General features: G+C 47.7%; 4 protein-coding genes across 8 annotated transcripts in view; 2 read left to right on the forward strand and 2 right to left on the reverse strand.

Moving 5' to 3' along the window:
* Window positions 1-504, forward strand: part of TMEM119 (transmembrane protein 119) — a 6,555-nt gene extending 6,051 nt beyond the window's left edge. The window contains exon 2 of the mRNA XM_036874116.1: window positions 1-504. This exon is cut by the window's left edge and continues 1,628 nt beyond it. The gene's annotated coding sequence lies outside the window, so the exon portion shown is untranslated.
* An 18,144-nt stretch (window positions 505-18,648) lies between these two features.
* ISCU (iron-sulfur cluster assembly enzyme) lies at window positions 18,649-25,460 on the reverse strand. The gene is made up of 5 exons (XM_036823753.1): window positions 25,285-25,460; window positions 23,316-23,429; window positions 22,316-22,426; window positions 20,686-20,764; window positions 18,649-19,171 (listed from the first exon to the last, which is right to left on the reverse strand). Exons 1-5 carry the CDS (start codon window positions 25,396-25,398, stop codon window positions 19,086-19,088), a joined length of 504 nt encoding a protein of 167 aa, XP_036679648.1. The 5' UTR covers window positions 25,399-25,460; the 3' UTR covers window positions 18,649-19,085.
* Window positions 25,461-26,843: 1,383 nt separating this feature from the next.
* On the forward strand, window positions 26,844-59,661 carry SART3 (spliceosome associated factor 3, U4/U6 recycling protein). Of its 2 annotated transcripts, none has more exons than XM_036874881.1 (19): window positions 26,844-27,188; window positions 35,235-35,361; window positions 36,841-36,945; window positions 38,673-38,857; window positions 39,999-40,104; window positions 41,378-41,502; window positions 45,643-45,798; window positions 46,493-46,631; window positions 47,120-47,227; window positions 47,919-47,996; window positions 48,120-48,178; window positions 49,145-49,254; window positions 52,206-52,318; window positions 53,232-53,308; window positions 53,909-54,077; window positions 55,760-56,220; window positions 56,757-56,909; window positions 57,742-57,932; window positions 58,619-59,661. In XM_036874881.1, exons 1-19 carry the CDS (start codon window positions 26,877-26,879, stop codon window positions 58,782-58,784), a joined length of 2,940 nt encoding a protein of 979 aa, XP_036730776.1. In that variant the 5' UTR covers window positions 26,844-26,876; the 3' UTR covers window positions 58,785-59,661. The 2 variants fall into 2 exon arrangements, with proteins under 2 accessions (XP_036730776.1, XP_036730777.1); XM_036874882.1 differs by having other exon boundaries at window positions 40,053-40,104; window positions 58,619-59,552.
* A 99-nt stretch (window positions 59,662-59,760) lies between these two features.
* Window positions 59,761-66,351, reverse strand: FICD (FIC domain protein adenylyltransferase). Of its 4 annotated transcripts, none has more exons than XR_005022623.1 (4): window positions 66,264-66,351; window positions 64,478-64,836; window positions 62,426-63,608; window positions 59,761-60,687 (listed from the first exon to the last, which is right to left on the reverse strand). XR_005022623.1 is itself a non-coding variant. In XM_036874886.1 (4 exons), exons 3-4 carry the CDS (start codon window positions 64,776-64,778, stop codon window positions 62,533-62,535), a joined length of 1,377 nt encoding a protein of 458 aa, XP_036730781.1. In that variant the 5' UTR covers window positions 64,779-64,836; window positions 65,691-65,783; window positions 66,264-66,345; the 3' UTR covers window positions 59,761-62,532. The 4 variants fall into 4 exon arrangements, 2 of the variants coding, with proteins under 2 accessions (XP_036730781.1, XP_036730780.1); XR_005022622.1 differs by having other exon boundaries at window positions 61,327-63,608; XM_036874886.1 differs by adding an exon at window positions 65,691-65,783 and having other exon boundaries at window positions 59,761-63,608; window positions 66,264-66,345.
* Between the last annotated feature and the right edge of the window lie 75,741 nt (window positions 66,352-142,092).

The raw sequence follows: 142,092 nt of genomic DNA on the forward strand, positions 1-142,092 counted from the left end.
CCAGATGTTCTCCAGGGCGCCCCCTCCCCAGTTCCTGGTTGGTCCAGGGTGAAGGCTGTGGAGGTGGAGGCTCAGCCTCTCAGGGGCTGCCTCTCATCCTGCTACTGCTGCGGGCATGGGGCAAATGAATTGAACTTTCTTGCCAGGGCCCCAGGGCAACCTAGAAGTGGTGGGGGGCAGGGCTGTGTGTGAGGGGACCCCACTCTGGGGGAATCTGAGGGGATCAGGGAGGGTTTCCAACAGGCTGGAGCAGGGGGGCCCTGACCCCCTGCCCTTCACACACACACACACACACACACACACACACGCACGCATATCTGGCAGCCTGTGCCCATAGCATTCTTTAGTCTTCGACAAGGGAGCCTGAGCTCCGTCCTGATTTGGGGAGGCTCTGGGGGGGGTTCCTCTTCCCCATCCCTCCGTCCGCCCTCCCCCCAACCTCTGCACAACTCTCCAGGTGCTGGGATATAACAAACTAGCACAATAAACCTTTATTCTGGCCTGAGCGTCACTGGTTTTCTTGGGGCGGTAGCGGGGGAGGAATGAATCTGCTGGGAGGTGGGGAGCATCTCCCCTGGGCTGTTCCATGGGGGTGGGGCAACTTTCTGGGGCCAGGGGCTGAATGGGCAGATTGGTGTGGGAAACGGAGGGAGGGATGTATGCCCTATGGGAACAGGGGCCGGAGCTTGTGCCCCATCAGCCCTGGGCTTGTGGCCACAGAGGCAGGTTCCACACGTGCCTCTGCTACTTACTGTGTCTGCAGGAGAACCACCACCTCTCCGTTTCCCCCACGGGGCAGTGGAGGGGCTTGTGGCTGAGGTTTCAGTTTCCCCTGACCCTGCAGAGTGGCTAAGGACTGGCCCGGGTCTTAGGGACAATGCCACACTCGCTGCACCCTTGGCCAGTGGTGCGTGGGGCTGGAGGCAGCCCTGGCCTGTGTCTCCTCGCCCACCAGCCTCCTCCTTGCCTTTGATGGCCATCCCTGCGGCCACTGCTCCCCCTCCGTGCTGGAGCTGCCAGCTGGAATCCAGATGCGGCTGGGCTGCGAGCACGTGCTGGATCCCTGGGGTGATGGGGGCAGGGAGGCCATCCTCCTGCAGCCCCTCTCCTCCTCCGACCCCACATCCATCCGGAGGGGGCCGGGGTTTGGGTTTCATAACACACAATGGCCACTGTCTTGCTCAGTAGGGAAGGGCCCTCCCTCTCTCAGCCCAGACAGGCTCCCGCCCAAGAATGTAGGGAGAATCTAAATACAGATACCGAATACCCGGATGCTGTGTGGCTGGGACCAAGTCACTCAACCTCTCTGGGTGGGACAAGCTCTCTCCTTCTTCCTGAACTCCTGCGGGGGTCCTAAGCACTGGGGTGTGGCTGGGAAGTGCACGAAGCTTCCTCATGACAGGCAAAACCCAGGTAAGACAGAAGCGGACACTGGCGATCCCTGGGGAGCAGGCAGGGCGGCATCTCCCAATCAGCAGCTTCCTGGTCAGTGGCTCCCCACTGGTGCCCAGTGGGCCCTCCAGAGAACGTGGAGTGTGTGGCCTTAGCCACAGCCTGTGTCCCCAGGGACTGCTGGGGGGGATAAAGGAGGTGGTCTGAGCCCCAGTGCAGGAGTCAACCTCTCCCTCACCTCTGAGCTTTTACAGCTACTATTCCCTCTGCCTAAGACACCCTTCCACCCGCCTCCTTGCCTTGCTAACTCTCATCTTCTAGCTTCTGGCTTAGATGTCCCCTCCTCCTGGGAGTCTTCCTGGACACCCCGCACCCAGCCTCTCTTCCACAGTCCCCTGGGCTCAAGGATGATAAAAATTGCTTACAATTAAGGGGCATCTGTTATGTGCCAGGCACTGCTCTAAGCAGGGGACATCATTAACTCATGGCAACCCTACGAGGTGGGCAGTGTTATTATCCCCATGTCACAGATGGGGAAACTGAGGTCCAGAGAGGGGAAGTCAGTTGCCCAGGTCACACAGCCAAGATTCCAGCCCTGCAGTCTGATTCTGGAGTCTGAGTTCTCCGCTGGGCTCTACTGCTTTTCTGATGAATGAACGAGTGACTGAATGAAGTAAGCGCTTGGGGAGGGAACAGCAGGGCCCCACTACCACTGAGGCTTAGCGCCCCTCCACTCTGCTCCCGCCTCTGTGATGGAGGTACCCAGGAGGGGCCTTTTATGCGCACACATCTGGCTGGCACCAAGCGGGGAGTGAGCCGCGGAGGGAGACCGTGGTGGGAGCGTGTGTGGCTAGGGCCAAGCGGGGGGGGAAAGAACGGGGCTTAAGCGTGTGGGTGAGGGGTTCCAGTGTTCCCAGGGATCCGGGAGGCTGCCAGGGCACGACCAGGCCCCCACTGTCCCAGGGCTTGTAAAACCACACGGCGGCCCCCAGCCTGGGAGTCTGTCCTGGGGCCAGGCCCGCTGCCGCCGTTGAGGGGGAGAGGGAGGGAGAGCAAAACCACCCCGAGACATGAACCCTAGCTCGTGTTGGAACGGGGCTTCTGGTGACGTGTGGTAGGGTTGGGGGTTGCTGAAGAGCCCTCTTTCCCATGTCCTGCCCTGCTCTGATCGCTTGACAGGCTGGGCATAATCTGGCTGAGGTCATGTCCGGGGTGTGGGCAGGAGGGGCAGAACACACACTTCCCAGGCCGTCGTGTGCTGAGCACATCATCCTTAACCTTCTGGGGTGCTCAGAGTGGTTTGGGCTCTGGGGTGAGACCAGTTGGGTCAATGCCAGCTCCACGCTTTTCTGGCTGTGTGACCTTGGGTGAATCACCTCACCTCTCTGGGCCTCTGTTTCCGTGTGTGTAAAGAGAGGATGATCCTACCCCACCTGGCAGGGCTCTCCACCTGCACAGTGGGATTACCTGGGAGCTTTTAAAAATCCTGACTCCTGGACCCCACCTGGACCGATGAAATCATTATGTCTGAGGGTGCGGCCAGGCAGCTGTCACAGCCAAGATTCACAGTCCACGAGGAGAGGGACCTGGGGGTCTGTCCACCACTGTCTCCCTAGCACTCAGCACGGTGCCTGGCACATAGCAAGTGCTCCGTGTGTGTGTGCATGTGTTTAAGGCTGAAGGAAGGCATCGTGCCCGCACATCCATAACCACATTTAACCCTCCCCACACTCTTTACAGAGAGAGGAGCAATATCATTACCCCCATTTTACAGATGAGAAAACTGAGGCTCAGAGGGGTGTAGTGACTTGCCTGAGGTCACACAGCCGGGCATAGCTGGGATTCGGACCCAGGTCTGTCTGGCTTCTCAGCCTGGACTCTTCAGCGCTGAGGCTCCTGCCTCATTTTAGAACTTTGTGGTCCAAAAGTAGAGCCCCTCCGCTGATGGTAGGGTGGGCACGTGCGTTTTGTATCCATTGCATTTCATCTTGGGTCCCCCTTCTTTGTTCCAACCCCACCCTGCCTCCTGGGGTGATGACGGTGACTGCCCAGTGGCTGTCTCTGTTTTCATTCATAGACACTTGGAATCATCCAGTTTTCCTTCATTGGGATTAATTAAAACTCTGGATTCCAAGGTGGCCCAGGAGCGAGTAGCAGGGTCCTAGATCTTTTGTTTTCCAACCGTAATTCTTTAATGAGCACCTACTCTGTGCCAGGTATTGGGGAGAAACTGTTAACAAAACAGATCTGAGGCTATGTTCTAGTGGAGGAGATGAAACTTCATGAAAGAATCATCCAGATGCAACCACAATGATTAATAACAGGAATAGCCGCCATTTAAAAATGGACAGTTATTCACTTCTGGCGCTTTACCCATATTACTTTTCACAGCTTTACCGAGGTATAATTGACACACAATAAAATGCACATATTCAAGTGTACAGTTTGATAATTTTGACATATGTGTATAAAGCCATCACCACAATTAAGATAATGGACATATCCGTCACCCTTTGTAATCTCTCCTTACTGTTCCTCTCCATCTCCCACCCCAGTCCCCAGGCAACTATTGATCTGCTTCCTGTCACTATGAATCATTTTTATTTTCTGGAGTTTTGTATAAATGAACCATAGAGTGCAGTGTGTACTCTTTTTTTTTTTTTTTGGTCTGGCTTCTTTAACTCAGCATAAATATTTTGAGATTCATTCATGTTGTTGTATCTATCAATATTTCCCTCTTTTTTATTGCTGAGTAGTATTCCCTTGTATGAATGTATGAAAACTTATCTGTTCACCAGTTGATGTATGTTTGGGTGGTTTCCAGCTTTTGGCTATTACAAATAAAGCTATGAACTACTGATATTATTTTACCTCTTCCTCCCAACCTTCTTAATGAGATGATTGTTAGTTCTCCCCATTTTACAGATGAAAAAAATGGAGACTCAGAGAGGTCAAGTAATTTATCCAAGGTCACACAGCCAGTAGTTGGAGCATGGAATCTTTTAAAGAGTGAGAATGTTTGAGCTACGTGACTTTAGGGAACGTCTAAAGTTCAGAGAGCCTCAGGCCAGCCCCTCATTTTATACTTGGGCATCTGAGGCTGGGTCTCGTCCAGAGCTGGGTGAGAATTTGGGGCTCAAGTGGGCAGTCTTGTGCTGTGTCTGGCTCTGCTCTGCTTTATCCTGGCTCTTCATCTGGTTTGGGGGAAGGATCTGTCTGGAGTGGGATAGGGATTTGACATTTTTTCAGGAGGTTTTAATTTCAGGATTCCTCCGGCTGCTCAGAAATAGCAGGAAGGATTTGGTGCTGGCTCCAGGGTCCGGGAGGTTCCCCCGCAGCTGCTCCCCCTCCCCAGGCGGGTGGCAGGGTTTATGGCGGCAGCTGCAAAGTATAAAATAGTCCTGCTCGTAAATCTGCTCTTGCCAGGGTCCCTGATGCTAGAGGCCTCTGCGATGCTCAGCATGGAGTCCCACCAGCCGCTGGGGACCTGCAGGGACACTGAGGGTGCCCTGGCAGGCCAGAGGGTCCAGGTTTAGGGTGTCTACCTGCAGCCTCTCCCTTAGGGTTTGGGGAGCCCGACTCAGCTGGAGGGGCTGGAGAGGGGAAAAGACTGGGGTTGCACACGGGGGATTGGGGACAGTGACGGAAGGGAGAGGTAGTGGACATGGAAATAAGGAACCAGGAGACCCAATTAAGAGCCCTCCTAGCTGTGTGACTTGGGCATGTCACATTTTTGAACTATGGGTTCCTCACTTGTAAAGCTGGGGCCACAGCCCTTGCCCTGTCTCTCCACAATACTGTTAGGTTAATAGATGTGAATGCACTTTACAAGGTGCAGGGCAGGGTAGCCTGGTGGTTAGGGGTTCAGATGACCCGGGATGGAATCTCAACTCTGCCACCTCCCAGCTGTGTGACCTTGGGCAAGTCATTTAACCTCTCTGGGCCTGAGTTTCCTCATCTGTGAAACGGGACCTTGGAAGGTTGGTGGGAGTTGAGTTCATTCCCTTAAAGGGCTTAGAACAGGCCCCCACGAGTGCTCAATGAATGTGAGCTTTTGTTAGCTGTAAACTGTGAAGTGCGGTGCCCCACAAAGAGCAAACAGGGAAACTTCTGTGTCTAAAGGTCTGGCTGTTCTGCAAGTTACCTCTTCTCTCCAGGTCTAGGTTTAGAAGCTTCAGAATCATAAGATCAGTGATTCTAGGTGCTTGGAACTTTAGAGTCTAAACATCTATTCTTGGGGGACAGGGCAGAGGATCCTAGAAGGGTCGGTGAAATCTGAGCACTTCCAGCAGCCAGGGAAGTCCCGTGAACTCCAGGGAGGGGGTGACGGACGCGGCCAGAGACAGAGACAGGCTGCTGTGGCCCTTTGGGTGGAGAAAAGTCACCCTCACCCTGTGGGCCCCTCTGCAGGGGTTTGGCGACCAGTGGGGGCTAGGGGTCAGGCTGCAGCTGTTCCCCCTATCCCTCTGGGGTGCGGTGGCCCCAGCCAGGGTTTGAACGTTGTCTGGCAGGCACGGCTGGAGGCGTGGCTGGCAACACGGGCTGGGGACCCCAGGGACTGGGGCCCATATGGGGCAGGCACTGGGGCTATTTCTAGGTTGGAAAGGGGAGGGGGACCCAGTGGGATTAATTGCCAGATGACCTGGAACATCTCTCCTCCCCTCTCTGCTGTGTTTCCCTCTATAAAACAAACCAAATGCTTAGACTGGCCAGAAACTCCTTCAGGCACCGTGGGGGAAGGGCAGAAGGTGTCTACATCTCCGAAAGACTGGGGTTCGAATCCCAGCATTCAAATGCCACCTCCAGGCTGCGTGACCTTGGGCAACTTCTGCCCTCTCTCGGAGTCTCAGTGTTTCACCTGTGAAACCACAAGTCCTGCCCTGCTGTGAGACTCATAAGAAAATGCTGCTTGAGCATGTGGCCCACGTGAGAGACCCCCTGAGCCCCCAAATCTCCCACCTGTGCCCTTCCTCAGGGTTTAAATCCCACCGCGAGGGCCTGTTTCCATCACTGCTTCAGCACGCACTGTGTAGCAAGTGTGGCACTGAGCACTTTCTACACACTGCATCCTCACAAAGCTGAGGACGGTACAGATATTATCCACCCTCTACAGAGGGAGGCACGGAAGCTCAGACAGGCCAAGTGACTCGCCCAAGGTCACGCAGCCAGAAAGAACCTGAGCCAGGCTTTGAACGTCCTGCGCTTTTCGTATCCCATAGGAAGTGCTCTAACCACAGCTCCACACGGCCTACAAGCCTATTCATGAATGAATGAGCGCATGAATGCAGAATAATGGGGTTGGAGGAGGGGGCCCAAAGCCAATGTGTCCAGACTTCCATGTGACCCCACAGCTCAGCAGGTGGCAGGGGCGTCATCACAGCTGCCGGGGGTTGCATCCACCGTGGTGTGCAAGGAGGAAAGGCAGGAAAGAAGGCTTTGACCTCCACGGGCCGCGGAGTCTAGCCCCTCCTGTTCAGAAACTGCGCCTGCGCGCGCCTTGCGTGGGGCGGGCACTCCGCTGGGGGGAGGGTGGCACCCCAGCCCCTTGCGCCACCACCAGGCAGGCGGCCTGTCTCCCCTTGCTACCGAGTGTGTTGAAGGGGGCCTGCGAGGCCACGTGGCCCGGGAATGACCAAGCTGGTCTGTCGAACGCCAGCCAACGCTTTGCTCCTGCCCCGGACGCTGTATGGGGACGACGCCGAGAGGCCACCGGGTCCAGGGTCAAGCTCACAGCCCTGAGCTCTCTGGAGACGTGAACTTGGAGGTGGGGACCCAGGCAGGCACTGGCCCTGGGTCTGGAGCCCCGGGGTGGAGGTCCAGCTCCGCCCACTCCCTGGCTGTGCCGCCTGAGGAAAGTTGCTCACCCTCTCTGGACCTCAGCTGCCTCTCCCACAAAGGAAAGAAGGAGGCTTGATCTGGATTTCAGATTCCACCCAGCGGCGGGCCTCGAACTCTGTTCCCGTGTGAGCCATTATTGTCAGCGGCTGGGGGAGGGGCTGCAGGACGCCATTTTTCCTGAAGTAAAAAGAATCACTCAATTCTTGGACGAGAAGATCTTGGAAGAACCTGGCTTTTTTACCCTCTCGAATCCATCCCCAGGGAGATCAACCTCCCCCCACGTTAAGAGACCCCTGGACGTGTTCTCCCAGCTCCTTTGACTGTCTCTCCAGCATCTGAGCAAACCCTCAGTCTCAGGAAGCCATTTTCCATCTAAGGTAAGTTGAGCCAGTTGGGCCCGAGGGCCGATTTCCCCTCAGCCTGGCCCGTAGCACGAGCTCTGGCTGGAAGGGCCGGGCCAGCCACTGGGGAGCCAGTTAGAGACTCTTCTGAATTTTTCCCCTGGCCTCTCACAAGAGAAGAACATCTCACCTTTGTCCGGGTCTGATCTCCACACTGTCTGGTTTTGAGTAGACTGCGGGGAGAGAGAGGGGGGGCCTTTTGGAGGGTCGTACTGCAACATCTACCAAGGTTGTCCATGCCCTTGTCCTTTGCCCCAGAGAGTCTCTTCTGGAACCTGCCTACAGAAATACCTGTGTGTGGGCCCTGAGATGGGATGTTGGTGCCAGCGTTGTTTAGAATAAGTGACAAAAAGGGGAACCGCTTATGTGCCCATTGCTGCAGGAGGGTTAAGGAGACGGTAGTCCTGTTGAGTGAGAGGATATTCAGAGAGGATTCGCTTCTGGGGAAAGGGTCTGGACATAAAAACTATCGTCAACATTTCCCAGTTTGCTTTCCACATAAATGATTTCATGTAAAAAATCACTACGAAGTCGGTTTGATCAGCTTCCTTGAACCAACGAGGGAACATCCCTGCGCAGTAAAATTGTTGACGGATGCGGTACCCCAGGGGCGAAGGGACTTGTCTCACAGCGGGTGAGTTGGGAGAGGGCTCAGGTCCTGGGTCTGACCTGGCAGCTCATCCTCCTTGTGGTCCGTGTTCTATCTTACGTGAGGGGAAAGGGCGGCCCTGGCGTGGGGGACTCACACCTGGGAGTCACCTGTTTGAAGTGTGAGCCCAGACTTCAGCTACCCAGGCTTCAGGCATCCCTAGAACAGAGCCAGTTCAGGGTGCCTCTGGGTCAGGTGTCGGGCAGAGTGGGACCTGGGCGAGCTCGAGAACGGGGATCACAGGCGGCAGAGCTGGACAGCCCTTGAGTCATCACATGTTTCCCAGGCCATCCTACACGTGGGTGTCTTTGCAGACACCAGGTCCTACTGGGGGGCTTGCCGAGGCAAAGGGTACAAGCTTCGCGTTTTCAGAGTTGCTGCCAAATGGCTTTTCCAAAATGCGCCACCAATTTCCATTCCCATCTTGGTCTAAGGGTGGTTCCGTTTCCCGGCATCCTTGACGACACTGTGAGTTTCCAGTCAAAGAGATGAGAAGTGGTATTCCATTTTTGTTTTCGTTATGGTTCTCTGATTACAGGTAAGAGAGGAACTGTTAACCCCACGGAGTTCCTCTCCTATGAATTACCTGTTTCAATCCTTAGTTTCCACGTGTATTGGTTGGGTACCCACTGATTTTCAGCTTTTCTGAGCTGCAGAATCCTTTGTTTGAACAAACTCTTCCTAGGAATCCTAACTAAGTTAAATGAAAGCAGAGCTGCATCCTGGAAGGGGGGGTGGGATACCCAGAGGGCACCTGTTTGCCCCTTTTCCCCCTCTGCAGGGGCCCCTAAGGCTCAGTGGAGCAGAGTTTGCAAACAATTGGTATAGTACTACCACTCCAGCTACAAATGGGGAAACAGACCCAAAGCCACGCAGAAAGGTAACGGCCGAGTCTGGTCTCCAGCGCAGATCACCTGCCTCTGTCAGTGTTCATTCAAGACGGATCTCTAGGTAGATGATCCATCCATGAGTGACAGTTTCATCACTTCCTGTCTATGCCCGTCACTTGTTTTTTGTGTGATGCTGGTGGTAGAGGTGGAGATGATGGCGGTGGGGAAGGGGTGGTGGAGGTGATGGTGATAAGGTGGTCGTGATGTTGGTGGGTGTGGGTGGAGATGATGGCGGTGGGGAAGGGGTGGTGGAGGTGATGGTGATAAGGTGGTCATGATGTTGGTGGGTGTGGGTGGAGATGATGGCGGTGGGGAAGGGGTGGTGGAGGTGATGGTGATAAGGTGGTCATGATGTTGGTGGGTGTGGGTGGAGATGTCGGCAGTGGAGGTGGCGGAGGTGATGGTGGAGGTGATGATGGTGGTGAACATCCTTGCCTTGTTCATCATCTTCACGGGAGTGCTTCCAAAGTTTCCCCGTGAGCATGATGTTTGCTGTAGTTTTCTGGTAAATGTCCTCTTTTCAAGTTAAGGAAATTCCTTTCTATTCTTAGATTGCCAAGATTTTTGAGTTGCAGATGGGTATTGAAGTTTATCAAATGCTTTCCAGTCTCTCCGAAGATGAGACACTTCTTTTCTGTCACCGTCGGGCACTGGATGGAGACATCCCTGGGACAATCTGGGTGGACTGATTTTGCCTCAAGCCCGGAACCTCGCTCTCTCTCGTCCACTTTCCCTGTTCCCTTCTTTCTTTCTCCCTAAACACAGACACTTTTCCAGGCCCGAGGTGCCTGACGGTAGAGAGGGTGAGGCATCAGAATAGAAATGATCTCCCCGTGCTGGGTCAGCGCTTTCCGCCTGCCTGACTTCTGCTGCCGTTTCCTGTGCTAATCCCAGGGGGGGCCAGCCCCCCTCCCCATCTGGTTCCAGACATAGCTGGAGACATTCTGAGGGTGCATTAAAATGCTGGTGGCAGACAGACAGGGGAGGATCTTGAAGCCCCGCATTCCTCTCTGGGGTGCCGGAGGAGGGGTGGGCGCGGGGCGGGTGTGTGGTGAGGCAGGAATTTGTCTTGGTGGGGGCAGGGTTGGTCCGGGGTGTGGGGAGAAGGGCTGGGTTGCTAGGCAAAAGCGGCAGAGATGAATCATGTTCTGGCGTGAGCTGGTTATGGGCTAAAATGAGAAGTTATCCAAGGATGTGGAATCTTTTTGTTTGAGCTGGAAGGGAATATGGATGCATTGGGTTCAGCCCGCTGGTTTTGCAGACAGAGGAACCGCAGATACAGAGAGGGAGAAAGGTTTGCCCAGAGAGTAAGGAGCGGGCGTCTTGCCTCCTCGCTTTTTCCAGGGACCGTGGCCAGAAGAAGGCCTTGGCACCGCCTCCTGTAGTGTGCGCGGTTACCGTTCTAGGCGTCCGAGATTTCACGAATCCTCAGGCATGCTTTCCCTGAGCAAGAGAAATCCAGAGCGATACGCTCTGGGACGGCTATGAACAGTGTGATGCCAGGGTGGATGGGGGAGGCCTGTCTGGGGAGGTGGCATTTGAAGTGAGACCTGGATGCAAGCGGCAGCCCTGGGAAGCTCTGGGAAGAGGGCTGCAGGCAGAGGGACCAGCCAGTGCAAAGGCCCTGCGGTGGGAATGAGTTTGGTGAGTTTGAGGGACAGCAGGGAGGCCAGTGGGCTGAGGGAGGCAGAAGGGGGGACAGGCAGGGCCTTGGAGGCCGGAGAGAGGCTTGATGGGAAACTGTTGCCTGACATTAATCAGGGGGCGTGATCCCCTTCGTGACTCCTTCTCCTGCCCTGTGGTGCCTGCTAAGGGCCTGTCCTGTGGATTAATGAGCATTTAATAAGCACCTACTGTGTGCCCGGCTGTCCTGGGCACTTCGCCTGTATGGTCTCATTTCACCCTGCAACGGCCCCTCCCAGGCTGACCGTCGGAGGAGGACAAATGGGAGAGGCCCACACTTGCCCATAGCCGCTCTGTGCAGGCCTCGCTGACCCAGGCTCTGTCCCTTGAGGCCCTCTGCTCAGCCAGAAAAGGACTGGCCTGCACGAGCAGCTTGTCCTTTGGTTCAGCTTCTTAGGAAAAAGAGTGGGAAAGGTCGAGAGGAGACTCAGATCCCGGCGGCCGCCCCAGAAGACTTGCCAGGAAGCAGGGCCACACTGGCCCGAGCCTTCGGGGTTGGAAGGGATGAGCACCCACTCGAAGGGAGATGGTCCCCAGGGGCCCTGCTGTGGTGGGAAAGTGAGTGAGAATCCGGGGCTGAAGGGCAAATGGGACAGTGTGAGAAACTCCCCCAAAGCTCCTTTGCTGCCAGATAGTAAGCCCAGCAGATGCCTGGAATTCCACCATTAATGATTTACACTAAGCCTTGCTTTTGGCTCCTCTTCTTGTAAGATGCAAATCTCCTTTGGAAAAAAGAGTGAGAAGGTGAAGTCTCAAACCCAATATTGTGATAAAATTCAGAGATAGTAAGTGATAGGGGCCCGAATGCTGGACAAGTCCGAGGGGCCATCAGATTTAGAGCTCCCCACGGGGTCAGTGGAGACTTTTGGTGGGGCTACCCTGCTGCCCATCTTCTCCCTCTGCCCAGTCCTGCTTTCCAAACCAGGTTCCACAGGTGTTGATCCCAGGAACACTCCTGAATAAACACCCTGCACGTTAACTCCATCTAAGAGTCAACTTTCTGGGGAATCTGACCTGTAACAATGAAGGTGATGATGTTGATGATGCTGGTGTTTATAAAGTTGATACTGATGATAATGACCGTGATAACGATGGTGTTGATGATGATGGTGATAATGTTGTTACTGGTGATGATGACGATGGTGATGATGATGGGGATGGTGGATGAATCAGCCCGCTCGGGCTGCCATAACAAGATACCACAGATGGCGCGGCTTAAACAGTAGGAATTTCTTTTCTCACAGTTCTAGAGGCTGGAAAGTCCAAGGTCAAGGTTCTGACAGGGCTCAGTTTCTGGTGAGAGCTCTCTTCCTGGCTAGTAGATGGCCACTTTGTCCTCACGTGGCCTTTCCTCTGAGCGTGTGTGGAGAGACCTCTGCTTTGTTTTTTTTTTAAATGAATAGCCCAGTTTGCTTTTTTTTTTTTTAAAGAAATTCACGTTCTTTTATTTATTTATTTATTTATTTATGGCTGTGTTGGGTCTTCGCTTCTGTGCGAGGGCTCCCCCCAGTTGCGGCAAGCGGGGGCCTCTCCTCATCGCGGTGCGCGGGCCTCTCACCATCGCGGCCTCTCCTGCTGCGGAGCACAGGCTCCAGACGCGCAGGCTCAGTAATTGTGGCTCACGGGCCCAGTTGCTCCGTGGCATGTGGGATCTTCCCAGACCAGGGCTCGAACCCGTGTCCCCTGCGTTGGCAGGCAGATTCTCAACCACTGCGCCACCAGGGAAGCCCGAGACCTCTGCTTTTAAGGTCTCACCCTTATGACCTCATTTAACCTTAATTATCTCCTGAAGACCCTATTTTCAAATATAGTCACAGTGAGGTTTGAGCTTCAATATATGAATTTGGGGGAGGGGGGCCCAATGTAGTCCATAGCAGTGATGATGGTGACAATGATGATGGCAATGACCACGATGGTGACAGTGTTGCTGCTGCTGATGTTGGTGATGATGATGGCGATGGTGGTGGTGATGATAATGACAATGACAACTGTGATAGTATTGAGGATGGTGATGGTGATGACGATGGTGGTGGTGGTGGTGGTGATGATAATGACAATGACAACTGTGATAGTATTGAGGATGGTGATGGTGATGATGATGGTGGTGGTGGCGATGGTGGTGGTGATGATAATGACAATGACAACTGTGATAGTATTGAGGGTGGTGATGGTGATGACGATGGTGGTGGTGGCGGTGGTGGTGGTGATGATAATGACAATGACAACTGTGATAGTATTGAGGATGGTGATGGTGATGACGATGGTGGTGGTGGTGGTGGTGGTGGTGGTTATGGTGGTGATGATGGTGGTGGTGATGGTGATGACAGGGATGATGATGATGGTGATGATAGCTAACATTTATTGAGTGCTTATTACATGCCTGGCACTGTGCTTTTTTTTTACTTTACATGGGATCATTCTTTTAATCCTTACAACAAACCTCTGACTTAGGAGCTAGTATCCTGCTGATTTTTCAGGAAGGGAAATCAAGGTTCAAAGAGGTTAGGTACCTGCCTAAAGTCCCATAGGGAGCTCATGGCAGAGCTGGGATTAGAACCCATGTCCCTAGGTCCCCATCCAAGGTTGTACCTTCATATCCTGTGGTTCGGTTCAAAGGGGCTGTGTGTGATGGGAGGTGTTTGGGGGGGTCCAGCCTGGTTTCCCCACTGGGGCTCCCTCTGATCCATCAGCCTGAGGCCCCGGGGGGCAGGATGGAGGCCCCTGGAACCTCTTTTGCACCAGCAGCTCTGGGGCATTAAGGGTTGTCCTCACCTGGGGGGCCTTCCGGAGTTATTCTGGGATCTGGGCTTCTCTGAGGTGAGGCCAGGGACTGGAGTGTCTAACACGACATTTCCAAAGATAGCTGGGTGGGGAGGGTGCTGGTGGTATTTGAGGCCGTGCCCTGTGTCTGACCAAGCACTGTGGAGTGAGCTTGCCCATCAAGCCACGTGTGACAGAAGTCACGTCTTTGTGTCCCCTGCACAGGGGCAGCCAGACCACGACTTTGTGTACTTTTGGAGGCCTTACTGGGAGGGTGCGTCTCAAGGCAAAGACATCATAGATTGGAAGCCTGGAAGGTATAGTATTTTACTTTACATTTATTTTATTGTACTGTATTAATTTCATTTAATTTTAAATTTAATTTTATTTTGTCACGCTGCGTGACTTGCGGGATCTCAGTTCCCCGACCAGGGATTGAACCTGGGCCCTGGCAGGTAAAGTGCTGAGTCCTAACCATCGAATCGCCAGGGAATTCCCTATAGTATTTGAAAAACAGTAATAGTAGCAGTAGTAGTGGCAATAGTAGTAATAGTAACAGTTGCTATGAGGAATGGTAATAATAAGACCAATGCTAATAGTAATAATGATAATAGCAGTAGAGAGAATAGACCAGTCGCAAGCTGAGAGCTTGGGCTGGAATCCTGCTGCAGCCACTTCCTGGCTCTGTGATCTTGGACACATCCCTCTACCTTCTAGTTTCTTCATCTGTAAAATGGGATAATCATAGAATTTTAGCATTTTTGTGCAGAATAAATGAGCTAATCTATATAAAACACCCAGCAACTGTGCCTGGTGTGTAGCTGGGGCTGAAGAGTCATGCGTAATCATGACAATCACCGTAACGTCTATGAACTCTTCTTTTTTTAAAATTTGTTTATTTTATTTATTTTGTTTGTGGCTGCATTGGGTCTTTGTTGCTGTGCGTGGGCTTTTTCTAGTTGCGGCGAGCGGGGGCTACTCTTGGTTGCAGGGCGCGGACTTCTCATTGCAGTGGCTTCTCTTGTTGCGGAGCACAGGCTCTAGGCCCGTGGGCTCAGTAGTTGTGGCTCGCGGGCTCTAGAGCGCAGGCTCAGTAGTTGTGGCGCATGGGCTTAGGTGCTCCGTGGCATGTGTGATCTTCCCGGACCAGGGCTCGAACCCATGTCCCCTGCATTGGCAGGCGGATTCCTAACCACTGCGCCACCAGGGAAGCCCTGCACTCTTTTTTATATGCCACATGCTTTACATGCTTCATCTCATTTAATGGTCATGTTAACCAGACCAGGTAGGTACTATTATCATCCCATTTTGCAGATGAATACACGGAGATTTGGGGTGGTTGAAGTCTCTTGTTCAAGGTCACACGGGGTAGGTGGCGTTTGAACCCACCAGGTCTGACACCAGCGCGCCGAGCTCACTCTGCTGTGCCCTGCTGCTGGGCAGAGACGGTCTTCTCTGGGGAGGTGGCTCTTTGAGGGGTTGGCTGATGTCATCTTGAGGGATGGAGGAAGCAAGCGGACAGGCCCCAAAGCCACCAATGAGAGATGTGCTCCACATCCATCTTCCAGTTGGGGCTGGGGCTCATCTGCAGGGTCCCCCTAACTCTGCCAAGACTCAGTGGGACCCGGAAGTCTTCTGTCCCATCACGAGGATGGACACAGAGTCTGCCCTCTTGTCTCAAGTTCAAGGGGCCTTAATCATCAAAAGTCACCCCTCATTTGCTTGGCCTTTTAAGAAGATGCCATGATAGAGACAGCTGGTTTTGATAGGACAGTTCTTAATGGGAAGTTGTGAAAGTGCATTTTGATGTGGTCCCAAGTGGCCAGAATCCAGGAATAACATCTAGGAAAGGTTAAATTAGAGATGTGGTCATAGCCATGGTGGGGTTGGGAGGTGGGCAGAGGACCTCAGCTGGAGCTCTAACTTACCACTTCCTTGCTGTGTCGTCTGAGGCAAGCCGTTTCACCTCTCTGAGCCTCTGTTTCTCCATCCAGCCATCCTCCCACCCACTCACCCATCCATCTACCCACCCATCCATCCACTCACATACCCTCCATCCATCCATGCATCCATCCATCCACTCAGTAAGCATTCATGGAGCCCCTAGTAAGTCAAGAGCTGTACCAGAAGCTGGGTCCCATAATTGAATTGCTGTCATCAGTAGAAGACTAAATTATGAACCATCATACATGGAATGCTGGGTAGCTATTAATAAGAATGAGGCAGGTCTATAGGAACTGATATGGAGAAATACAGCTAAGAGGAAAACAGAAAGATATAGAAGTATATGTAGTATGCTACCATTTGTGTAAAAAAGAAAAAAACAGAGGGTCTGTTTAAACACGTGTATACTTGGATATGCCTAGAAAATTTCCGGAAGGACACCTAAGAAACAAGTACCAGAGATTGCCTCTGAGGAGGGAGATTGGGGAATTAGTAGGGGTGGCAAGGAAACTTATATATCATTCTGTTCCCTTTCAGGCTGTTTGAATTTTTGAAAATAGTATATTACCTGTTTAAAATTGAAAAAAAATTATTAAAAAAAAAAAGAGTGTCTGAGTAATGATACAGAAATATAAGAAAAGAGCAAAGTACAAAACCCATCCATGATATTTACGGGCTCAGGGAAGGACAAGAGACTGTAGGAACAGAGAGGGCATCTAGCTCAGCCTGGGGGAATCAGGGGAGACTTCCCGGGGGAGGTGGGATCTGAGATGAGGCTCCTAGGCTGAGTGGAGGTTAACGGAAGATGCCTGGTGAGGGCATTCCGGGCGGGGGGTGCAGCATAGGGCCTGAAGGGAAGGTTCAGTGTGGCTGGAGCTAAGTGATCGATGTGGTAGGAGGTTTGGAATTTGTCGGAAGGGCAACGGGCAGCCATGGACAGGTTTCAAGAAGAGGAGGGACAGGGTCAGAGTGGGGAATGGATCCCAGCAGTGAGGCTGGAGGCAGGGAGGCCAGTGCGGAGGCTAGGAGAGAGACGATGGAGGCCCAGACTAAGGCAGATGCGTGGGGTGGGAGGGGCAGAGAGGGAGGTTGGAGATGGGAAGTGACACCTTCTCACAGGACTGTTGAGTCCCCACGGAAATCATCTTGGCAAACTGCTTTCAGAGTGCAGAGCACTTCACAGTTGCTCTCACTCAGGGCTGCACCCTGGAAACTCCTGGGGAGCTTTGACAAAATGCCAGTGCCCAGGCCCCACCCACACAGCATCAGATTTAATCAGGCGTTGGGGTTAAATTGGGCTCCTGGATGACTGAGGCGCGGCCAGGGCCCGGCGCATGGCGGTGAGTCGGCCAAATGAATGGATCAGGGCTCACTCTGTGTGGGCGTTCACCTTCCCGCCGATGCTCAAGGCACAGGTGAGCCTCGGATGGTGTCGAGTTCTGCCAGAAGGAAATGAGGCAGAAGCATGGCCTTTGGGGTCACCCAGCCCAAGCCCAACCTCGTGGCTTGGGAGTAGCTGACCTCCTGAGCCAGTTTCCTTGTTTGAAATAATGCCCACCCCAGGGGGCCATCCTGAGAATGGACGGGATTACAAATGTAAGAGTCTGGCTCAGAGCACGGGTGTGTGAGCCTGCTGTAAGTTACACGGCGGGTCCCCCGTGGAAGAGTTCATGTGGAGGTGCTGAGATCCATAGGATGCCAAGATCTCGAGACCTGAGCTCACCCAAGGAAAGGGACACGGTGCCCTCGCGTGGTTGAAACTAGCTGTGTTCTTAATGGAATTTCAAACAAAATATTCATTTCTTTTAGCTGCACGACCACATATTTGGAGGTTTGGGCTATTCTGGTAATATTGCTGTGGCTGTTTACGAGCAGCTTCTGATGTGTAGAATTTAGCCTCAGCTCTCAGAGGATGTAACCGGGACAAAAATTGTCTCATTTAAAAAAGTCACAAAGAACAGCGGTGGGGAATTGCAGGGCGGCCACATATAATAAAGAGACAAGCGCAGCCTTAGAGGGACGGTGAATTAAACAGTAGAACATGCCACATGGGACAATGTGACATGGTTCCACCCAGCAGCTCTAATTTGAGATTCTGATGAAGGCCCTGCTCTGTGGCCTTCCCCGCGGGTTGGGGGGCGGGGGAAGGGGCCTTTGAAGTTCAGTGTCCTTCCCCAGAACCCAGAGGAGTTTTTTGTTTTTTGCTTTTTTTTTTAAACAAAGGAGGTATATTTAAGAGAAGAGGCAGCCAGCCTATGCCTGAACATCGGGAAAAACAAAAGCATCTTACTTTTGAAGTTGGAGATTTGAGAGTCTTAGCTGGCATTTTGAGATCATGTTTCACTAGAAAGTTGGGCCTCCTTTAGTGGGGCTTTTAGCTGGTGCGTGACTGTGGGCGCCTCAGCATGGCACTCCCTGCCTGTCCCCCCTGGGGCCAGATGGGGCAGGAGGAACAGTGATTAGAACAGCTGTTATTTGTCCCTGAGCCAGGGAGGTATGTTTTTAAACTTGAGGTCACTGTACACGTAGGCAGTTCACAGTGAACTATTTAAGTATCACAGCTGTGCAGGTGTGGACAAAAGAAGGTTCTTCCCGATGGCTTGGCTCAACCCGCCTCCACACAGAACCACCCAGGAGGTTCTCAAGAGTCGGGTATTGGAACTACTTGACCAGACCTACAGCAGAACCCTGGGCCTAGGAATCGACATCTAAAACTCATCCCTCAGGCCTCTTTGTGGATTTAGTCCACAGCTTTAGGGTAGCGTCCAAGCCAGCGTTGCTCAGATTTCAGGATTTTACAAACCAGTGAAATCACAAACAGAATCTTCTGGACTGACTTTGAGTTGTCAGCCTGTTATTTTGTAAAGAATGAAAAGTGATGGCCATCTCCTTTCATCTTCCCCCTTGTTTCAGAAAACATTAGTGACATCTGGCTTTGTTAAAATCTCCGTGCGTGGTCTTTACTGCCCAGTTTGCTGGGAAAGGTGCACGAGTCATCACTGTCCAGCATCTGTGAACAAACCCCAAGGGGCTGAGGGCAGCCCTGTGAGGTGAGTGAGGGACCCAAGAGACAAGGCTTACCAGAGACAAGCACTGCCTTATATTCCTTTATTTATTATATATATGCAAATCTGTTTTATGTACAATATTTGGTCCTACCAAATAATCTTACCAAGGCATTCTACTGGTAATCTTCCCCAAAATAGATTCAGGTAAAATTAGATATTTGTGCACTTCACGACTACCCAAACCTACTGATTTCAGTTTGGGGGCCATATGAATAATTCGAAATAGACATACACTAGGTTAAGGCGATGAAAGTGAGCTGCAGGAAACCACAGGATTCAGAACAACTAGACTGTGTATTTTGCTTGCATTAGAGTCACAACGTGAACAGCAAATGTTGTGCGCATCTCATAGTGCTTTATATCGTAGTGCGAGGGCTTCTGAACACCTACATGACTGCGCGGCGGGGGGGGGGGGGGGGGCAAGCAGCCCACGTGACCTGCGGGAAGCTTCGCCGGGAGCTCATCTCTTTTCCACCTCTCCTTTCTTGGGTTCTTGCTTCAGTTTGTAATCAGCCAGGGCGGCCTTGATGGCATCTTCGGCCAGCACTGGAAGTAAGAGAACGAAAGAGAGCCTAAGTTTCTAGAATCTGCAGGAACAGTCTTAGGAAGAGAATCTTTAAGAGCTGAGGTAGCGGTTCTGGGACAGGCTTAACAGTCACCTCTCTAGGGTGCTGGGCGAGGAGCACACCTGCAGGCCGATGGCTGTTTCCTGAGCTGGGTCCCTCCTGCGGGGCAGCTCTGGGGACAGACTGTGCTGCAAATACCCGAGATTCTAGGTTAGTTCCTTAGCCTCTTGGACGATCATGTTTTCTTGCTGGGATAGGGTGAGGGCTTTATACATAAAGGGTCTGATGCACAGGAGGGACACAACAAATGTTAGTTCTCAGCTGCTCTCAGGGAAGTCAGGATAAATGCGGTGGACGCTGGTGACGCTGGCTGGCATAACTTAGGTTGTGCCAGTTTGTGGCTGGGATGGCATTTGCTGGCACTCTCTAGTGATCCCAAGTGTGGAAACTTTTATTTTGGAGTCGATATTAAAAGGGAGGCTTTGGGGAAAATAAACATTGAGAGAGCTGGAATGACAGCAGAGAGCGTTGGCTAAAGGTTTCAGTACCCAAGAAGGCCTAATGAAAAGGCGGGGGGTTCCTCTGAAACCATGTGAAAATGTTTACAAGCTATGGCCTTTATTCACGGGTATTTGAAATTCCAGGGCAAGCGGAAAGAACTCGGGTCTCAGCAGACCTCCATCCCAGCCGCGGTACTCACTTCTTCTCTTATGAGTCCTACCCTGGCAGGAGGCCTGGCCCTCTGCTGATTTTTAACTAATTTGGTCAGTAAATCTCCATCAATAAGTTTAGGCTACTGTTTCCCATAACCGCCTTCCCCTAGAAGGTTGAGATTTGAAAAGCTTTAGACTGAACTGGAAAGCCAAGTATAAGCCTTAAGGCATCTGGACTTTCTCTTAGGGAGAGTGAAGAGGGGGATATTGCACAACTGGGCTTAGTCATTTCATATACACAGATGCAGACCCCGACAGTGAGGGCATCTGGAAAGGAAGTGAGGAAATGCTCAACAAACAGGATTGTGGTGAAAGCGGCATTTCTCCTTTACTGGACCCAACTTCACCACAGCCGGGTGAACAGCACAGATTCTGGAATCAAAGACTGGGGTTTAGACTCTGGCCCTCCCACTGAGGAGCTGTGTGACTGGGGGGCTTTAACCTGAGCCCTCGTTTCCTCCTCTGTGAGGGGGAGAGGTAATGACGCCTCTGGGGACTGGAGGACGTTCCTGAGGGTTAGACGTGAGGCCACAACGGGCTCGGCACGATGCTCGCCCACACCACCCCCGTAGGACTGCCCTGGAGACCGCAGTGAGGCCCGGGGCTCTAACCCTCTGGAGATCGTGAAAACGGACTCCATGAGCTCTAACCCTCGGAGGTTGTGAAGGTGGACTCCACGGCCCAAAAGGACTCGCCGTTCCCCTGTCACAAATCAAGTGGGTGCCACTACAAAACTGCCCTAAGTGTCCGAGCCCGCCGGCATCCTGGAGGGGACACTTACTGGAGCAGTGCAGTTTCACAGGCGGGAGGCACAGCTCCTTGGCGATGTCTGTGTTTTTGATGGTCAAGGCTTCCTCCACCTGAGAGGCACATGGAACAGACGGGAAGTTTTAGTGATCTCTGTCTGGTGGGACAGAAAATAAAAAGGGCCAAAGAGGCCCCACGACAGAGGGGCGGGGGACGATTTCCATTTAATAACCCCAGAGAGAGGACTCCCACTTCCATGTCCCGGCTGCAGCTGGGCTCCTCAAGTACGAAGCATACGCACCTGCATTGCTCAGCTGGGGCGAGCCAGGCCCGCAGAGACGCTGCCACGAGCCGGGAGCGGACCCCGGGAGGAGCCTCTGAGGGGTCTGCTTGAGGCCAGCAACTTGAGCCTTTTTTTAACAGGCAGTGATTTTCTACGCTGGTTTTGTGACTCTCAACTTCTCTGGTGCCTTATACTAAATGTTCAGAATAAATCCCATCAACTCTAAGTGCTAGATGGTGTCAGGGAGGCGGGAGGGGTGGCACCCAGGCTGGCAGCACCCGGGCCAGTGGCACAGACAGCCCGTGGAAGGAGAGCTCTTGGGGCTCATCCCCTGCCCCAAGGAGAACCTTTCTCCTCTAGGCGGACTAAAAAGGATGCCTGGGGTTTGTCGAGAGCCCAGGGGCATAACAGGAGGCAGGCCTCTGTGGAATGGAGCCCCACTGCCTTAAGGAAAGCGATTTCCCCCCCAACCCCCAATCTCCCAAGTCCACTAACTCCACTGAATTATGCTTCAACTTCTGTTTCTGGAAACTCAGATGGGAGTCTCTCAGGGTCAGAGAAAGGCCCTCTCCCCACTTTCTGATCACATTCACGGGGCCAGGCCCTGGGAGCACAGGTGCCCTGTCTCCTCATTTCCTCTTTCCCTGAGGATAGTTCTGGACAAATCCCTTCACAGCCACCTCCGGCCAGAACAGGTTAGGTCTCTGCTTCCCTGGCCCTGAGGAGCTTGCCGGCCAGGAGGCCCTGAGCCACAGGGAGCCGGCGGCACGTGGCCTGGCACACGCCTCTGTGACTCAGCTCCCAGAACTTGGGCCCTTGGGGCTGCACAGATGAGCACCTGCAGTCTGGCTTTTCTGAGAGGTTTTCATGAGGACAGGATTTTAGAAAGGCTACTTTGTTATTTCATGAATCCTCGTGAGCCACCTGCAATCCCTCCTGAAACAGGATGGGAGGAAACAAACGAAACAAACCACAATAGAACCACCCCCTGAGCAGACTTAGACTTCTAAGAAATGATAACAGCAATGACCTTGGAGAAAGCCAAAGATTTCTTTTCACTTCTATTGTGTTAGAGGGGGAAGTGAGGATCTTTTTTCGATTTAGTTAAAAACAAAACACCACCAAAACCCCCAAACAAATAAAAATGATCAACAACAAAAAACCCCAAACTAAAAAACACTTAAAATTATCCGTAATTCCCAATGTGGAGAAGAATTTAACAAAAACCTCGGTAAGCAAAATTAAAAAGAAAATTCTTAGCATATTTAGAAAAAAAAATCATAGGTTTTTGGTTTGTTTGTTTACACTCACTAGACCCTTCCCTTAACTGAGAGCCAGGTTTGTGGAGAATGTGACTTAATTCTAGTTTGCAGGAACCTACCGTCTTCCCCTTTACCCATTCGGTGGCTAGCGAGCTGGAGGCAATCGCAGAACCACAGCCAAATGTTTTAAACCTGGCGTCCACGATCTTCCCCTTTTCATCCACTTGAATCTAGAAAAGAGGCAGGAGTTAGCAGAGGTTCTGGTGCGCCCCATAGAACCTGGCGCTCACGGAGGCCCACGGGGCGCTCCCTGAGAGCTTGGATCCTGCTTTCCACACTTAAAAGTTTGGGCACTAATTACTGAGTTTCCTCTGTTCCGAAGAGCTCAGTGATGAGAAGATAAAAGCAGGAACAACTATACAGAATTATACAGGCCTAGCTAGTAAAGAGCAACCAAAAAATATGCCTCCTGCCGCCCCCAACCCTAGCCTGATTTTTGGCTATGAGGTTCTCCTCCCAGCTGCTGGGTCAATGTGCGTCTTTAAACACTGGGAGAGTCTGCAATAAAGGTCTCTAGATAATGCTTTTTCCTTTGGCGCCAGACTGCATGCAGTAGTTCCCTCCTGCCTTGTTTCTGTTTTCCAAGATAGGCATGAAGCTGTCTGGCGAGCTGCCCACCATGGTGACGAAGGAGATGTGGAGAAAGCTATGGTTCACCCAGAGTGCCAGGCACTACCTGCATGTCGTCTCCAACGTGCGGGAGGTTTGATTTACTGCGTTTCCTGTCTTTTTGGGGATTGCTAACTGAACAGTTGTGGTTTTCCTTTGATTGGTAAAATTCACAAAAGATTTCACTTAGCTAAGTTGGAATTTAGGCTGGTACAGTGAGCACAAAGGTGAGATCAGTTCACTGTGTCAGAAAGGGTCAGCGTAGTTTACCAGTGTGACTAGCATTCAGCCCCTGCTTGAGTCATTTGTAACACTGACTTGTCCCATCTCACAGGAATTGAGATGGGGACCAGATGCAATGCTGTACACGTAAATGCTCTGTCAACTACGGAGCACTGTACAAGCAAAGGGGTCACTGTTACCACCAGTAAAGATGGGAACCAGCGGTACCTGTAATTTCATGACATCACCACACGCCGGAGCTCCCACCAGTCCGGTTCCAACATTTTTAGATGTCTTATCAAGGGACCCCACGTTTCGGGGATTTTCATAATGATCAACAACCTGAAACGAGAGGGTGAACAGAAATCACAGTCACTCTTTTTTGCTGTTGGTCTCCCCGACTTTGATGGCAAGGTCCTTGAAGTCAGCAAGCTGAACCCGGCAGGCCATCACTAAATACCAAATTTCACCTGGGAAGGAATTCAGAGATTCCAGATAGTGGCGAAAAATCAGCAAAATCATGTCTTAATTCCGCAGGGTTTTGAACCACAAATAATTACTTGACCTTTAACCACCCAAGTCACCAGAGTTGGGCTCAAACAGCATTTTTGTAATTTCCAAAGAAAATCCATTCTTAAAGGATAATGATTATTATTCGAAAATCCTAAAAATAAGTATGGTCCAGAAATGGAAGGGTTTCCCAGAAGCCTCAAGGAGACTGATACAGGAGGAACAAGGCTATGGAATACGTCCCTTTGTGTGCGAAAATAAATATCTCATTACTTGTATTTCAGGGCCCTGAAATCTCTCTGGTGCAGCAGCGCACCCTGGTGGCGGAAAGGCTCGTGTCAACAACACACAACCCTGGGTCGGGGAGTGAAGTCCGTGGGGAAATGCGCGGAAGCCAGAACAGAATAAACATCTATTCAAACTGGCACGCGGAAGGCTTTAAAAATCTTGAGGTTTGTTTACCAGTTAGCAGTAAGTATCCCGATCTTTCCAGTCTCCCCCCCCGCCCTCCACCCCAGCTATCCAACCACGGATTTTGACTCCAAGCCCAAGGACCTACAAGATAATGTCCAATCTGGACTTTCTGCCCCGGGTTGATTCACCGCATTCTTTTTTTTTTTTTTTTTTTAAATTTTATTTATTTATTATTTATGGCTGTGTTGGGTCTTCGTTTCTGTGCGAGGGCTTTCTCTAGTTGTGGCAAGCGGGGGCCACTCTTCATCACGGTGCGCGGGCCTCTCACTATCGCGGCCTCTCTTGTTGCGGAGCACAGGCTCCAGACGCGCAGGCTCAGTAATTGTGGCTCACGGGCCCAGCTGCTCCGCGGCATGTGGGATCTTCCCAGACCAGGGCTCGAACCCGTGTCCCCTGCATTGGCAGGCAGATTCTCAACCACTGCGCCACCAGGGAAGCCCGATTCACCGCGTTCTTTAGTCAACCGGTTCCCGAGTGAGAAAGTCTCATGTTTAGGGACTTTACACCCCCGGAAGGTAAGGGCTGCAAAGTATGCACCTGTCTCTACTCACAGCTCACCACCACTCCAAACAGAAACAAAACAAAAATAAAAACGTTATGGCTGTTCGTTACATGTCCATCTCCACTCGGAGGCTCTGAGCTCCTGAAACAATAAAAATCACCCTAAGTGGCCTCCCTGTGCCAGGCACCCTGCCGAGAATTCCGCAGGAATGGTCTCGAGTACGGGGGGCTGCTAAGACCCCATTTGACAAGTGGGGAACCAGGTTCAGCGCACGGCACTGACTTGCCCAAGGTCACCTGGCCAGGGCGGTGGCCTTGGCTGAAGCCGGACCCCGCGCCGCTGTGTGTCGGGCTGGCAAGTCACTGCAGGACCCTGCTTCCTGGGCTGTTGGGGGTTTAAAGGCTGGATGCACGAGATGGCGGCCAGAGGCCGGGCCCACGGGCAGTGGCTACTAGATGAGCGGAAGCTGTCATTTTTATTTCAGGCGCGGTTAGTGCCCCTGCGCAGGGAGGGAAAGTTAGTCCAGGCGGATTCGCGCGAGGGGCGGCGCCTCCGTTGGGGCCGGGGGCGGCCCGTACCCTGGGTCGCAGTGGGGCCTCACGGGCCCCGCAGTGCCCGGGCCCCGCAGAGTCCTTCCTGGGCCGGGCCTCCGCCACGACGCCCGCACTCTCGGTTGTCCTCGCACTCCCGCCCGCTCCTGCCCGCTCCTACCTTCTTGTGATAGAGCCGAGCCGGAGCTGACAGCTCCCGGACCGGCAGACGCGGGGCCCGGAGCAGCAGTGCCGAAGTCGCCCGCCTCAGACGACCTGCTCCAGCCGCCGCCATCTTACGAGCTTGCGCCTGCGCAGGCCGAGTGCGAGACCGAGGCGGGGGGCGCGTGCGCGAGTCGGCTCCTAGCCTGGAGCGCGCTCCCTCTAACGTCCTGGCGACTTCGCGCTTGAGCCCTCCCGCTCCGTGCACGTGTACGCGCTTTGGTCACGCCTTGACCACGCCCCTCCAGGGCGGGCGGGGCGCGGAGCCCGGGCGGGACACAGAGCCCAAAGGTCTGGAGACGCAGGAGGCTTTGTCCTCCGTGATGGTTTCTGGATCTGAGGGGCTTCGGGCTGGAGTTCGGGACCCAAGTTTGCGTTCACAAAGTCCACCGCCGGAATGCGCAGAGCATCAACCAGTCCACCTTTCTTAGCCCTGTTTTGCAGCTTAGGAGGTTGAGGATCAGAGCGGTGTAGTAGCTTGTCCTAGGTTGCCCGGAGAGTTAGACTCAGTTGGGATTCAAACTTGAACAATCCTGAGTTGGAATCCCGTTTGTGCTCCTAACTGGTTGTGTGATCCTAGGTGAATGACAGCGTCTTTCTAAACCTCGATCTTCTCTTTTGTACTAATTCAAGGACAATTCTTTCATCCATTGAGCAAATATGTGTTGAGTATCTACTTTTTGTCGGGGTGCTTTGGGAATACAACGGAAAGAAAAACATAATTTCTGACATAATTAAGCTTGCTAATGAGGGAGAAAGGCAATAAATAGACACACCAAGGCTTTCCTACCTCAAAAGTGGAAAGCTTAGCTAAACGAATACTTCGCCCCGATTTTAAAAAGTGTGTATGTTTATGTCTCTATTTCTCTCTCTGTAAAAAAGCAAACTGTCACAATTTATATGACAAGGCATGGCAATGAAGAGATTCTAAGTAAATGTTTACTAATGTAGTTTATTAATATTGGTTTGCAGAATATGATCCTATAAAACCAGAAAACGCACATGTGTATTTAACTGCTAGGCACGAGGCATTACATAAAGGGGAGGAATCTCTTTGGGAAATGAGTTTTTCTCATAAATGGTGCAATCGATCCTTCCCCGAGGACTTGGACTTTTCTCTGCATTGAGGCTCAGTTACTAGGGAGACTGAACCACGCGCCAGGTCAGAATAGGCGGTAAGTAAGGCATTAATTCCAAGAATCATTTTGACCTTCTCAAGATGGCGCCAAACCCTTAATGTCAATCAGCACGCTCACTCCATGACTTCCTCTATGGCTTCCACTTCCTGTCTAAGGACCCAACTTCTGTCCGAAGTTGTGGCGGAACACATGCCCTGTTAGTGAGTTCTTTTTCCTCCGACGAGAACTATTAAAAGTATATAAAATAACATGAGTTCCGTGTATTACGAGGTTTCGCCGTCATCCGTGGCTCACAGTTTCTCTCTAGGTGGCAGGAGAGCAGGGTTTTGATCAGGCGCGCGCCGCGGGCAGCTTCTACTTCAGTGGGTCTTCGGCGGCAGAGTGAGGACCCGGGAGTCACTGGAGGCGCAAGATGGCGACGGCGGCCGCAGCATCGGCTTCGGAAGCGGAGGCTGAGCCCAAGGCCGGGCCCAAGGCCGAGGGCGAGGAGGTTGAAGCTAAGGAGGCTAGGACGAGGAGAAAGGTGTTATCGCGGGCCGTGGCCACCGCGACGTACAAGACGGTGGGGCCGGAGTGGGACCAGCAGGAGGAAGGCGTGAGTGAGAGCGATGGAGATGAGGAGTACGCCATGGCTTCCTCGGCCGAGAGTTCCCCGGGGGAGTACGAGTGGGAGTACGACGAAGAGGAGAAGAACCAGCTGGAGATCGAGCGGCTGGAGGAGCAGGTGGGCGCGGGGGTGGGCGGCGGGCTCCTTCCCTCAGGTTCCCAGGCCCCGGCCCGCCTGCCTTGTCCTCGGCGGTAATAAAGCTGCCAAGGCCCCCAAAGCGCAATTCATTAGCGCGTCTCCCGTCCTTCGAGCGCTTACTGCTCGCCAGGTGCTTTGCAACCGTTATCCCATTGAACCTTCGCCAGAACCCGCTGAAGGAAGTAGTGTATTTCCCGTTTAATGGGAGGAAACAGGCTTTTGGTGGAGGGAATTCTCTTGCTCAAGATTACACTTCCTGTAAATGGTGAGACAGGCTTTTGGCGAGACAGGCTTTGAACTTTGAATCGACTCCAGCCAGAACTCCCGCTCTTAGCCACACCGTTCAGCTGTCCAGCACGAGAGATAAATTTTTATTTCTAAAAGAGAGTTATTTGCCTGTAAAGAATGACGACGATGATGAACTATGGCGTGGTCGGGAAAATATTGACCGTGACGGTGATAATAGAAATGGAAAGGGAGAGATTTCAGCATCTGGAGCCTAAGGCCCCAGTTCTGGCTCTTCCACCCTTGCGTGCGCTTGGGCGAATTTCTTAATCTCTCTCAGCCTTGGCTTTCTCATTTGTAAATTGGGAGAAACGATTTCCGCACATAGGTTTGTTATAATGGTAATTAAAGCCCGGGGCCTGGCACTAGTAGCTACGTGATTTCTAATCTGTAACCTTATGAGATACAGGTGGTGGTATCTCTTGTGTAATCTAGGATTCCAGCAGGAAGTAGGTGGCACATTCAAATTAGGAAAGTTTGAGAAAAGGTCAGTAAAGGGACTACTGTGTCTAGGGCAGGGAAATCAAGAGTGAAGGTTTGGTACCCCAGGGCTAGTAGTAGCAGGACCTTTAGGTGTCCACCTTTAGGCCTGAAGAGGTGATGGGAGGGACTGGTTTTCCAAATAGTTGTGTGGAGAGAACACCTGAGAGGAGGTGAGACGTTCGTTCCAGGGGTGCGGCCCCAGTTTCCCATCAGGGATTGGGGTGGGGAAGAAATACCCTGACCTACTGCTCTGCCCCTCTCCAAACAGTCTGCTGGTGCCGTCTGCTGGGCAAACCCTGCTGGAAGCAAGACAGCCAGAGACCTCATCAGTGTGGTCCACACAGTGGGTCACAGGACGGGGAGGAGAGAGGGTAGAGTGGATTTGGAGGGGCAAACAGATGGAGCACATTCTCATTTTACAGATGAGGAAACCGAGGCACAGAAGGAATGATGAAATGATTTGTTTAGACTCACTCGTAAGGGGTTTTGAACTTTTCAAGGTTGTCTGTGGACTGAATGCCATGCTGGCTATGAAATTACTTAGTGATGTGAGGTTGTTAGCCTGGGTTTCTCACTTAACTTTGCTGGGTGTGACATTCCTTATAACGTCCTGTCTCGAGGTGATGTTTTGTTAAATTGTGAAACAGTTATATTATCTCTTGCTATAACTGTCCCACTTGTCATCCTATCTGAACCAACTGGGGGTAGGCAGGTGGTTACCATTTCTGCTTTTTATAAATAAGCGTGCCAAAGTCTATTCAGTCTTCTATTCATTCAGCAGTGTAATACGAGATGCTAGGCTGTGTCCCTGTCCTGGTGGAAATCTGTTCTTCTGGCCTTGGGCCTTTCAATGAGCCATTAGCTTACTCGGTAGGGGAAAGAGGATTACCATTTTAGGGGAAGGGGAGGCTTGGAAGCAGAGCGATTAAGTCGTTGATGAGGGTACCCAGCTTACTAGAGAGGAGGATGGGTCAGGGCAGAGGCCACCGGCCTACTGGTGTTGTGCAGTTGCCAGCCCTGCCTCAGGCCACCGAAGGTGACCACACAGGATGGGATCTGGCAGGTGATGGTGAATTGAAGAGCCTCTGGCTTTATCCTCTTTTCCGGGGGGTCTAGAAATGGACTTCTCCAATTTTTCCAAAACTCCCTCCCACCTCCTCCTAATCCCACAGCCTCTAGTTCCTGCTGTAACGACTCTCCTGGTGGAGTATGATGGTCAGTAACTTCCAGAGAGGCCTGTGAAACCCTCGGCCTTGTCGTATTTGCAAATTCCAGTTGTCGCCCTGAGTGTGTTTATGAAAGCTCGCAGTTAGTAGTATCTGTCCGTGTAACGAAAGCGGAGATTTCCCACCATTTGTGTTTGTGGCCTGAAACTGAAAGTGGCACCTCATGGTGTCTTACAGGTCATGTCAGCGCTCTGAGCCTGCTGTCCCAATTGGTAAAGGGAGGGTTGTAGTAGTGCCTCCCTCACAGGGCTGTTGGTGGAGCTTAAGTGACAAGAGGTGTGTAAAGCTCCAGGCACAGTTTGACACACAATAGATGCAGTGATGGGACCTGCTCCCATCTCCTTCCCCCCCCCTTTCCTGTGATTGCAGCTAAGTGTCCTCTCCACCAGGCCTCTCTGTCACCTCTCCGCCCCCAGTCCAGGGCCAGGTTGTGCTGTTAGGGAGTCAGGAAATCAGTTCGCAGAGCACTTGCACGTTGGCCAAGCCTACTCTTTCTTTAAAGCATCCTTTGTCGTTAACAGTGTTCTGAGACCAGACTAGACCGGCACATGTGCTCATTTGTCAGTGCTGGTTGAACACTCTGGAAGGTCTCTTAAATGCATGTCAGTGTGCGTTTAATGTACATGCTCTCAGAGCACCTCTCCATATATAGTATCTTCATTATTTGGGCCTAAAAATCAGAAATTTAGATCAAAAACCATCCTAGAGACAGTTCCTTTACTTCAGTGAGTTTTGTACGTTTCTCTTACCTCCCTCTGGTGTTCACGGGAGGGCCGCTTGCATAGACATCACTCAGGCTGGCTAGGCAGGACTTGCCCACCCCCCTTCATGCTCAGAAAACAGATTCAGACCCAGGTGAGTTGCGAGTGATGGGGAGAACTGAGCCTGCTCCTTCATGAGGAAAGTACATCTTTCACGATCTTCACTTCTTTCACTATTGTTACTTGCGTGACACACTTGACAGCCAATTTTGAGACATCAGTGCATCATGGCAGTCCACTTGAGATGCAGAGGTGTACGCCAGTGCCTTCCGGTACAGACGGGGAAACAGAACCCGTGGACGTTAGAACACTTCTGTCCTGACTTCATCCTGTCCTTTTTCAGCCTATCACATAATCATGGGGTGGGTTCAGCCTGTCAAGTTTTATAAGTCATGAGCAGGAGAACATTGCTAAAAGATTTTTTTTTAAATTATAGGTCATGGGCTTACCTGGTATTGATTCTTCTTTATTATCTATTTGTGTGTAATTTGATACATACAAAGCAGTTCACATCTGTAGATTGTAAAGGATGGTAATGAGATGAACACCCTTGCTCTAAGAGTGGGGACTTATCAGTACTGCTGCCCGTCCCTACAGCTTCTCCCCGGTTCCAGTGCCCTGCCTTGACCCCATCCCCTCCTCAAACCCAGGTAGCTGCTTTTTTGAATCTTGAGTGCTTCCTTCTCTTTTAAAACATGTATAGTTTTATCCTCTAAGTATGCATTCCTAAGCATATATTGTCCACTTTTGTTTGTTTTTGCGCTTTTAAAAAAGGGTATCATGCAATGTGTAACCATCCGGGACTGCTTTCCACTCAGCAGTGTGTTTTTAAGATTCAGCCGTGTTCTTGCAGTTGCAGGTTATCCATTTTGACTGCTGTGTGTTCAGTACACCAGGGTGTGAGTAGCCCACAGCTTATTGGTTGTTCTGGCATTTGAATTGCTTACAGTTTTTTTTTTCCCCTATTACAAACAAGCTACAAGGAACATTGTTACTGTTAAACTGTGCCAGTCTCAAACCCTGTAAGAGTTTCTTTAAGTCAGTATTTTTCAAACTGGGGCCATGGTCATGGGTCATGAATTCATTTTAGTGGATACACCCAGTGCCCCTCTGTGATATACTTTCTGGTTGCGTGGGTCTGTTTCTGGGCGCTTTCTAGTGTTCTGTTCGTCAGTTTGTCTGTCCCGTGTCAATTCCGTGGTCTGACTGATTACTGCTGAGACTTGCTACCTGCTGAGACAGATCCTCCTGTGTGCAGTTTAATGCAATAACTAGGGTCTAGATTACTAAGAGTACATTGTCAAATGGCAGTGTTAGTCGAATGAATTATAGGTCACCTGTCATCTCTGGAGAGGGAAATATTTATTGCTGAAATGTGGCAGACGTTGGAAGAGTAGATACTAGTCTAGTCTTGGTGTATAGACTTAATGTAACCCCATACCCCAACTTGTTTGAAAGCTTTTTTTTTTTTTAAGATTTATTTATTTATTTATTTATGGCTCTGTTGGGTCTTCGTTGCTGTGCGCAGGCTTTCTCTAGTTGTGGCAAGGGGGGGCTACTCTTCCTTGCGGTGCGCGGGCTTCTCATTGTGGTGGCTTCTCTTGTTGCGGAGCACGGGCTCCAGGGGCATGGGCTTCAGTAGTTGTGCCTCATGGGCTCTAGAGCGCAGGCTCGGTAGTTGTGGTGCACGGGCTTAGTTGCTCCGCGGCATGTGGGATCTTCCCGGACCAGGGCTCGAACCTGTGTCCCCTGCATTGGCAGGCGGATTCTTAACCACTGCGCCACCAGGGAAGTCCCTGAAAGCTTTTTTAAAAAATTAAACTTTTCATTTTGAGGTAATTGTAGGTTTCCCTTCAGTTGCAGGAAATAATACAGAGAGATCCTGTGTACCCTTTACCCAGTTTCCCCCACTGGTGACCTTCTGTAAAACTATAGTACAGTCTCACAACCCATGTATTGACGTTGACAAAGTCGGCACACAAATCGGCTCTGTCACCTCAGGATCCCTCCTGCTGCCCTGATAGAGCCACAGTTCCTGACCTCTAGCACCCACTAATCTGATCTCCATTTCTACATTTTTATCATTTCAATAATGTTATGTAAATGGGATCATATAGCATGTAACCTTTGGGGATGACCTTTTTTCACTCAGCATAATTCCTTCAAGATTCATCTGAGTTGTGTGTTTATTTGTTCCTTGTTATGGCTGAGTAGTATTCCGTGGCGTGGGTGTTCCATGGTTCGTTTACCCATCCACCCATTGAAGCACCTCTGGGTTCTTTCCAGATTTAGCTGTTAGGAATACAGCTGTTATGCACATTCCTGTTCAGATGTTTGTGTGAACGTAGGTTTTGTTTCTCTGGAAAAACGCCCAAGGGTGCAATTGCTGGGTGATATGGTACTTGTGTGTTGAATTCTATAGGAAACTGCCAAAAACAGTTTCCTGAATTGCTATACCCATTTTATATTCTCATCAGCAATGTATGAGTGATCCAGTTTTTTTGCATCTTCTCTGGCATTTGTTGGTGTCACTGTTTTTCCTTTTGGCTATTCTGATAGGTGTGTAAGGATAGCTCATTATGGTGTTAGTTTGTATTTCCCTGACCGTTATTCATGTGCACTCACTTGCCATCTGTGTCCTCTGGATATATGGGTTGGCCAAAAAGTTCATTTGCGTTTTTCTGTAACATCTTACGGAAAAACCCAAAAGACCTTTTTGGCCAACCCAGTACATGTTGGTTCATGTCTTCTGCCTACTTTTTATTTTATTTGGATTGTTTGTTTTTTACTGTTGAGTTTGGAGTTATATCTTTTAGATATTAGTCCTTTGTCAGATATGTGGTTTGTAAATTTTTTTTTTTTCCAGTCTGTAGCTTGTCTTTGCATCCTCTTAACAGAGTCTTTTACAGAGCAAAAAGTTTTAATTTTGATAAAGTCCTAACTTTCTGAGTGTTTTTATCGTGAATGGTTGTTGGATTTTGTCAAATCCATTTTCTGTATCAATTGATACCATGATTTTTGTTCCTTAGCTTGATATATAGTGGACTACAGTGATTGCTTTTCAAAGATTGAGCTAGCCTTGCATACCTGGAATAACTCCCACTTAGTCATGGTGTATAATTCTTTTTGTACATTGAATTTAGTTCTGTAAGTTTTCCTGTCCACCCTATGCTAGCTGCAGTCCACTTATTTTTATTTGCTGTGTTTGCATTTTCATTCAGTTCTGTGTATTTTAAATTTTGAGATTTCCTCTCTGACCCATAGATTATTTAGAACTGTATTGCTTAATTTTCAAGCGTTTAGAGATATTCCTACAGTAATTGATCGTTGTTATTGGAAAACATACTCTGTATGATTTAAGTTTTTAAAAATTTGTTGAGGTTTGTTTTATGGCCCAGGATATGGTCTCAGTGAATGTTCCTTGGGCACTTGAGAAAAATGTGTTATTCTGTTATTGTTGGGTAGAGTGTTCTATATATAGCAGTTAGATCATGTTGGTTAATGGTGTTGTTGAATTCTTTTTATATTCTTGCTGATTATCTGTTTGGTAATTCTTTTAGTTGCTGAAGTGGGGGATGTTGAAATCCCCAATATAATTGTGGTTGTGTCTGTTTCTTCTTTTAGCTCTATCAGTTTTTGCTTCATCTATTTTGAGGTTCTGTTGTTTGGTGCATGCACTTTTAGGATTGTTTTGTCTTCCAGGTGGGCTGATCCTTTTGTCATTATGTAATGTTCCATTTTATCTCTGACAATTTTCTTTGCTGTAAAGTCTACTTTATGTGATATTAATATAGTCACTTCTGCTTCTTTTTGTTTAATGTTTGCATGCTATATTTTTCCCCATCCTTTTACTTTGAACCTACCTACATCCTTGAATTTGAAGTGAGCTTCTTGTAATCAGCATAGAGATGAGTTGTGTTTTTATCCACTCTGCCATTCTCTGTCTTTTAATTAGTATGTTTAGATCATATACTTTGAAGGTAATTATTGGCATGTTAGGTCTAAAGCCTGACATTTTATCATTTTCTGTTTGTTTCCTGTGTTGCTTGTTCTCCTGTTTCTCTTTTCTTGCCTTTGTATGGGTTATTTGCACATTCTTTAGGATTCCAGCTTGATTTATTTATAGTGATTTTTAGAGTATTGCTTTATATAGTTTCTCAGTGGTTGCTTTGGGTATTTCAGTATATTTGACTTACATGGTATCTATGTTTTACCCCTGAGTGAAGTATGGAAATCTTCCCATTTAGGTCCCTTTACCATTCCTCCTTTGAAATGTCATTGTTTTGGGTATCAGATAGCCTTAAAATTTTTATTTCCGTTATCATACAATTTAGAAGATTCATGAAGAGAAGGATCATCTATTGTATTTACCCATATTTCTGCTCTTCCTTCCTGATGCTCCAAGATTTCTCTTATCATTTGCTTTCTGTTTGAAGAAATTCCTTTAGCTATTCTTTAAGAGTAAGTCTGCTAGTGACAAGTTCTTTTAGTTTTCCTTTGTCTCAGATGTACGATAGCTTTGGAAGCAATTATCTTAATTTATTAACTTTTAACTTGAAATATAAAGATAAACCTTTTTGTACCTATCACTCAGCTTCATCAGTCTGTTGCCATTCTCGTTTCTCCCAGATAGGGATTTTCATTTGTTTGTTTGTTTAGTAAAAGAAAAGAGCTCTTACTGATGTACCTGGCACGTGCTACAGCGTGATACTAAATTACCTTTCAGTGGGATAACAAGGATAGGAGGGAGGCTCAGGAGGGAGCAGACAGGGGGACGTGTGTGTGCATATGGCTGATTCACTTTGGTACAACAGAAACTAACACAGTATTGGGAAGCAGTTATACTCCAGTAAAGCTCTATTAAAAAAAACCAAACCTCACAAGAACCTTACGAGCTAGAACCTAGTGGTGTATCCCATTTTACAGATGAGGGAATGGAGGCTTAGAAAAGTTAGTAACTTGCCTGAGGTCATACCTTGTGTTTATTTGCTTCATTAGAATGTTTTCTGTATTTCAGAGAGAACCCACGTGTGTTCTGACAGGAATTGTAACATATTTGAGAGAGTGTTAAGTTTATTATAAAAAGCTCTTTCTTGTGAATGTTTCTCCCTCTTCCTGAGGGTAAATGTTGCCTTGCTCTTTTCGTGGCTCTCCCACATTGCACATATTTTGTGCTTGTGGCAGACATGTGTCGTCACCAATGGTGAAAAAAGCTGAGTTATTTTGATGATGGCATTCTAAATTTCAACGTCTGTTCCTTTTTCTTCTAGCTGTCTATCAACGTCTATGACTACAACTGCCACGTGGACCTGATCCGGCTGCTTCGGTTGGAAGGGGAGCTTACCAAAGTGAGGATGGCCCGCCAGAAGATGAGCGAGATCTTTCCTTTGACTGAAGGTAAGGCTTCCACAGTTGGGCTGCTTTTATAAACACAGAGAATTGAAGAGTGTCCTTTTTCTTCAGTGCTGAAAGTGGGACATGCTCCTTATAGAAAATTTGGAACATATAAGTATAGTGGAAAGAAGAAAACCCATCATCTAAAGTCAGCAATTTTTAGTTTATCCTCTTCTAGTTTTTGCTAAACATAGTTGTGGTCGTGCAATACTGACTCATGTTTTGAATCCTAATTTCTTTATCCTAACTTTATGATAAAATATTTCTATGTAGTTAAACGTTTCCCCCGTTCCCTTTCTGTTTCCTGTTCTAGTATTTGTGTATTTAATCCATTCTCAGAAACAGATAACTGTAAATGTATTATAACTAAACTTTCATAAATAATTTTTAATTTAAATGTTTCGTACCTTATTTGTTCCACAATAGTTGGGCATTTAGGTTATTTCTGCTTATTTGAAACATAATTACACCAAGCATCTTTGTAGTTAAATCTCCGTGAATATACGTAATTGATCTTTTAGGGACAAGTCGGAAAACACAGGTCCTAGATCCAGTTCTGTCCCCTTCTCCCTCCCACAAAGCATAACTGCAGAGCGTAGAAGCTGAAATCAGATTGCCTGGCTATATGTCTTTCTAGCTGTGTGACCTTAAACAAATTATATAAACATTCTAAGACTCAGTTTTGGAATTCCCTGGTGGTGCAGTGGTTAGGAGTCCGCCTGCCAGTGCAGGGGATGCAGGTTCGAGCCCTGGTCCAGGAGGATCCCACATGCCACGGAGCAGCTAAGCCCGTGCGCCAGAGCTGCTGAGCCGGTGCTCTAGAGCCTGCGAGCCACAACTACTGAGCCCATGCGCCACAGCTACTGAAGCCTGCGTACCTAGAGCCTGTGCTCCGCAACGGGAGAGGCCACTGCAGTGAGGGGCCCGCGCGCTGCGGCAAAGTGTGGCCCCCGCTCGCCGCAACCAGAGAGGGCCTGCACTCAGCAACGAAGACCCAACGCAGCCAAAAATAATTAAATGAATAAACAAATTTATTAAGACTCAGTTTTCCCAGCAGTAAAATGGGGATAACAGTAGTTTCTGCCTTGTAGTACATTGATTGGAAGTGGCATTCTGCACAACACTTAACACATGCTTGGCATGTTGTAAACGCTTAGATAGATGCCATTGTTATTAATGTCCCTGTCACCTACCTCATAGGTTTTTGACAAAGATTGAATGAGAAAATATATCAGTGCTTTGCAAAATATAAAATGCCCAGCCACTCTAGGGATATTATGACTTTAGTGATTGATCTTCTTTGGAAGCGTAAGCCTTCTATGTGCTTGGTGCAGGTTTTAAGAATTGAGTTTCTGTGAACTGGGCCAGGTTGTATAAGGTGGATGAAACGTTCTTGTGCTGATGCCTCACGGTGCAGTCCCTGCTTTCAGCCCGCCCTTTGGTTCGGGGGGCGGTAATGCAGGGGACCCTGGTGTCTTGCAGAGCTCTGGCTGGAGTGGCTGCATGACGAGATCAGCATGGCCCTGGACGGCCTGGACAGAGAGCACGTGTATGACCTCTTCGAGAAAGCAGTGAAGGATTACATCTGTAAGTTCCCTGCGGGCTCTTCCGAGTGTGTCAGGTGGGCTCATCTAGCATCACTCTCTGCCGCCGTGGATTGTACTGTGAGGTGTTGCTACCCAGAAAAGAGCATTCGTCCAGCGATTGGAAAGATTGGAGTTCATTTATTATTATCATTGTCTGTGGTTTTCAATTGAGGCTTTAGGTTTTAAAATACAAGTAGAAGAAATATTTGAAGGAAGGAGGTGAATATACTCACCCCCACCATTTATCTGGCAGGGAGAACTTACCTGGTATTTCCAGATGACTAAAGGTTACCTTTTACACATTGATTGGATTTTTAGAAGCTTTGGACGGAAGGCTTTTTTTTTTTCCAGTACTAAAAAAACTTAAACTTTTAATTTTGACATTTTTATAGATTTATAGGAAATTGCAAAGATAGTACAGAGAAGTGCTATGTACTTGCTTGATCCAGTTTCCCCCAATATCTTATGACTATAGTACAAACTCAACACTGGGAAATGGACCTTGGTACAATGTGTGTGTATATAGTTCTGTGATATTTTATCCCACCACTGCATCGAGATGCAGAATCTTCCATTACCACAGAGATCCCTTGTCTGCTGGTCTTGACATTTTACCAGTGAAAGTGAAGTGTGGACACCTTCCCTCCCTTAAAATCCCATTTGGTGGTAAAAGTCTCTAAATATTTTCTCTACATACATTGAGGACTATATCAGACAATGCTATGGACAGAGTGTTCTTAAAAATTATTTTAAAAATTCCCCATTTTTAATTAAATATCCTTTTTTCCTATCTGATTTTCCTCACTCCCTCTGTGGGCATTTCCCCTAGTGAGAAGCATAGACCCTCTGTAAACTAGACTAACCCTCACTAAGGGCTTCAGCTCCAAGAGCTAGTTCATTTCCATTTTCATTTTGCAGCCCATATGGCAGCTCTGTACTGGTGAGCAAAAACAGAGTAGCTCACAAACTTTAGCTAAGTTCTTGGAAATGACTTATTTCATTGAAAAAGCAAGCCTAAGGAAAACATACAGTAATTCTCATGTTGGCTTTATCTTTTTAGTATTTTTATTTTACAAGGTTAGTGTATCAGCATCAAAAATTATTTTCAGATCTCTGAAAAGTGACTTGATATGTACAGTAAGAATTGATGCATTCATAAAGAGTTTAATTCATTGGTCTTAATGCTGCAGGAGTGAGAATATAGAAAGTTTAAAAAGTGAAAGAAACAAGGCAACCAGGTCTTTTTTGTTGTTGTGTTTTAGAGATTTAAAATCTCTAGTAACAGGATTGGTGCTTTTAATTTTGTTTTTCACTTTGATCAGAAGGCTTAAAAATGAATCAAGATTTAAAAGTTGAAAAATTCTAGGCTTTGCAGTCTTTTGAAAAGTCACTCAGATTTGTAACTATTTTCATTGAAATCTTTACTGGGTTTCTTCAATTTTAACAAATGAGCTCTATAATCAGTCGTATTACATATTACCACTTGGCATGTACTGTTTATGGAGTCAGATCTCAATGGTTAACCTAGTAGGGCCATTAAGATAGACTTTCTTTTCGGGCTGCAGTGTTGGTACAGGGAACCTGGGATGCTTGTTGGTGATGCTCTTCCCTTTCTCCATGAATGAGTACTTTTTTGGTGGACTCATTTCTTCTGTTGTTCATCAGAACAAAAGTTTTGATGTTTGGGCATTTCATATCCTGAACTAATAGAACACTTCTCATTTTTAGGTCCTAACATTTGGCTAGAGTACGGCCAGTACTCAGTCGGCGGGATTGGTCAGAAAGGTGGCCTTGAGAAAGTCCGCTCTGTGTTCGAAAGGGCCCTCTCGTCCGTCGGGTTACACATGACCAAGGGACTCGCCATCTGGGAGGCTTATCGGGAGTTCGAAAGTGCCATCGTGGAAGCTGCCCGGGTGAGTGACCAGTGCTTGCCTTGGCCACCCAGGGCTGTCCTCGTAAGTGGTCTTGGAGGAACATAGTTAACAAAACGGTCTTCACCCGTCACTTAGTGGGTGGGCAGTAAAGTAAATAAAATCACGAGTCTTTGTGGAGTAGCAAGAATGTCTTCTTTGACTGAAAAACAGATGACCCTACAATTTTTTCCTGATATTTAAACATACTACTGTTTTAGTTACTGGTTTCAGGTGAGAGTACAAGGATAACGAAGTCATTCCAAAAAAAGATTTTATGTGTGTGTGTGTGTGTGTATACATATATATGTGTACATATATATGTATATATGTATCGTGTCCCATAGTAACTGTGAGAGATTTGATCCCATTATAATTGCGTTTTTTAGACTAGACTATGATTTATAGAATTTTACAGTTCCCTCCCTAGTGTCTCTTTTCCACTCTGTGTGTGACCACAAAGTTGTTGTTGGTACACCGTGGAGCCCTCTCCTTAAGTTAGATCACTGTGGTTAAAGTAGCCCAGTCCCATCTTGATTGTGTCCCTGTTGAGAAATGTGCGGTGGTGCTCTCCCCCTACCCGGACTAAGGCGTTGGGGCTGAGCCTCTGGCCGACACGTGCGGCTGTCTCCAGTGTCAGTCCTGACCCCGCGTGGAGTCCGCTCCCACGCTCCCCTCGGTGTTCATGTACTTTCCGGCCACTGTACTTATACTCCTGCCCTCCCTTCAGCTAGGAGTCTGTTTTCCTCTCTTGCCAGCTCCGGAGAGCCTGTAGGGGCATCCCTGGTGCCAGCTTCTCCAGGAGCCTTTCCTTGATTCCCTCCCTTCATAACGACAAACTCAGCCCTGAAAACCAGCTTGAAGCAAGCCGCCATCCGTTGATACTTGTGACGCTTCGCTTTTGTGATGCTTATGCTGTATCTTGTAGTCATTTGGGTACATTTCTTAGATTCCTTCTTGCTCTCCCCTCATAAACACTTGCTAGGGAAAACATTCACTTTTGAGCCTCATGCAGCATTTGGCACAATACCTCGGGTATGAGAGGTCCTGTGAATTTTTTTAGTGTGAACTAAAGATGTGCTGAAATATTTTTTGAAGTAGGAAGAACCAGAGTTTGTCATTTACTACGAATTTGCTTCTTTAGCCCATAGCTGGCTTCCTTTCCCCTTTTGACCGGGAACAAACCTTTGATTCACAGCTGGAGAAAGTCCACAGTCTCTTCCGGCGACAGTTGGCGATCCCACTCTACGGTAAGAGAAAGTGACCCATCCACAGCCAGTCCTTCGTCGTTCTTAGAATGCTTTGGAGCATGTCACGTGATTAGGCCTTTCCCAGCGTCTCGTGAGGTGAACGTGGCTGGTGTTTGTATTCTCATTGGACAGTATCACTGTGGACGAGGCCCTGGGGAAAAACATATCTTGAATTGTTCATGCTCAAGGGGGGCAGGGACAGGACTAGAAGCAGACTTCCTGACCCCGAGTTTCCTATGTTAAGACATTGTCAGGGAGGCAGAGAGAGGGTCTCTGAAAGGAATAGGGAAACTGACCCCCTGTGTTTTCTGGGGGAACTTCATTGAGTAAGAGCTCCATTATGAGCATTTTCTCTTCAGAAGTAACCTCCATAACAGTGTGGTGCTTGTACGTGGGCTAATAGCCTCCTCCTGTGGAGGTGAGCTGGTGGTCCAGGAGCGCGGTCGATTGGAAGTGTTCCTATCTGAATTTCTTGGGGCTTGGGAAGGAGTCTCCTTTTGTGTGAACATATTTTGGCCAGCCAAGCCTTTGAGCTTGAACATGAGCAGCGCTGGGAGGACTTCCAAGCATGGGAAGAATTGGGTGCTGCCATCTTGTTTGTTCCCCAGGTGTGGTTATGCGTTGCACACCCTCAGAACCTCTGGCCAACTTTACTTGAGCCCAGGTGTTATTTCTTTTTACTTCCTGGTTTATTTGGATTGGATTTGACAAATTATGAAGTGGCTCTCCAGTCAAATCCTTGGGTGACAAACAGAAAAGGCTAGAGCTGAGCTGGCTTCTATGTTTCACTCACATACCAGTGTGAGGCAGTACAGCATGGTGAACAGAGCATGAACTTGAGCCAGACTGCCGGGGTTCAAGGCCTTGTTCTGCTGTTAACTGGCCAGTTGATGTAACCCTCTGCTTATGTTTCCTGAACTGCAAAATGGGAATCATGGTAGAACCTCCCTTGTAGAGTGGTGAGGATCGAATGAGGTAATGGATGTGAAGTGTTAGAACATAGGGAGCAGTAGGTAAGTGTGGTTAGAGCGTTGCTATTAGTTTCATTTACTCTGATTGATTAGCTAGGTGGTAGGGCTGCCCAGGATGGTGCTTTGAGACAGAGTCTAAGACCAAGTCAGGGCTCAGCAGAAGATCTCAGGATTCCATCAGTAAGAGCCCTGTGGCCACAGATGTGGGAGGGGCCAGTGGCATCTGAGTCTCAGGGTTTACTCTGTTTGAGTTGATAAAACCCAATGGCAAGACCCATGGGGCTGAATCCATCTCTCAATAGATATGGAGGCAACGTTTGCAGAGTATGAAGAATGGTCAGAAGACCCCATACCAGAGTCAGTAATTCAGAACTATAACAAAGCACTACAGCAGTTGGAGAAATACAAACCCTATGAAGAAGCACTGGTAAGTGTTGGTCTCTTTTACAGTAAACGTCTCTCTACAAACTTTTCCCTAATTGATAGTTGCAAGTAAAACAGTATCTTTAACATTTGTTTTATTGTGAAATATACTATAGAGTGTATAAATGTGTACGTTCAGTTTACATCCTAATAATAAAGTGAACATCCATGTACCCACCACCCAGGTTAAGAAATAGAGCATTGCCAGTACCTTAGAAGTCTCCTATGTGCCCCTCTCCGATTGCCTCCTCTTCCCTCTCCCGAGAGGTAATCACTTTCCTGACTTTTGTGATAATCATTCCCTTGCTTTTCTTTATAGTTTTACAACCTATGAACGTATCCTTAATTAATACATGGTTTAATTTTGCTTGTTTTTGAACTTTTGTATGATGGAATCATGCTGTATATTTTCTTTCATTCAACATGTTTTTTGGGTTTTACTTGCGTTGATGAGTATAGTTATAGTCCATTTGTTTTCACTGCTGTAAAGTTGTCGTGTGTAAACAATTTATTTACCCTTGTTCTTAGGTGGTTGGGTTGTTTCCAGTGTTTTGCTAGGAGGAGTAGTGCTGCTCTGACCGTTCTTGGACGTATCTCTTGGTACACGTGAAAAAGAGTTTCATTCCATTACGTCAGAATGGAATTGCTGGGTCCTAGGGTGATGCGGAACTGTTTTCCAGGCTATCAGTTGCTACTCCCGCCTGCAGTATCTGAGAGTTCTCATTGCTCTGCCAACCTGGGGTATTGACATACTTAAATTTTAGGCAATCTGATGGATCTGAAATTATAGTTGTAATTTGCACTTCCCTCATAACTAATGACGTTGAGCATCTTTTCACACCTATTAGCCATTCAGATTTCCTTAAAAAAAATTTCTTTTTGAAGTACCTGTTAAAGTCTTTGGCTTATTTTTCTTTTGGTTTGTCTTTTTTCTAATTGATTTGTAGGAGTCCTGGGTCTTAATCCATACTTTTGGTTGTATGTATTACAGTTTTTTCCTCCCAAGTTTGTGGCTTGTCTTTTCCTTTTTTTTTTTTTTTTAGTGGCATCTTTTGATGACCAATTCTTAATTTTAATCTAATTGGATTTGTCCTTCTTTCCCTTAGGGTTTGTGCTTAATAAATCTCTCCATACTCTGAGGTCACTAATATACTTAGTTTTGTTTTTCTTCTGAAAGTTTATAGTTTTGTCGTTCATCTTTAGGTTTTCTTCTGGATCTTCGGGTATGGTCTGAGGCAGGGTCCAGTTTCGTTTTTCCATATGGAGAAACAGTTGTTCCAGTGCTGACTTTGATAACTCCATCCACCCTCACTCATATGCTGCCCCACGTCTGTCATGGATTAGCTTTCCATTTCTGTGTGGGTCTATTTCTGGGCTCTCTGTTCTGCCCCACTGGTTTATATTACACTGTCATAATGATGATAGTTTTATAATTAAGTTTCAATCTTTGGTAGCATGAGTCCCATCCATGTTGTTCTCCTTCAAGAGGGTCCTGGCGTTCTTTAGCTCTTAATACTTCCATTAAATTGAGAATCAGCTTTTCAAGTTCTACTTAAAAAAAAAAAAAAAAAAAAAAACGTGATTTTTTTTTTTTCTTTTTTTTCTCCCCCTACACTGCACCACATGCAGGATCTTAGTTCCCTGACCAGGGATCGAACCCGGGCCGTTGGCAGTGAGAGCATGGAGTTATAACCACTGGACTGCCAGGGAATTCCCTTGAATTTTTGATTGGAATTGTATTGAATCTGTAGATCAATTTGGGGAAGAATTTGTATCTTTTAAGTATTGAATCTTCCAATCTGTGAACATGGTATAGACCGCTGCTATTTTAAGTCTTGTCTGTAAAGTTTTATAAATTTATCCAGTGTCTTGAACACATTTTTAGATGTATTTCTAAGTGTTTTTTTGATGCTATTATAAATGGTATCTTTTTAAAGATTTTCTTTTCTAATTGTTTGTTCCTGGTATTTAAAATGCAATTTTTTTAGTATTAATTTTTTAATCAAACTTGCTCAATCCTTATTAATATTATAGATTTGGGGAGATTTTATGTGTTGACAATACACACACAATACTATTTGTAAATGGCATTTCCCCTTTCTTGGTCTTAGAATACTTTTAACTTCATTTACCACCCTCAGACTTACGCTTTGTTTTCTTGTGTTTCTTGTCTTTTAGTTGACCCCCAAGGCATCGTTATTAACACTGCATTTTGCAGTTCCAGTTTGTTTACATTTACTGCATGCATTTCCCATTTTCTTTGCTCTTTCTTCTCACATCATAGATCTTTGACCTGGAATCACTTTTCTTTTGCTTAAAGTCTGCCCTTTAGCATCTCCTGCACTGGATATTTGCTTGTAACAGATTTTCTCAGTTTTTGTTTGTTTTAAAAGGTCCTTACTTTGCTCCCCTTGAGAGTTAATTTCTCAGGATATAGAATTCTAGGCTGACAGTTCTCTTCTCTTGGCAGTTAAATATATCTTTTTGTCTTCCGGCTTCTGTTGTGCTGCTATGTCAGCTGTCTAACTCTTGCTTCTTGGAAGGAAATCCTTGTTTGTTCTCTGGCCAATTTTAAGATCTCATTGGTTTGGTTTGATGTCTGGCAATTTCATTGCAGTAGGTCCAGATGTGGATTTTTTTGTATTTATCCTGCTTGAGGTTTGTTGGGCTTCTTGGCTTTGTTTTTGGTATCTTTCACAGCCTGGTGAGTGAGAACACAGGCTCTGAGAGGTGGGCTGCCTCAAGTTTGAATTTTAGCTCTGAGCTAGTACTTAGCCTCCTTGTGACTCAGTTGTCTCGAACGTAAGATGGGTATAGAAATGATAGCTGCTTCCTACGATTGTTGTAAAGATCAAATTCTTTAAATTTATTTATTTATTTATTTAATTTTTGGCTGCGTTGGGTCTTTGTTGCTGCGCGCGGCCTTTCTCTAGTTGTGGCGAGCGGGGGCTACTCTTCCTTGCAGTGTGTGGGCTTCTCATTGTGGTGGCTTCTCTTGTTGCGGAGCATGGGCTCTAGGTGCGCAGGCTTCAGTAGTTGTGGCTTGCGGGCTCTAGAGCACAGGCTCAGTAGTTGTGGTGCATGGGATTAGTTGCTCCACGGCATGTGGGATCTTCCCGGGCCAGGGCTCGAACCCGTGTCCCCTGTATTGGCGGGTGGATTCTTAACCACTGTGCCACCAGGGAAGTCCCAAGATCAAATTATTAATATTATCTCTTAAACTGGCAAAAGCTTAACCTTCCCTTAGCCTTAACCACCTTCACTTAGATTTTGTTTGCAGTATTTCTTGTTTCTTGGCCAGTTTGTTGTTGATTTGCAAGAAGCTTTTTTAAAATATTTAATCTAGTATTTTCAGTTTTCAGTGGCACAGTGTGTCTGGGTAACTGATTTTGTCATTATTAGTAGAAACTGAGTCTCTGCAATATCATCTTTCTAAGTTCAGAGCATGCGTGCTCTCTCTCTGGTCTGCATGTGCTCCCTCTCCCTTTTTCACATGTAAATGATTGGTATTTAGTTGCATTTCACAAAGCTTCATTCATGAAATCCTCAGGCAGTTGAATTTTGTTTTGACCGTCAGCAGAGTGTGGCTGAGGAGAAAACAAGTTGAATAAGAGGATTTTGTTTAAAAAGAATTTTAATTGTACGTCTTTGGATCAGTAAACATTGAGCATAGCCTCCTCCATCTCCTGCATGTACCTGTACTCTGGCAGGAGCTGGTATTTGGAGTGACGAACCTGAAATAGCACAGGGCACCAAGTAACTCTGGTATGGTTGCATTCACCCCACTTAGTAGGCCAAGAAAGTGATATCTGTTTTGAAAGGATGGTTAGCAATGGTAGTTGGCAAAGGTGCTTCTCTTTCATTCAGTTCCTGATTGATGGGAGATTTAAATTCCCTGTGGTCTAGGGATGGAGTTTAAAAAGGGTTCACAGAGCCTTTGTAACTATTGCCATGAAGAGGCACTTTGGATTCACTTTCTGCTAATCAGTTTATAGACCTGATATGCAGAGGTTCTGAGAGTGGGGATTGGTGATTCTTTTCTTGGTGTGGCCATTCTCACCAAAATTTACTGTGGAGCTGTGTGTGCTTTCTGACAGTGTCACATAGCTCATTTCAATTTCATTGCCATTATCCTTTGCCCCAGTTGCAAGCGGAAGCACCCAGGCTGGCTGAATATCAAGCATACATCGATTTTGAGATGAAAATTGGAGACCCCGCCCGCATTCAGTTGATCTTTGAGCGTGCTCTGGTCGAGAACTGCCTTGTCCCAGACTTGTGGATCCGTTACAGTCAGTACCTAGTAAGATAACCTACCTGTTCTAATCTCACTTTATTTTTTACCAATTTAGGTTCCATTTAAAGAAAATCAGACAGAGTGCCAGTAGTTAGCTGCATGCTGCTCTTCTCTGCTTGACTCACTAAGGAAGTCTCCTGGTGTTTTAAGTTATTTTAAACTGATAACTGTAAAAAAATTTTTGCATAGCCTTACTATTGAGGACTTTATAACAGATTAATTTTTCTTTTAACTTCTTATCATGGAAAAATGTAAATACATAAATGTAGACAGATAAGTAAAATGAAGCTGCAGTTAACCATCACCCAGCTTCAACACTTAACTAATGGCACTAGTCTAGTTTCATCTATAATCTTACTAGGTTCCTTACCTATTTTCCTCCCTTCCATGTTATTTTGAAGCAAATCCAGAAATCACATTTTGATGGTAAATATTTCAATGTGTATGTCTAAAAGATTTGAATTGGGATCTAAACAAGATCCATACATTAGGATTGGCTGATGTCTCTTAAAGCTCTTTGATCTGTAGGTTCCCCTCTCCACCTCTGTCCTCTTTTCCTGCAAAACCCCTTGTGATTTTTTTTGTTGAAGAAACCAGTCATATTAAGGAAATGTCTTTTGTTGGTTGTGCTGGGAATGTCTCATGGATGGTGAAGTCTTAATAAAATTTTCTTTCCTGACCCTGGCATTCTTTATCATAGGATCGGCAGCTGAAAGTAAAGGATTTGGTTTTATCTGTACACAGTCGCGCTGTTAGAAACTGCCCGTGGACAGTTGCCCTGTGGAGTCGGTACCTCTTGGCCATGGAAAGACATGGAGTTGATCATCGAGTGATTTCGGGTGCGGATGTTTTTGTGGGAAGACTCCTAAGCTTTTTGCCCCGAGTCAGAAACATTGAGCTGTGACAAAAGTCATTAAATCAGCGTTCCCCAGGCGGTTACTTTGGGATATTGGGTATTAGTGACAAGAAGGGCTCTAAATGGGAGATACGAAGTAGTTGTATTTTTGACTTCTTAGACCTTTTTAACGTCTTAATATTCATTGTGATTTTCCAGGGAGTCATGGCCTTTTCTCCAACTTACTTGACCTGGAGCACTTTAATGCAGGGCACCTTGTGGGATGTGCCCTTTCTAGAACACAGTTTGTGCACCACTGTGGTAGCCTTTCTTTTGAACATTTCTCTCTAGCTCATTTCACTTTGTTGCATCCCATTATTACTATTACTGTTTAAGCCATATGGAATTTTATAGTCAGTAGCAGTTTTTATAATCATCTTGATAACTTCTTTTTGAATTGGCAACAAATCCTGGCTTTTTCTTCGACTCCAGTGACCTTCGAGAAAGCTCTGAGTGCTGGCTTCATTCAGGCCACCGATTATGTGGAGATCTGGCAGGCGTACCTTGATTACCTGAGGAGAAGGGTCGATTTCAAACAAGGTATTGAAGTTTATGTGTTTCCTATCAGAACTGAGCTTTTCCTTAACATGTATTTTGGTAGGATGTCCCAGTTGCCCAAATATCTCACGATGGGGCAAGTGATATTGGTAACTTTTTTTTTCTCAGAAATTTTAGCTATTTCAGTTTGTAACGAATCATGCCGTGGATTGTAAAGGGAGAGAGTAATGGTCCTAATGGTTTACACTGGCTCCTGCCAACTTCTTTAGTCTCATTTCTCCCTTCTCTTCCTTCTGTGTATCCTAAATAGTTCTTTACATGGGACTGCTGTGTTCCTTTTAAATCATTGAACCTCCATGGGATCCCCTGCCTTCCTCTCTCCTCCCTCAAAAAAGAAAAAAAAAAAAAAAGAGCGACCAGAACCACACGCCGCCACCCCTAATTGGTGCTTGCTTCCTCATGCAGGGGGCTTTTAGCCATTCTGCTGGCTCAGGGAGACCCCTTCTGCTGTGGTCCCGCACGTGGCGCCCTTGTCACCTTTGTCCTCGTACTGTCTGTGATGTGCTGCCTTCCTGTATCTGCCTCCCCCCACTGTGTGATGAGGGCAGGGACTGGCACTTTTATTTCCATGTCCCCAGCATGATGCCAGGGAGCGTCAGTGTAGGATTGAAAAGAACAAACAAGACGTGGCATGTGGTTTCCTCGAGCCGAACCTCTCTGCACTTTCTCACAGACTCCAGTAAAGAGCTGGAGGAGCTGCGGTCTGCGTTCGCCCGCGCCTTGGAGTACCTGAAGCAGGAGGTGGAGGAGCGTAAGTGGGGCCCCCTCCTGCCTTGTCCGCTCGTGCTTCCCTGTTCTGGTCGGTGTACCTTTTCAGTCAGAGGCGATTTGCCTCTCAATTACTTTCTGATTTCGTCTGCTTCTGTTTTTCAAGGTTTCAGTGAGAGTGGAGATCCAAGCTGCCTGATCATGCAGAACTGGGCTCGGATTGAGGTAAATGTTTCTGACACATTGTCAGTTTCATCCCCCTTTGAGGGACCTTTGTCCGATAGTGTGACCGAAGCTGAGTCGGGATCCCAGGTGACGGTCTAGGCCCTGTAAGGATTCATGTTTCCTTGCTCGACACACATTCGTTTCTGTCTTAGGGAGAATCCTAGCTCCCCGCTCGAAGTTGCGCAGCAGCTGTCTGAATGCCAGGCGCTCGCTTGTGTGTTACCTCTTCCCCTCCCGCGCTGCGCCCCATTGATGAGCACGTCCCCAGCATAAGCAGTTTGCAGGCCTTTCGCTGTGTGCCGCGGGACGAGAGAAACCCTGTCCCTGTGCTAGTAAGGCTTTAATCTAGTGTGAAAGACAAGACAGTTTCACAGATAATCAGAGGGTATAATGAGTTGAATGTTATTGCTGAACCAAGGACCCCAAGGTGAGTAAGACGTGAACCCTGCCCTTAATCAGCTCATAGGATTGTAAAATGCTAACGTTTTCTCCTCTGGGGGAGAGTCAGGTATCAGGTAGTTGGTGGATGGGATGGTTGTGTTGAGACCACGTTAACGATGCAGCAGCTGTGGCTCAGAAGTTAAGAGCCGGCATCTGCTCCTCGATCCATCTTTCTTTCTCTGCCTTGCCCTTCAAATAAAACACTTACAGTTAAGCTTGTTAAAAATAAAAAATGCCTGGCCAGTACTGTCGTAAGTGCCTGTGGGCTCCCCAGTGTGGTTCTCGAGGTGAGCATGGGCAGACAGCCTGAGGCATGTCGCTGCAAAAAGGCTGACATGCTTGGGCCGGGCTGTTATCATGGGGGGTGGCCCGGGAATGTCTAGGGAGTTAAGTAACGCTGATAGCTTTGGGGTGAGTTTTGGGGTGGGAGGTTTTTAGCCATGTGCGTCTGAAGTGTGTTTTGTAGCGAGTGTCACCATCATAAGGTCTGAGTCCTCTCCTAACTCAGTCTGCTAATGCGTTCAGGCTCGACTGTGCAATAACATGCAGAAAGCCCGGGAGCTCTGGGACAGCATCATGACCAAAGGGAACGCCAAGTATGCCAACATGTGGCTTGAGTATTACAACCTGGAAAGGTAACTGGCCGGGGTTGGGGGGCGGTGCTTGTCAGGTGTGACCCGCAGTGCCCCCTGCCTTCTGCAGCCTGGGCCTGCTCCTTGCAGCACACTGCTTCTCTTTATCGTCCTGTCTCTCCTCGGTGGCTGGGGGTTTATGGGGCAGGGCTATAGAGAACCAAAGATAATATTCTGTGCCTGGGCTCTTATAGCCATGAATTACTTTTTTTTTTTTTTTAACATCTTTATTGGAGTATAATTCATTACTTTCAATTTATTTTGGTTTGTTTTGATTTTTGGACATGAATGTTTTATTTGACTTTCAGGGGAGCTGTTTATTTTTTGTATCTGCTTTGTCTATAAAAGTAGGAAATAATAAAAAGCAGAGAGGAAAAAACCCAAGTTTTTTTGCAGTGTCAGGCCCACATACAACCACCATTAGTTAATGGTTTGGGTATGTTCTTTTTTTTTTTTTTTTTTTTTAAATGGAATTGCTTTTTTTTTTTTTTTAATTTCTTTTTATTTATTTATGGCTGTGTTGGGTCTTCGTTTCTGTGCGAGGGCTTTCTCCAGTTGTGGCAAGCGGGGGCCACTCTTCATTGCGGTGCGCGGGCCTCTCACTATCGCGGCCTCTCTTGTTGCGGAGCACAGGCTCCAGACGCGCAGGCTCAGTAATTGCGGCTCACGGGCCCATTTGCTCCGCGGCATGTGGGATCTTCCCGGACCAGGGCTCGAACCCGTGTCCCCTGCATTGGCAGGCAGACTCTCAACCGCTGCGCCACCAGGGAAGCCCTGGGTATGTTCTTTGAGACTTTCCTGTGCTTAAATTTTTAAGAAATGATGATGCAGTTATAGTATACATTTTCTAAACCTCTAAAATTATTTTAAATAATGTTTATGACATGGAGAAGGTATAAAGAATAAGACTAGCTTTTAAATTCAGTATATCTTGGACATTGCATGTCTATAAATACATCTTTTTTCTGTTCTGAACATTTTGTTTTTTTTACCCCCGATTTAAAAAATAGTATGTGCTCAAGTTAAAATTGAACATTTAAAAAAATGTGAGCTAGAAAGTGAAAGTCTTAAAATCCTTCCCCAGAGACGATCACTATTAAAACTTCTTGAATATTCCTCTAGATCAGCGGTTCTCAAATGTTTTGGTCTCAGGACCCCCTTTACACTCTTAAAATTTGAGGACCCCCACAAAAGCTTTTGTTTATATGAGGTATATTTATTAACATTTACCATGTTAGAAAATAAAACTGAGAAATTAAAAAATATTTTTATTCATTTAAAATTCACAATAAATTCATTACACTTAACGTTTTTATGAGAAAGGACTGCTTTCCAAACTCCAAAATAATGCAGTGAGAACGTGGGCTGGTTTTATACTTTTGTAAATATCTTTAGTCTGGCTCAGTAGCAGACAGCTCGATTCTCACGTCTGCTTCTGCGTCCCCTCTGTTGTGATGTTTTCATTGAAGAATATGAAGGAAATTTGGCCTCACACAAATAAGAGGTTAGGAAAGAGAAGGGGGTATTTTTCAGATAATTGCAGATATTCTTCTTTCACACTACAGCAAAATTTAACAAGTCATAGTCATTTGCATTCTGGAATCTGAAGCCATATCAATGAATTTTTCACTCTGTTGCATTAATATCCGTTGGTCTGTTTTGCACTGAGCAGACCTTTTACCCACGCATGATCCCGTGACATGCGTTGTGTGTGTGGAAAATGCTGACTCATTAAGTCCTGCAGCTCTTCCAAATATTGACGCGTTTCATTATCCCATTTGTTAACATCTGCACTGATCTTTGTAGAAAAGCCTTACATGTAGGAAGCTGTCAGACTCACGGTGACAGATACAAATTTTCCAAAGCTCTGATTTTCACTTGAAAGCTCCAGTCTTATCACCGTCAACAAAAACTCTTAAGTGGTTTTCCTTGAAGTGATAGCCTCACTTCATTAATTTTTGAAAATGTCTAGGAAATACCCAGGTCTTAATCACCATAGTTTTTGTCACTCAGTTGTTCTCTCAAGTGAAAATGATGTTCCATGAAAAAAAGTAACTAGTCCAGCTTGCAACTCAAACAGTAACCCATTATTTCTTTCCTACAACCATTGTACTTCGGTATAAAGAGGTGCTTTGATGTGTGCATCCCATTTGTCACACAGAATATTAACAAGGTATGCACTGTCTTGATCTGTGCTAAGAGCCACTGTAGCTTTTGCACCCTCAGTGCAAATGTCAACACAGTGGAAAAAGTCCAATAAATGTTTCGGTATTATTATGAAAGTAGTTTTGACTTTGCATACCTCCTGAAAGGGTCTTAGGGACCCTCAGGGGTCTGAACTGCTGCTCTGAATTTTTTCTGAGTATCCTAATACGTATTTACAGTGTTTATATTTATAAAAAATTTTAAAACAGAAATGAGAACATAGCATCTCATAACTGCTGGGATGAACAGAATGTTGTTTTAGATATACTATCCTGATGAGCAGTATATATTTCCATGTCAGTGTAGGAAGATCTGACTCTAGGCATGAAATCTGACAGCCCCCTGTGTCAGTGACTCTCCCCTCGAGTGGGACCGTGTCCTAGAATTTCTCTAGGGACTTTATCAAGTCACCCACAGCTCTTGGATCCCCCCATGCATTGCACATGTGAATGCAGTAAAGGCAGAACGCCTGGCTGAGGACCACTGTCCCCAGGTGCGTTTTCCACTGGCACCGACTTGCTAAGGGAAAGAGTGGCTTAGAAGAAAGCCTTCATTTTTGACTAGAGGGGCTCTCTGGGAAAAGGAGAAAGCATTAAAAGTATCAGTAGCACACAGAGCGTGGCATCTCCTCAGAAGCTGGAGTTGGCGGTGGGCTTTGATGCCGTGATGTTAGCTGTGTGAAGGCAGCCCTCCCTCTGCGCCTTCCGCTGTGTGTGCTGGTGGCGCCAACTGTGTGTTTTCCGCCGTAGGGCCCACGGTGACACTCAGCACTGCAGGAAGGCTCTGCACCGGGCAGTCCAGTGCACCAGCGACTACCCGGAACACGTCTGTGAGGTGTTGCTCACCATGGAGAGGACAGAAGGTGGGGACCTCGGCGCGCTGCCTCTGGCTTGGGGTCTGTCCCTTTTGCCATTTGGTCTCAGGTCTGTAGGCTTAAGGACAGACTGTGTTTACGGCTTCAGCCCCTCGAGGGGCCTCTCTGATGCGACCGTCACGCGGTGCTCGCCAGTGAGGGGGGAGTCCTGCAGCCCTCCTCAGACTCCACGTGCGAGGGGGCCCGTGATGAGCTCTAGCGCAGGCCTCTCAAGACTCTTTGGTGGGGGCTGCTGTGTGCGGCATCCCTGGCCTCCCTCTACCCGCTGGGTACCAGTGGCGCTTTTCCTGCCCCCAGTGCTGACCACCAGAACCGTCTGCAGGCGTTGCCAAGGGTTCTCTGGAACTCAGGAGAGACTGTGCTCCAGCACAGCGCCGAGAGGCACACGGCAAAACGCGCTCTCTGGTCACGTGTGCCTCCCTTGTGAATTTCAGAGCCTCAGTGTTCAGTTTCCATGGGCGTTAGTCTGGATTTGGGGTATGAACCCCTCAGAACTGGAGATAGACACCCAAACAGCAACAACAGTAAGAAAAACACCCCAGCATTTATCATTTGAGGAGCTCTTAAAATCTTTCGGTCTTAGTACAGATGTCTTGTACCTTTTGCATTAGAATGTTTTCATAATCTTTGCCACAGAGAGCCCATAATAGAACCTATTCTGGTTTTCAAGTGTCCTTTCTAAAAGAGAACGGATGTTCTAAACACACCTGGAAGGACTGTTTGAATTCTGAAACTTGAAACCTATACAAATGAAATCTTCTTAAAATGGGGAGCCAATTCTCCAGTTGTTACTGTTTGATGGAAGAGCTTTCTTCTGGAGGTGCAGGACAGTAAGAAAATTTTATATTATTATATCCTTCAAAATCCAAAGAAGTGAAAGTTTGCTTCTCTTCCTCTCAAGGTACTTTAGAAGATTGGGATATAGCCGTTCAGAAAACCGAAACTCGACTGGCTCGCGTTAATGAGCAGAGAATTAAGGTAACGATGCTCTTTATTTCAAGTCTTTGAACCTCTGAAAACTGTTTTGACTGTGTTTGGTATGAATGTTCCTTGTCAGAACCTTTGGGGTCGTCCTGAGAAATGTCTTTTACTCAAAGTATTAACTATGAAATGTTTGAATCAACATTTAAGCCTGTCATCTTTTTAGATCGGCTTAAAACTTTAGCCCCAATGATAGATACAAATCCAAAACAGGACTTTTGGCCCTAAAGGTTATTGGAATAGACGAACAAACTAAAAGAGGAGCCTGACATACTTAGCCTAGTGATTGGAGCATGAACACCCCCAAATGAATCAGGGCCTCAGTTTTATAGATTTTTTTTTCCTTTCTTTTGGCGAGTCATTCATGGGGATCTTGTGAGACATACTGTAGACTTGAGATGCGGCTCCCAAGAAGCCTGAAGAGGCTGGGGCTCAGCCGGGGAGATTGGGAGCAGCCCTCCTCCTCGTCCTCTTCCTGGTCTCCTCCCTTCTCCCGGGCGGTGGCCATCCTCCCTGTGCTCCCACCTCTTCCATCACGAGTCAGTAGACTTCATGTAATCGCCGCATCCAGTGATGTGTCATATCCCGATTTTCCAGGCTGCGGAGAAGGAAGCAGCCCTCGCCCAGCAAGAGGAAGAAAAGGTTGAACAACGGAAGAGGGCCCGGGCAGAGAAGAAAGCGTTGAAAAAGAAGAAGAAGACCAGAGGCTCGGACAAGAGCAAAGCTGATGAGGATGATGAGAAAGAGTGGGGCGACGATGAGGAAGGTAAGGCCTGGTAGGACTTCACCTGGGACGTCCCGGAGCCCCAGAAAGGGCACAAAGCAGCACGGAGAACTTTCTTGCATTTGAGAATAAGTTGCTTGCGAGGTGCCCACCACCCTCCCTGTCCCTGCCTGCCCTCTACGTGGGTGCCCTCTTCCCCAGCTTGACTCCAAGGCCCTGTGCCAGGCGCCACCCCGTGTAGACACACCCCTGCCCATACCCCCTGGGCTTCGCTCCCTACCCTGTTGCTGACACCACCGCCCCCTTCCTGAGTGGTGCCTCCTCTCCCTCCGTGGGTTCCCACACCCCACCCTGTACCGTCACTCCCCGAGCATGGACACTGCCTTATCCTCAGGCCCTGGCGCCCCGCACCGCCGCCGCAGCCGGGCCCTGCAGTGACACCAGCCTTACTTGTCCCCACCTGATGGTTTTGACAGGTAGAATTTTCCAGCCAGTGTTTCTGTCACCCCTGCCATTTCAGGCGTGGGCAGGTGTGGGTCAGATTTGTTGCAACAAAATCAGTCAAGGTAAAGAACTGTCTCTAGACACTAAAGGACGCTAAACATTTTTCTAGTTCAGAGTTGTCAACCAGAGGGAAATAGTAATGGAGTCATTGTTCAGTTGACCAAGAATTTCTCCCCGAGTCTTTCTGGAGCCTTCAGAAATGACCGTGGGTAGCTCACTGCGCTTTAGGGCTTCTGGTTTAGCAGGGGAAGGCAAACGGGACCTGTGACCGCAGTGACGTGTAATAGGGACTCGGGGAGATGTAGGTGTGAATCATGGTGGAGGCCAGGGAAAGCACTAGGGGGTCAGCGGCCTGCAGGAAAGACTTCGTGGGGAAGTGACGCTGCACCTTGGCATCTGGGGGAGGAGTGAGTGACTGTCAAGTGAGAAAGAAGGGAAGGGGCCAGCCAGCCAGGGTCAGCAAAGCACAGGGCACAAAACAGCCTGGCATTTTCTCTGAGCAGCAAGTGTCTGGCTTTGGGCCCTGATGCATGGCAGAGGGCCGGGTGCTGGGGTGGGTGAGGCTGGGGCAGCAGGCAGGCCAGCAGGCCCAGTCAGGGCACCCTGGAATGCAGCGTGCCACGGTCAGGCTCCATCGGGAAGGCAGTGGGAAACTGATGGGAAGGTCTGGAAGCAGGGGGCCCTCACCAGTTGGGTTTCAGTATTGTCCCCCTGGAGGCAGTGGGAAGAGCGGGTTGGAGTAGAATGTTGTTAAGTTCTGTTGAAGGACACGAGACAATCGTGAACGTGGGTAGGAACTGTAGCACTTTGTACTGCTTCCAGGGGTGGCCTGGGGAGCACATACTTCAGTGTCACCGGAGGTGCTTGTTCACACGCAGTCCCCAGACTCTATCCTCCCCTTGCTGCCCTGGGCTGTCTAGGATGGGGTCATTGGGATTTGCCGGCCCAACTTGGAGACCCACTGACCTCTCATATGATTAAGCGTGGCCGATGAGGACTTAGGTTATCACTTGCACCTGAGTTCGTCCCCTCACACGAATGTCACTGGGGCCCGGAAAGGAGTGGGATGAGTCGGGCGGGTCAAGAGAGACTTGGCAGAGGGCGGGGGGGCGCGTATAGGGGGAAGAGCCCTTTCCCTGCCAGCCGCTCCCCTTGCACAGCTCACCAGCAGGAAGGGGCAGTTAACTAATCGTCACTGCTTTTCTCCTGACCTACTGTAGAGCAGCCTTCCAAGCGCAGGAGGGTGGAGAACAGCGTTCCTCCCGCTGGGGAGGCTGAGCCGGGCCCAGAAGCCCGCCCGGGCCTCTGTGGGGGCAGCGCCCCTGCGGCCGCGGAGCCCCCCTCCGAGCAGCAGGAGCAGCGGGCGGCTGCCCGAAGGAGGGATGCGCCCAGGGTGCCGCACGACAGCAGCAAGGACGGCGTCACCGTCTTCGTCAGCAACCTGCCCTACGGCCTGCGGGAGCCTGCCGCCACGCTCCGGCCGCTCTTCGAGGCCTGCGGGGACGTGGTCGAGGTCCGCCCCATCTTCAGCAACCGCGGCGACTTCCGGGGCTACTGCTACGTGGAGTTTAAAGAGGAGGCGGTGGCCCTGCGGGCCCTGGAGCTGGATCGGCAGACCGTTGAGGGGCGGCCAATGTTTGTCTCCCCTTGTGTGGACAAGAGCAAAAACCCAGACTTCAAGGTTGGTTTGTGTAAGAAAGCACGCCTTTATGTAGGGTTGCGGTAGGACAGGGTAAGCGCTCTTTTCCTGCAGCAGCTCATATTTAGAATACACGTGGAGCATTTGCTAAGAACGAAACTTGCACGTTAACCGGGTCAGTTCTGTTCTGAGCTGGTTCGCTGAGGTCTCAACTCGGGGCTGGGTCACTTCGAGCTGGCGTTACTTGACAGATGACGGTACAGTTAGGGACTGTGTGATGGCCGCTTGCCGTTGGATGGTTAGGGGTGACCAGGGACGTGCCAGGTGCTTTGTATGTTACCTCACTGGGTCGTCACCCAGGCTCTGAGAAAAGTGGCTTCACTTGCCATTTTACAGAGGAGGAAGTGGAAGCTTCGAGAAGTTGAGTGACTTGCCCAGGGCGAGTTAACAGTTCCCGGCACCTGGAGCGGGCTCTGGGCTCTGGCTGGGCCAGGCCTGTGGGCGAGGCCTGACCCTGCGTCGTGGGGAGCTGGGCTGGGCCTCGGGTCATGATTTCCTCTCCCCACTCCTCCCTGTAGGTGTTCAGGTACAGCACTGCCCTGGAGAAACACAAGCTGTTCGTCTCGGGCCTGCCATTCTCTTGCACGAAAGAGGAACTAGAAGAGATCTGCAAGGCCCACGGCACTGTGAAGGACATCCGGCTGGTCACCAACCGGGCCGGCAAACCCAAGGTCAGCGTCTGAGCAGACGGCAGTCGCCTCCCGGAGTCTGGGCGAGCCTCTGTTCAGAGATTACTTGGTTCTGGAGTGGGTTCTGATTTGTCTACTAGGAGGCAGACGAGAAGTTAACAGAAGGATAGATGCGTGAGGCTCTTTTTCCATTTGGAGTCAGATGAACCCGTATGTGGCTCATTGTACTAAAAAGAATAGGGTGTTTGAAGAAAAACTACCACGAATTAGCAGGGGCTCCAGTGCAGCTCCCAGGCTGTGGAGCCTTGGGGTGAGGTGCCCCGCTTTGCAGTCTCCTCCCTCCTGCCCGGACCCCTCTTTTCACTAGGCCTCTGGCCATCTCCCCAGGTCCCTGCACTGGCTTCCCCCTTACCATGTCCTCCCCTTCTCCGGTCCCCTCAATCTCTTGTGAAATCCTTGACCACATTTTGAGTAGTTGTCTAAGAAGAGTTTGGTTGACCTCTCAACCCCCGTCCCATTTATCCAGGTTAATCGAGAGTTGAAGAGTACGAATAAGGGCGGCCCGAAGGCACAGGGACATCGGGGCTCACCTGTGTCCAGGACACCTCATCCATTTGCTAGATTTATGCTGGTCCATCTCTCTCCTTCCTTTCTTTTTTTGGCTGGAGCAAGCACAAGATGCACTGAACTTGTTATTTGAAGTTAGTTGCAGAAATAGGGAGGGAGACTAGGGCTGTGAGACCTATAGACAAAGGATGGTGGTGGTGGGGAGGGAACCCAAGGGTCGGGGGCCTGCCCTGAACCGGCTGGTGAACCTCAGGGAGGAGGTTGTGCCCTGCAGCACTCACCTGGCCGGGCTTTTGCAAACTTTCAGGGCCTGGCCTACGTGGAGTACGAAAACGAATCCCAGGCATCTCAGGCCGTCCTGAAGATGGACGGCATGACTATCAAAGAGAACGTCATCAAAGTGGCCATCAGCAACCCGCCTCAGAGGAAGGCTCCAGAAAAGCCAGAGGCAAGGAAAGCCCCGGGGGGCGCCATGGTGCCGCGGCAGATCTACGGAGCGTAAGTGTTGTGTGCTTGTTGGTGCAGACTTCGTCCTGGCCTGCACCACGGTGACCGAGTTTCCTGTCAGCGCGGTGAGTGCGCGGTGAGTTCAGACGGAAGGTCAGGGCCTGGCGTCCCTGGGGCGCTCACGCTCGTTCCCAGGGCAGGGTGTCTGCAGCAAGTCCACGCTGAGGGCCAGTCTGGAAGTGGGACCCTCTCTCGTGTTCGCCGGTTTACACGGGTGATTTATTTATTTTATTATTATTTTTTTAACACAGTGATTACGTTAAAGTCCCCTTTGGCAGGTGAATCCATATGTGTAGGTTCCAAACCTGACAGCCATGTGCTTGCCGTGCTAATCTGTATCTCCACCTGTAATCCAGATAGAAGCTGTGTTCTCACCCGATAGGGATGAGGCAGCAGGGTGCGAGGTTATTTGGTGAAGTCTGCAAGGTTACAGCCCTTTTTATCCACCCTAGGTGTGATGGTATTACACAGGCGTGGCCCTGGCCAAAATTGTGGAAAAGGCAGAGTTGGTTAAAGTGATTTTTACCTAATAGCCGAAGTCAGGGAGAACAGGGCTCGTCTTACTACCCTTCTTGTTTTTTGTTTTTCACCTTTTACCTTGGGGTGATCTAAGACCGTCCTGGCTTATTTTCATCAATTGTCACCTCAGAAGGTCCATGCGTTGTTTGCTCTTCCAGGCGGGGGAAGGGGAGGACCCAGCTCTCTCTGCTGCCCCGCGCCCTGCAACGCCCAAGCGCCACCGCGGCCCAGGCTGAGAACGGCCCTGCCTCGCCGCCGCCGGCGGCCACCGAGGTACCCAAGATGTCCAATGCCGACTTTGCCAAGTTGCTTCTGAGAAAGTGAGTGGGACCGTGCGAGAAGGGAAATGCCTTACTTGATGCTGGCCGGGAAGACGCCCGGTGGCCCAGCTGCGCCCTGGCTGTGCAGGACCCGGTGCAGCGCCCGTGGCCACACGCTTGCTCTGGTTTAGGTAGGACGGGAAAAGGGTGTCCAAGGAAAGAGGCTTTAAGTGCTCCCTCATATTGAGGGCGAGAGGACGAAAACGGTCACTCCACAGGCTGGGCGCAGGGTGTGGTTTCCTAAGATGTGTCTTAAAGAGTGAGAAACAGAAGTGAAACGCGAACACACCGTTTTGAGACCCCCTTGTCCAAATATTTTTGGCCACCTCTGGTCCCCTTTTTATAAGACACTTCTCTTACACCCTGCACAGCACATGTGCCCGTCACTCTTTTTAAAAGACAAAATGGCAGATGTTAGTAATTCACCAGAATGGCCTATTTTAGTAAAGGGGTGGGGGCAAGGGGCACATAAAAAACATCTGATGGGCTTTTGTTCACGGGGGCTGTGCGTTTTTATATTACGTATTTGTAAATGACACGTCAACCCACTGTTTTGTTTCCTAAAAGCAAAATACTTGTGACATTTGTTTTGTATAGGAATTCTGTGCGCCATCTGCTATGGACGTTTTTCTTTGCCTAGTGACTAGTGAACTGTGTTCTTTGTCTAAATGTTGAGTTTCAGCCCTTTGGTTTTGTTTAAATAGCATTGTCAAGTGCAAACTTAAATTCTCCCCATTTAGCTTTGTTTATTAAACTGAAGTTCTCTTAAAAACTTGTCGAAAGGTACCCAGATGTGCATTCAAATATGTATTTTGAAATGGGTGTACCTTGGTTTACCTAATGGGTGTGTAAATAGAACTTTTGTAAGTCAAATCCGCTTGGCACTTTGATTTAAACCATTTCTGCTGTATCTTTGGTTTTAAACTTCAGTTTAGAGCAGTTTGGCGCTTACAGCTTTCAAGCTTTTTTACCCACATCTTTTATCCAGTATTTATTGCTTTGAAAGTGACATTGGCAGTTCAGTAGGGAAACTGACTTTACAGTTCAGTAGGGAAACTGACTTTATAAAGGCACTCTGGGGAAAAAAATCGGAATTCTTTCCTGTCATGAAAATCAGCTCATTTATCTATTTCTAAAGGTTTTATGCATCATTCAGGCTTTCCTATATTTTTTAACTTAACATTTTTAATGGACAAGTTGAAACAGATAAGTAGAATAGTAAACTAAGCCCCGTGTGCTTGTCATCGAGCTTCAGCATTGCTCAGCTCGTAGCCCGTCTTCATCTCCACCTCCTGCCCCTCTTGTATCCCCTGTGTTCTGGAGGGATATCCCAGACATCATTAGTGCTAACCCAGTAACACTGTAGCATGTATGTCTAAGGACTTAAACGCCGTGGTTTTATCATTTCTAGAAACATTAGCAGTAATACCTTAATGTTATCAACCATCCAGGCAAATCTCCAATTCCCTGTTTGTTGTTTTGTAAATAAGTTTTTTAGTTGATAGGTTCTCTGTACCTCATCTTTATCTTCTGCACAGAACGTTTGTTGTTAGGTGTTTTTGAAATTCAAGCAGCGGCTGTGAAGCAGTCAGAAGAAACTGTGTTCTCTGGGATGGCCGGCCATCCACTTCCCTGCAGAGAGGCCCATTCCGTGGGTGAGAGGATGTGGGTCAGTCGGGGACCAAGGGGCCATGGACCTTTCCTTAGCAATCCAGGTCATGTGGTGCTAAACGGTTTTGTTCTCCTGCTGTTGCCAATCCTCTGACCTCACTTCACCCTCTCAAATGTCCACAGGGGCTTGTTACAGAGGTGGACCTTTCAGACTCGAGCAGGACCCGATTTAGGTGCAGGGTGTTGACTGTTCTAGAAATAGATTTTCAGGAACTTAGGAGTGGGTTTATGTAGTCCTGGGGGGAAAAAAACTGATGGTAAATAGATACATGAGCTACTCGTGTCTTAGTGCAAGATCAGCGCTACATCCCTGTCAGCATAACCAACCAGTTCTGTCTCGTCTTGTTGAAATAATTACCATCTTGGATCTGTTTTTCTCCCAGAACAATATAAAGAAAGAATAGGGCTAAAGTTCTGAAAGAATCCCTCCCTCACGCTTAGGATAGATGGGAACATCTTTCTCTTGAATAAGGTAGCAAAGTCTCAGGCATTTATGTAACAAAATACTTTACTTTATTAGTAATTTGTTAAAATAATACTCTTCACATAGCTAAAGTGCAAATTTCTCCCTCTAGTACAAAGCAAGCACTTCTGTCAGGCTTCCTTGGTGTGCTTATAAAGAGCAAGACGATAGAAGAGTTAAGGTTTAAGAAATACCTTATGGCAGCATACAAATACAAAAATATTTTTTATCAAGGTTTGAATAACTATCACTTGGGGCCATTTCATACATCTTTTCACTTATTAATCTTTCAGAAAATTACTCCATGCTTATTATACAATTAAATAACTGTATAAACACTGCAGCAGAATAGTGTCCTCATTACTATAAGGATCTGAATTTTCCAATCAGACAACACTCGGTGGATACTCACCAGCATTCAGACACTGACAAAGTGCGTACAGTGTTAGACATCGCCAGCTCGGTCACTGGAAAAGGGACCCAATGGCTTCCAGCCATTCAGACTAAACAGCAGCAGCCAACTTGGAAACTTGGCTTTGTTACATGTAACATTTTATCCTTTAACAAGTTGCTAGGAACATAAGGCCACTCCAAAGCCATCTGCTCTGCTTCCCCGAGGGGACAATGGCTGTGGGGGCAGGTGAGTGGATTAAAGGGACGCATCCTGGCTGCGATCAAAGGTGTTTCTCGGCTCCTGTGAACTGGCGCTCCGACTCCTCACAAATGCTTGTTGGGTACTGACTAGGCGTCTGTCTTCAGATGTGTCCTAATGCCTGATTTGCAGCAGGATTTGTTAAGTGACAAACCCAGAAGAACCTTTAGACTGAAACATCTGGTCTGAATTGCTGCAAATGTGAGAAACATCAATACAAAGAACCCAGGACAGCCATGCCCCTGTTCTTAATTAGAGAAACGGTCGATGTGGCAAAATAACAGCCTCTGGTACCGGAGTTTGCAAACTATGGCTCAAAGAATCTTCCTTGAAATAAGCGAGGTATCTAACTAGATATATTGTAAACGTTCATTTCATCTCTCAGAAACTTGCTCTGCCTGTAAGGATTAGTCACAACACTAACCTCTTGGTAGGGGAGCCAACACCTGTACGCAAGGAAGCTTTCAGTCACTTCTCAGAGCTGCGACCGGGTTCTCCTCAGCCGTGCTGACTTCTCTCAGGTAGTCACGGACCCTTGCGGCCGGTTCCAGAAAGGGCTGCAAGGAGTTACTCCTCCAGACCTCATCCCACAGCTCCCCCACTGCAGTGCAGATTCTGCTCCAGAACCTGTGTTCTGGTCACACAAGGAGCACTGATGCCCCCAAAGCCTGCTGGGGCCACCCCAAGGATCGGGGCCACCAGCACAGACAGCTGACACCACACATTACCAGCTCAGAGGGAAATAAATAACTGGGCTCAATTATAAGTTATCTTAGGGACAAGGCTTAATAATTTAGTTTTCTTCTTTAAAGAAGCATTTGGAAAGAATGCTTTTGGAAAGAATGTTTAAGTTCCTTACCCATCTTCCTCTTGCTCTGGGAGATGACTAGGTTTCTAGAAATGCTGAGTTTCTTGGATTTATTCCCCCCTGGGACATCCTTTGCCACCAAGGGAGGATTTGGAGCGTTAGGGCTTCACAGGCAGCGTCTCCTTGAACCTAGAGTGGTTGGGTCTGGCCTCTGGCAGTGCCACAGGGTACTCCGTGGTGGCAAAGAGCAGGGTGTCCAGGGTGGTCTCTGTGCACTTGGCAATGAAGCGGATGAACGGCCTCACGTCGCCTTCGTTGGCCACCTCCAGCACGTGGTAGTACTCGGACCTCTGCTCCTTGCGGACGGTGATGGGCGGGTAGCCCGCCTGCATGAGGATGAGGTTCATGAGCAGGCGCGAGGTCCTTCCGTTGCCGTCGATGAAGGGGTGGATGTAGACGAGTTTATAGTGCGCCAGGGCCGCAAACTCCACCGGGTGCAGGTTCATGGCGTCCTCCGAGTTGAGCCACTGGGTGAACTCCTGCATCTGCTTCTCCACCTCCTGAGGGTGGGGCGGGACATGGTGGCCCACCAGGACCTGCGTCGTGCGGAAGCGGCCGGCTTCCACGGGATCCACGTACCCCAGCACCCGCCGGTGGATCTCCAGCACGTCGCCGATGCTGACAGAGCCGATGCGGGAGAGCAGCGTCGTGTTGACGTACTTCATGGCCGCGTGCATGCCGATGACCTCGTTCTGCTCCTCCAGGCTCTTCCCTGGCACGGCGTAGCGGGTCTCCAGGATGTGCCTGATCTCGGAGAGGGTGAGAGTGTTGCCCTCGATGGCCACTGTATGGTAGATGTGGTGGTAGTACGTCTCCTCCATGACCCGGCGCAGTGCCGAGTTGCCCTTGGGGATGGACATGACCTTCTTCACTTTGCTGTCGATGATGCTGAAGTACCGCTGGTCGATCTCCTCCACCAGCGGCAGCGTGCGGTCGCGGTTGACCAGCGCCTTCTTGTGGTGGGGCGCGATGGTCAGCGCTCTGGTGTACAGGTAGTCAGCCTGGATGATGTCCCTGTCCTCTTCTGAGAAGATGCCGAACTCGTTGAGCGCGTCCACGAAGCCCGGGTCCATGCTGAGGGCGTGCAGGAAGAGCTTGTGGGCTTTCTCCCGCTTGCCCTGGCGTTTCATTTCCAGGGCTTGGTTCAAAGCTGCTTTGGCTTCTAACTTGCTGGCTAGAAAAGAGCCAAAGAGGCGTGGGTCAGAGAGGGCAGAGGACGTTCAGGGGAGGCGCCGCCCGACAGCTGGTCTCCTCCAGGACCAAGGGGGCTCGACCCAGCCATGCTGTACACGCCCTTCCGCATACCTGTATGCGCAGACATGTTTGTTCCCTGCAGCCCCGTGGGGCCCCGTGCTGGTCGCTGTTCACTCAGCCCCAGAGCCGTTCTCTACCGTGGGGGCAGCAGCCGGGGGCTCCCCGGCCCCCTCCTCGGACCTGCGGTCGTTGAGCGGCTGTGTTCTCCTGCGGCCGCAGTTCCTGTCAGGTGGCCCTCCCCTACGTCTGCTCCCGCTCGCAGCCGTTCTGGTGATTTCTTCTGGAGGTGCGGGTCCCTTCCCCCTGCCTCCACCCCTGCCCCTTTAGGCCCTGGCTGTGAAAGGCTCCTCACTGCTGCTAGACCCTGGGGGCCTCCTCATCCCTGGGCCTTTTAAAAATTCTTTTAATTTAATGGTTTTCAACTGGACCCTGCTGTACATCTGGCCCTTTTCTGCTGGCCCTCCCACCCCCAGGGCCAGCCACACCTCCTAGACTTCTTTTAGTTCCTGAAGTGCCCAGGGCTCTCCTACCCTGTGGTCTCTGCCTGGAACACTCTCCCCTCAAACCTTTTCCCTTGGGTCTCTCCTCAGGCATCTCCTCCTCCAGGGAGCCTTCCTGGTGTGCTCCTACGGCTCCCTCTGCTTCCATATCACCACATGTATCTCAGCCACCTATCACCTTGTCTAGCTAGGAGCTCAGGGCTGACCCTGTGCCCCGCACACACGACATAGCTGGCCCTCTAAATACCTATGGGATTAATGAGCGTCGAGGCAAGATGGCCAGTCTTACCTGGAGAGGCCTTGGTCTTGACCACCAGCGTTGCTGCATCCCTGGAGGTGACACTGAGCTCCGTGGACGGGCTGGTGCACTTGGTGATGGCAGGCTGGGCCCTGTCCAACTTGCTCCTGAGCAGGTAGAAGCCTTTGAACACAGCCAGACACTGCTCCTCCATGGCCCCCAGTGGCAGCAGCAGGGCCAGCAGGGAGCCCAGCACCATGCTCAGCAGTATCACCCACAGGAAGCGGCCCCAGACTGAGACCCATTTTGGTTCAGTCACCGCCATCACTGAAGCCATCGACATGAGTGTCATCTGGACCAAGGGGTGGGCCCCTTGCACATGTCCACAGTGGCCTGGGAGAGAGCAGGATCTGCAAGGAACCAGGAGTTGCAGGAGTTGAAGCAGGGGAACCGATACCCTGATGACACATTTCTGGCTTCAGGGGAGGCGTGGAGATGCCAGGGTTCTTAATTCACTGTGACCACGGGTGGGGGCGAGGCAAGGATTAGGTGCCGCCCCCCGGGCAGTGTGACGCTGCGAAAAGCAGAGCTGCTGCCACCCAACTGCTATTAAACACCTACTGCGTGCCAGACGCTGTGCTAAACCCTAAGGACCTCACACGTACCCTCCCGCAATCTTCAACAGGAGCTGAGGCTGCCCCATTCTCGAGCTGAGACCGGCTCAGAGAGGTGAAGGCCCTTGCCCAGAATCACCCAGTGAGCAAGTGACGGTCTTGCGTTCAGGAACCCACGTCTCAAAAACCTCCCCACTTAAGCATAAATCTCTGTGGCCTCTGACCCCAAACACTGGGTGCCCTAGACACATAACACACATGTCCAGAACAGCTAAGGTAGTTCTGAGGCTCATTCTTTGCTAAGTACAACTGTTCGGAGGCCTGATTTATTGCCACCTGGGCAGTCAGCTCTTCCTGCCCTCACCCTGGTATTAGCCACAATGCTGTTCCCCGCTCTGGCCGCCTTTTCCTGGCCTGTCCAGGAGGCATCCCGCCTAGAGTTTGGGCAGTCTGAGCATCTCAAGAGGAACTCAGGTTGTGGGCCAGAGGGGTGACCACTTGCCTTCTGTGACAATGAGCAGGTGCCTGGGGCTGGCAGTGGGAGTGGAGGGATCAGGTCTGCAAGCACCATCATACTAACAAGCATTTATTAAGCAACTATGGTGTGCTGGGCATTGAGCTGAGTGCTAGCGATGCCTTATCTCACTTACCCCTCACCACCTCACGGAGGAAAGCTACCCCTAGGCTCCACTTCACAGACGAGAGAAACTGATACACAGAGAGCAAGTCAATTCCCAGACAACCTACAGGGAATAAACAGAGGCATTCGGGAACAAATTCCCAGTGCATCTGGGTCCAGAGTACCCAGGTCTTCACCTCTACTTTATTCATAACCAGGGCCCAAGCACCCGATCCCGTCTGTTCCTGGTACTGGACCAAGACCCACAACTGACTGATAAGGTTTCTGGGGGAGCCTGGCTGGTTGATACAGAACATCTGAAAAGGCTTGGGACGAGCTCTAATGGGGAGGTACGAAAGAGGGTGTGGGTCACTGCTTCGTCCAGATGGTCGGCGCGGGCTCCTCGGCGGGGCTGGACTTCTCCGAGGAGGACGTGCGTTCTGGGGGCACGAATCTCTCAGCCCTCACTAGCTACTAAGGGGGAAACAGGAGCTCCAAGAGGCGAGGACACTGGACTAAGGTCATTCTGAGGAGCCGCCCCTTTCCAAACCCCACCCAGGGCTCACTGCCCCGCTGCACCCTTCCCGGTTCACCCCCTCCTCACCTCGCGCCACTACCCGGCCCTGCTCTGCTGTCGCCTCGGCACTCTGCAGTCGCCTTCTCAGCACTCGCAGTCTCGGCTGGCCGCCGGCTCCGGGGACCTTTGCCGTCAGCTCGTGGCCCCGCCCTCGGCGACTCTGCATTGGTCGGCCCGCCATCCTCTTCGCAGCGTATTGGCTTCCTCAATTTGTCTGCGCCTCGCATTTCCGGGTTCCTGGTCCGCCTCCGCTTTCCCGGGAAAGACGCGCCGTGGGCCACTCCCATTGGCTGACTCCTGTATTGGTCTCGTGCCCGAAAGGACCAATAAGCAATAGGAGGGGCGGGGCCTGAGCGACAAGCGGGAGCCCCAGGTGCGGAAAACCCCTGCCTTTGCGGTTTTGGGGCACTCTGGGTACGGCCTGGAAACTCGAAGTTCCGATTGCCTTTCCCTTAAGTTTCTTCCTTCCGCGGGCCCCTCTCGCCGTCCCCTGGGCCTCAGTTTCCTTAGGTGTAAAGTGAGAATGCTGATGGTTTACACCTGTCCAACCCTGTTAGCCTGACTTCACACCCCGCGTTCTCAGCCTCCTCTCTGTGCTACCAGGGTTGCCCTCTTACCCCGTCTCTCACCTTCTTTTCCTCCTGACTTTTAAATTTACATCCTCTTGAGAAGAGCCTGGCTGGTTCTCTTGCTTCCCGGTGTGGGCAAAGAATGTTGCCTGCCATTTCAGCAAACAAAGAACTTTGCCTGCCATTCTGGTATACAATGGATTATGGCCATCCCTCAAGCCATCCTACGTTGCAGCTGCCCAGAGGGTTTGTGTGCCCTAGGTGGAACTCAAGATGGAAAAAACAGGATACTGGTCCTAGATAGTTCAGATGCATATCAAAGGAATAATTTAAATGAGCCTAGATTCTTCCATCTTCTTATAGAAAGGCACTAAACTCATTCACTTGAGATGCTTTTTGTGATTAGCATTAATCTTCTGAGTGTTCAACTGCACCCCCAAACCCCGCCCCCCCAACCCCCGCAAAAACTCATATCCTGGCTCCTCCCTTACCTCTTTGGAACAGTTCTTCAGAGTTGAGAGGGCTCTGCAGTCCTCAGTAATGTCCCTGAACAAGAACAATTCAACTTTCAGGTTGTATGTTTTGTTTTGTTTTTCAGTCGACAGTGAGAACTGAAAGCTCCATTTTAATTCACAAATATTGACATTAAACATCCAGGACATGCCCAGAAATGCTAAAGTACATGAGTTTTAAAAAAAATATTAGCAGTACAGATTCTGTAGTCAGGGAAACCTGGGCTTAAATTCAGACTTTGTCACCTTGGCTGTGTGTTCCCTTGAGCGAGTCGCAGTTTCCCCATCTGTAAAATGGGGGCAAACAGCCTACCTCACTTTTGCCCTCAAGTTTGGGATTTGCAGAAGGCCTGACACCAAAGCAAGCTCCTCTTGTCCGATGCACAGCAAGCCAAAATGCTGAGAAACTGAGGTTCGCAACAAAGAGGATTGATTTGCAAGGCAGCCAAGCAAGGAGACAGGAGAACAAATCTCAGATCTGCCTCTCCTTGAAGGCAAGGGGCTCGGGGTATTTATGAGGTGAAGAATAAAGTTGCAGGGCAGAGGCGTGGGGAGCAGGGGGCAGGTGACTGGAAAAAGGGGTGATAATCATCATTCTGCACAGGCATAACTAAGCTACAGGCCTCTGCACGTTCAAAAGGTCACCGATGGACCCCCGCCCATGCCCAGGTGAATGGTGGGTGGTCCTATCCAGTCTCAACCAGCTCAGCTGAACCAGACACAGCTGACTCCAAGTTCCTAGAAAACAACTTGGGCAAATACCTTATTGTTTAGCTATGGGCTGCTTGGAGGACAGGCAAGTGTTAAACAACCTTAGTGGAAGCAGGTGAAATGGATTTAACTCACGGTTGCAGTTCCCCCTATTTTTGATCACTCCTTAATCTTGAGGAATAAAGGCAAAAACCTTCTGGCTACTTCCTGCTGATAAGGGGTGCAGCTTGTGGAATCAAACTGCTTAGTACTCACTTGAAAATATTCTCTTATTCCTGGATTCAAAGTTAACATTTTGATTTTAATAAACAATTACTACCTACACACCAGCTGTCAAGGCACTTATAGGCCCAAGATTGGTAACTGAAACCACAAAGATGTACCCTGAGGGGGGCATGCAGAATGTCAGACATCTGACATTCTTAGATATTATATATGGAAGGGACATAGCCTGGGAAAATTAAGTACAGTTTCTACAATATCCTGACAAAGTAAAACCTCGCCAGGGGTAGACACCAGGTCTTTAAAAATCCAAGGACATGAGGAGAGGACCAAATTTCAGCTTAGTCAAGAAAAAACAGGGGACAGGAAATTCTATTAGCCTAATCTGATATGTTACATCTGAAGACACAGTGAAAATAGGGAGAGTCAAAAAATTAATGACAGGCACAGTCAAGGGATCAGCATGATCCAATACAGAAAAAAGGTTTTGGATGACAAGTCCAACAGCTAGAGGGATTAGCACTTCTCAAACTTTGGCAAAAGTAGGTAATCACTGAATTGTCCTTCCAAGCCTGGGAGGTTAGAAGCCAAGAGAAGGCATAACAAAGGAGAACAATCATTCTGGTAATCTAACAAGTTATTTAAATTGCCTTCTGAGAATTACCAAAGCCACCACTGCAGCAATCCCGCTCACCTTGATTTCTTTCTTGCAGCTTCTTTCTGAAAAGAAACTTAAGATCCATGAAGAGGTTCACTTGCCCCCTTGGAGAAGTCAGTGTTGGGGGTCTGGAACCAGCCAAGGTTTGGATGATCTTGGTCCCAGTTTTTCTTCGGCAGCAAGCATGGTTTCTGTTCCCCCATCATGTTCCTCCATAACGTCTGGTCCAGTGAGGATGGATATGGTTTTCGGATGTTTATTCTTCCAAGATTCCAGTCTAGAGGTTCATCGTCTCCCCTAAGAGCTTCCTAAAAGGGGTTTTGCTATGAGTCCAAAGTTGGGGATCCAAATGGGGCAGAACCCGGCCACCCCCAGGAATCCCCGGGGGTCTAGAGTTTCCATTCTGTCGGGGAGCAAGTCTCTCTATCCTTGTGAGAGTTCAGAACCCAAGTATTTAACAGAGGGCTGAGAACTCTGCCTTTTTCTTGGACCCATTATAGCCTCTTTCAATCAAGAAGTTCAAAGTCAACACTGTATTCTGGTCCTAGGTGTTTGTCTTACTGGTAATCAGAAGATCATCCACAATACTGGAGCAGGGATCCCTTCTTTAGTGGAAGGTCCCTCAAATCTTTTGCCAGGATTTCTCCAAACATCGTGGGGGAATTTTTAAACCATCCCCCCGCCCCCCAGGAAGTAGTGTCCAGGAGTACTGTTTTTTAACTCTTGTATCTAGACCTTCCCATTTGCAAGCAAACAACTCTTGGGAGTCAGAACTCAAGGGTATGCAAAAAGAAAAAAAAAAGCCATCCTTCGACTCCAATATGGGAAACCAACAAAAATCTCCGGACAAAGTAGTGAGCAGGGTGTATGGGTTAGGGATCACTGGGTGAATATCTTAGGTGTAGCAGTCTTTGCTCTCTTCCCAGACCCCCCATCCTCTCTCACCTCCTGGCTCACCTTCTGCAGTATCTCTTCCGGAATGGTCACAGGCTGTCTTTTGGGGTTGGAACACTAGAGTCTGCAGTGGGCGAGCCTGCTCAGGGGGTACGTTAATGTCTATTTGCCCAGATGCAAAGGTAACCCTGGTATTTAGTAAGTCTTGTCCCAGAAGGGGAATGGGGCATTCAGGCATGCATAGAAAGCCATGCTTCAGATGGTTTTTCCCCATCTGACAGTCTAGTGACTGGAGAAAGGGCTTTTTCAAGGTTTCTCCCAACACCCCAGTCACTAACAGTCTCAGAAGAAAGTTTGGAAGGCCAGGTGTTTAAGACAAAGTAAGTGGTCCCCGTATCAATCAGGAAATCCAAAAGGTGATTCCCCACATAGTCTTAGTCATCCGGGGCTCCATATGGGAGATATTGATGTACTCGATGGGATTTAAAAGAACCTCTGTCATTCTTTTTTTTTTTTTTTATACAGCAGGTTCTTATTAGTTATCCATTTTATACATATTAGTATATATATGTCAATCAACCTCTGTCATTCTTGATCACCTGGCACGCCAACTGTTTACCTTTAAGCCTTACTGAGGATGGGACGCTTTTCCAGGGTCCCTCCTGTTTACAATATGCACGCTGGTGGGGTCCCACTATAGGATGCGCCATTCAAGTGGGAGCTTGAGGCCTCTTACCTTTTGCTGAGTCCCTCGTGGGGGGTCATCCATTTGGTCCGGCTCTTCCCTGTGTCAAGGCAGTCACCAGTGGAGTGGCCAGTTTTATTCTCCGTCGTGCCCTTTTCTCCTGAACCTGGTCCCTGCCATGAAAAATTCTGAAGGCAATTTAAACAAGATGAGACAGATGCATCCCTAAAGCCCCTTCCACCTTTTGTCATTTCCTCTATATATCAGGGGTTCTCTGACCAATGAGAGTCATATTAGCCATCTTTAAATTCTGTGGGGCCTCAGGGTCTATACCTGTATATTGCCTGTAGGCTTTAAAGATCCAGTCTAGAAATTCTGGAAGATCCTCATTCGGTTTCGTTTTTACCTCCTGTATTTCACTGAGGCTTCTTTGGCTTGGCACCCCTCTTGGCAACCCTCCAAGAATGCAGTCTCCATGACGTTCAAGTTCTAGCCCATCCCCAGCATTCACCTCCCAACTGGGGTCTGCTGTTGGTACAGCTACGCTTGCCGTGGCTCATATTGGGTTACCAGGGATTTCTGTGTGCAGCTGATCTGCCTCTCCCGTGGCTTTATCCAGCACCATTCTATGTCCTTCTGAAGTGAGGAGGGTATTTCATAAACTTTGCCTGAACCTTTTTTCTGGGGGGGGGGGCCATGCTGCATGGCATGTGGGATCCTAGTTCCCCGACCAAGAATCGAACCTGTGCCCTCTGCAGTGGGAGCACGGAGCCCTAACCACTGGACCACCAGGGAATTTTGAACATCTGCCCAGGTTGGGTTGGAGGTTGCAAAGATCGGTGAAAGAAGATCTTCCATTCTCTTTGGGTCATCTCTGTAAGCTGGCATATGGTTCTTCCAATTAAATAAATCTGAAGTCGAAAAAGGATAGTGGACCCATATCCATCTCATAGGCTACCCAGTCTCAGCATTCACACCCCCAATGGGGACTTAGCTTAAGGGATATTGCCCCACCCGAGTTGGGGTAGCTCCCTGGCAGGTATGGGAGGGGGAGACCATTCCTATTTGTTGACTCTTGGAGACCAGGGGGCGGGACTCGAGCCTGAGGCTGTGGCTCAGGCTCTGGCAATGGAAGAGCCGGAACACCATCGCCTGGGGATAGAGAAGGAGCAGTCGCAGTGTCTGACTGGCTTCACAGCAAGTGGTCCTCCTCTGCATCTGAATCAAGCAAAAGAAGTTTCTCTGTCTCCCCTTCCCGTTGGACCATAACCCTATATCTCCTCTGCACAGGTTTATTCTGACACAACAACATCAGAGACTGTATATAATGCATTTCATCCCGTTCTTCTTCCCATTTACAAACTAAATCTAGTTGTAGAATTGTAATTTAAGGATTCTTTTTCAGGCCATTTTGCTCCAGAGTCTAAAGGATATTGTGGCCATGCAGTGTTACTAAACAAACAAAACAAACCATTTTTTTCTTTTCCATGGATTCATTACTCAAAGTCTCCCAATTTGGGAGAATGCAGCTAGAGGGCTGCACAGGGGAATTGAGTTAACATTTCTCATTTTGGAGGGGCTTTGCTTTCAGGTGGTTACAGCAACAAAATCTTTCTAAGGGTCCTTGCTACAGGCACCAAGAAGCTCAGTCCCCAATAGCCCACCTTTAGCAGGACAATCAGACATAGACGGACATAGATAAGACCAGACCAGAACAAACAAGACCAAATACCAGAGCCCCAGGCCTTTTACCCAGGTATGGAGTACCTTGTAGCTGTGAATCTTTTATGTTGGCTCCAAAATCCTACCAGGTGGGCCTCCAACCCATGATTGGGTGATCACTGCAAAGACAATCCAGGCACAGGTGTGTTTCTTTAACGAGATTACTCACCCCAAAGATGTCTTCCAAACCCCCAAGCCCCCAAACCGTCTCTTTGTTGCAAAACAAAACGAAGCACCAAAGGTCAGTGGCACCTTGCTGGGGAGATCCGGGGGAGGGTCCCTGACACGAACAGACTAGGAGCTGCTGGGACTCGCCCACAGGCTCCCAGTACCAGTGAGGGACTGATGAGTCACAGGTAATAGGTGTGTTTGGACTTACCTCCTGGATGGTTCCCCAAATTTGCTTCCAAACCAGGTTCTTGCCTGACACACAAGAGCCAAAATGCTGAGATGCCAAGATGTGTAGCAAAGAGAGAGCCCTCCTGGGTACAGAAGCCTTTCCGTGTCCCCCATTTCTTATGTGTAGGAAAAAGGTTTCAGCCTCCTAGACCTTCCCTAATTAGAGGAGGGAGGGAATGCAGAAACAAGGGAGGCTCAGTCAAGAAACGATAGTGCAATAAACAGAGTCCTAGTTCCTCCTCAAGGGATACACGTAACAACCTGATACATACCTCTGAGTTCTTCTGCAGGAACTAAGGCCCCCCCCACCACGGCGGAGGATGGGGGCTTCACACTAAGCACAGGATCCCTGGACCACCTCGCTGTCCACCCATCAGAAGAAAGTCGTGCACCCTGCAGGCCTCACCCCAAAGGTTTCCTTTAAAAACTCTTCCCTGAAAACCATCAGGAGTTGGGATTTTTTGAGCACAAGCCGCCCATTCGCCTTGCTCGGCTCTGCAGTAAACCTTCCTCTGCTCCAACCTCCGACGTTCTGGCTTGGTTGGCGTCACTGTGCATTGGGCACACGAACTTGGGTTCGACAATTTCTTGCGAGGCAGTCAAGCAAGGAGGTGAGAGAACAAATCTCAAATCTGCCTCCTCCGAGGCAAGGGGCTCAGGGTGTTTATGGGATGAATAACAAAGCAGCAGGGTGGCTCCAGGTGTGGGGAGCATGGGGAAAGGTGATTGGAAATAGCTGTGATAATTCTATGCAGTTGTAACTAAGCTACAGGCCTCGGCAAGTTCAAAGGGGCCCTCACCCATCCCAGTTGAAGGGTGGGTGGTCCCATCCAGTCTTAACCGGCTCAGCTTGAACTAGACACAGCTGACTCCAAGTTCCTAGAAAACAACTCGGGCAAACATATTATTTAGGCTCCGTGCTGCTTGGAGGACACACAAGTCTTCCAACGATCTTGATTAGTGGAGGCATGTGGAGTGGATTTAACCCACAGCTTCACCCGGGGCTGCTCCCCTGGGCCTCAGTTTCCTTAGGTGTCAAATGAGGATGCTGATGATTTACACCTGTCCAGCCTGTAGTCTGACTTCACAGCCTGGCGTTCTCAGCCTCCTCTCTGTGCTACCAGGGCTGCCCTCTTCCCCCAACTCTCACCTTCTCTCTTTTCCTCCTGACTTTTTACTTTGCATCCTCTCGAGAAGAGCCTGGCTGTTTCTCTTGCTTCCTAGAGAGACAGAGGTTTTTTCCTGGAAGCAGAGAGCTGAAAAACCTCATCTTAATTCACAAATACTGAAATTAAACATTCAGAACGTGCCCAGAAATGCTAAGCATTAAGATGTTAGCAGTACAGATTCTGGGGTCAGGGAGACCTGGGCTCAAATTCAGACTCTGTCACCTCCGCTCTGTGTGACCTTGGCCAAGTGACTCCAAGCCTCAGTTCCTCCACTTGCAAAATGGGGACAAACAGGCTTCCTCGCTTTTGCCCTCAAGTTTGGGATTTGCAGGAGGCCTGACACTTCAAGATTTGACCTCCTTCCTCCGTGATACACAGTCCCCCTGGGGAGCCAGTACTGGGCAGCGGTTGTGGGTGTCACTGAAGGAGCCACATAGTCCTGGGTTCAAATCCCAGCTCTGCTACTTGCTGAGTTACATTCAGCAAGTGACTTGACCTCGCTCATCTCCCCTTTGCTTTTCTGTAAGACGGGGGTAGTGTGATGACAGCACCTCCTCATAGGGTTTTGTGTGAGGACATCTGGCACAAACACTTGATAAGTATCTGCTGTTGCAATTATTTCCAGAAAAGACACCAAGTCATCACTGCTTTGTTATCTGCAGAAGAAACTGTCAAAGCGGCTAGGTTACTCCAACCACTGGGGAGAGACCCCATTGTCCTTTTCTGGGTCTCAATCTGATTCCAATCTAGGGAAGCCACTGACCCAGAGCTCAAAGGGAAGCGTCCAGGCCCAGCCCAGAGGTTGCTGTCATGAAGGGGGCACACTGCAAGGTGAGGGACCCAACAGCTCTGGCCCTTGCCCTTTGGGCTCCCTGTTTATACTTGCTAATTGGCCTCCACTTCCCCCAACTCCCAGCCCTTGGCATGGAGCAGAGCACTTAGCAGATGCTGAGAAATTTTGTTGACTTGAACAAGAAATATCCGAAGCGGTACAAACCATGGAGTTTTTAAGATACACAATCAGGAGGGTGGTTATTTCTGGGGCTTCTTGTTTCTATCTTTTGAACAAAGGCCATGAACATTGTTATCTCGGAATGCCCCAAATTTCACTTCGGATGGCACAAGCAGTGATGTCCTGGTAAACGCCTTCCCCAGAAGAGGGCCTTCTCTGCCAGCTAATTATGGGGGACAGCTGATGGAGTGGAAAGCACTGAGGCTCTGGGGTCAGACAGACGTGTGTGTTCAAATGCAGGGTCCTCCACTTACTGGCTGGATAACCTTGAGCAGGGCACTTACCGTCGCTGAGTGAGCTGTCATGGAGCTTGTAGACCTCTGTCCCCTCCCAGTCATAAGGTGATGTAATCACCTGCTTTTAAAGGCACCATCCTCTCTCCATTCCTTGGAACGCCAAGTGTAAACTCTTGAATGAGCTTAGACCATAGTAGCAAACCTAGAGGCTATATGAGACCTGATAATGAGAAATACTGCCTGGAAGTGAGACACTAGGGAGAGGTGGGGAGTGCGGAGAATGTGAGAACACTTGTCCAAAGTGGGCAGCGGCTTCTCAGCTCTAGCCTACATTTATCGTGCTGGGGTGCAGCCCAAAAGTTGACAGATTTTCCAGTTTTTCCAAAGAAGTGTCAGGCCTAGATTTTAAAGCAAAATGTCTTTATTTTTTAAACAGTTGGCCTGTCTGCCCACTGGCTAAAGAGGGCTGCCAGATTGTAATCCCTGTTGCAGGCTTTTCAAACTTGCAGGAGATGGTGGTAGCGAACACAGGAAGAAACACCACAAAAGAGCATCTCAGCAAATGGCTGCACTACTGTCTGTGGACATCAGGGGGCAGTACTTCACCTGTCATCACTTCCTCCATTCAATCCCCCTCTCAGGAGATCCACTCAATTTTCTTTCTCTATTTTGTCTACATTCAGCTGTGCACAAAATATGGTCCCTGAAGCAATATTGAAAAGTGGGCTTTCTCCATCCTAAGCATTCTGTATTGGGTGGAAATTGCCTCCCCGTGGTCCACGGAGGAGTTTTCTAAAAGCTTACCTTGACACTTGACAAAGAACCTGGAAAGTGGCCGCCTGGGAAATGTGTCCATTATGCAAAACAAAACAAAACAAAACAAAACCCCTTATGCGTCTTTAAGAAACAGCAGTCAAGTGCTTCCTCTTGGCAGAGTTGAATTCCAAATGACTCACCTTCATTTAAAAGAAAATACACCTACACTGGTTCTCTCTCCTCGCTTGCAGGTTCCTCTTATTCCTTTGCCTGGATTTTTTTCCCCTTCTTCTAACCTAATGCTGCTGTCAAAGAAGAGGCCCCAGTAGCCCTCCTCCCTGACTACTGATCAATTCTTCTCATACATACTCAGTATAAGGTCAGGTCCAGTTTCTGAGGCATCCCCCCGAGAGACAGGGGTTGGGAGACCACGTGGAGGTGTCCCTGGGCTGATGGCTCATGCTCTGGATTTAGGATGTTTCTCGTGTCATTCGGTGTTGAATTGATTTTCAGCATCGAATGGATTTCAGACATGCAAAGAAGTGTTGTTCTCAGAGCGAGTCATTTGGGGAAGCCATATATCTTACTTTCAAAAAATTAAACCTAACTGTTTTTCTTATTAACTAACCAATGACTTTATTTCTGAAAAGCAAGATGGGATTATTACAGATGTAATAGAAGGCACAAATAAACAACAAGAAAAAAAATACCCACGCACAGGGAGTCCTCTGGTGGCCTAGTGGTTAGGATTCCGGGCTTTCACTGCTGTGGTGTGGCTTCAATCCCTGGCTGGAGAACTGAGATCACACAAGCTGCGCAGCCTGGCCCAAAAAAACAAGAACAAAAAAACCCCATGCACAAATATGCAAGACATTTTTCTCTGCACATCTATTTTTAAATTAAGAAATATTTCAGACACCCAGAAGGCATGGATAATACAACGAGTACCTGTGTGCCTGCCACCCAGTTTAAGAGATACCATATCATATTAGCAATGCACCCTGTAAGCCCCATGGCATCCCCTCCCCCATCACACATCCTTTCCCCTCCCAGGGGTAACCACTAGCTTGAATTTAAAGCTTATTATACCCATGCGTGGCCTCTTGCTTTTATTCATATGTATATATTCCTAAATAATATATAGCAATTTCCCATTTACCTGTTGATGGGCATTTGGATTGTGTCTAATCTTTCCCTATTACAAACAGCACTGTAGTGAAATTCTTGTATGATTTTTGGGGCACATGTGTGGAAGCTTCTCTCGCGCAGAGTTTCTCAAAGAATCACCTGGGGAACTTTTTTCTTTTAATAAATTTATTTATTTTTTATTTTTATTTTTGGCTGCGTTGGGTCTTCGTTGCTGCGTGTGGGCTTTCTCTGATTGCGGCGAGTGGGGGCTACTCATTGTTGCGGTGCGGTGGCTTCTCTTACTGCGGAGCATGAGCTCTAGGCGCACGGGCTTCAGTAGTTGTGGCTCACAGGCTCTAGAGTGCAGGCTCGGTAGTTGTGGCGCACGGGCTTAGTTGCTCCGCGGTGTGTGGGATCTTCCTGGACCAGGGCTCAAACCCGTGTCCCCTGCATTGGCAGGCGGATTCTTAACCACTGTGCCACCAGGGAAGTCCCCACCTGGGGAACTTTTAAAAATATACCCCCTACCTTGGGCTGCTCCAGGCCAATAAAGTCCTCCAAAATTCCCCTAATACTTCAGCATTTTAATTATTATCTAGATCTCAATATTTGTTTACTTACAAAAAAATACAATAAAATGTACAAATCTTAGGTCTACCACTGATGATTTTGACAAATGTCATGCTTGTGTAATGCAAACTCCTTAGGAGATACAGAAGAGTACTGGAACCCCCAAAGTTCCCTCAAGTCTATCAATCCCTGTACCCTGCTGCCCCCACCCCCACCCAGAAGCAACCACTCAAACTCTCTGAATCTTAACTGTAAGTGGAAATAATTTTAGCTGTCACACTATCTCATTATTGGTAGTGATAACTACCATTCATTAAGCACTTACCGTGTGCTAAGTAGTTTATATGTATTATTTTATTGGATTTTTGTAACAGATGCCATGAAGTAGATATCCTTAAACCCACTTTATAGAAGGTGAAACTGAGGCTCAGAGAAGTTAGGGAATTAGCCTGAAGTCACACAGCAAGCATGTGGCAATGCCAAGGTTCACAACCAGTCCTCCTGACTCAGAACTCAGATTTTAACCACTTTGAGACCCTACAATTTCAGAGCTGACAGGTTACACTTTAGCTCCTCAATTTTATGGGTGGGCAAACTGAGGCTGATAGAGGGGAAGGACTGAGCCAGGACACAAATCCAAAACTCTAGATTCCTTATCCACCAGTAGATCACTTTTTTTTTTTTTTGGCTGCGTCAGATCTTAGTTATGGCACGTGGGATCTTCATTGAGGCATGCGGGATCTTTCATTGTGGTGCATGGGCTTCTCTCTAGTTGTGGTTTTTCTCTTCTCTAGTTGTGGCACGCAGGCTCCAGGGCACGTGGGCTCTGTAGTTGTGGCGTGCAGGTTCCAGGGCGAGTGGGCTCTGTAGCGTGTGGCACGCAGACTCTCTATTTGAGGCGCGCGAGCTCAGTAGTTATGGTGTGCGGGCTTGGTTGCCTAGGGGTGTGTGGGATCTTAGTTCCCTGACCAGGGATGGAACCCGTGTCCCCTGCGTTGGAAGGCGGATTCTTTACCACTGGATGACCAGGGAAGTCCCAGTACATCACTTTCTTATGTAAAAGTACTTTTGGAAAGGGAATGAGCAAGGAGGGAAATATCTTAAAAAGCCATCTTTTCTTCTCAATTTCTGGCTATCCTAGGGGCAGCTGGATCCATTCTGTATGTTATCCATTGCTGTGTAACAAATAACCCCCAAACTTAGCAGCTTAAGACAATGATGAACATTTATTATTTTTTACATAGTTTGTGTATCAAGAATCTGGGAGCAGCTCTGCTGGATAGTTCTGACTCAGGGTGTCTCTTGAGATTGCAGTCACAATGTCCACTCTGGGTCTGCAGTCAACTGAAGTCTTAACTGGGGTGAGAATCTATTTCCAAGGTGGCTCACTCATGGGGCTGGGAAGTTGGTGCTGGCCGGTGGCCAGGGGCTCTAGTTCCTCTCCGTGTATGTTGCTCCACAGGGCTGCTTGGGCCTCCTCACAATATGGTGGCCATGTCCTCCCAAAGTTTGGGGTTGAACAACATGATGTTTTTTATGACCTAGCTCTGGAAGTCACACACTGTCACTTCTGCCTAGCTCTCTGGGTCACAACACAGACCAAGCTTGGTGCAATGTGGGAGGGGACTACCTAAGGTTCACCAAGAGGTGAAGATCACTGGGGGTCATCTTGGAGGCTGCCTACCCTACTCCCACTGCCCCTGCCCCTACTCAGTCCCAAGAGGTCTGCCCAACAGCCCGACAGCCTGGACTTCAGGTCCCCTGGGCTTCTGCAGGTGTGACCTTCTCCACCTGTGAGAACAGTGGGCTCCCAGTTACCAACTGCCTTTCCCCCAGCTGTTGTTGAATGAAAGCTTTCTGGCCATGTTACTCTCACTGGCCAGAGTTGCTGCCTACTCCTGCCTAAAAATATGGTCGTGTTGACATGGAGACCGGCTCCGGTAGTCAAGATGCTGCTTTAGATCAGAGCTTCTAAAAGATGTGACCAACACCCTCTCCTCTTCCCGCATGGTGATGGTGATGGTGACTCAGGGTGGCCACTAGGCCAGCATGGAGTGTGGACCCTGAGGTGCCACTGCCTGCATCCTCAGATTTCCCTACTTCACCTGATTCCAGGCTGTCCTTCCTGCAGCATCTGTCAGCGAGGCAGCCAGCACCTGGGGGATGCTGGGTAGAAGGCTGCAGACCCCCTGGGTGCAGATCAGCGTCCCTTTGGACACACCCCTAAAGCTCTCGTGAAAACTTCCTGTTGCTATAGTAACGTGGAGACGTGGAAATTGATATGGGTGCCTTGGTAGGCAAGAAAGCCAGGCTTTTAATAATGCAGTCCTCTCCTTCAAATAGATAAGAATTCCTAGGAGGGCTCTGGAGGGACATCAAAGGGTCTCACTCAGGTACTGAGGAAATGTTCTTTAAAAATTATTGTGAAATAAGTGCAGCCCTAATCAGGCAGATGGTGGAGGGTTTTGGAGGAATTGGATGTATAAGTTTAGAGCCAAAGCAACTTAAAAAAAAAAAAAAAAGCTTTTCTGAGATATAATTCGCAGAGCAGACAATTCACCCATTTAAAGGTATACAATTCCATAGTTTTTAGTATATTTAGGGTTGTAAAACCATCCTCACAATCAATTTTAGAAGTTTTTATCGCCCCCCATCAAAGAAACCCCATCCCTTTTATCAGTCACTCCCATTTCCCCACACCATCCTCCCTCAGCCCCTGGTGATCTATTTTCTGTCTGTATAAATTTCTCTATTCTGGACATTTCCTAGAAACGGAATCGCACAGTATGTGGTCTTTTGTGACTGGCTTCTTTCAGAGTTTTTATTCTTTGCTTCCTTAAGGTTCTCCATAGTTTCTCCAACAAAGGTGTCTCCATTCTCTTTAAGAACAATTCATTGCCTGGAGATGCAGCTGCCAAACTAGCCCCCGGGGTTGGAGCTGGATGGAAGGGAGCAGATTCTTCCGAGGCCCCCAACCCTGGCCCTTCCTGTTCCTTCATGAGATATAAGCCATGTGCGAAGGGATTTTGGGTAGCTGGCAGCAGGGAGCTGAGCGTTAGAGTGACACGGGCCACCTGATGGATCGCCTTGGCTCAGCCTGGAGGTTAAAACACTGGCTCTGAAGACTGACCTGGGTTCAAATGTGGACTCCACCATGTCCCAGCTATGTGACCTCAGGCGAATTACTCCACCTGCCTGAGCCTCAGTTTCTCTAGCTGTAAAGTGGGACTAACAATAAAACCTATATCAGGATTGTATGGGAAAAGAAACCCCATCATGCTTTTAGCCCACCTGTGAATCACCTGTTTTATTATTTACTTAACATTTTTCTTTAAATCAACTTTTAAACACAGAGCTTCATCCTAAGGCAATGATGTTGGTGACATCACGGGTGCAAAGTGTTTTTTCCTAACACACGTTGTAACTGTATTTAAAAAGTGTTTGTCCCACCAGAAATTAAACTTCTTAAACAAGGCCAAAATTTTTTGTGTATTTCACTTGCAGATAGAGCTCCAGCGCAGTGCCTGGCACATAATAGGTGCTTAACAAATGTTCGTTGAATGAATAAATGAACCAATGACTTTAAATCATCCTCCACACTTCAGGAAACACTGAGATAATGCATAGAAGGCGTGCTTGGCTTTTGGCCCACGGTGAGCATTTGATAATGTTGGCTATTATGATTATTAGCTTGGACAGTCAGAGGAACTGGGGTCCTCAGGTTGGAAGACCACCCGCCCTGTCCCACCCAGCAGCCGTCTTCCTGCCCCTTTGGTTCCGGGGCGGGAGGGAGGGGGTGGGACTCAAACCCATTGAGCCTGAGACATCTTTTGGCTCCTTCTGAGTACTTGGTCAGATGGCTGGACTGAGCTGAACCTTGACAATGGGAAAGAAGCCGTGGCATCTAGATGGAAATGTTCACGGTCCATGAGGGCTCAGGGTACACAACGGCCAGATCAGTCCTTAGCCATTATTTATTATCGTTGCAGGCACTTCTGTGAAGGAGATGGCAGGCGTTTGGCCACATAGCTACTTCCAGATGTCCGCCATAAATGCTCTGTACTTGCTTAGTTTCCAGGAACATAAAACCCGCTGTCAACGGACTTGCCCAGAGCCTGTATTTGCTGCGTTTTTGTTCTTGTTTAGTTATTACATTAAGTCTCCTGTGATTACAGAGCCGACAGCTGGTAAGGATTTGCATATGGCATGAAATTAAGTTAGTTCGTTTTAATGTCTAAACTGAGCAGGGTGTGAATTTGTCTGGTGAAAACTCTGTCTCCCTTATCTGTGTTTGTACATCTGCTTTGGGCACTAGCTTCCAAGGTCTTCAAGTCTGATTTCTCCTCACTTCCCTCAGGCAGGACATGGGATTGGCTGCCCCCTCTAGAATTCCAGAAGGGGTTCTGCACTTGGGGCTTAGAATGTTCTCTTTTAGGTTTCAGAAGGAATTAAGACTCAAGGGCTACTGTGAAGCGACCAGCATTCTGGCCACCAGGTTTGTGTCTTTTTTAGCTGTGTTGCCTTGGGCAAGTCACTTTCCCTCTCTGGGCTTCAATTTCTTCATCTGTCACATGAGAGACTGGAAGTAGATAAATGTTCATTACGGGGGTGACATTTGGGGTGGGACGATATTTCATTGTGTGGGGATGGGTGGGGTATTGGACAGTCTTTAGCATCCCTGGTCCTTGGGTGTCATATGCTAACAGCAACCTCCCGATCACTGCCAACCCCAAAACACTCTGCCCGTTTCCTAATGCCTCTGCAGCAATCATAATCAGTGTCCTGCTAGAGTCCCTGGATCCCTTTACTGTTTTTAGGCACACTGCCTTCCAGTGCTCTCTCTCCAACAACCAGCACCTGTGTCTCTTTGCCAGCACACTGCCCTCAGACTGCCAGAATCCGTTTTGCTCGAATTTATGTTCCCTACCCTGTGCGCAGCCCTTAATCAGTGACAGAGATGTGTGGGAGGGGGGATAAATACTTCAGCTCCCTCGCCTCTGACCTGGTCAACTCTAAGATGTGATCTGCAATGTCCCCAGAGCTCCCTGGGGGATTGAGTGAAGGCTACCTTCCATGTGACTTTGCCTACTGGTTTGTCATGGGAACATTCCCTAATACATCACCTTTACACAAATTCTTAGCAAGTCACTTTTGCACAAATTCTTATCTTAGGACCTGCTTCTAGGGAACCCGCCCAAGGCAGCCTCCAGGGTGGGGCTGAAAACCCACCACTGATGACCTCTGAACTATGACCTCACTGATTTATTTATTCATTTGACAGATCTTCGGTGTCTAATATGTACCAGTCCAGGGCTGTGTATATGGTGGTGAACAGGGTGTGGATCTGTCCCAGCGAGACTAACACAGTAATAAGTAAACTCAGAGGGTGTCCTGTGATTACTACAAACCAGGTGCTATGAGAGAGAATACAATGCGGTGATGGGCTTTATGTCAGATGATGGAGGGAGGGGTGGGCTTCTAGGACGAGGGGACATTTATGCTGGTCCTTAAAGGAGGAAAAGGAAAGAGTGAGCCAGGTAGAGAGCAGGGAAAAGAGCTTGTCAGGTAGAGGTGGGGATGAGCCCCTCATCACAGGTGCGAGGGGCCAGCTTGATAATGCATCCTGTGTCGACTTCCTCCTTCCCCATTCACTGCATTGCTCCTCACTCCTGCTCCCTGAGATCATGTTCCTAAATCAACTACATGCGCAAAAGACACTGCTTTTGGTGAAATTGTTTCCAGTTTTCACTATTGCATTAGGGTTCTCCAGAGAAATAGAACCAACCAGAACGAGTAGGAGAGCTGTCTCTCTTTCATATCTATGTCATCTGTAAATCATCTATCTGTCTGTCTACCTACCTTTTTTTCTTCCTTCCTTCCTTCCTTTCTTCCTATCATCTATCTGTCATTTGTCTATCTTTCTATCTATCAATCATCTAACTTTCTATCAATCATCTATCTCATCTATCTATAATCTATCTATTATGAAGAATTGGCTCACCCAGTTATGAAGGATGAGAAGTCCCACAATCTGCCAGCTGTAAGCTGGAGACCCAGGCAAGCTGGTCGTGTAATCCAGCCTTAGAACCAGGGGAGCCTATGGTATAAATCCCAGCCTGAGGCAGGAGGAGATGAGATGAGATGTCCCAGTTCCCTCAGCAAGGCAGGAAAAAAGGGGCAAGTCCCCCTTTCTCTGCCTTTTGTCTCTCAACTGATTGGATGATGCCCACCCACACCAGGGAGGGCAATCTGCTCTACCGACCCCAAAGCTCCACCGATCTCAAAGCTCATGTCACCTGGAAACACCCTCACAGACACACCCAGAAATAATGTTTAATCCGGGCACCCCATGGCCAATTTGACACATAAAATTAACCATCAGGGCTTCCCTGGTGGCACAGTGGTTAAGAATCTGCCTGCCAAGGCAGGGGACATGGGTTCGAGCCCTGGTCTGGGAAGATCCCACACACCGTGGAGCAACTAAGCCCGTGTGCCTGCGCTCTAGAGCCTGCGAGCCACATCTACTGAAGCCCGCATGCCTAGAGTCCGTGCTCTGCAACAAGAGAAGCCACCACAATGAGAAGCCCGCGCACCGCAACGAAGAGTAGCCCCCGCTCTCCGCAACTAGAGAAAGCCCGCGCGCAGCAACGAGGACCCAACGCAGCCAAAAATAAATAAATAAATAAATTTATATTAAAAAAGTAACCATCACAACTCTAATGAACAGTGCTGCAGTGGACATCCTTGTACCTAAGAGTCTTTGGTTGTGAAAATAGTTCTGGGGAATAAATTTTCTGTGGTGTAATGCCTGGGTTGAAGGGTTTGCCCATTTACCAGTTTAATCACTGTCACCAAGTTGTCCTTCAAAGCTGCTAAGCAATTTGCACTCCATAGCTTCCCTGATGTCGAATATTATTAACCTTTAGAATTTCTGACAAGTGAACAAGGGGAAGCTAGCACTTCACTGTTTTAACTTATGGATCTTTGATTATTAGTTTAGAAGCCATTTGTATACTTCTGAAATTGCAGTTGTATGCCCTTTCCTCAGTTTTGGGGGGTTAGGTTTCTGCAATTTTTCATATGGATTAAAGGACTTTTTTTTTTAAATGCTTTTTTTGTCATGTATATTGCAGATACTTTTTTTGTTTGTTATTTTGCACTGTTTCATTTACTTATTTATTTATTTTTGCTACATAGAGGTTTAAATTTTGATGTGGCCATATATGTCAGGGTTTTTCTTTGTATATCTGGATTTTATATCATGCTTAAAAAGTCCTCCCTTTATATGGAACCACAAAAGACCCAGAATTGCCAAAGTAATCCTGAGACAAAAGAACAAGCCTGGAGGTGTAACCCTTTTGGGCTTCAAACTATACTACAAAGCTACAGTAATTAAAACAGCATGGTACTGGCACAAAATCAGACACATAGGTCAATGGAAACAAACAGAGAGCCCAGAAATAAACCCACACAGCTATCTTCAACAAAGGAGGCAAGAATCTGGAATGGAGAAAAGACAGTCTCTTCAACCAGTGGTGTTGGGAAAGCTGGACAGCTACATGTAAAACAATGAAATTAGAACATTCCCTCACACCATACACAAAAATAAACTCAAAATGGTTTAAAGACCTAAATCTAAGATGACACCATAAAACTAGAACAGAGGCAAAACATTCTTTGACATAAATCATAGCAATATTTTCTTAGATGAGTCTCCCAAGGCAAAAGAAATAAAAGCAAAAATAAATGTAACCTAATCAAACTTAAAGGCTCTTGCACAGCAAAAGAAACCATCAACAAAATGAAAAAAACCTACAGAATGGGAGAAAATATTTGCAAATAATGCAACCGAGAAGGGGTTAATTTCCAAAATATACAAACAGTTCAACATCAAAAAACCCCAAACAATGCAATCAAAAAATGGGCAGAAGACCTAAATAGATATTTTTCCAAAGAAATAATATACGTTGGAGAGGATGTGGAGAAAAGGGAACCCTCGTACACTGTTGGTGGGAATGTAAATTGGTGCAGCCACTATGGAGAACAGTATGGAGGTTCCTTAAAAAACTAAAAATAGGACTACCATATGATCCAGCAATTCCACTCCTAGATATATATCCAGAAAAAAATTAAAACTCTAATTTGAAAAGATACATGGAAGTAACCCAAGTGCTCATCAACAGACAATTGGCTTAAGAAGATGTGGTATATATATACAATGGAATATTATTCAGCCATAAAAAAGAATGAAATAATGCCATTTGCAGCAACATGGATAGACCTAGAGAATATTCGGCTTAGTGCAACAAGTCAGACAGAGAAGGACAAACACTATATGATATCACCTATATGTGGAATCTAAAAATAATACAAATGAATCTATATACAAAACAGACCAAACTGGGGCAAAAGCCCAGGTCTTTCACCCAAATGGCAATAAAGCCAAGGGGACTTGGTCTTGGGTTGGTTTTTCCAGAAGACCTGGAGACAAGGATTTATGTGTCCCAGGGGAGTGAGGAAGGCAGCGCAGGGAAAGGGAGGATGACAAATAAGGCACAACTTCAGCAAAGTCCCGTGGAGGGAAGCCTTAGCCTGATCCCGCAGGGGAGCCCTGGCGTGTAAGTCACATCCTAGAGTCACCCGATGCCTAGGAAGAGAGCTGGGCTTCCATACACATGCACCTGGCAGTCATCAGTTAAGGGCTGCCTGGGAGAAACACTTGGGCAGTTCTGGCCCCTGCAGGTGCCAGGAGAGAAACTCCAGCAGCCGAGGGCAGTGCTCCAAAGAAGAGTCCCAGGGACTGGCCGGTGGAAGCGAACATAAAGGTAAAAAGGGATCCGACTGGATCTAAGCAGAGCACCAACACAGTCTGGTACAGACCAGGTTTAAGGTAGGAGATGACGGGAGGTACTGGAAAGGCTGGACATCAAAAAATTCTGGATTGACTCGGTGTTCTCTTGTCACTGTGTGACCTCGGGCAAGTCTCTGAGCCTCTCTGAGCCCCAGTCTTCTCATCTGAGAAACAGAGGCCAACTACTTGTCCCCCCTACCCCTTGCCCCAGGGCTTTGTAAATTGTAAAACACGACACAAATGTCAGGTGTTTTCCTTTCTCTGTGTTGAGGATTTATCTATTTCATGCCTTTGTTCTATATTTTAAATCAAATGGGATTATGTATTGTATTAGTTTTCTGGGGCTACCATGACAAAATACAGAGACTGGGGCAGAGCAGCGGGCAGGGGCGGTGCTTAAACAACAGAAATACATTTTCTCACAGTTCTGGAGGCTGGAAATCCGAGGTCAAGGTGCTGACAGGGTTGGTTTCTGGTGACAGTGCTCTCCTTGGTTTTCAGATGGCGTCTTCTAGCTCTGTTCTCTTTCCTCTGTGCACGTGGGGCGGGGGAGGGGGGCAGAGAGCATGGGGGGAGGGCAGGAGAAGGGGGAGAGAGGGGAAGGGAGGGAGGGAGGTAAAGGAGAGAGATTGAGAGAGAGGGAGAGAGAGGTGGATCTGGTGTCTTTCCCTCTTCTTATAAGGACACCAATCTCCTATCAGATCAGGGCCCCATCCTATGACCTCATTTAACTTAATCACCTCCTTAAAAGCCCCATCTCCAAATACAGTCACAGGGCTTCAAAGTATGAATTTTTTTGATGGGGGGTGGGGTAGACACAATTCGGTCCATAGCACATATGTAAAATGCTCGCATAATGTGTAGCAGATTCTCCGTAAGTGTTAATTTCTCCCCCCACCCGCCGTCCTCCTCCCGACCAGTATTACATCCCAAGCCCTGTTCAGAGTTGTGGAACTGAGTGGGAAACAAGACAGACACTGTTCCTGCCTTCATTTCCTTGGAAAATATCTGACCTTTCACTCACTGTGAAGCAAAATCAATAAGCTCAAGATTGAGCTTAAGATCCCCAAAATACAATGTTTGAAATCAGAGCTGGTACACCCAGACCTAACAATTGGGTCTGCCTCATGGCTGTATTTTTTGGGGGGCCCGGATTATGCTTAAAAGTTTTAAAAATAGTGGCTAATTTGAAAATAGGATTTCACTTAAAAATGCCTAGTTCCAGCTTCTCTTGAAGTAATCAGATGAGCTGCGGCCCCAGGCTCGTATTCTTGTGAGGCTTGTTGGCCTGGGTGGCAGAGGTTCCACCCCTGGGGAAACAAGGTGATGGTCTCTGATTCATCCCATTCCCTGCCTGGTCTGGCTCAGCAATTAGTACCTGCCTGTCCCCGTAGATATTAAGATTTACAACTACTGGTTTAAATAAATATGACTCGAATTGAAGAGCCCGACTGTGGGGTCTTACTTTTTCCATATGGAGAATGGGGTCAGTAAAATCTTGTTTTCTATTCTCTTTTCATGAGCTTAAGATCACTGACTGTGGGGTGGGGTTTGGGGTGACGGTGGGCGTTTGTGGGAATCGGGCATCAATATTGTGGTAGGCTGGTTGCATTAATGGTCCCAATTAATGTTCTACCTGTATTTATGCAGTTCGTTTTATAATGCTCACTCCCCTCCTTTTCTGGCTCTGGGCTTGACTGTGTGACTTTCTTTGGCCAATGGCATGTTAGCAAGCATAATGCAAGCAGATGCTGGAAAAAGTGCTTGCCTATCTCCACTTGCTCTAATGGACTCCTGCAGTCACCACGAGAATGTGCCTGGGCTCGCCGGCAAACGTGTCCAGACCAGAACATGAAAGGCATGTGCATGTGAGAGGCACGTGGGAGAGCCCAGCTGTTCCAGCTGAGTCCATCAGCCAACAGCCAACAGCCAACAGCCAACAGCCAGCTGACTGCCAGACATGTGGGTGAGCTCAGCTGAGGCCAGACCTGCCAGCCAACCTGCAGACTTGTGAGCAGTAATAAAAATAGTTGTTTTCAATCATTGAGGTTTGGGGATGTTTGTTACATAGCATTATTATAGCAGTAGATAACAGCTACATTTGCATTCTGTATAGACTCCCTCCCTCCCTCCTTCTTCAACTCATTTATTGAGCATCTACGATGTGGCAGGGATACAATGGTGAACAAAATCAGATACAGTCCTTGCCCTTAGGTTGTTGACAATATTGCTCCTACTTCTATCACCCACCTTGAAAGATTGAATTCAATAAGGAGGTGACTTATTTTGTGGTTAGAACAACACATTCTGTTCTGGGCTGATCTGGGATGGGTCATTTCCCGTAGAGTGCTTTGTTCCTTCTCTCTTTCCCATTTTAATTGTTCCCTGAGCCTCTGCAAAGATCACCACTGATGGAAGCAGCTCTTCCAAGTAATGGAAATCCTTTCAAAATGATGTGTTCAACAGGAATGTTCTTAAGTAATTTATGTAAAGAGCGAGAAATTCCTTGTATGTTTTTTATAAGGTAGGGGGAGTTTTATGTACTGTAACATATGATGTATTGTGATAAATTATGCTTTGGTCTGAGGTCTATGCAGAATAGCACGGCATTTCTCTGAGTTCTGGGAAATATACTGTAAATAAAAGTGATGGTTTATTTCTTGGCTGGGCATTTTTTCTAATACTGTAAAGAGATGTCAATGCCCATTTCTTAAGGGCAAAATATGATGTTCTCTTCCCTTCTCACCACCGAGAAAGAGTGACTAGGGCTTGCTGAGTTCTTCAGACTCTTACTGGAAGGCGGGTCTAGTCTAGAGCCTGTGTCAGAGTGTGGTCCTCATGTTTCCAGCTGGCCCATCTGAGTTCAGGCAAACTGGGGAAGTTGGCACCCTCTGACCATGGGCTCCTCCTACCTCCTTCTTCCCTCTGGATGGCATTCCCAAAGACGTGTCAGCTCTGCTTTCAGTCTGCTGTAGGCAAATCCTTCTGTGAAAGTGGAAAGGCCAGTCATGGTCCCATTCCCCACTGTAAAGCTACTCAATGATAATTCACAATCTCTTTAGCTGTATCCCTCTACAAATAAGCCCAGGTGTAATTCCTTCCCTGGGTTTATGCATTTGTAAAAGATGCATCTTGAAGACAGAAGACAGAGAGAAACGGGTTTCTCTGGTGGCATTTCAGGCAGTGTGATGGGAAGCGGGAGGTCCCACTTTGATTTGGTGTGTGCTTGGGGGATGCTGTTGGGATGCTCCTCGAATATGTTATGTGGCTCGATGCCTTCACTGCCGGCAGGTAAAGGAAGGAACTCTGAACTGGGTGTGAGTCCTGGTTTGGTCACTTTATTGTGTAGCCTTGGGAAAGTCAAGTCCACTTTCTTGGCCTCAGTTTCTTCCTCTGTATAATGAGGTGGCTCTTCCAGCTCTGACATTCTGGAATTTACTGAAGCCAATAATGTCCTTGCCTGTGTCTAAGTGTGAGAGGTTATTTTGCTCCAATTCCTTGTCTTCATCTTGGGGACAAATCCAGAGTGTGTGAATCAGGATTCTTTTGAATGAAAGCCTCAGAAACTCAGTTCAGTTTGGCTGAAGCAAGGTGATTTGTTAGCTCAAGGGACTGAAAACTCCAGGGCCTAGCTTCAGGCATGGCTGGATCCAGGTGTCCACCAGAAGGCATTGTGACTTAGTCTCTTTGTCTCTTATCTCTGCTTTCCCCTAGGTTGGCTTGTGCTCTTAGGCAGGCTCTCCCTACACAGTGGTGAAGATGACCGCCAGTAGCACCAGGCCTTTATCTTACTAGTTTAGTAAGCCAGATAGAAAGGGAAAGCCATTTCCTCAGATGTTCTAGCAAAAGTCTCATGGCTGTATTTCATTGGCTTAGCTTGAGTTGCATGCCTACCACCGAATCACTCTGATTGGCCAGACCTGGGTCATGGGCTCACCTTGGAGAGGGAGGCAGGGTCAGCTCCATCTAAACACTACCAAGGGAGAGAGGGAGAGGTTCCCCATAGGAAACTGAGGCTCTGAAGTCAGAAGACCGGGGAATGGGTGCTGAGCAGACCTAAACAACAGATGCCCAACCCCAGGGCCAGGCAGGGATCTTATAGATGGAGCTTCAGAGGCTACTGTGCATTTTCTATTCCTGAAGTTCTGGGATGTCAGAGCTCGATGAGGACTCAGGGGCTAGGCAGCTCAGCCCCCTGCCTCCCAGGCTTGCATTTCACAGATGAGAAACTGAGGCTCAAGGAGACAAGTCCATGTCCCGAAAGTCTCTGAGCATGAAACATCCATGTCCTCCACAGCCTCAGAGGGTGTGTGGCCAGTGTTCCCGCTGATCTCTGTGTCTCTGAGTGGCTCATAGCCAACACCTCATGAGATGGAACCTTACCCAACGACGACCCTTCCAAGCTTGCCGCATCCTAGCACAGACCCCCTACCACCTGTCACTCAAATGTGCTCCAGAGGTCAGCCGCAGCAGCACTGCCTGGAGCTAGGCAGAAATGCAGAATTTCAGGCTCCACCCCAGACCTTCTGAATTGGGATCTGCTTGTGAACAAGGTCCCTGGAGGATTATGCGAGGTTCTTGTCTAAACCAGGGACAACAGGTTTCCCGGTGCCTGTGAGATGCTCCATTCTTACATCTGGCCAGGATTCCAGTCAGCCCTGAAAAGGGCTCTCTCTTCCCTTACAACCTTGCAGAAGAGGGGGATGTTGAAGGCGGTTGTGTGCTGTAGGATGCTCTTGGTCGGGAAGGTATTCCTCAAACCTGACCCACCTCTTTCCTGCTGCTGTTTAGGCACGGTTGCCATGGTAATGTTCTTCCCATCATCATCACCAATGGTGTGAGAGAGTCCTGGGACCCGGGGTTGGGTCCTAGGGCTTTGATGAGCTCCACAAGTTGGGAAAGTTCCCTTTCTGGGCTTCACATTTCATTAGATGGAGTTAGCAATTCTTGCTTTGCTCTTCCCATAGACCCAACGCCAGGGTCAAGTGAGATCAAGGACATGAATGTAGGATGAAAGCCTGAAGTGCCATAAAATCCACCGCCACCTTCCTTGACCTTGTGATGTTTGAAGTTGCTTCTGGCTTCACTGGCTGGGTGAATATCATCGGTATTGATACAGCCACAAAGAGCCCAGGCCATTAAGAAGAGCTCTACCAAACATTAATTACAATGCTCAAGTCACGCCTAGCAGAGGCCAAATGTGGCTTCTTCCCTGGGCCTGGGAACCATTTCTGGGAAACAGGAGGCCGCATGGTATTTTATCAAACATTTATGGTTACTGGTTTAGGGGGGTGAGTTTACAAGGCCCTGTAGGCTGAGCATCAGGAAATTAAATTTCTTGCATTTTGACTCAATCCTGATTACGCCGCCAGCCATGGGATTTATGAGGCCGTGAAGTCCTCAGCATGTTGCAGGCTGGAGGCCTTGCTGATGGCTTCCGGCCCGTGTCCTTGAAAAGAGGCACCCTCCAGGGGCTCGGGGCTCAGTGGCCCGTTGGTTCAACACACAGTAGGCAGGTACCTACTGTGTGCTGGGTGCTGGGGGTCAGTGGTGAATAGCAGAGATTATGAGACCTGCCCTCTTTTTTTTTTTTTTTTTAAAGGAATTCCTTTATTTTTATTATTTATTTATTTATTTTTGGCTGTGTGGGGTCTTCATTTCTGTGCGAGGGCTTTCTCTAGTTGCGGCAAGTGGGGGCCACTCTTCATCGCGGTGCGCGGGCCTCTCACTGTCACGGTCTCTCTCGTTGTGGAGCACAGGCTCCAGACGCACAGGCTCAGTAATTGTGGCTCACGGGCCCAGTTCCTCCGCGGCACGTGGGATCTTCCCAGACCAGGGCTCGAACCCGTGTCCCCTGCACTGGCAGGCAGATTCTCAACCACTGCGCCACCAGGGAAGCCCAGACCTGCCCTCTTGTTGTCTGCAGTTTACTAAGCAGATAGGCATGGCCAAATGGTTTCACAAATAAACACAAAAGTGCAAACCGTGGTTAAGGTTTGAGGAGAGACTCAAGATGATATGGAAATGTAGAGTGGACTGAATGGGGGACCCCACAAATATACGTCCATGTCCTCACCCTAGGAAGCTCTGAAGGTGACCTTATTGGGAAAGAAGGGTCTTTGCAGATGGAATTAAGGATCTTGAGATGAGATTTTTCTGGATTATCTGGGTGGGCCCTAAATCCAAGACAGGTCTCCTTATAAGACAGAAAGGGAGGGACTTCCCTAGTGGTCCAGTGGTTAAGACTCTGTGCTTCCACTGCAGGGGGCACAGGTTTGATCCCTGGTCGGGGAACTAAGATCCCACATGCTGTGTGGTATGGCCAAAAAAAAAAAAGAGAGAGCGAGAGAAGGAGACAAGGACATGTGAGGATAAGGACAAAGGGTGGAGTGATGCAGGCACAGGCCAAATGACACTTGGAGCCACCGGAATCTGGGAGAGGCAAGGAAGGATTCTTTTGTAGAGACTCCTGAGGGATCAGGGCCCTACTGACACCTTGATCTCAGACTTCTGCCCTCCAGAACTGAGAGTGAATTTCTGTTGTTTGAGACCACCAAGTTTGTGGTGATTTCTTATGGCAGCCCATGCAAACTAATACAGGTGTAATAACAAATTACGACCTCATTTGGAAATCAAGGACAGCTTCTGTGAGGAAGTGACTTTTGAGTTGGCAAATGTAGCGTAAGTAGGAGTTCAGCTGGCAAAAGGAGTTGGGTTGGAGGCGAGAATGGGGACAGGGAGGGGAGAAGTGTTTACGAAGAAACAGCATGTGCAAAGGCACTGAGGTGGAGGAACTGACCTTGCTCTGTCCACAGCCCCTCTCGGCCATTCTGTCAGTTTTTTAGAAGCATCAAGCTCTGTCCCACCGCAGGACCTTTGCCGTTCCCTCTTTCCTTACTGTTCCCTCTTTCCTCCAGGTTTTCCACGTGTCGGCTTCATCCTTCAGATTTCAGCTGAAATGAAATTTTTGGTGAAGGTTTTCATGACCACCCTAACTAAATACATTCCCTCCCTCATTCTTTATCCCTTCATCAATTTGTTCCCGTTATAGCATTTAAAATAATGGTGATGAGAATAGCTAAGACTGAAATAGCCCTCACTGTGTCCAAGGCACGCTGCTAACCACTTTACATGTACCATCTCTTAATTTTCACCACACGCCTATGGGGCAAATGCTATTTCTTACTGGTTGTTAAATTCCCATTTTACCAACCGGAAAACTGAGGCATAGAGAGGTTATGTCACACGATAATAAGAGGTGGAGCTGGGATTTGAACCCAAGCAGTCTGGTTGCAGAACCCGTATTCTTGGAAACGATGTTACGCTTGTCGAAATCTGGAACTGAATGCTTCTTTGCCGTGTACTTGTTTGCGGTCGCTCTTCCCCGCACTGGGCACTAAGCTCTGGGAGGGGTGGTTCCTGGCCCGTCTTGCTCGCCACGGTGCCCCAGAGCCCAGCGTGACCTGGGCTCATCTTCAGCAAATCCTTGGTGGCTGACCCCTGCCTCCTGAACTTTGACAGTCTTGAGGCCCCCTGACAGCAGTGTCCCCACACCTTCGCCGTCGGGCTCAGCAGGTGACAGCGCTGGGCCCTGGGAAGCACTGGTGTTCCACTCCAATTCCTGCCTGACCTGGAGTCCTCAAGGGAGGTGTATGGCCCTTCTCAGTCTCCTGTCCACTCCTTCCTGGTGGGTGGCGGGAGGAGACCCCGGTGCAATGTTGCCAAGATGCACAGGGGGTCACTGCTGCCCCAGAAACCTGCCCTCACCACGCTGAGTGGGCTGTAGGGTGTTAGGGGCGGGCAGGACTGCAGCCCAGAGACCACTCTTGTGGCTCCAGCTCCTGAGGCCAGAGTTTGGACAACCAGATTGAAGGCCCCCGTCTTCCAGGAAGCCCAGATGTGCTGCTGCAGATGTCCTGAAGCATCATTCAGCGATATCCACAGCAACGCTGCGGAAGCAACTGCACTGCAGGGCAGTGGTTACCGCCTGACCGTGCACGTCTCACTGATCCACGTGCTGATTACCCGCAGTGCCGCCAGCTGTGGCTCGGCTGGGCTAGGCTCCTCCACACCTCTGGCCTCCAGGGACCAGCAGGCTATCTAGGGCATTCTCCTCTTGTGCCGATGGCCGAAGCACATTTTAGGTCTTTGCATGTGCCCTGTTCACTAGCATTCCGTTGGCACCAGTCACATGACCAAGCCCACCATCAGTGGGGGAGGGAGGGCAAAGTAACTGCTTCTCGTGGGAGGAACCTGGCAGAGGGCTCATTTCTCAGCACTTCTGTCGCTGAGAGTGTGGACCAGAGGCCCCTGAGGCAAGGAAACGCAGGCAAATGATGGAAGTCGGAAGTGGGGCCTTGCACATGTGCAGGGAGGATGTGGCGATCACCGAGAGCATCTGCTGCCACCATCCATTAAGGACAAAGGCGGACACTGGTTCGGAGGTGGGCCAATCAGGGGCTGTCTTCCTGGGATTTGGATCTTGAACACAAAGACCAAAAAAACCAACCGGAGTTCATTAATCTCTAGGCAGATGTCCCAAATGTACCCATTAGTTTCTGCCACTTAGGACACCTCCCCTCCCCCTCCCTGAGCTGCCCTTCTGGAGCCTGGAGTTTCAGCTTTTCCTTCTGTTCTACTTTTATTCATTCACCAGGATTTACTGAGCACCTACTATGTTCCCTGCCAAGGCACTGCCAGCAACCAAAGGATGCTGATGGGTGTGGGGTGATCCCCCCCTTCCTTGCTCCCCACACCCTGTTCAGTCCCAGAGGGGAAAGTGATTCACCCCAACTTTAGAAATGAGTATGGATCCACCCTGTGACACTAGGGCACACAAAACGTCTCATTTCTTCCATTTTCCCGAATCAAGGGGAAGCTGGATCAGCCCTGCCCTGCCTGGCTGGTGAGATGTTCTTAGGGACCTTTCCCTACTCTAGGTATTAAGAGATCAGATAGCTCATGGGTGTCCTGTGGAGGTCACTGTGTAGTTCCTCCTTGCCTTGACCTGTGTGTCTTTTGGGGAACGTCCATGAGTTGTCCATATGACCCTTGGCAAAAATGATGGCACTGTTACAATAAACAGGGTTATGCACTGTGTATACACCCAGCATTCATCCCATGGGGCTGAAACTGACTGTTTACTTAGTTGCCTCCCTGGCTAGGCTGGGAGCTTGGCGAGAGCAGAGATGTGGTCTGTCTTCCTCATTTCCATCTGTCCAGCAGTGCTCAGTACATAGTAGGTTGTTCATAAATATTTAACGATGGGTGAAAGAACCCCTGGATTTGGAGCAGAAGCTCCATGTCTGCTTTACCCTGCTCTGTGACTGTGAGTAATTCACTTCTCCTCTCTGTGCTTCAGTTTTCCTGCTTATAGAACAAACAGGTTGAACTTGATCATCTCCAAGATGCTGTCCAGGGCTAACGTTCTCTCTGCATTCAGGGCACAGGGTAGGGTTTTTACTTCCTGCCCCCTTGTCATTGGGCAGGGTCATGTGACCAGTTCTGGCCAATGAGTTGGGAACGGAAATGACAGAAGTCAGTTCTGGGCTGGAGCATTTGACTGCTGGCGAACGATGCTCCATGGCTCTTCCCCTCTGCCTCGGGCCACTGCAACTGGCAAGGCTTGAGGCGGAGGCTGAATCCTGCAAGTGGGGCTGGGGAGCCGAGGTCTTAGCTGAATGGAGCATGAGCACAAAATAAACCCGGATCGTTAGAAGTAACTAATTTGGGGGATTGATTGTTCTGCCTGTCTGCCTGATGTGGCCTGTCCTGCCCGCTACAGTTGCTCTGGGTGGTCTCGGAGGGAGTTGCCCCGAGGGGGAGGCCGCAAAAGGAATGAGTCAGTTACAAGTTGAAGCTAAAGAGGCCATGACTTGCAAATGGATATTAGGGATACAGGAGAGAATTACTTCTGCTAGGCTTACCTGGGTCTGTACTTGAAGAGCTTTCCAGACCACAGATTGGGCTGGAAATTCCTCCCACAATCTCATATTAGAGAATAAATTCTGTTCCTCTTTTAAGAAATGGGTCCCTCAGGACTTCCCTGGGGGTCCAGTGGTTAAGACGGCACTTCCAGTGCACGGGGCGTGGGTTTGGTACCCGGTCAGGGAGCTAAGATCCCACATGCCATGCGGTGAGGCCAGAAAAAAAAAAAAAAAAGAAAAAAGATATGGGTCTCTGTTTTCACTTTTCATAGAAGGCAAAAGAAAGTTCGCTCCAGAGGGGTGAGGGGCCTAGGCCTCCCTCTCACACGGCCAAGGTGCTGTCCGCTGGCAGGATCACCAATTACAACGGAACACGGCAGGTGCCGCTCAGCTGGCCTCGCAGTGTGTGTTAGGGAAATGGACTTTGGCTTGATTATATTATCTGGCTGTCCCCAAAGAGGTGAGAAAATCGGCCTAAATCCCTCTGGCTTTGTGCCTCGTGCTCTCCCATCACCCCCACGGCCACCTTGTATAAGACACAGCTCAATCAGAAGATGGCTTTTTAGAACAGCGGCCGAGAAAATGGGTTAGCCGGGGAAAATCTTATTAGAGCGAGAATTGTGCCAGGAGACGAGAAAGAGAGAGATGCAATTTAGCACTGTATGTTCTCATTAAAATGATTGTGCATTGTTGTAAAGGGATAGCACTGTTTCAACAGGACAAAGGAGAGAGGAGCCCTGTGGACGATCCCGGGGACCAGAGGGCGCGGGTCATGTGGCAAAGGACAGCTCAGGCCTTGGGTGCGCGGTCGGCCGCTCCCACCGGCTGCCTTCTCTGGAGAGCTTGGAGCTGGGTGAGGGCGTCCGTCCCAGCAGGACGTGCCCTAGCGTTTGTCCCAGCGTGTAGAGCTGAGCTATACAATGTGGCAGCGACTAGCCATATGTGGCTATTTGCATTCAAATTAGTTAAACTGAAATAAAATGAAAAATTGGGTCCCCCAGCCGCACTAGCCACGTTTTAAGCGCCCCATAGCCACGTGTGGCTAGTGGCTACCATATTGGACGGCACAGACACAGAGCATTTCCATCACCACAGAAAGTTCTGTTGGGTAACTCTGGTGTCAACTGTTAGGGAGACTTAAAATGGAAGATATTCAAGCAACAAAAAAAGGAGAGGGTCTTTACTGGCTCCAGCTTAAGGAGCCTAGACACCTCTCACTTCTGGCTCCCACTAAGTGGCAGAACTGGGGTAAGAACCCAGATCTCATTTAATTCCAGAACCCGCCCCCCCACCCCCCTTGCCATCTTTAACCCCTGTGTAACCTGGACTGCCCGAGGCTGCTACGAAGCGGCTTATTTTGCTCAATGTTCCCTGAGCGAGGGAGCTGGGGTATGTGTCCACTAATGCTGACAAGTCATCCACTGAGGGATGGTCTCCTGGTGTTGCGGGCGGCATTAATTCCAGGCACTGCTGACTTGCCGTGGGCAGCCAGAGAAAGCCCAAGGCAGGGATGCAGGGGCTGGCACAGCGGTGGGAAGTTGGGCCAGGGTGCCCAGACGTGGTAAGTGTGGAGGGATAGGGAGGGTTCCTGGAGTGCCTGCTTCAAGCGGCGAGAGAGTGAGTCAGACAGAGCCTGGGGTGGGTGTGAGGGACACTGGCTCTGCCCCTTACTAGCTCTATGGCCCCGACCTTTTCTCCTCTTTCCCTGTCTAATCTCTCTCTGCAGTTCGGGGGGTTCCTTTAAAGTAGGAATTAGACCATGTCCATGCATGATTTCCCATTGATTTAGAATCAAATCCAAATTCTACTAAGACCTATAAAGACCCATGTGACTTGGCTCACCCCCTGCTCCCCACCATTACCTTCCTTCACAACCTCTTATTTGTACCTTCAAGGCCCTCATCACCACCTGGAACCATCTTTCCTTGTTTGCTTTCCTGGTTATTACCTACAGCCCCTCCTAGACTGGAAACTCCATGAAGGTAGGGCATGCTTATTTTATTCCTCACTATACGCCCGGTGTCTGGCACAGTCACCAGGGATGCAATAAAAATATTTATTGAATAAAAGAAGGGTCTTATAGAATAAAAGAAGTGCTTGATGCTTAACAGCTTTGGAGCCTCAGTTTCCTCATCTGTAAAATGGGAATAAACTAGAAATAATTTGCTAAGATCATTTGTAAGGTAGAAACAGAGTTATGAAAAGTGCACAGCACAGTGGGTGCTCAAATTGGCAGTTACTATTACAGAAAACTTGCAAGTTCAATACTTGCAAGTAACTTTTTTTCTCTAAGCCATTTGAAAGAAAGTTGCCAGCCTGAAGCCCCATCACAACTGAATACAGTAGCCTATTTTCCTACAATGAGAAGGCTCCCAGATAATCACAATAAAACTATGAGGATCAGGACATTAACCCTGATACATGACTACCACCTAATCCTCGGACCCCGTTGAGGACCCATCATTTGTTCCAGCGATGTCCTTTGTAGTAAAGGGTCCAAATCAAGATCACCCGCCGTGTGTGGTGGTCCTGTCTCCTGAGTCTCCATCAGTCTGGGACACTCTTTAATCTGTTTTTGACTCTCAGGAACTGGACACTTTTGAAGAGACAGGCCCATCATTGTGTAGAATGTCCCTCAGTTTGGGTTTTTCTGACATTCCCTTTCAATTAGATTCAGGTCATGGGTCTTTGGCAGGAATAGCATCAGAACGATGCTGTGTCCTTCTCATCCAGTCCTGCCACATGGCATGTGACTTCATGTGTCCCATCACTGGTGATGTTCTCTGTGGTCATGTGACTACGGTGGCTTCTGCCAAGCTTCTCTAGTTACCCTTTTCCTCTTTGTCCTTAGTAAGTATTTTTGTGGGAAGGTTCTTTGAGATGATGTAAATATCATCATCATATTTTAATTTATTCATTCATTTATTTATACCAGTGTGAACTAACTCTTTGCTATTTTCTTTAGTGGGCTATAATCCATTCCTATGGTCATTTATTTTGATGCTCAAATAGCCTCCTTATTGGCACATGAGAGCTGCCTTCCATGTCCCTTGACATGACTTCCCTTTTGCTTTGAGCCCTTTTTTTGCTTTCTGGCACAACAATGTTCCAGGCTCCTGTTGTTCTTTCCCTGAGGTACCCCTGGAATCAACCATTTCTCAAAGGAGCCCTGATTCAATTTAGTGGAGGATATCTAGAAATAAAGATCTTTGTGTTAGTGTGTTTACTGCTATTGGGGTATCGCTGTTCTGAGGGTCTCTCAATGGACAGATCTAGGAGATGTGTGGGTGTGTGTGCGCATGCATGTGTATGTGTGTGCTGACATCTATATTTATTTCTAGATTTGTTTCTATGTATTGAAAACCATAAAGTCACATTAATACCTCTGATTCTAATCCATTACCATGGAGTTCATTCTAGTTTTCTCTCCATATTTATAACTTCCTTCTTTCATGGTGAGAAATCTCACTGCCATTCTCCTCAATAAATTTAATTGTTGGATCAATGAAACAACTCTCCTATTACGGCTGCCACCCCTATTTACATGGACATCCTTGTCACCCTACCCTCACGCAGATACCCTCCTCATCACGCTTGGGCTCTGATGGCAATTATTATTATTATTATTATTACTGTTGTTGTTGTTGTTATGATCATTCTTGGTGGGTTGATGGGGCAGTGGAATAGATGGGGGGCTTCTCTCATTTAGACAACCTGCTTTGATCTGGCCAAAGGAACCCATCCTAGAGGCTCATGGGTGCCTGTGTTTTTTATATTCATAAGATGCTTCTCCCCAGCCGCCACTAAGAGGTCAAAGTAATTAAAAATCCTTCAAAATTACCCAACGTTCAGAAATTGACGGCTGGTTCCAAGTGCCATGCCTTTTATTCTCTTTCACCTCCCCCGCAGAAATCTAAGGGAGGGAAAAGTAAGTAGCAGCTGAAATGATCCCCTACTCACTTTCTATAAAGAGGAAAATTGGCTGCTCTAATAATCATGAATATTAATGTATAGCCAATTTCACTCAATTAAAATGATGATCTATAATTTTGCCTCAGAGCTTTATGGAGGCTATTTCAATGAGTACGAGTGGAGTGTGGGTACTTTTCAGAGTTCACGGGTTTAGCTTAACTCTCTCACCCCCATCACTGGCTTCCATGTAGGGTGGATCCCACACTCTTCCCCGACCAAACTGCTCAGCCCTTAGAGTACACATCTGTTTTTAGGATCCAATATGTATCACTGTCTTGGCAAGTATATGAGATCCTGCACAGCTCACACCGATTCCCTTTTTTCCTGAAAACTGCTCCCCCACTGCCCCTCTGATGCATGAGATCCCTGGGATGTGTATCCAAGTGGCTATATTTGTTCAGTGAAGTTCTACTCTCCCTGGCCAGAGCTGAGTGGCCAAAGGGGGTGTCCCTAGCTCCAGATGGGCCAATTAGATCCTCTTCCCTGGGATTTTGGGATTGGGACTAAGAAGGCCCAGTGTCAAAGGGATGCTTTTGAGCGAAACTCAGGAGCTGTAGGCAGCTATCTTATCTTCTGTCACATAAACTGGGTGGCCCAAGTGCCAAGAGAGAAACAGCCTGAGGGCTGGACATCCTGAGGGCTTTCTGCCTCTCCTTCAGTCTCTCCTGGGTCCTGGCACGTCCTGCCCTGGGTTCCTTGAAACACTTCTGTATCTTTATACTGAAGTCCCCTTTTATTCCTAACGTTAGATGTAGAAGGCTTCTGTTACCTGCATCTAGAGAGCTCCAGCTAACGCAACTGTCAATGGCCAGGCGTCTGTTCTTATTTCTGAGACCTGGGCGGACATTCCTGCCCATCCTCGCTGTCCAAGGCAGCACTGTCTCCACCAGAAGAAAGCCCCAGCCTGGGCCACGGAATGGAGCATCAGTTGTAGCCTCCAGCTCTCAGGTTCTACTTCTATCTATCCATGGACAATTCTGTTAGAAGAGAAGAAAATAAAACATAAGATCAGGCTAGTGGAGAAGATCACTCAGAAGGTTTGGTGGTTTTGATGCCAAACAGTGGGTTGCCTGACATGTTATTATTATTATTTTTGAATTAATTAATTAATTTATTTATTTATTTATTTATTTTTGGCTGTGTTGGGTCTTCGTTTCTGTGCGAGGGCTTTCTCTAATTGCGGCGAGTGGGGGCCACTCTTCATCGCGGTGCGCGGGCCTCTCACTGTCGCGGCCTCTCTTGCTGCAGAGCACAGGCTCCAGACGCGCAGGCTCAGTAGTTGTGGCTCACGGGCCTAGTTGCTCCGCGGCATGTGGGATCTTCCCAGACCAGGGCTCGAACCCGTGTCCCCTGCATTAGCAGGCAGATTCTCAACCACTGCGCCACCAGGGAAGCCCCTGACATGTTATTTTTTTAGATGGTTGCTTGGGGTTCTGGCAGACACAGCTGCTGTGTGTCAGTGGCTCTCTTTGCTGTTTCCCTATGTGCCCTGTCACTCTCCAGCCCCTTACCCTGCTGTATTTTTCTTAGCACTCATCACTGCCTGATATTTAAATACCTATTTGTTAGTTCATTGTGTACTGATTGCCCCTCAACTAGAGCAGGGACCTTGTCTATCTCGTTCAATTCTCTACCCCAGTATCTAGAACAGGGTCTGGCACATACTAGGTGACTAACAAACATTTGCAGAATGAAGAAATGAATGAATGAATGAATGAATTTAATCCCTCTTTGGTAAACCCCAAGCAGAGGCTCTGGCTAGTGACCAAACACATCACAGAGGTCTGAATGTTCTTTTGTTTAACCTTCTTCCGGGTACGCAAGGGCCACTCATAAGGACAAGCTCCTTTTCCTGGGTGCAGCCAGAGAACGTGGCTTGGAACTCAGTCTTTGGATTCAGCACACCTGGGTTTGAATCCCAGCTCTGCCACACTGTGTGCCCCATGGGTAAACTACTATACCTCTCCAAGTTGCATTTCTTCATCTTTGAATTGGGGATGATAATAGTTTCTATCTCATCAGGTTGTGCAAATTCCGTGAGCCAATGAATGTCAGTTTCTTAGCCCTGTAACTGGCATATGGTATTTGCTCAATAAATGTGAGTTATTATTATAGCTCCATTAAGAGATATCACCCTCCATTGTTGAGCAGCACTGGTTCATTTGTTCATTAGTCCATGAATTGATTAGTTAATTCATCAACATGTATCAGGTATTTGTGTGTGTTAGGATCCAGGGATGTAAATAAGGTAACAAGAGGATACGCCTCTCCCAAGGAGAATACGCATCACAGAAGAGAACTCCGAGACAGAGGACCAAAGTCATGGCTATCTCTTTGTCTCTCCAGGGCCACGAACACAGGTCCTTAGGGTAGGGTTTTGAGGTAGGACCCAAAGCAGTGCTGGGTGGTTTAGAGAAATCTTGGAATTGAGAGACATGAGTTTGGTTCTGGTTCCAACTTGCTGTTTAAACTTGGGAAATGTAATTCACCTTGACTAACCCATTTTCCCACCTGCAAAATGTGGGTGTGGCACTAGATCAGTTGGCTTCAAGCCGAATGTACATCAGAATTGTTTGGGGGTGATGTTAAAACACATAGTACAGGGCTCTTCTCTGCAGAGAAAGATTCAGATGTTGGAAGAAATGATGTTCCAGGTTACTGACGTGGCCCTCGAAACACACTTTGAGGAACTGTGAAATAAATGATAATTAAAGTTTCCTCTCTGTGGTTTGGTGCTCTTAAACATAGCATAGTTGGCACCTTTAAGAATATAGCTTCTGTAGAAGCTGAGGATAGGGTGTAGCCACTCGCCGGGTTTGTCCTCCTCTCTCACTCAACCTTTAACTCCTTGGGGAGCTTTCCATGGTCCTGAAGTTAGTCCAGGGCTGTGCAGAAATTTCCCCAGTTGGCATCTTCTGGGTGGCTGATTCTTGACGAAGGGAGATCACATCAACAGGAAGGGCTCCTCCTCCTGCCTGAAGTTATCCCAGCCTTTCCTTTGCGTGGTGAAAGTGGAAAACAGTGCTCTTGTTTCCACGCCAAGTTGCCAGGGCACTGGTTTCCATGACAGCAGAGGGGGAAATGAAAGCCAGGCTCTCACCTACAGAGGAATTAAAAGCTACCCTCTTGGAGAACAGATAATGATTCCAGGAGGAGCCTACAAATTGGAGAGTGTAGGTTTTTGATTCGTTCAGCCACATAGTGTAGGGCTCCAGGGAGGAGAAGGCGTGGGGAGCAGGGAGGGAGGGGTGGTTTGCAGGGACTTCTATGGGGAGAAGGCTACATAATAATGGGAAGTAGGGACTTCCCAGGTGGTCCAGTGGTTCATACTCTGCACTTCCACTGCAGGGGGCGCAGGTTCGATCCCTGGTCGGGGAACTAAGATCCCGCATACCGCGCAGCATGGCCGAGAAAAAAAAAAAAGGCAATAGCAATGATAACATTTCACACGTCCATCACAGTTTAAAACGTGCGGCAGCCACTTTAGACCCTCAGTATGTACATCCCATGGATTTTACTCAGGAGGAAATGGGGATGTCACACGGAGAAGTGATTCATATACTACCTTCATGCTGTCTCGTTAGGGCTTGGGACTTCTCATCACTTCACTGGACTTCTCCAGCAGTGCCCAGGCACTGACTCTCCTCCCCTTCATCCAAATCTAGCAGTCCTCTGTCTCATTCCCTCTCACCACTGATAATGACACATCTAAGAAGCAAATCTTAGCTAGAGAGCGATAATGAATTGAAAAGCTATTGTCTCAGGTCAAGTTTATTCCTGGAGGCAGTATCCTAATCTAAACTGATGACTCCAAAGGCAAAAGGACTGACACTTTGCCAGATCGTGGAGGAAAAGAACTTTTGAATCCAGGTGCGTTTCCCCATTCTGCTTACACGAAGAGCTGCTCTTATTCACGTAACCTTGGAGAACTGTTTTCTATAGCCTCAGGACAACCCTACGAGGTAGGCACTATTATTATCCACATCTCACAGATGAGGAACATGAGGTCCAGAGAGGCTAAGTAACTTGTCAAAGTTCACACTTCTAGGAAATGCCAGAGCTGGGATTTGAACCCAGGTTACGGACACTCCAGTTGCACATGAGCGTCCAGTTCAACTGGACAAGAAACCAGGATAAACCCTTCAAGAAACTCAGCTTGCTTGAAGCCTAAGGGCACTTCTAGGGCTCTGCTGTGATTAATTTCAAAGTGGTTTCCATAGTCAGGAGAATTGGGATCATAGAAAGGCATCTGGAAAGAAGGGGTTAGGGTTGGGTTCACTTTGGAACAGTTACTCAGCACAGGGTGACATGCAGTTGGTTGAATCCTGAGGTAGTAAATATAGAAGCCTCATAGTCATAGCAAAAAAAAAAAAAACCCTCAGAGTCATGCTTTGCCATTCTTGGAGGACCTGAGAGCATCTTTAGACTTATCTCCTCAGACTCCAGAGGTTGGATGGCGATGTTAGGAGGGGATTTTATCTTTGCAGAGACCCCAGGGGTGTGATCTGGGGGAAGAATTAGGGTCATGACATCATAAGAGGTTAGGATCTTCAAGTATCAGAGATGAATAGGACCGTAGAAATAGTCAAGTCCAACATATCCCAAAGTGTTTTTGTGTCTATCAGCATGGATATATAAGATGATTTAGGTGTTGTATTAGTCAGGATAAGCTCACTAACGCTGTAGTAACAAGCAAACCCAGAAACGTCTGTGGCTTAGTGCACCAAAGTTTTATTTTTCCTACCCAAATTCTGATAAGGGTCTGTCAACCCTCCAGGGTGGTGGTCCTCCATGCAGTGGCTCAGGGACTCAGGTTGCTTTTTGTGATGCTGCCATTTCATTGTGTAGCTTCCAGGACATTCAGGCAGGGGAAGAGAGAATCAAAGGGCTGTATGTGCTATAAACAATGACTATAGATGCAGAATTTAAACATCTTTGCTCTAAACAAGAACTGACTTGCAGGAAGGAAGGAGGAGGGTATTCACCAGCTAGGGGGTTGGGACCACCCAGTTCCTTTTCTTAGCATATTGCAATCACAGCTTTTCATTTATCCCTAAATATAACCCAAGACTACCTCCAAGATGTTCTCTGTGGTTAGCAGGGGAGAAGATGCCTTGACATTCAGGAATTGAAGATGAGGCTTCATGACATTCAGTAGGGGAGGGAACGTGGACCTTGTAGCAAACTCCTAAAAGGCTATTATTTGAAAGGGATACTGATGCTATATATTTGAAAGATGGAGCCACAGACAGAAACTCGAATGCATGCATACACAAAGATACACAAACACACTGAGGCCAACACACAAAGACACACAATTCACACATACATTCAAGCACACACAGGCACACTCACACCCACAACGACACACCGATACTCGCCTCCTCTCTGTGTGATTAATCTTCCCAAGCCTGGGAGGAGAGGACCTCTTCCCTGAGGTCACGGGGGCAGTGAACTAGGTCTGGAGTGTATAAATCTGGGGTTGGCAGAAGAATGAGCTAAACCACCCCCATCTCTCTCCCACTGTTGTCCCATAAATCTCTCCCGGCCCCTGCCCCACCCTCCCGGCAACAATCCTCACTGCCACCTCTCCCAGGTTTATTAGATTTAGGTGCTGGAGTGGTTTGCTTGCTCCCCTGCCTGGCAAAGCCTGCCTGACAGGGGCGAATTTACCATCCCTGGAGCCTGCAGAATCAATATTGCTTTCTCCTTGCTTGAGGAATAAAGTGGGATTTTGGGGCATCAGCCATGCTTGGTTTGACCTGGGTCCCTACTCCTTGCAGAGGAAAGGGAAGAGGTTTCTGACACAGGGCAGAAGGGCCCTTTCCTCAGCTCACTGTGATATGGCCACCTGTGGACCCCAGGACCCAAGGCCCTGGGGTCAAAAAAATTAAGGCAGAAACAAGCTGGGAGACTTCTTGGAGACATCACTCAGCCCGTGGCCTCCCCAGTGCCAAGACATATCCTGGGAAGTGGGTGAAAGCACCGACTCTGCACTCAGCCTGCCTGCGTCTGAATCTCAGCTCACCCACTGAGCGGCTCTGTGACCTTGGGCTAGTTATGGAAGCACTTGGAGCCTCGGTTTCCCCATCTGTAAAATGGGGATGACAATGGTATGTCCCTTACAGCGCAGTCATGGGTATGTGACACGTTTAAAGCATTTTAGTACAGGGCCAGACCCTGGGAGACAGAAGTCTATAAGTGTTGGCTGTTTTTCTCAGACTTATAATGGCATGTTATGACAGTCAGGTAAGAGCCACAAACCCAACTCAGAGAGAAGCATTCACAATGATGCTAGAAGTTTCAAAGAGACAATGGCTGCTGAGTCCCCACCCATCTCATTAGGAGAAGCCTTGACTGTACCAAATATGCCAGGACCAGACTCACTGGGGGCCCAAGCCAAGTGACAAACAACACCCCCTGGGGGGTCGATGGAGAGGTGGGACCAGCGTCAGGGCCTGCTGGCTAGTTTGGTTAACTGACTCTTACTTGGGTGTTCGGTGCTGGGCACGGACGTTAGTTACCATGTGGAGCCCACATGGGTCTCCCTTTCTCTCTCTTCCTCCCACCAACTCCCAGTCTTTCCTTCTTTTCTTCTCAGATCTTTATTGAGCACCTACTAAGTACTGGGTGCTTGGACAAAATAAGCCTGGTCCCCGGCCCAGTAGTGTTTATATGGTACTCTGGGAAGACAGACCATCAACAAATAAACATACAGGTAATTGCATGTGGTGAGAAGTTCTTTGAGAGAGCAACCCAGCTGATAAGATGGGGGTGACTGGGAGGGATTTTACATGAATCAGGGAGGGCCTCTTGGAGGAGGTGACATCTGAGTTGAGACCTGAAGGGGAGAAAGACTGGCTGTGCAGGCACCTGGAGGGGGCTGGGAATTCCAGGGAGAGAGTAGAACAAGTGCAAAAGCCCTGGGGTGGGGTGGAGAGCTGGGGGTTTCCAGCAAGAGTAAGAAGCACAGGGTGAGTGAGGGGAGTACTGCAGGAGAGAGGTCCAGAGTGTAGACAGATCGCATCCTGCCCTGCAGACCAGGGTGAGAAATGAGGGTTTTATTTTAAGTGCGGCCAGAAGTCGTTCGCTGGAGGCTCCAAGCCGGGGACAGACACATGATCCAATTTATACTTTAAACAGAGGACTCTGGCTGCTGTGTGTCACTGACTGGCCTGGGGAGGAGCGAGGGTGGAAGCTGGGAGAGAGGGAGGAGGTGGCTGCAGAATTCCCGGCGCCTTGGCCCCAGGTGGCCTCAGTCGAAAGGAAGAGCTGGATTCCCAATGTATCACGAAGGAACAGCCAAGGAGACTTGCTGACAGGTTGATTGGATTGGGGTAAGGGTGACAGATTTCAACTTGTCTGTCTTCATTTAGGCCCAATTCTATTTTAATATCAGCCTTTCTATCGTGATTAATATTATCACGCCTCAGATTCCTGAGAGGGCGGGAGGAACGGACCGTAACGGAGACGCGAGGGAACTGATGTCAGAGGCCCGGGTTGTAGCCCTGTCTCTGCTGTGACTTGTTAAGGGATATCGGCTGAACCACGACCCCTCCCCGCCTCGGCCCCCGTGTCTTCCCTGTGAAAGACGCAGGATCACAGTGTCGAGCAGAGCGAGGCTTCGAGGATAACTTGAGTTCAGGTACCGTGAACTTCTGGAGTGTGGAAAGCAGTGAGACAGACGTGCGTGTGGTGAGACTGCAGCAGGAAGTCTGCATCTCTTTGCTGGCCGGCCCTTCTCTTCCCTCTTTTTTCTCACTGTGGTTCTGAGGACCCTTTTCTCCCCTGTCAGTTGGCACCAAAATGGAGTGATAGGTGGATGCTTCCTGCCCATCCCCAGGCTCAAAGAATGTGTGAAGACACTGGGGAGAAGGAGAGGATATTCTGAGAGCCTTCCTGAGCGGAATGGCCTGCGTGGAGGCCACTGGAAGGGAGGAGCGCTTCCACCATGATGACCAGGGAGAAGAGGGCCAGGGGCTGAGTGGTGAGCAGTCCTGGTAGGGGGGACTGACCTTCTGACCCATCCTTTGGGAATAATTTGCCATACAATTATTCTGTCAATTCTCCAGCCCCCTAAAGAGAGGGCAGGGAGCTTGGAAACCTTGTGGGGAGAGGGAGAGAATGGTAATCTTGTTTCCTAACTAGGGGCAACTGACCAGAGCCCCCAGGAAATTTCCCATGAGCTGGGGCATCAAGGGCCCCTCTGTCACTGTGAGACGTGTACACTTGGGACTCAGCAGTCCCACCTGGGGAACCTCTTTTTAGACATCCATGAAATCATGATTATGTCCAAGGATGTTTAATGAATCTTCTCCTCATCTGGAGACATCCTAACTGCCCATCGGTCTCGACTTGTCCAATAAACCATATCACATCCACACTATGGAATACTATGCAGCTGTGAAAAAGGATAAGGTCAATCTCTGTGTCACCCTGATGGAACATCCTTAATACATAATGAAGTGAAAAAAAGGCAAGTTGTAGAATCATGTGTATAGTATGATTCTTTTTTGTAAGTAAAACAGGCACAGAGAAGGGAACTCTACAATAATCTGTTAACATTGGCAACTTCACAGGGGTGGGCTTGGAGAATGGAGTGGGGGAGATTATTGACTTTTTCTTTAAATTTCTAGCACATGACAATGAACAGGTGTTACTTTCACAATTAAAACATCAAATGTGTATTCTCGAAAGTTCAAGATGTTCTCAGATTTGTTAAAGCTCCAAGGAATTTTGAATGTGAACCCCGGTCCCTTAAGTATTTCGAAAAGATACTGGATGCAAGAATGACAGATGAGTGAAATTTTTAGCTCAATATCTCCTTTCTCGGATGGTCTGTAAAAGTTTAATAAAACAGGAGCCTTGATGCAGTCAGTAATTAATGGATACCTCAACGTTGGACGTTCGTATTGAACATAAAACAGTCTCACTGAGGCAGGAGATGGATGGGCCCCAGGATGGATGAGCAGCTGTGGACCGATACTCCAAGATGAAGATAGGAGAGGAGGCTGAGCCCTGCCCAGATAAGAGGTAAGAGGCCACATATTCCTCATTCTTGAAGTCAAGGAGCCCTTCCTGACTAAAAAGCTCCTTGGAGGTCAAAAGGGGAGTGATGTCAAGCTACCCATAGGCCTCTTCACTGGAATCCATCTTGGCAAAGAGATGCACATGTACACATGGGAGGATCCTGAGATAAACCAAATACGGACTCAGAACCAGGCAAATCAAAATGACTGGCCAAAGGAAACCCAGAAGAAATTCCCCATGAAAGTGATTTAAACTACCCGAGGGTGTGACTCTCTCTCTGAGCCCACCCGTGTGCCCACACGTACTGTACTCTTTTGCCTCCTAATAAACACTTTACTTGTTTCACTACTTTCTGCCTTTGTGGGAATTCTTTTCTGCAAAAGCCGAAGGGCCAGGGCCTTGTCACTGACCCCTGGTCTAGTGGTTAGGATTCAGCACTTTCACCACCTCGGCCTGACCTCAATCTCTGGCTGGGAACCGAAACCCTGCTTCAAGCCACTGCCGGCCGAGGCCACCCGAGATCATGACCACCCAACACGTTAACATCCCCCTGCTCCAGCTGGTCAGGTCAAGGCTGGCTGACAGCCTGGAGATAAGTGGTCATCGAGTGTCCTCCTGTGACCACTCTCCGTCCCCCCGGTTGTCAATTCCGCCGCTATAGTGAGGGAGCGATGGGTGAGCAAGTGCTTTGGGTGATGCTGTAACGTCCAGCTCTGGCAGCTGTGACGGGCGAGAGTGGTGTTACTACCAGATGGAGCTGCTGCAACTTGGGCAGAGCTGTTCGCTACGGACAAACCCTCTTACAAATAAGTTTCCTTCTCCTTCAGCAAACAGGTTGTTCGTCAGTCTGTTCGTTAGCTCTGACGTCACCTCCAGAATAACTGTTAGGTGTTGAGATGTGGGGGTAGGTGGAGGGGTGCGGATGGGGGGGGGCGTCCCTCCTCCCGCCTCTTGTCTGGACACCTCCTTCTCTCTGTCAGAGCCGAGGGCCCTCATTCGCCACAGGGACTCCACACTGGTCCAGACTTCGCCCATCGCCTGCCCTAGCTGTCTGTGTCTCCCCAAGCCAGGGAGGACACGCTCCCCCAAAACAACAATTCATTTTTGGACTCCCTTGTCCATGTTTCCATTTCACAGGTGATGAGAGATCAGTATGCCATTCGTCCTAAGTATTCTAACAGGAGCCTCCGGGAACACAATGTTGAATCAAATGAGTGACTCGAATGGAGAAATTTCAGGGATTCTGATAAAGCAAGGGATAGAAGAACTTAGGGCTAGGTAGCAAGTACGGGTTGTTAAATAATATTTCCCCCCCCCCATATATAAAAGGTTGTGTGTGCTCAATGCATAACACTTGGAAAACACAGAAGGGCAAAAAGAAAATTAAATACAAAATTCCTCTAGAATTTCTCCAATCAAAAATTACACTAGCAACACACACACACACACATACACACTACGTATATATTTACCGAAAATAGTGAACTTTGCATATTCTTCTGTTCTTTTCATGTGGGCATTTGCCCACAACTATATTCTTTCAAACTATTTTTTTTCCAAATGGAAATATTTTAAACAACACAAAATGTAAAAAAATAAAGATCTGCTATTACCTCAATCCTCCGGGTAACCATTATCACTTAAAAAAAAATCTTCTTTAGGCTTTATTCTATGCACATGTGCACTAGAGTGTGATACTTATAGAGTTTTGGCTTCTTTTTGCTGCCCTCACTTCCTCGGCACCTATAGGAATGTCTGGCATGTAGTAGGTGCTCAGTAAATATTGCTGAATTAATGAAAAATATAAATGCATATTTAATATTGTACCTGGAGTAGAATCAACTCGCACATTTCTAAAAATCGAAGCTTGGAAAACCTTCACTTAATACATTATATGCATTTCCTGCTTTCCAGGAAGGAGCCTGGAGTTTACCTTTGAGAAAGACCACCTCTTGATTCTGGGTGTGAGCAGAAAAGAAAAATACCTGTCTGTCGTCCTTGGGGAGGTGCTAAAAGCCCAAATGTTGAAGCTGCAGATGGAACTGTTAACTATTTTAAAGAGTATTCAAAGCCAGCTGTGTGTGTTAGCAGAATGTACCCTGGCAGGCTGGGTACATTCTCCAAACTTGAGAGTTGGGCTGCTCCAGTGTGCTTGTTTGCTCTTGATAGATGGGGTGTGTTTTCTTATCCAGACATTTGCTCCCCAAGAGCTGGGGATTGAGGGCCAGATGACTGAAGTATGCATCTAACTCACCCAGGAGGCTTTAAAAAATGTAGATTCCCAGGCTTACTCTGTGCAATAGCTATCTACTGCTGCATAACAAATTACCCCCAAACCTAATGCCTTAAAACAACAACAATGAATTTTTGCCTCACATAGTTTTTGAGGGTCAGGAATTAGGTAGTGTCTTAGCTGGTTGGTTCTGGCTTGGGCTCTCACATAAGGTTGCAGTCAAGGTGTGGGTCAGAGCTTGGCTAGGGCTGGAGGATGCATTTCCAAGGTGTCTCTCCATGGCTGTCAAGTCTCTGCTGGCTCTTGGCAGAACTCAGTTTCTCAGCATGTGGAAGCCTCCACAAGGCTGCTTGAGAATCCTTGTGATGTGGCAGCTGACTTCGCCCCAGAACAATTGATCCAAAAGACAGCAAGGCAGAAGATGCAATGTCTTTTATGACCTCACCTCAGAAGTCACTCCATTACTTCCACAATAGCCTACTGGGTACACAGATGTTATGGACTGAATGATTGCATCCCCCCAAATTCATATATTGAAACCCTAATCCCCAATGTGATGGTATTAGGAGGTGGGGCCTTTGGGAGGCGATTAGGACATAAGGGAGTAGCCCTCATGAATGGGATTAGTGCCCTTATAAAAGGGACCCCAGAGAGTTCCCTTGCTCCTTTCTGCCAGATGAGAACACAGCAAAAAGACAGCGGTCTGTGATCCAGGAAGTGAGCCCTGACACCTTGATCTTGGACTTCCCAGCCTCTGGAACTGTGAGAAACAAGTGTTTGCTGTTTATATCACCCAGTCTATGGTATTTTTGTTATAGCAGCCTGATCTGACTAAGATAAAATGTCAGGCCTATTCAAGGTAGAAGGGGGCTACACACAAGGATGTGAATACCAGGAATTCACTGGGAGGCAGGAATCACAGGGGACCATCTTGGAGGCTGGATGTCACAGCCTAAGAGAGCATGATTTCACAGGTGTGTGGGGTAGAGCTCAGGGGTCACCTTTTTCAAAGTGCCCAGGTGACTCTTGCATTAGCCCAACACAGAACTACTGCCTCAGTGATCAGTTCCCCATCTGGGCGGCTGTAAACAGGCTCCTGAAGTTTGCTTTCCCTGGGCTGTGGGACCTAGGTTTGGTTCCTTTGGTTTATATATGCAGTAGAAGAGTCTGGACAAGCCTGAAAATGACCCCTGGGCCCGTAAATGGACTTTGTAAGAAAAGACAGTGGGCAGATCTGCTCAGCGGTTTAAGGACCCCCGCTTTGGAGTCAGACAGGCTGAGAATTCGAGCATTACTAGACCCATCTGAACCTCAGTTTCTCCATCTGTAAAATGAAAGTTATTATTACAACTAGGGTGTACGAATTTGAGTTTTAAAAAGAGTAAAATCCCAAACGATCATTTTGGGGATCACAGATCCCCGTGGGAATCAGATGATAGCTGGGGATCCTGCAGGGGCATCAGTTGGGCCTGCCTGCCTGGCATACATTTCCCCTCTTCTGGTGACATCACTCTGATTTATCATGGGGAGCCATCTCTGCTCTGAATCAGTGGGGTCTGGATTAGCCCCATTCCAGGTTCTTGGATAGGCAATGGCAGGCCAGGCCAATCGGAGCACTTATTGCATCCCCCAGCACAATGACTGGTTCAGGTAAGGTCTGTGACCGCAGAGCTGGTCCAATCAGAGTGAATTCCAGGACGTCTAAGAGAGTTACTGACACAGAGGCATTCTTTTTCTTCTTGGGTCCCTAGCTGGTGGGATTGTAAGCAAGGAGCTTCTGTCAGTCATTTGGTTATGCTGGGGTAAACACCTCCCTAAGGTCACAAATAGAAAAGAACCACGTCTTGATGCTGTCTTGTAAGTACCTGGATCAAGCCGCACTTGAACTTCCAAGTTATACCAGACAGTAAATTCCCCTTTAAGCTTAATCACTTTGAGTTGGTTTTCTGACACTTGCAGTCTTGCATAATGTAGCAACTGAGGTGAAACCACTTTGAAATGCTAGAAGTCCCCAATGGATGCAAATTATCTGTATTAAATTTTCATGCATTTGATACCTTTGACGGGGAAAAGGCAAGGTGATATTTTCCTGGATCACTCTCCCATTCCCTTGGGAAAACAAATTATTTTCTTTGTTTTGAGAAGCCAGGATCTGGCCACTCTCAGAGAAATAATACAACTCTGTTTCTCAAAGTGGGGTCGTGTCTTCAGAATGGCATATGTATCCGCTCCGTTGAGCCTAACATGTATTGAGCACTTACTGTATACCAGACACTCCCCTCTACAGAAATTAACTTGTTTCCAATTCTTAGAAAAAAAACAACCAAATCCTGAATGAATAGAATTTATAGTTTTGGCTTTTTCTTCCATCACTTTCCTGCTAAATCATTGGCTCTTGCTACTAGCTTGTATTAGAATTTGGTATGAGACGATAGTGGATTTAGCACAAAATTTTATGAGGCAGGATAATTCACTGAGGTATTAATTTGTTTTGTTTTGCTACAGGAAAAGAATCATGAGAGTAATTTGTAAATTCTCCTCTGTGCCGGAAACTGTTAGGAAAGGGGGAAAGAGAATGGGCACTAGGTAGGCAGACATGCAATTTCCGCTACTACAGGTGCTCAGTAGAGGTTCATTTCCTTCTCTCTCTCCTCTTCTGTCTTGTTAGACATTCTGTCTTGTGTCTTCTGTGTTGTGACAAAGTGGAAGAGCGGTCGTCTGCAGGCAGAACTGTCCCAGAGGGAGTCAAAACCTACTCCATAGCCAATGACCTACATACAAAGTCTGTGAATCCACATCAGGCAGAGGAACTGGGCTGATGAGAGCTTTCAGGGATGCTGTAGGAGAGTGCGGGGCTCTGATGCCGTTGCCTATCACAGACCGTCACCACTTATAGGTCAAGGATGGGCAGCTCAGATGATGCTGGCAGCCTATTCCAAGAAGGCATTCGTTATCTCAGGGAGGAAACTCAGTCCATTCTGTTTGTCCTTCGGCTGGCAGCTCTTGGCTGAGGTCTCAAAAAGGGAGAGAAGGAGATGAGTGACTCTGAGGTGTGGGGAAAAGGCAGAAGCAGTGAGAGTGGGAGGGAGGTTCCTCAACACCAGAAAGGCGTTGGTTGGAGCTCTGTAGGTACCGTGATCCTACACGGGATCCTGGGGAGATGGCTGGAGCCCCACTGGGGGTCAGGATGGGGAGGTGTGGAATGGCCGCAGTACACTGAAGGAAGATGGACCCCGGATATTGGGGCTCTCAGTTCCTATAGCCAAGCTTAATTGATTCTGTAAGAGTTGGATGATAGCCCATCAGGGACACGTAGGGGACTGAAGACCAGAGGCCCATCCTTTGTTTCCTGAGCCCTGTGTTAAGCCTCTCAGATTCCAATGTGACCTTTTGAGGTGGAAGAACCACCCCAAAATATGGAGATTGAATTTCTTACCAACTCCACAGGATGGGGCTCAGAGTGGATTAAAAACATGAGCATGACATTCATTGTATATTTGATTTTTCAGGCTGGGTCTTGTAAACATAGCTATCATTTACTGAATGTTTACTAGTGCCAGGCACTGTACTGAATATTTTAATTTATGGTATTGTCTTTTTTTTTTTTTTTAATAAATTTATTTATTTATTTATTTATTTACTTTTGGCTGTGTTGGGTCTTTGTTTCTGTGCAAGGGCTTTCTCTAGTTGTGGCAAGCGGGGGCCACTCTTCATCGCAGTGCGCGGGCCTCCCACCGTCACGGCCTCTCTTGTTGCGGAGCACAGGCTCCAGACGCGCAGGCTCAGTAGTTGTGGCTCACGGGCTTAGTTGCTCCGCGGCATGTGGGATCTTCCCAGACCAGGGCTCGAACCCGTGTCCCCTGCATTGGCAGGCAGACTCTCAACCACTGCACCACCAGGGAAGCCCTATGGTATTGTCTTTACCCCTCAAAGCAACCCCAGGGTATTCGATATTATTGCATTTTATCAGTGAGGAAACCGAGTCTCAGAGAGGCTAGGTTGCTTGCTGTAGCAAATGTTGCTGGTGCCACTCTACATACCCTGACATGGTCTTACCATGTCAGGGTTCGTGGACTGGTCTTCCAACCCCAGCATGGGCAGCTCTTTGCCTGAAGGCTCTCACTGAACCACCAGCGTCCCCAGGCACAGCAGGCCACAAGTGCCAAGGAGTTAATGCCCCCAGGGGGCAGCCCTCGAATAATGACCTATAGGAGTTGCCATCTTGCTCCTTGGATGAGCTACCTTAGTGACTTCCTTGATACACACCCTGTGTTGGCTCCTTTTCTTCCCCAACCCCCTGCTGGCGCTTCACGAGGTCATCTCCCAAATCAGCTACTTGCACTTGAACCCTTGTCTCAGAGTAAGTTGCTGTGGGATCCCAGATAAAGACACTTGCCCATGATAGGTAGATTGAGGAGCTGGGATTTGAACCCTGTTCTGCCTCCCTCTCTGATGCCTGTGCACTTAGCTGCAGCTCTAAGCTTTCTTCTAAGCTTGATATACCAGCATTTCGGGTGTCTGCAAGGATGCCATGAAGTTCAAGTTCTCTGCCACTTGACAAGCTTGAAGGCAGTGATCTTACTGGACGTGTGCATGTAAGGCGAGCATTGACTATGCAGACACCCCGTCTTCTTTGCAGTAGAAATGGCAAGGGAGAGCAGCTTCCACAGGTCCAGCCCAGTGTGGCGTTCTTCCACTCTTTGCGGGGAAGGAGGAGGGAGGATTCTGTTGCTCTAAGGAAGCGCCTGGGTGCTGATGCTGATTCTAGTTAGCATGCTAGCGTGCCGCCCGAGTACATCTCCTGCAGGCCGGCCATCTCTCAGCTGGGCGATAAAGTAATTTAACTAGGGCTGTCTTCCAGGCTAGAGCTCCTGGAGATTGCTCATTTATCATAGAGGAAAAATCGGAATCCGCAGCCCCTGGGCTGCCAGCACCATCGAGGCTGCTCACCGTTGACCTTTTTTTTTTTTTTTTTTTTAATTTATTTATTTTTATTTATTTATGGCTGTGTTGGGTCTTCGTTTCTGTGCGAGGGCTTTCTCTAGTTGTGGCAAGTGGGGGCCCCTCTTCATCGCGGTGCGTGGGCCTCTCATTATCGCGGCCTCTCTTGTTGCGGAGCACAGGCTCCAGACGCACAGGCTCAGTAGTTGTGGCTCACGGGCCCAGTTGCTCCGCGGCATGTGGGATCTTCCCAGACCAGAGCTCGAACCCGTGTCCCCCGCATTGGCAGGCAGACTCTCAACCACTGCGCCACCAGGGAAGTCCACACCGTTGACCTTTGAATGGTGAAGTTCCGCGATGGGTAATGGAGTTGGAGCCCTTACGCTCCAGCGGCCGTGAAAGCGCTTCACAACCCAGTCCTCTGCCTGATGTGAATTCGCAGGCTTCTGTGTTTAGTCGTTGGCAATGGGGTGAGAGCTGATGGACCCTGGGAGGACTCTCCCGCCTACAGATGCTTGCTCTGCTGGTTTGTCATGATGTCTCTCAACAGAGGAGGGATTGAGGGGGAATAAAAAGAATATTTTTTTGAGTACTATTGCGATGGAAATTGTGTTTGCTTATATGCAGGGGCCTGCAATTTTTTTTTTTTTTGTAAGGGGCCTGATAGTAAATATTTTAGGCTTTGCAGGCGATTGCAAACATTTTAGGCTCTGTGGCAATTGCTCAATCCTGCTGTTGTAACACAAAAGCAGCCAGACAATATGTAGATCAATGATTGTGGGTGTGTTCCAATAAAACTTTATTTACAAAAACAGGCAGTGGGCTGGATTTGGCAGGCCAGCTGACCTTGGCCTACAACATTCCTTTTCTCTTACCCTCTTTCCTACAGGGCCTGATTTTCCTTCTACCTCCCTTGTGTTCCTGAGAGAATGACTCCACCTCCAACCATCGGGGGTGGATTTTGATTAGCTTAAGCTGATTGGCCCATTTCATTTTCCTGGACACTGGTTGATTCAGGGGTGGGCATGCGACCTCAGTCAGTCCCATCAAAGTGAATGTCAGGACTCTTGCTTGTAATGTTGGGAGGAAGACATTCTTCCTTTGTGGATTGTGTGGGTTTCAAACATGAGGGCTGGAACTGCTGCAACTATTTTGCTTTTATGAGGAAAGCCTTTTGTAGATGATGTCAATGAAGGACTAAGAGAATTAGAAATGAAGAGTGGGCCTTGAGACTTTCCAATTATATATTATTTTGATAAGATGCCAGTTTGAGATGAGTTTTAGGTATTTGCAGCAGTAAGGATCTTAACAGGCTTTCATGTGGCTAACCATTGTGCTTTACAGATACCACCTAATATAATAGTTGTCTATGCAGAAGGCCTTCTAATCCCTATTTAGCAGATGTTGAAACTAAGACATAAACAGATTAAGTGGCTTGTCTAGAGTCATGCAGTATAGACACCATCATGCATGACCATCTGGGACTCCTTTTCTATTCCTTTATTTAGCACCAGACCCTGCCCCTCTGACAACTGTGATTGATGGCTCTTGAGAGGGGCATGTGATACAAGCTCAGCCCATCAGAATCCGTCCCTGGGAATTTTTCTCTCTGGAGCTGGAGGAAAAGAGCCCTTTCTTCTCTGGTTGTGCAACTCTCCTTTCTAAAACTTCTAGAAACTCTCCTTTCTAGAAACTTCTTTCTCACCCCTTTCCACAAGATTTGCGGAGGGAGCAACCATGTTATGACATGACTCTATCTCGGATCCTAGTTGATGAAACTTGATGAAAGCTTGACCCAAGAAGGACCCAAGAAGGACTAGTCAGTGCTGTGGTTGTTTAAATATATATCTACAAGTTCTTTGACATCCCTTATTTCAAAAGGTGAAATATTTCCCTTCCCATGAATGTGGGCTGGACTTAGTGCCTTACCGTTAATGAATAGAATGATGGTATGTGACTTCTGAGACTGATCATAAAAAGGATAGTTTCTGCTTGATGTTCTCTGTCTTGGATCACTCACTTCAGGAGAAGCCAAAAGCCATGTTGTGAGGACACCCAAGCAGCCCACAGAGAGGCCCATGTGGTGAGGAGCTGCAACAACCAGCATGAACTTGCCAGCCATTAGAGTGAACTATTTTGGAAATGGATTCTCCAGCCCCAGTCAAGCTTGGAGATGATTTCTGGCATATGAGAAACCCTGAGCCGTCACCACCCAGCTAAGCTGCCCCTGGATCCCTGACCCACAGAAACTATGTGAGATAATAAATGTTGTTGTTGTATCAAGCCACTCAGTTAGGGGATAACTTGTTACGCAGCAGTAGATAACTGATATAAGACCCTTCACTGAGACTTTTGGGCTTGGGATTGAGAGTCAGGCCAAGTGGATTTGGAATCTGTTGGCAGCCATATTTACCACCATAAAGATCAGTGTTTGAAGAAGCCAATTATCAGAGCAAGAGAGTGAGATGAGAGAGAGTGAGAAACGGAAGAGAATGAGCAGAGAGATGAGCCGTGGTCCACGTGTGTTGTTTCTTCTTACCTAGCATCCCTTCCACCTCTTTTAGGGATAACACCCTGATTTGCCTTGGCAAGAACCACCTGTTTCCCACTCTTAATTCATGTGGGCTGGGTAGAACTGATTCCACACTCTGTTTGCAGGGTGAGAGTCTAACTTATATAGTTTTTGTACCTATATGAAGGAGTTTCTGAAGCCACAGTTATATGAGACCATAAGCACCCCCCTCCCCCCCCACCACTTTTTTTGGCTAAAGCTGGTGACTTGGGCTTCACTTACAAGTGAAAGAGACTCTACTGAAACAGAAGCAGAGATGAGCAACAGACAGAGATAAAGACATTTATCCAGGTACCAGTTCCTGGATTTAGCTGTTCCTGAAACCCACCCAAGTCCTGCCTTTCATAACAACAGCAGGGGCAGTGGCAACAACGAACATTTACTGAAGGCTTATAATAAAATCCACCTTTTGCTAACTTAGTTCTTTCACTTGCAACCAAGAACGTCTTAAAGGCTACAAGAGCCAACGCAAAAACATCTGGAAGGAGCGAGAATGTGCACTTAATTTAAAGGGAAACGAAATTTAAATAAAGATTTACAAGACACAAGTGGGAAATCGTGCCAGACTGTAACTGCATCATTTGTAAATTCTGCCTAGACCTTCTCTGTGTCTGGGGCTCCTTGTGGTGAATAGCACAGCCCCACAGGGAGGCTCTAATGGATCACAGGCCAGGGAGATGCAGGCTTGGGGAGTGGGCAGAGAAGACAAAGCAAGGCACATGTCTGAAAGCCTTTCAAATATTTAAAACTGGGACCTAAATCTACCTTCTTATTATGGGAGATGGCATTGGAAGGGAAAAGTTTTTCAATTGATAAACCATTTTCCTCCCTCATTTCTATGTTTTTTCTGCTTAGATGTTTTTTTCCTTTTTGTATAGGATGCAAAATACAAGCCCTCCCTCCCCTTTCTCCAGATGTATCCAATTTTTAGAAATATTTTCATATTTATTTAGATTTAAACAGACTTTCTTTTTCAGAGGAGTTCTAGGCTCACAGCAAAACTGAGAGAAAAGTACAGAGACTTCACATACACTCCTTGCCTCCACACAGGTACAGCTACCTCTGCCATTGAAACCGAGCCGGACCCTGGGGGGCTCCTGGGTCCAGGAGCCTTTCTATGCAGCCTCCATGACCTTCCCTGAGTTCCAAAGGGCAGGTTCAAACAGCTGCTAAGCAGGGAAGGGAGGCGATGCAGAGACAAGGGGGGAGCAGACAAGAAACAATAGTGCCGCCTTGGGGCAGGGTTCTGGTTCCGCCTCAAAGGATACACATGACAACATCTTTGAGCTCCTTACAGAACTAAAACCCAACAAATGGAAGAGGTGGCATTCTTCATTCCAGAGAAGACCAGCTGAGGCCAGATTAAAGGAACCAGAGAAGCTCATCAAGAGATTACCTGAGACCAGATTAAAGGAGTGCAGGCCCTTCACACACCCTATTCTTATCAGCAACCCCACCCTTGAACTATTGCTATAGAACTTGTCACCAAATCCTCCTGGGTTGGGTCACAGTTTTCAAGGGCAGGAGCTGGCTGTGTCCCCCTTTGCCTGGCAAAGCAATAAAGCTATTCTTCTCTACTTCACCCAAAACTCTGTCTCTGAGATTTGATTCGGCACCAGAGCACAGAGGCTGAGTTTTCGGCATCACCATCAACATCCCCTACCAGAGGGGGACGGTTGTTACAACGGGTGGACCTGCACTGACACATCATCACCCAAAGTCCACAGTTTACATTCGGGTTCACTCCTGGTGTTTGGACAAATGTATAAGGACACGTATCCAACACTGTAGTGTCATACAAAATAGGTTCACTTCCCTAAAAATCCTCTGTGCTCCTGTTACCGAATTGAGTCATATGGACCCTGCTTGGGCTCTCTGCCTAGGTGGGGGAGGGTTCTTTTTCCATCAGGGTCTGAGTAGGTGAATAAGGAAACGGAAGCTGAGATTGACATAGCACAAGCTTTATTCAGTGGTCAAAGAATGGAGAACCAGGAACTAAGTTCACAGATCAACTTCTTGCCCACCTGGGGAGAGGGATGTAATTTTAAAGAGTAAAGACAAAACGAGGAGGAGTGAGGCTAGTGATGGGGAGGTGCGGGCATTAGTCTACCGGGGAAGGGGCGGGGCTTTTTCGAGGGAGTGGGGTGCCACCTCCTTTTTATCCTTTTTTGGTCCTTAATGTCCAGTCCTGGATGCCGGTAGGTGTGTCACTTAATATGCTAATGTAGTAAAATCAGCATATAATGCGACTCGGGGTCTGTTGGAGGTCAGATTGGAGGCCAACTTGGTCCCAGCTGGTTCTGTCTGGATTTCTTTGTTGGGAGATTTCTTTCTCATCTCTGGGCCCTTGAACTTAAAGATTTATGCTAACTCCTGCTAAAGGGGGGGCGCTGGCAGGCTGTGAGCAGGGACACTCCTGCTAAAGGCGGAGGCTGATGGGTTTTGAGCAAAGACATGGAGCAGCTCTGGCAACACACCTGCCTGTTCCCTGCTTGGTATCTACTTGACAGCGTGGAGCACACCCTTGCAGGTTTTTCTATGCACTTATATACCTGAGTATGGGCATGTGCCTCTATGCAGTCTTGCATTTCTTTTCTTGTTAATACTGCTTATTATAATTTACTTACAGATCTATGACTTGCTTTTGGTCACTTATCAATAGGTCTTGTGAGCACAAGGAGATCTGGCTCATTTTCTAAGGAGATATTTAATATTCCAATAGAATATGACCCATTTTCCCATCGATGGACATTTAATTGCTTCCAGCTTTTTTTGTGAGCGTTTGTTTCCTGCGCACTCTTGTCCGTACATATTTGTGCATATGTGTTTCTGTAGAAAGGACACATTCTAGAAGTAGAGTTGGGAGAGTAGAAGGTTATGCAGGCTTTGAATTTTGATGGGAGTTGCTGTTGCATTGGAAAGGCTGTACAGGTTTCACCATGGTGAGTTTCACTCCTGGTACCCTCTGCCCTGTCCACGGAGGGCAGTTTCCACCACTTTGTTTTTGTTGATCTGATTGGCAAAAAGGATATCCTTCTGTGTTTTTTTAAAGCTTTTTTTTTTTTTGGCAGGACTTTAGTTCCCCAACCAGGGATTGAACTCAGGCCCACAAGCAGTGAAAGTGCCGAGTCCTAACCACTTCCCTCCTTTTTTGTTTTAACTTGAATTTCCTTTACTTTTTAAATGTTTATTTATTTATTATTTTATTTATTTTGGCTGCACCGGGTCTTCGTTGCGGCATAAGGGATCTTCATCGCGGCATGCGGACTTCTTAGTTGCGGCATGCAAGCGGGATCTAGTTCCCCGACCAGGGATCGAACCCGGGCCCCCTGCATTGGGGGCGTGGAGTCTTACCCACCGGACCACCGGGGAAGTCCCGAATTTCCTTTTTTTTTTTAAACCATTGAATTTTGCACTTTAATGGAGGAATTGTAATGAAACCTCAATAAAGCTATTACTTTTTAAAAAAATTAATTAATTAATTTATGGCTGTGTTGGGTCTTCGCTTCTGTGCGAGGGCTTTCTCTGGTTGCGGCGAGTGGGGGCCACTCCTCATTGCAGTGCGCGGGTCTCTCATTATCGCTGCCTCTCTTGCTGCGGAGCACAGGCTCCAGATGCGCAGGCTCAATAATTCTGGCGCACGGGCCTAGTTGCACCGCGGCATGTGGGATCTTCCCAGACCAGGGCTCGAACCCGTGTCCCCTGCATTGGCAAGCAGACTCTCAACCACTGCGCCACCAGGGAAGCCCCCTTTGTTTCTAAAAAACTCTCAAACAAGTTTCTTTTTCTTGACCCCAGCCAGCATCTCACTTCCTCGGACTCAACACCACAGTCACTTTTTTTCTCTGGGTTAAGCCTGGCTGAAAGAATTCCTTTCATGCTCTGGGGCCTCAAGACTGGGTTCCCTCAGGGTGTAATTAGCACAACCTAATCGGTGGCTTTCAACCACGTGCTGCGTTCCTTTCAGTGCTGTATTCAAGGAAAGGAGGAAGATGGCTTTGATCACTTTTAGGAGTGGTGTTTTCTGGCCTTTGACCTTTGAGATTCTCCTGGGGGGTTGGCTGCCAGGGGTTCAGCAGAGAAAATGAAGTAAGAATGATGTTGAGGGCCTGGGAGGGCTTCCTGGGACCCCAGGGACCTGCTGAATTGATGGTGGTTTTGCAATCAAAGGCCAAAGAAAAATCTGTAGGTCAGGATTAGGGGTGTGAGCATAGCTGGCTTAGAATGGGGGTGGGGATGGGATGGGAGTGGAGACACGTGGAATAAATAATAATAATAATAATACAAAATGCACATGTGTCAGGTATAGTGCTGAGCACCTGAAAATCATGACCTCATTTAATCCCCACCATAACCCTGTGAGGTTGGTACTAGCATTATCCCCCTTCATAAATGTGAAAACCAAGGCTTAGAGAGATTGACTGCTTTCATGAAGACCACAGAGCTGGCAGGTAGCTGAGCTAGGACTCCACCTCCTGTCACCTGGCTCCCCCTTAACTATCACGAACACTGCCTCCCATCTCAAGGTCATACCTGAGGAGTCCTGTGTAGCCCCATGACACACCTGGACCTATATGACTTCATTTCGCATAGACCGCCTGTGATGTAGGTTTATTATCCCCATTGTACAGTGGAGGAAGCTGAGGCTCAGGAAAGGAAAGTGGTGGAATTAGGACTTGAACCCAGGATTCAATTTCCAGCTCAGTTATAGAAACCGAGTAGGGCTGTCCTGGGTACAGAAGCCTTTCTGCGTCCCCCATTTCTTTGTAAGAAAAAGGCTTGAGCCTCCTAGACCTTCCCTGAGTTTGAAAGGGCAGATTCAAACAGTTACTAATCAGTAAGTCAGAAAGAGAAAAACAAATATCGTATAGTATTGCTTATATGTGGAATCTAGAAAAATGGTAGAGATGAACTTTTTTTGCAAAGCAGAAATAGTCACAGATGTAGAAAACAAACTTAAGATTACCAAGGTGGGGAGGGAGGATGGGACCAATAGGGAGATTGGGACTGACATATATACACTACTATATATAAAATAGATGACTAATGAGAACCTACCGTATAGCACAGGGAACTCTACTCAGTGCTCTGTGGTGACCTAAATGGGAAGGAAATCTGAAAAAGAGGGGATATATGTGTACGTATAACTGATTCACCTTGCTGTACAGCAGAAACTAGCAAAACACTGTAAAGCAACTATACTCCAATTTAGAAAAAAACAACAGATACTAATTAGGGAAGGGAGGGAATGCAGAAACAAAGCAGGGGCAGCCAAGAAACAACAGTGCAGCTTATAAGCAGGGCCCTGGTTCCTCCTCAAGGACTATACATAACAAAATATCTCTGAGTTCTTCTGCAGGAACTAAGGCCCTCACCCGGTGGACGACGGCAACTCCAGGCTGAGCACAGGATTCTGGGAACATCACCCTGCTATCTCACCAGCAACCAATCAGAAGAAAGTCACATGCCCTTCAGCCCTCACCCCAAATTATGCTTATAAAAACTCTTCCCCGAAAAACCATCAGGGAGTTCCAGGGGTTTTTTTGAGCACAAGCCACCTGTTCTCCTTGCTTGGCCCTGCAATAAACCTTTCTCTGCTCCAAACTCCGACATTTAGGTTTGTGTGGCCTCACTGTGCATCCGGCACACAAACTTACTTTTGACCCCTTCGCATCTGAATAAAACAAAATCCCTAAAGGTCCATATTCTTCTTGTTGAACACTTATCCTAGCCTTGTAGGTAGGCACAGACCACTCACCAGCCAGCATCTTCACACACTGGTAAATAAAGAAAAAACTTTTTAAAGAAATAAAATAACTATTATTCTATGTTACTAAAGAAGTAATACTTGTCCATCACTGGAAAATCACAAAATGGAAACAACCAAAAAGTATATTAAAATGATTCATACTCCTATTATCCAGAGTTAATTTTCTATCCTTTTGGGTGTATGTTATTCCAGTTTTTTCTGTCCATATTTCTCCACCCCTCACTTTTTTACTTAACATGTAATGAATATTATTTTCATAATTACCTTTTTTTCAATTTGCCAGCAATAAGTTCATTTACGTGTTGAAGTCATATGCATTGTGAGTCTTAAATGCTTCAGGTTCTGAACACAAGAAAGGGGGGCCCTGCCTCATGGTGCTTACGATCTACAGGCAAAAACTATTTAAACAAGCAATTACACAAAAATTACTTACTTATTCTTGTGATAAGTGTTACAAAGCAAAAAAGAAAGAGAAAGAAAGAAAGGAAGGAAGGAAGGGAGAAAGAAAGGAGGAAGGGAGGAAGGAAGGAAAAGGAAAAGGGAAGGAGAGGGGAAGGGAAGGAGAAGGGAAGGGAAGAAAAGAGAAGAAAGAAAAGAAAGAAAAGAAAAGAAGGAGTTTTTGAGAATATAAGTTCATGAACCTTAGCTGGGTGAACTTGTAAGCTGATCCTTAGTGGGATCAGGGGAGGGTCCTCCAAGGAGGGGACAATGAAACAGAGACCCAAGGATAAGTAGGACTTAGCAAGTGGAAGCATAGCAGGAAGGGCTTTCCAGCAAAGGCTCTGAGGGAGGAGGAAGCTGAGAAACAGAAGGCCAGAGTGACTGCAGTGTAGTGAGCAAGTCGTGTGTGTGTGTGTGTTTGTGTGTGTGTGTGTGTGTGTGCGCGCGCATGCACAGGGGTTGAGAAGCTTGTGGCGGGGGCTGGGATATGAAACAACACAAGGTAGGAAAGATGGGCAGGGGCCACACCTCTTTTCACTTTATAAAGTGTAAAGAATTTGTCTTTAATCTAAAATCAATGGAAAGCCACTGAAGAACTTTAAAGCAGGCAAGGGACACAATCAGCTACTCGGTTTAGGAAGAGCCCTTGGGCTGGGGGTGGGTCCAAAAACAGAGGGGGGAGATCCAGTGGGAAGCAGTTGTAGTGATGCATGAGCTGGCAGAGGGCGGTGGTAAAGGAGATGGGGAGAGGTGGATGGAATCCAGAGACATCTAGGAAGGAGAGTGGAGATGGGGACTTGGCTGTGGATGGGATGTACAGGGGCCAGGGGACTGTTCAACACCATGGGTTTTGAACACCATGGGTAGATGGATATAGGAAGAGAAGCACATGGATGGGGGAGGTCTGGAGTAGGGATGCAGGTGATCAATTTAGGTTTGTGCAGGCTGTGTTTGAGGCATCTTTGAAACATCCAAACATCCAGGAGCTGCTGTCAACTGACAGGTTATTCCTCTCCCTGCAGGGTGGGCAATTTACAATTACTAAAGCTGATTTTCTCTCTGCAGTCAGGAAGCAAAGAGGGGGAAAAAAGAAAACAACCCAAACTGCATTGTGGACACTCAATATAAATTGTGTTCCACTCTTGTAGCCACAGTAGAGAACTGTCAGGCAAGGGAAGTGTGCAGGGGGACAGAGAGGAAGGGCTTCTGCTTTATTCCCATTCTTCAAAGATCCTAGGATAGCAGTCACACAATTCAACTGAAATCCACAACATTTGTTGAGTACCCGGTACATGGCAGGCTTACTGGTGAACATAGGAATTCTGTCTTTCTCTTAGTGCCTCCCTGGAGAAGACTCAGAAACCATCCCTACATGGTCTGGAGTGGAGAGACCTTAGTCTGAAGAGTGGCAAAGACAAAAAATTAATCAGGACAAGAAGTCAAAACTAAATTAGATCCACATGCTAAGTAGAAGCTCCATAAGCTCTGCCAAATGATTAGGATTAAATGGAAATGTTTTCTTTTGCCCTCCTCGTCAACCTTTCCCTGGTGTTTTTTTCCCTCTAAAAGTAAAGAGAAGTCTAACAAGCGCCTCAGTGAATGATGTGGAGTTCTCCTGGAGTTTTCAATTTGGCTGTATTGATTTATAAGGTCTTTTCAACAACTGAATTCTTGGTGGCAGTGCGCAGGGCCAGAGTACGTGAGAATCATGCTCTATTGATCGCAGGTACTTAGAAAGGGGGCATTTATGTGTCTGCTTTAGATGGATGAAGCTGCAAATAATGAAGCTTCCCACGCAACATTTATTAAATGAAAATCTAGAATTCGTTAACACAAGAACTTGTATTAGAAAGAAAGGGAGGGGGGCTGGAGAAAAAATAGGGACTACAGTAGTTATCATGAACATAATATATGAAGCAATTTGAATTCAAGGGAAGGCAATTTGGAATCTTATTAAATTTTCTTCTCTCCTTTTATTGTGTGAGCATGGTTGGGTGGCTTCTGGGGAGTCATCGATCAAAACACAGGTGCATAGGGAGGTGGGGACTGAAAAAGACCAGTTCCCAAATCATTGCTCTAGTTAAAATGGGACTGCTATCCAGTGCCTAGGATCTGGCTCAAATCAGGAACTCAGTAAATATGAATGATAAACAATGAATGAACGGATGGATGGCTGGACCAGGATTGGGAGAGACCATTAAACATTAGCTGTGGTTGCCAAAAAGGCTGGCACAGCGGTTAGCTAAGCCCTGTCAGCCTCTGTTTCCAATTCATTTCACTCCTTCACTCATTCATTCATTCATTCTCTCACTCATTCAACATTTATTGAGAATGGACCATGTACAAGGTACTATGTTAAGTACCCTATTAGTTTCCTAGGGCTGTCCTAACAAATTACTACAAACCAGGTGGCTTAAAACCACGGACATTTATTTTCTTATAGTTCTAGAGGTTACAAGTCCAAAATCAAGGTGATAACAGGGCATGTCCCTGCTGAAGGCTCTAGGGAGGAATCCTTCCTTGCTTCTTCCAGCTTCTGGTGGTCCCGGGCATTCCTTGGCTTGTGGCAGCATCCTTCCAGCCTTTGCCTCTGTCTTCACATGGCCATCTTTTCTGTGCCTCTGTGTCTCTAGATCTCCCTCTCCTTATAAGGACACCAGTCATCAGGTTTTGGGTCCACTCTAATCTTGTGTGACCTCATCTTAACTTGGCAACATCTGCAAAGACCTTATCTCCAAATAAGGTCACAGTCACATGTTCTGGGTGGACATAAATTTTGAGGGGATGCTATTCAACCCAGTATAAGCACTTGGGGAAACCCAGATTGGTGCTTGCTAACAGTTGAATAGGCGACATAAGAGAAACACACATATTCAGTATGTAAATATATAAACATCTCCCAGTTTGCAGCATGTCAAGCTGGTGACCTGATTTATCCCCTTGAATCCTTCCTGCTCTTGCTGAAATAGGGAGGGTGATGTTTCTTTTTAGAGATGAAGAAAAGAAGGTGCAGAAAGGTGAAGTCACCCAGCTGGTAAATGGCAAAGACAGTGCTTTCTGGTTCCTTTTATATGCTTGTTGTAGGGAAGTGAGAAAATGCAGGTAAGTCTAAAGAAAAAAAATTGTAATCCCACCCCACATAGGTAAACACTGTTAAACTTTGGTGTGTAATCCTTCTGGAATTTGCAGTGGACATTTTCTCTGCCTGCCAAGCGTCCCCATTCCCAGCTTGGGAACCGGCCCATCCATGTTGCTCCAGACCAGGCTTCTGGAAGCATGACCCAATCTTGGCTACAGCTGATTAAGTCACGAGTGGGTGACTGACCCACACTGAGTCAGTCAGTGCCTTGACTGGGACTTGGAAGAGAGACCCAGAGGTTCCAGCCTGAATCTTGCTGATCCCTGTGATGAAGCGGGTGAGAACCTAGAAGGGGCAACACTGCCCTGTGATGTAGGTTTACATGCCGAGGAGAGTGATCCGCAGTGAAGGAGAAGGAGGAGGCCAACTTAAAGAGAATTCAGAGATGTTTCCATAATCCAGCCACATGTTACCCTTGAGCTTCCTGAGTAGCCTTATGGAGATCCCTGGAAATTTCTCTTTTCCAAATCAACTAGATTGAAAGGGTTTCTGTTACTTGCAATCAAAAATCCTATGGCAAGTAGCAGGAAAAAAAAAAACCAAAACCCTAAAGTAGCTTAAACCATAGACATTTATTTCTTTATATATCAAATGGCTGGAGGAAGGTAATTCTGGGATGGTTCAATGTCATTAAAGGTGTACGTATTTATTATCTTTTTGTCCTGCCTTCCCTGGCAGTGACTTCCCTCACAGTCACAAGATGGCTGCTGCAGCTCCAAGAATCACATCCTCACAAGACAGTGTCCAAAATCAGGAAGGGAAGATAGCTAAAGCAGAAAGGAATTTTCCCTGCATATACCTCTCTCTTATTGAAGGGTGAGAGGAAGATAATTTCCTGAAAGCCTCTCTGCAGATTTCCCTTATGTGTGATTGATCGGATCTGGGCTGCATGGATATTTCTAGACCAGTCAGTGGATGAGGGCAATGGACGTGCTACGACTGGTTTAGATAAATCTTCACTCATCCCCTGGGGCTGAAAATATTTGTCTAATAGTGCAAAATTGCACTCATAAAATCTTCCATGAGTAAGGAAGAAAGAGATGGAATGGTATTGGGAGGGTAACCAATAAAGTACTCCCCAGTGCTAATAAGTTATCTCTATTGTTTTGCAACCTATGCTATTCACTTAAAATATTGTGACTGTCTTTCTGTTTTGATGAATATACAAAATGCTATCCATTACAATATAGGACAGTGATTCTCGACATTGGTGTACAGCCAGTGATTTCTGCTGTCTGATACACTCACCTCTCTGCTGTTGCCCTGGCCACAATTCTTTCTCTGACCCAGCTCTCAAAACCAGTTGTGTCTCTGTCTTCCTTTTCCACTTCCTTGTTGATTTTTCTTCCTCAGGTAAGACTCGGGTTTCCAGAAAGGGTCATCTGCTTCCTCCCTCCTTACAGCACTCTGCCCATTTCTGAGGCCCCTGAGGGTGGACAGCCAACACCTAAGGCTTGGCCAGGTGAGTCAGGAACTGAAGAGAGGATGGATGCACAGGGCTTTTGGGTAGACACTGGGGTCTCTCTCTGGAGATGCTGGGTTCTGATTAGGGACTCCTTGGCCCCAAAGTGATTTAAGTGAGTGCCCAGCACAAGCTGACTCAAGCAGTGTGCCTTTGAATTTTGTGGATTTTGCAAATTTCCTTCCAGAAAGGGAGGGTGAGGCAGTGTGACATCATGGTTAAGTACACAAGATACATGCACCCCAATGTTCACAGCAGAACTAATTACAATAGTCAAGACATAGAAGCAACTTAAGTGTCCATCAACAGATGAACAGACAAAGAAGATGTGGTGTATATATACATACAATGGAATATTAGCCATAAAAAAGAATGAAATAATGCCATTTGCAGCAACATGGACGCAACTAGAGATGATCATACTTAGTGAAGTAAGCCAGACGAAGAAAAATATCATGTGGTATCACTTATATGTGGAATCTTAAAAAAAAAAAAAACAACTTATTTACAAAACAGAAATAGACTCATAGACACAGAAAACAAACTTATGGTTACCAAAGGGGAAAGGGTGGGGAGGGATAAATTAGGAGTTTGGGATTAACATGTACACACTACTATACATAAAATAGATAACCAGCAAGGACCTACTGTATAGATGTATAACCTGTATAGGTTAGTACAATATATTGAGTATAGTTTCCTGTGCAGCTTGGAACTATACTCAATATACTGAGTATAGGGAACTATATACTCAATACATTGTACTAACCTATAAGGGACAAGGAACTATACTCAATATATTGTACTCAATATATTGGTACAGGGAACTATACTCAATATATTGTACTAACCTATAAGGGACAAGAATCTGAAAAATTCCTGTCACACACACATACGTATAACTGAATAACTGTGCTGTACACCTGAAACTAACAACATTGTAAATCAACTGTACTCCAATTAAAAAAAAAAAAAAGCACACAGACTTTGGACCTGGGTTGACCTAGGTTTGAATCCTGCCTCTGCCACATAGACATGAATTACTTAACTCCATGACTCTGTTTCTTCCTTTGTAAAATGGGGATAATAATATCTTTTCTGCAGGTTACAGTGTAGATTGGTGACAATGCATGTAAAGTGATGAGTAGAGGGGCTGGCATGTAGAAGATGCCCCCCAAATGAGAGCTGCTGCTGGTGTTGGTACAGGATTTTCCCGGTGACTGGCTCCTCTCCTTGCCCCCAATTCTCCACACGAGGGAAAGATGAATAACAACTGTGCCCCTCAATTTCCTCCTCCGTTAAGAGGGAAAATAATTAAATGGGGTATTGTATGTAAAACATCCAGCCGTTTTAAGTACTTGGTAATCGTGAACAATTTAAATGAACATTGCCACGACTTAACACTAGTCTGATGTTTCTTTCTGCATATAGCAATTATTTTCCTAGTGCCTTCTAGGAGCCATGCCCTGTGCTTGGTTCTGGGGGTTTAACAGTGACCCCGACAAACGCAGTGATGTGCCATCCCACCCGGGGCTGAGACATTCACCTTTGCCTGGGGAGTAGATATCCGTGTGCCAGGCCCTTTGAACACAGCTCTCCCTTCGGCACCCCTGCAATCATGGAGCTGGGAAGGGATGAAGGATTGAGATGGGAGAATAAGTGGGAATAATGATTCTGTCAGGAAGAAGCAAGAGCCACCAAATGCAAAAGGACATAGGGGTCCCGCCGTTATGGCAGCAAAGGGCAGAAGCTCTTTCAGGCAAGCCTTCTGCAGCCCCAAGAGATGTTAAAATGCATCCAATTCAGTGGGCAAAATAAGCTCAAGCCTGTACTTCTGAGAATCCAGCTCTTTGGGGTCAGGAAATGTGAGCTGTGTTCAGACAGCTCTGGGAGCAAGGACCCACCAGTCTCCTTGGTTGGCTGCACTTGACCAAAAGAGGCCAGCCAGACTGGAAGGACGCTGGGGAAATTTAGGAAAAGAGAGCATTGGCCTCTGTTTATGACTGATTCCACCTTGGGGTGGCTGTGAACATGGGCTCTGGAGCCAGAATGCCTGGGTTTGTCTCCCTGCCCCTCCCCTAACCAGCTGTGTGACCTTAAGAAAACCACTCGTCCTCTCTGAGCCTTAGTTTCCTTGCCTATAAAACTGGGATGAGAATTGTACCTACCTCGCAGGGCTGCCACAAGGATTAAGTGAGATGATGCATGTGTAACGCTGGTTATCTCATTAGATCTGCACAACCAGCCTGCAAGGCAATGCAGGATCTCTGTGCCCATTTCACAGATGGGAAAACTGAGGCTCAAGGAACCCCTCAAAGGCGGATGCTGGGTTGTAGTTGTCTTTCTCTAGTATCTATTAAGTCTTCAATAAGTGGTGGCATCACATATCATTCTAGGTACGTGACCACTGATTGCATCCACTGAATAAGGACTTGTAAAGATCCTGATTCCAAACCTCATCTTCCATGTGAATGACTCAGTGGAGATGGGGAGTGCCCATTATAAATATGCTTAGAAATATGCTTGTCCGTCAAGTGGTGGTGATGTGGTAAGCATTACTACTATTGACTGAGCACTAATTATATGCCAGGCACTGTGCCAAACATGTGACAAGCATTCTCATGGGATACTCAGTCGCCCTACGAATAGGTGCCGTTATTTACTTCTATTTCATAGAAGAATAGACTGAGCATTATAAAGGTTAAAGAACTTGCCCAAGGTCATCCCTCTGGTAATGTCAGAGCTAGGATTCCCACCCAGGGCTTGTCTGACTCCAAAGTCTGAGCACCAGGTCTACCCTGCGTTGCCCAGAGAAGGCAAATGACTCACCCAAGGCCACACAGCGAGCAGCAGTGCAGCCGAGACAAGATTAGGACTCTGGCTGGCTTTCTTCAGTTCTGCCTTCTCCACCCCTCAGTAGACTGAAGTCTACTTCACTGTGCCTGGAACTTTTCCAAACCCCCAGGGAAGGACAGAAAGCAGGAGTCGGGGAGCGGGGGTTTCAGCTGTTCCCTTCAGACCTCCACAGTGGTCAAGTGACTTCCCAGGTTGGATCCAATTTCCAGCCAGAGCTGAAATGTGTCAGGTGTTCAACAGCAACAAGTCAAGCCCGGCCACATGTGGCGGGAACGTAGGGGGCTCATGATTTGCCAGTGGTGTCCAATTACCAGCAAACTGTCAGAACACGCCACCGTGGGAAGCTGGTGTCAACGATGGCTCCATGTCTGGGCCGGACAGCAGGAGTGCAACGAGGAGGGGGCATTCCCCCGGAGCCACTGCCATGGCCCCGAAGGGGGCTGCCTTTCCATCTCAGACACTGAAGGCAGCAAAAGGAATGAAAAAAAGAAAAAAAGGTGCATCTGGTGTCTCTGTGGACTTGTGGCCATGGGATCCTGGAACAGAACCATCGTACGTGGATGGGAGGCAGGACAAGGTCATGGTTAGAAGCAGGGCTTTGGAGGCAGAGCTGGGTTGACCTAGCTGTGTGACCTTGAACTTATTTATTTATAACATAAGAATTTCTTTCTCCATTGTAGAATAAGAATAATGCTACCTTTCTTGTAGAATTGTCAGGTAATTTTAATGAGCGAGTCCTGATAAAAGCCTTAGAAAGGTACTTCGTAAACACTCAATACACAGCAGACACAGGCACCTGTGTGCCATTTCTAGCCTCCACCTTACTCCCCTCGTGCTCATCCCTGACGCCTAGTCCTACCCATGCAACAGACAGTTGTGGAACAATTCAACAAAATGGCTATTTCTTGCGTATCTCCAATAATGGGAGTTCAGTCTTCGAATTGTGTCAGAGCTTTGTTGTTTGACTAAACAACAGCTTTGTTGTTTGTCTTACTGACTTATGTTCTTCCTGCTTTCAAGAGCAATATGGGGGCTTCCCTGGTGGCGCAGTGGTTGAGAATCTGCCTGCCAATGCAGGGGACACGGGTTCGAGCCCTGGTCTGGGAAGATCCCACATGCCACGGAGCGACTAGGCCCGTGAGCCACAATTACTGAGCCTGCGCGTCTGGAGCCTGTGCTCCGCAACAAGAGAGGCCGCGATAGTGAGAGGCCCGCACACCACGATGAAGAGTGGCCCCCACTTGCCACAACTAGGGAAAGCCCTCGCACAGAAACGAAGACCCAACACAGCCATAAATAAATAAATAAATAAATGGATGAATGAATGAATAAATGAATGGATGAATAAATGAATAAATAAATGAATAAATGAATGAATAAATGAATGAATGAATAAATAAATAAATAAAAATAGAATTTATTTTAAAAAAAAGAGCAATATGGGGTGGTGGTTTGAATTCCTGCTTTGCCACTGACAAGCTGTGTGTGAACTTGGGCAAGTAACTGCACCACACAGCGCCTCGATTTCGTCAAAGGGGACTAGTAATTCCTCCCTCCCAGGGTTGTTGTGAAGTTTACATGAAATTTAAAACTGATTTAACTGTGTGTGTATGCGTATACACATATATGTACATAGATACATACACGTGTCTATGCATATATGCATGGCACTAAGTACATGCAACAGTGCATGGTAAATAGTTCTTATCTAGTGTTGGCTGTTCTTACAATAATAATATTATTTATTTATTAATATCAACTAATTAATTATTAATAATATTAGCATAGGGTCTGCCCCATGAGGCTGGACAGAACAAATGTTATATTCTATAGTCAACATCCAACAATAGTCACTGAGTATCTGCTGTGTGCTAGACATCATGCAGGGTTCTTGTGATGGTCACAGAGGCTTGCCATTCAGACCCTCCTCTGAGGGAGCTTGGTTGACCAAGAATCTCCTGCCGTTGCATCTTTGGAACCCCCTTTATGTTCACGCTGGGCTGTGCTTCTCCCAGATGCTCCCAGCCAAAGACTGAAGGCTGTGGGGTAATAGGACCTGGCCAGTCCTGACCAATATGGAACCCCTCCAAACTGGTTTCCTGAGGCTGCTATAATAAATTGCCACAAACTGATGACTTAAGACACGAGAAGTGTATTCTCTCACAATTTTGGAGGCCAGAAGTCCAAAGTCAAGGTGTTGGCTGCATTCCCCCCAAGGAACCACTGTTTTCCTTTTTGCCACTATTGTCCAATTTGCATTTTCCAGAATTCTCTGCATGTGGGATGATACAGTATGTGTTTCTTTTGTTTGCCTTCTTTCACCCCATGTCATCACTTTGAGATTCATTCATGCTGTTGCGTGAAGTAATGCCAACTCTGACTCCTACATGGGTTTTATTTTTGTGAGGCTTTATTTTGTGATAAGGTAACAGGTGCGAAAACTACTTTTAAAATAATAAAGCCACATAGTTGTCATATGGGATGATCTGGAAGCAACCTTCTGCCTAAAATATCTATCCTCCCCGTTTCCCACTTCTTTGCCTAGTGAACTTTTCATCACCTTCCCTCGCATACCCATCCTCACTGCTGTGAGTGCTGGCAGCTGACGGTTCACAGCTACCCCACAGTCAATCGAATTGCCTTTGTTGGATGAGAGCTGCCTCCTCTGGGAGGTTATCAGTGACTGACTGATCAAGGCGGGACAATGGCTGGGGTACCACTCATGGTCCAGGGCTACCCACGGGATCAGAATGAAGCTAGACTCCAGCGGAGAACACATCTTTACCTACCTCCCCACACCCTGCCCTATGCTGCGTCCCTCAATCCCTTTCTCCCTCAACAAACCCTTTGCACGAATGCCCAGCTCAGTCTCTGCTTCTAAGGAATCCACCCTAGGGAAGCTGGGACAAGAAGTGGCCCGAGGAAGCCAGTTCTAAGCAAGGAACTCTGGAGTCAGAGCGCTTGCTGCTTTAAGGGTAGTGGGGAACTCCTCACTGGGGACAGGGGGAGTATTGATGGACCCGGGCTTGGTGTAGCAGGACCGTCACTAAGACTTTCAGCTGGGGTGGGTTTTGGGGGAAGGGGATACATAACTTATGCAGTGTCTCTGGCATTTGAACGACACGGGGGAAATCAAAACTGTAAGAATTAGAAAACTGAACAGCCGTTCCCTTGAATCACTGGATTCATGGAACAGAGAAGATGGTAGGCTCTGATCTATTCATTATCATTGAAAACCATGTGTGAGAGTCAGAGTGCCTCCTTGGGAACATTTAAAGAGACCAGCTGAAAAAATAAATAAATAAATAAAATAAATAAAATAGATAGCCAACAAGGACCTACTATATAGCACAGGGAACTCTACTCAATATTCTGTAATAAGCTAAATGAGAAGAGAATTTGAAAAAGAATAGACATATGTATATGTGTAACTGAATCACTTTGCTGTACACCTGAAACTAACACAACATTGTAAATCAACTGTACTCCAATATAAAATAAAAATTAAAACAAATAGAGACCAGCTGAAAGGCAGACCGAACGGAAAACCAGGTACAAGACTCAATTGTGAAAGTTACTGAACTTAGAGAAAGCTGAAGTCTCAACCTAGGCAAGTCCTCTATGCCAAAGTCAGTGCCCTGATAGGGAGGGAGTGAGACCCTGAGAACTGGGATGAGGATATCTGGGAAGGGGCACTTGAGAACCTCAAATCCCCTGCAGAAGCAGCCCACTCTTCCTTGTCAGAAGATAATAGCCACCCTTTGCTTGAAAATTATGCAGAAATCTCAAATGAGACAGCTACCTATAGGATAATACTTTCCGTCCCTGTCATCTGATGCCCACTACCTTTGGATATCAGACCTATAAGAAGGGTTAAGTCCCAGCACGGCTTGACCAGAAAAATGCTGGATCTGCTCAGGGAGGAGAGATAATAAACTCCAAAGGAATTGCAGAACCTCAAATTGGGAGAGTATGCCTTGGAGTGGCTCCAGAGGGTACGCTGGATTAAGGGGGACAAGACAGAAAGTTGGATAAAAGAGAATCAGTCAATATGGGGCATTCTTCCCATGTTGTTAGATAGCATTTAACTTCTTGTTAAGCACCCCAGGTGCCAATCTTGATACACTGCTGGGATGCTTGGGAAACTGGCTCACATTGAATGAAGTAGAGATGGCAGATTAGGGGAAGGGATCAAAAGTCTCAGAGAAGCGAAAATGCTAGAGGGGATCTACTACCCAAGATTAGAAAATCACCTGTTGGGCAGATTCCTTGGGAAGGCCTGGTGGACCATCCTTTTACCAAGGCCATAACAAGCGTGCCAATAAGGGGGCACCAACGTCATTGGGAGACTCTGTAGTGGTGTCCTCTGATGGTGGGGCTGGCAGAGATGCTGTTACAGAACTGGTATCTTGGTAGCAATGGGAATGATGGGATTTGGGAGCAGAGGCCAGCTGGCAGCTCTTAACCATTAGAAGGAGGGCATGATGACTGTCACAGGCAGCAAGTCAGAATGGTAGCCAGCGTGGCTTGACCTGTTGGGGCCCACTGAGATGGCTAACAGATCATGGTGCTTCTGGGCAGGATAGATAAATGGGTCAACAAATGTGTTTCTAAGTATGTATAATCAAAGAAGATCAATATTGGATGAGCAGAAGACTGAAGTCAGTTATTTCCAAGGAAAACCATGATCCCAATTTCCATGCTTGAACCAGTTCCCAAACCTATAATCCATCAACTGAGAGAAAGGACAGAGTCCTTATGAGAAAGGACATTGTGACATCATGGTAGTGAGTACAGCAGTGATTTCCTTAGTTCTTCCCCAAAAGATTGGTCTGTGGCCATTTACTCAGGTATCTGTATACTGGGGTGTGGTAGGCAGAATAATAGCCTCCCACCCCAAAATATCCATGGCCTAACCCCTGGATCCTGGGAACATGTTACATTACATAGAAAAAGAGATTCTGAAGATATAATTAAGATTCCAGATTTTAAGAAAGGGAGATAACCCTGGATTATCCAAGTGGGTCTAAACTAATCCTGTGAGCCCTCAAGAATGGAGAACCTTCTCCAGCTGGAGACGGGAGAGAAGGCAGAAGGGAATGTCAGAGAGATTCAAAGCGTGAGAGGGACTCAACCCACCACTGCTGGAGGGGGGGCCACATGAAAGCATGAGAAAAAAATGTGGGCAGCCTCCAGGAGCGAAGACTGACTTCCAGCCAGGAAGTGGGATCTCAGTCCTACAACCACAAGGAAATGAGTTGGCCAACAACCTGAATAAGCTTGGGAGCAGATTCATCCTCAGAACCTCCAGAAAGAAACCCAGCCCTGCCAACACCTTGATTTCAGCTCTACAAGAGACCCTAAGAAGAGGACCCATGGAGTCAGGCTATACTCAGACTTCTGACCTACAGAACTATGAGATAATAAGTAGGTGTTACTCTACGCCAGAAAGTTTGTGGCAATTTGTGATGGCAGTGATAGAAAATTAATACAGGGCCATTGAGGGCTGTTGGATATAGGGTATGATTCGACGCTGACATCCAAAGACCCAAAGCACCACTGTGGTTCCCGTCTTAGGGTGTTTGCCTGCCTCGGCAATATTGCGAGTTCAGTTCCAGACCATTGCAATAAAATGAATACCACAATACAGGAAATCATGTGAATTTTTTCATTTCCAGTGCATATAAAAGTTATGTTTACACTACGCTGTAGTCTATTGGTATGCAATAGCATTATGTCTTAAAAAACAATATAATTAATTGTTATAACAGTAACAATATATTAAATTGTTAATTTAACCTTAATTAAAAAATGCTTTATCCCTAAAAAGTGCTAACCATCACCTGAGCCTTCAGCAAGTTATAATCTTTTTGCAATAGTCACGTCAAAGACCACTGATCACAGATCACTACAACAAACACAAAAATAATGAAAAAGTTTGAACTATTGCCAGAATTACCAAAACGTGACACAGAGACAGGAAATGAGCAAATGCTGTTGGAAAAATGACACCAATAGACGTGCTCAACGCAGGGTTGCTACAAACCTTCAGTTTGTAAGAAATGCAGTATCCGAGAAGCTCAATGAGTTATGCCCATAATACATGGAGTCCTATCCCAGCTTCATCTCCTAGAGTTTGTATGGAAGATGATGGACCAACGTGATGCTTTACAGACCAGCTGTTGGTCATCCCTGTTTCCAAACGTACAGTTGAATGGATGGACTTAATTGTTGGCATGACCCTCATGTTCACATTGGTCCTTTGACCTGTGAAGTAGGTTACTGTAGTAGGAAAGGCCAAGTGGAAGCCCCTGAAACTGATTCCTCCAAGTCAAGAGAGTAAATAAAAAACAATATTCTAGGGGGACGATGGAGATGAGCACCACCCCCAAGCATTTCTAGAATGCACAGATATTGGCCTCACATTTCTTTTCTAATTAATCAGTCTAGCTCCTGCAAAAACCAGGCAGATCATGGCAGATAACAGTGGATGAACTCAAATATAATCAGTCGTAGCCCTGATCACACTGCATGCTAGTTGCAGGTTCTTTACTACAAAAAAGTAACCCAGCCTCTTCTGTGAAGATGTATGGCTATTGATCTGGTGAATGCATTCTTTTCAGTAACTGTCAAGAATGAGAATTAGAAGCAGTCTTCATTTGCATGGGACAGGTAACAGATAAATTCAAGGTCTTTCCCCAGGGTTATGTTAATTTCCAATTCTCTGCCTCAGTAAAGTCCAAAGGGATCTGGACTCCCTAGAAATTCTGCAGCATAGCACATTGGTCTACTACATCGATGACTTTGTGTTCATCTAACCTGTGAACAAAAAGTGCTAAGTACCCTGGATGCCTTGATAGGATAAATTTGCTCCAGAAGGTAGGAGAGGAAACCTATTAAGATTCAGGAGCTTCATGCAGCTCAATATCAAAAAAACAAACAACCCAATCCAAAAATGGGTGGAAGACCTAAATAGACATCTCTCCAAAGAAGACATACAGATGGCCAAGAGGCACAGGAAAAGATGCTCAACATCACTAATCATTAGAGAAAAGCAAATCAAAACTACAATGAGGTATCACCTCACACCGGTCAGAATGGCCATCGTCAAAAAATCTACAAACAATAAATGCTGGAGAGGGTATGGAGAAAAGGGAACCCTCTTGCACTGTTGGTGGGAATGTAAATTGATACAGCCACTATGGAGAACAGTATGGAGGTTCCTTAAAAAACTAAAAATAGAACTACCATATGACCCAGCAATCCCACTACTGGGCATATACCCAGAGAAAACAATAATTCAAAAAGACACATGCACCCCAATGTTCACTGCAGCACTATTTACAATGGCCAGGTCATGGAAGCAACCTAAATGTCCATCCACAGACAAATGGATAAAGAAGATGTGGTACATATATACAATGGAATATTACTCAGCCATAAAAAGGAATGAAATCGGGTCATTTGTAGAGATGTGGATGGACCTACAGACTGTCATACAGAGTGAAGTAAGTCAGAAAGAGAAAAACAAATATCGTATATGTGGAATCTAGAGAAACGGTACAGATGAACCGGTTTGCAAGGCAGAAATAGAGACACAGATGTAGAGAACTAACGTATGGACACCAAGGGGGAAAAGGTGGGGGGGGGGTGGGATGAACTGGGAGATTGGGATTGACATGTATACACTAATATGTATAAAATAGATAACTAATAAGAATCTGCTGTATAACACAGGGAACTCCACTTCGCTATACAGTTGAAACTAACACAACACTGTAAAACAACTATACCCCAGTTTAAAAAAAATAAAATAATGAAGTAAGATTCAGGAGCTTGCCATATCAGTGAAGTTTTTAGGGGCCCAGTGATCTGAGGCACGCCAGTACATCCCCTCCTAAGTTGAGGACAAGTTACTTTGCACCTTGTACCACTAAAGCAGCAGCACAATGCTTGGTGGGCCTCTTTGGGTTTTGAAGACAGATTATTTTACACTTGAAAATAACACATTTATTGCATAACACAAAAGGTTGCTAGATTTTTAGTAGAGCCCAGGGCAAGAAAGGGCTCTGGAGTGGGTCCAAGCTGCTGTCTGAGCAGCCCTGCTGCTTGAGCCATATGACTTGGCAGACAACATTGAACTACAGGGATCTTTGGCAGAGAAGGATGCTGGGGTTTGGAGTAAGACCTTGCCATCTGTAGTGGGTTGAACTGTGTCCCTCATAAAAATATGTTGAAGTCCTAACCCCTGGTACCTATGAATGAGACTTTATTTGGAAATAGGAATTTTTCAGATGTAGTCAAGTTAAAAGTCAAGTTACTGGACTAGGGTACACCTTAAATCCAATGACCTGTGTCCTTATAAAGAAAGGGATATTTGGAGGCACACTTACACATTCACAGGGAGAGAACTGAATGTGAAGACAGAGGCAGAGATTGGAGTGATGCTTCTACAAGCCAAGGAATGCCAAGGACTGCTGGCAACCACCAGCTGGGAGAGAGGCAAGGGATTGTTTGTCCCTCAGAGCACCCAGGAGGAACCAACCTTGCTGACATCTTGATTTTGGACTCCTAGCTTCCAGAACTGTGAAAGAATAAATTTCTGTTGTTTTTAGCCTCCCAATTTGGGGAACTTTGTTACAGCAGCCCTGCAAAATGAATATACCATCTAAGGCATTGAACTATACACCACCTAAAGCACAGACCCCTACGCCATCTGAAAAGCCACACCCACCTTTTCCGCTGGGCTCTGCTAAACACTGAGTGTCTGGCCATGTGGTATCAAGTGACTATGGGAGACTGGCCGCGATGGCAGGGTAGAAAGAACCTGAGCTCACCTCCTCTCATGCACACACCAAAATCACAACTATCTGCAGAACCACCACCTATGAAAAAGGCTGGAACCTACCAGAAAAGATCTTCTATAACTGAAGACATAAATAAAGAAGGAACCACAATGATACAGGCAGGAGAGGCAGACTCACGATATAGCCAAGTCCCATCCCCCAAGGTGGGCGACCCACACACTGGAGAATAATTACATTGTAGAGGTTCTCCCACAGGAGTGAGAGATCTGAGCCCCACGCCGGGCTCCCCGGTCTGGGGGTCCTGAGCCAGGAAGACGAGCCCCCAGAGCATTTGATTTTGAAGGCGGGCAGGGCTTCATTTCAGGAGTCCCAGGGGGCTAGGGGAAATAGAGGCTTCATTCTTAAAGGGCGCACACAAAATCTCACATGCACCAGGATCCAGGGCAGAAGCAGTAAGTTGATGGGAGCCTGGGCCAGACCTACCTGCTGGTCTGGGAGAGTCTCCTGGAGAGGCGGGGTAGGGGGAGGGCAGCTGTGGCTCACCCTGGGGACATAGACACTGGTGGCAGCAATTCTTGGGAGCTCCTTCCACCGCAGAGATGCTGACATTGGC

This window comes from Balaenoptera musculus, chromosome 14 (assembly GCF_009873245.2).
Source record: "Balaenoptera musculus isolate JJ_BM4_2016_0621 chromosome 14, mBalMus1.pri.v3, whole genome shotgun sequence".
Taxonomy (NCBI): Eukaryota; Metazoa; Chordata; class Mammalia; order Artiodactyla; family Balaenopteridae; genus Balaenoptera; species Balaenoptera musculus.

Coding starts and splice junctions, on each gene's coding strand:
- ISCU (XM_036823753.1), bottom strand. CDS start 25,398: ATGGCGGCGGCTGGAGCAGGTCGTCTGAGGCGGGCGACTTCGGCACTG. Junction 23,430..25,284: donor CTCGGCTCTATCACAAGAAG/GTAGGAGCGGGC, acceptor CTCTCGTTTCAG/GTTGTTGATCATTATGAAAA. Junction 20,765..22,315: donor AATGGGTAAAGGGGAAGACG/GTAGGTTCCTGC, acceptor TGTGCCTCTCAG/GTGGAGGAAGCCTTGACCAT.
- SART3 (XM_036874881.1), top strand. CDS start 26,877: ATGGCGACGGCGGCCGCAGCATCGGCTTCGGAAGCGGAGGCTGAGCCC. Junction 35,362..36,840: donor GATCTTTCCTTTGACTGAAG/GTAAGGCTTCCA, acceptor GGTGTCTTGCAG/AGCTCTGGCTGGAGTGGCTG. Junction 47,228..47,918: donor AAGGGTCGATTTCAAACAAG/GTATTGAAGTTT, acceptor ACTTTCTCACAG/ACTCCAGTAAAGAGCTGGAG.
- FICD (XM_036874885.1), bottom strand. CDS start 64,778: ATGACACTCATGTCGATGGCTTCAGTGATGGCGGTGACTGAACCAAAA. Junction 63,609..64,477: donor CAAGACCAAGGCCTCTCCAG/GTAAGACTGGCC, acceptor GCTCTTTTCTAG/CCAGCAAGTTAGAAGCCAAA.